Source organism: Lactuca virosa, chromosome 2 (genome assembly GCF_052849685.1).
Source record: "Lactuca virosa cultivar CGN04683 chromosome 2, Lactuca_virosa_CGN04683_v6, whole genome shotgun sequence".
Taxonomy (NCBI): Eukaryota; Viridiplantae; Streptophyta; class Magnoliopsida; order Asterales; family Asteraceae; genus Lactuca; species Lactuca virosa.
The window spans coordinates 189,799,939-189,944,117 of record NC_136427.1 but is presented as its reverse complement, the minus strand read 5'-3'; the positions used below and the strand labels follow the sequence as shown (position 1 = coordinate 189,944,117).

Sequence of the window (144,179 nt, the reverse complement as noted above, 5' to 3'; positions counted from 1 at the left end):
TTTTTACCTTTCTGCCTACGAACCTTAACCACCAGCCACGGCCAACAGCATCACTAATGTACCATATCTGCTACATCGTCAAAACACCATACCACACCAATTTACCATATTTGTTGAACATTGTTTGAATTGTATACCTTTCGTTTCTTTTTGGTTTTATTTTCATACTCTTAAGGTCCATTCCAGTTTATTTTCTTTTTTAGTGATTAATCAGTAACAATTTCATCCTAAAGGTAAGATTAGAGTGACATCTAGATCGATTTTGTAACGCCCGCAACTTCGGGCTAGTCAATTTAGAGACGATAAGCGTCAAAAATGACTTTTTAATAGAAGATTAATTAGAATAAATAATCTTTACCAAGTTATAGTATATGTCACAAGGTTTCCGTACCTATAAAGAACGCCAAAATCTGAGTTATAACGAAGAAGTCATGACCTGTCGAAGTTTTACGGCAAAAGCGGCTCGACACCGGGAGACGTAAATAGTGAATTTACGATAGAGGAATTTTTAGCCTTAGTGATGTAAATAAAAGTTTTAGTATGCATTAAACCGAGAACATACAAAAAAAGAACGCCCAAATCTGACTTCGTATGAAGAAGTTATGAATTTTCTAAATTTGGCATACAAGGGCACGGCCCGAAACTCGAATTTTAGATCGAGCGGTTTTCGTCCTACATGACCTAAATGAGAGTTGAATATCTCATTAATAGGAACTCAACGATAAAAAGACAGACGAAAAAGGAGTCCGTCTGTAGAAGTTATGAATTTTACGCGGACATTCAACAGTATAATCTCCTCCTACTAATAAATTTAATATCAGTCAATAATTAGCCAACGGAGTCTAAATGAAAGTTTTAGATCTTGTTTCTACCTACGCGTGGATATAAAGAACGTCAAAAACAGAGCTCGTATGCGAAAGTTACGGATTTTAGAAGATAATTAGTTTTTTGGGTAATCGGCGAGTGACACGTGGTGCAATCTGGGCCACACCTTCTTCCCTGCGGCTTGGAACAAGATGGCGACACGTGGCAACGAATGCCCTGCGTTCGTCTAGGGAACACACCGCGTTCGCGAACGTGTGCGTTCGTCTAGGGAACGCGCTGCGTTCGGACCGAACTCAGCCTATATAAATAGAGGCGTAAATCACTCCCAAAACTCACACCTTCACCCTTCTTTCTCTCTCAATACTCAAAACCTCTCATCCCCAATCCCTAGCAACTTCCAAGTGCTAGAGGCAAGTCCCGTAGCACCAGAAGACTCCGAGAAGAAGAGCTTTTGGCTCGGGAACGCTGCTCCAGCGAAGCCCGGTTTTGCAAAAAACCCGCTGTAAGTAAGCTACGCCTACCCTATCGTTAGTATATCTTATGTTTTAATATAGTAATGATATTAGGACATTTTAATAAGTATTTGGGCTATTATTATGAGTTATATAAGTGTCGTTATAATATCTTTTAACCACTCACGGTACGGGGAATCTGGTTTAAAGGGCCGCAAAGGGTTGTTGGATTTCAAAAGTGCTATATGCCAAAATGGTCCTGCCATCCGGTGTTTTATGTCTGGCCGCTGTCTGTATATAGTGGTTGAGAAATATTGTTTCGTGCTTATATAATAGTAATAATAGCAAGACTATTAATTAGTCTCGGTGAATATTAGACTAAACTCTAGTGGTAATGATACTAGGTTTTGACAAAGGAAAATTGTGTTAAGAGTAACGAAGTGCCGTCCAAGTGCCGAGTCACCACCTTTTCAAGTGAGTGCATGATCCCTTTCATCTTACACATAGATATGAAGTATTCTATATAAACTACGTGCTATGTGTGTATATTATTTGTATACTTGATATCTATGCTGGATGAACGATTTTATACAAGTTTTATATGTGCTAAATGATTTGTGATGCTTTAAGCTATTGTTTGGTCAGATCTATGGTCTGTTGCTGACCGGATCTGGAAATTTTATGTGTTCCGATTTCTAAACGTTTAATTACGGGGTTAGAACTGGCATGTAACTTTTCGGAGTAATAAGGAGGAATACTCGTCTAAATCTTCCTCTATCTATATTCTCGTCTCGATACAACGAACGCCTGCTTTGGTGTGCAGAACATCATGGTGAAGACTCGTAGTGAATTGAGTGAATGGACGAAATGAGAAGGCTTATGATACTGAATGGTGCCTATCGGAAGATATCGTAAGAGTGATATCATGCCTTTAGAATGTGTCTAATAAATAATACGTCTAGTACGGGAGAAGTACATGTTCGATTAGCAGAAGAAAGATTTTTGGTATAATCCATGAAGTTATCCCATCGTCTGACGTTTCCATCACCAACCGAGTGAAGCAGAATTGATGATTGAAGATATGCATGGAAGAAGTCCTAGTAGAGTCTAGGGAAAATTATATGATTGTTTGGACACATTTGTATATGTTAAAATTGTTTATGTGATAATGACTTAGAGAATTGCGAGACAATACTTGGGACGAGTATGAGTAGGTGTGAAAGGTAGTAGAGGCGTATACTACCGGAAGTAAAGGACTCACACTTGGATCAGGGAAAGTCACAAGGTTACCAAGAAGCTAGTAATTGATACCATTTTATTCAAGTATGTCGTTACCATTGTTTCGGTAATGACTAAGAAGATTGTTGTTATTCCTACCCTAGTGGTCATACCAAATTGAGTCCGACTACGACGAGTATGTTACGTGGTTCCGAGAACCAAGTTTGATGTAGCACCTGACTTAAGCCGGAACAATTAATCAAAGCGATCAGTAGAGGTATCGTGAAGGTTGCTTGTAGCTATAAATGCTACCTTTTAAGATGTGATTAGAACATGAAGGAAGGTATAGTCTGTTCTGGAATTTGACTCTAAAAGACCTGAGTCCAAGCAATGTATCATACGATGAGAGGTCATTAGAACATGACCCATCGGTTTATTATGATAATCGAAGGAAGAAACTTATCTCAAGTTTGTTAAAGAAGGAGTCTCCAATAAAGATCGAGATCGTGACATGAAGATCATGATTGGAAGTCTAACATGAGATAAAGAGCGGGTCCAAGATCGGGCACCGCCTGCAGTCAGGAGTCCAAGAGTTAGATACTCATTCGAAGGAACAAATAAGTTACGATTATTACCTAGGATGTACTGATAACGTATGGAGTCATTATACTGCCCTGTTTCGTTGATGATTCCGGGACGTAATCATCTTAAGGGGGGAGATAATTGTAACGCCTGCAGCTTCAGGCTAGTCAATTTAGAGACGATAAGTGTCAAAAATGACTTTTTAATAGAAGATTAATTAGAATAAATAATATTTACCAAGTTATAGTATATGTCACAAGGTTTCTGTACATATAAAGAACGCCGAAATCCGAGTTATAATGAAGAAGTTATGACCTGTCGAAGTTTTACGGCAAAACCGGCACGGCACCGGGAGACATAAATAGTGAATTTATGATAGAGGACTTTTTAGCCTTAGTGTCTAAATAAAAGTTGTAGTATACGTTAAACCGAGAACATACAAAAAAAGAACGCCCAAATCTAACTTTGTATGAGGAAGTTATGAATTTTCTAAGATTTGGCATAGCAGTGCACAGCCCGAAACTAGAATTTTAGATCGAGCAGTTTTTGGCCTACGCTACCTAAATGAGAGTTGAAGATCTCATTAATAGGAACTCAACGATAAAAAGACAGACAAAAACGGAGTCCGTATGTAGAAGTTATGAATTTTACGCGGACATTTAACAGTATAATCTCCTCCTACTGTTAAATTTAAGATCGGTCAAAATTTAGCCGACGGAGTCTAAATGAAAGTTGTATATCTTGTTTTTACCTACGCGTGGATATAAATAACGTCAAAAACGGAGCTCGTATGCGAAAGTTACGGATTTTAGAAGATAATTAGTTTTTGGGGTAATCTGCGAGTGACACGTGGCGCAATCTGGGCCACACCTTCTTCCCCACGGCTTGGAACAAGTTTTATATGATTTAAACTGTATATGTATTTATATCTACATAATATGTTGGGTAAAACATGGGTAGATGAAATATGAGTTGGATGATGAGATAAGAGGTGATATAGACCATGAGATAAGGGTGAGAGGTGAACAATGAGAGAAGCCTTTTACCCAAATGATGGACCCGTCATCTAGCAGAGTATGGATGACAACCACAGACTATTCTAGACAGTCCAGTGGAACACTAGCAGGCTCGCAACCTGTAGGTGTTGTGAACGATGTGTTCACCCGGTGTACTCTAAACCTTGGCGACTATGCAGACTTAGTGCCTAAACCTTGGCGATCATGCAGACTTGATGCCTAAACCCTAGTGACTATGCAGACCTAGTACCTAAACCCTGGCGACTATGCAGACTTAGTGCATGTTGTATAAACCCTGGCGACTATGCAGACTTAGTGCCTAAACCCGGTGACAATGGACTTCGTGCCAATTCCTTAGGATAATCCTTAGGAATAAATGAACGAGGAATAGCTGATTCTTAGGTAGATCCTTAAGAGTAAAGAAGATAATGGGGATGGGTAATTGAGTTAACTGTTTGATGATTAAACATAATAATTATATTATTGTGGGTTGAAAACCCTATGTACTCACCAGGTTTCCCAACCTGGCCCACTCAGTTTATTTATATCACAGGTGTTGATATGAAGTCACATTACACTGAGAGATTAAGGAGATATAAATCACTAGTGATAATGAATATAAGTTCTGTTTATGCTTATGTTTCTGTATTAACGATGACATCCCAAATGTTTTAAAATGAATAAAAATATTTTTCTTCGGAAAACCCTTGATAACGTATTTATCATGTTTTACTAGGAACAAATTCCGCAACATTTTTTATTAAAAGTGGTACTCTGATTTTTATAAAGCATAAACAATTTATTAAAAGTGGTACTCTGATTTTGATAACATTTTTTATTAAAAGTGGTACTCTTCTGGAATATCAACAATTGCTTCACCGTCATTCGGACCACCAAAATTACCTTCTCCTATGTCTAAAAGCCAAGTTGCAAAATCCCTTATTTGTTCATTAGCAGATTGATCACTTCCAACTGTTAACCTCATGTTTTTTGTTAATTTATGAACTTTGCATTGTTGCCATAAATAAGAACTTCAAGAAGCATTAACAATGTTTTGTCTATTGCCACCTAAAACAACATGTAGAATTTGTCTGAAATCACCTCCAAAGACAATCACTTTCCCTCCAAATGGAATATTTGAATTTGTAGGATTGGCACACTTTAATATATCCTTCAGAGTTCGATCTAAAGCTTCGAATGCATGCTTGTGTACCATGGGTGCTTCATCCCAAATGATCAATGAGGTTTTTCTTACTAAACTGGAAAGATCACTCTTTGGATTTATTCTACAAAAAGAATCCTCAGTTAGATTTATGGGAATTATAAACCGAGAGTGTGTTGTCCGGCCTCCAGTCAATAATAATGAAGCTATCCCACTTGAAGCAACATTTAAAACAATCTCACCTTAAGCTCTAATTGCTGCAGAAATTGTCTTCTAAAGAAATGTCTTACAAGTTCCACCATAACCATAAACAAAGAATACACCTCCCCTACTATGTTTAACTGCATCCATGATATCAAGAAAAATGTCTCGTTGCTCGTTTGTTGATGCAACAAACAACCGATCAAAATCGTTCTTTAAATTTGGAATGTCATAATCTAGCTCCTCGGTAATAAGACGACTGTTTGAAGATGAAACAGAATCAACATCTAGGTAAGGCATCTTTCCATATTTTTTAAGGCTGGAATTGTTACGAAGTAAAATTTGTTCTATCTCAAACAAAGTCAAGTTTTTATGTTGATCTTCGTTTAGTGATAAACCTATACGGAAAATAATTTATTAATTGGAACGTATAAAAAAACTAATTGATTGGGACATAAAATATAATTGAATTTATACTGAAATTGTATATGATACTCTTTTAATAATAATCAGATAAAGTTATATTACTTGGAGACTTTAATCTCTGTTGTTGATTGTAAAGAATTCCATCTGACAGGTATTCCCAAGTGTTTTGCCAAACTATATCTGGTTTACACAAACTGCTGGACAATAACATCGTAGAAAATAAGAACCGTAGATAAAAACCAGATCCAGAAAGACTTGCTTCCTTAATTGCATCGATGAATTCTTTGTCATCATCTAAAAGGCCAAGATTATAACATGCATCTTTAAAAGAAGAACATAGTTCACCATATATTGACTGTGCGAATTTCTTCGAATGATTTAGGACCTTTCACTTTATTTAAAAGAATTCTTAAGAAATATGCTTCTCCGAGTTTAGGTGAAACAGAGTGAATTCTACCAATCGCATATCCAACTTTCCTTGGCTTCCAAATCAGATCTTAACGGTGCCAAACAAACATTGTAGGAAATTCAACATATGTCAGTTTCCGTGCTTCTTTATTGATTTCATTACACTTCATCCAAGATGTGAACATTGAAGAAGCAATTGAAGTTCGGTCAAGAACATCTTCAATGTCATCGTCTGCCTCATATACAACTTGTTGTTGATCTGGAAGATGAAAAGGTAGTCTAATCACAGCAGGATATCTATAATGAACATCGAATTTAAAAATCCGCCATGAAGCTTCACATGCAAAAATATATCTACAATCATAGTATTCTTTAATTTCATCCACTGCATCGTTCTTATCGGAATCATTATTGCTTTGCACCATAGAAATAGTAGCTCTAACAGGACCCTTGTTTATATATATAAATGATTAGTTTCGTGTTAGACCACCATAGTTTGTGAGATGGGGAGACGCAATCCTATCCACTCATTTTATAGATAAAAAATATTTTTAAAATGCAAAATAATTGAAAATTTTTCAAAAAAAAATTTTATAATATTATTTTCTTCATTTTTTTATCCAAAAAAAAATTACTGTTTTTTGAAATATTTGTAAAATATTCTAGTAGAATATTAGAATATTCTTGTAGAATATTAGAATATTTTACATATATGACAAATCTAGTAGAATACTAGAATATTTTAACATTTTAAAAATCACATTAGAATATTTACGGTGTAATATTATATTAGAATATTTCATGTATTTTTCAAAAAAAAAGAATTAAACCTTAAGAAAATTAAACAAATTTGGTTATTTGTTTTTCTGATAATAATAGTTTAGGTCGAATTTAATTACGTCAGATATATTAGATGGGTTTAATCTTAAGTGCGTGTTTATCAAGTTATAAAATCGTTTGCATGCTTTATATATCTTGTGGCTTGTGGGTTTAAATGAGTTCTTTCAATCCAATTCCTTGTAGACCAAGTTCCACATCTCACGGTGGGAACAGACGATGGTCCGATACATCATTCCAAAGTTGCTGGCAGTCATGCATGAATTCCAAGTCAATCCAGCAGATCAGAAGCTTGACCAGTTTTACTGGGTCCGGACTTGGGCTAGTGCGATTCCGACTCATCACATGCTTCGTATAATGGACGTGTTTTTTAACAAGTGGCTACAAGTTCTGTACCAATGGTTATGTTCAAAGCCGGATTTTCAACAAGTTATAAATTGGTACCTGGGTTGGAAGGATCTTATCCCACCCCAGCTTCTGTCGAATGAGCATGTAAGATACTGGCTTAATATTGGTCTGAACATGATGAACCAGGCGGCTGAAGGCTTGGAGGTTGTCCATCCAGGTTTCAGAGAAAACATCAAGACCCACTCTGAACCTCAGGCAGCAAAGGGACAGCAACCAGGTTCTGGTGGTGTTGGTATTGTTGATATGAGTTTGAAGGAACTTATTGGAGTTTATGCACAAGATAATGATTTGCTGTTTATGCCTATAGTGGAAAGAATGAAAGATGGCCATCAAGTGTTTAGGTTTGGGAACATTAGTGTAATCATAGACTCTCTCAACCAAAAGCTGTTTGCTCAAACTGAACACAGATGGTCTCTTGTAACCCTTGAGCAACTGGTGAACCTGGACAAGGGTTGGGTTCTGAGAAGAGGCTGAAATTCTCTAAGTGATTTATTTGGTTCTTTTTTTTTTGATATATTGGTTTGTCTCTAGTTCATATATATGAATGGATCTACTATACCTTTGTTTGGTTTCACTACTATTCTAATGGTTATATATTTTTGCTTATCAATGATCTCCGGTTCAATGAGTGGTATTAATTATTTGTGTGTGTGTGTGCGCGCGCGCACGCACGCACGACCCATGGGCTGATGACAGAAGTAGAACCCAGGTTGAAGCTGATTCAAGAATCAGTTGTTCATTTTGTTAATTTAGTCACTTCTTCAATTTCGTTTTCTAGACATGTGACGATAGTACAGATGACGACATTGATAAATTTCCCCTCTAATATATGTCAGTGAAAAAACATCCCCATCCCTTTGATGTTAGGTGATATGTGATCACCACAGAACATCAATGAAAATATGGATTAGTTATTAGAAGATCAAGAATCAATATACAAAACTCCGAAATATAAATAAGCAAACGTAATTCTGAATTTGAATAAACACCCATGAAAATATATGGATTAGTCATTAATAGATCAAGAATCAATATACAAAACTCTGATTTATAAATAAGCAAACGTAATTCTGAATTTGAATAAACACTCATGAAAAGTCGATATAAATCTTGAATTCAAAGTAACCACATGTACAAATTTTAAAAATCTGAGTTTTGAAACAGATGGTTGACTATTTAAGAGTTGATTGAATATGGGTATTATGTTTTAGTTGATTGTACCGTCTATAACAACACATGAATAAACCTCAATAAGTGAAAGTCACGTTATTAATTCTAAACGCGTGATAAAAAATACAAAATAAGTATATGGAATGTAACATTATTGAGTAATAATATCACATGTAACAACTAATAATATGATTGAGATAAACTATTAGAGAGGAAATGTAGTTGCTTGTTGGCCTTTTAGATTTAGTACCATAAAAACATAACAACTAATGTGGAAATGAACATATCAATACTTTATGTTTGGTAAATTGGTATTTAATAAAGTGTTTGGTGGGACGATCACTGGAAAACATTTCTGTAAAGTTTCACAAATGATTTGTTATCTGCATACCTATTTCATTTTCTTTGTTGGTCTTGATGTGCCAACCGATGAGGTATTTGTCTCTTTTTGTTTCCCAACGTCTGGTTGTTTTCCCTTGGTTCAAATAGGACAGATTCCAATTGCGAAAAAGATAAAGATTGCAGGGAATCTTGAAAAAACTAAATTACAATAAACAAATATAGACAGTTCATAGTTATACAAACATCAAAATTTGAAACATTAATCGGCCTAATCACCAATGTTCTTTCTACACTGATACAAATTTATAAATAATATGTATGTCGAGAGATTGAAATTATTACAAAAAATATTACATCAATGGAAATAAAAATTCAGAAATGGTACTGGTCGGTAACTAGACACTACCCACAAAACAAAACAATTGTCATGGAAATTTTAATTCAATTAAAAAATTCCTTAATTTTTGAAGTCAAACCCATGCCTATCGTTAAATGAGATTTCAAAGTTCGTCAATTGTGCAGAGAAGAAAAAATTAACGCCCTTAAGCCCCAAATCTAAATTTCTGCCATCCAAAAGGCAATTCTAAGTATGTGAAGTAGGATAATCTTGTTTTTGGTGTATGCATTAATTACGAAATAAATATTAAAAGGTCATAAATTTTGTGTAACATCTCAAATTTCGAAGCCAATTTTTTTTTTTTTATTTATTTATTTATTTTTTTTAATACAAGATTCATAAATAGTTTGCCAAACATTGCCAATGTCATATCAATTTATATAAACCATAACAACGTGTCTGAAAACCATATCATCAAAAGTAATAAAAATCAGAGTACAATCCCAGAAATCTACATGCGGAAACCATATGTGTGTGTGATGCGCTGCTACACCGCCGGCTACTTCCCCTTAGACGAAGAGGTACCTGAAACCAAAACTGAAACTGTAAGCACAAAGCTTAGTGAGTTCCCCCATCATACCCATACCAAATAATGCATAATCGTCGGTATCTTCCAACCGGTAACTGGGAACTATCGTCCCCTTCGGTATCTTTCAACCGGTAACTGGGAACTACCCTCCCCTTCGGTATCTTTGAACCGGTAACTGGGAACTACCATTCCCTTCGGTATCTTTCAACCGGTAACCGGGAGCTACCCTCCCCTTCGGTATCTTTCAACCGGTATCCGGGAGCTACCCTCCCCTTCGATATCTTTCAACCGGTATTTGGGGACTATTCCACCCCTGCTATTACTAATACATATCAAGCACAACAAGCATATCAAATACAATGATCATATCAAGCACAATAATCATATCGCACATCAATCCTAGATGATTATCACAAAGACAATCATCTACGCAACACCCTTGCTGGTGGGTCGGCATTGTGGCCGTAGACCCAACCCTACTAGAAGGAAACTCACCTCCAAGTCGTGTAGTGTCTGCACTACCCTCGGTGTGAAAGTCGGCTCTCCTCGACTCCTCAATCCCTACACGACAACCCCTCTAAGTAATCAACTTGTACTCACAACCCCTACAAGGGTCAACTCGAATCCAGGTCAAAGTCAAACCCTGGTCAAGTCAACTCCTTGGTTGACCAGACTCGCCGAGTTGGTCTACCAACTCGTCGAGTCCCTTCGTCCACAGAATACTACAAACCCGTCCCCACTCGTCGAGTCTAGCAAGAGCTCGACGAGTTCACCTTCAACAACACTTCAGTCAATCTTCAACCGACTCGCCGAGTTCTTCCTTGAACTCGTCGAGTTCATCTTCAGCAAATGAGTGCGTCCAGTCTATGACTTGCCAAGTTGTAAGAACAACTCTTCGAGTCCATCTTCAAAGATTGGGAGATTGCCTTGGACTCACCGAGTTTGTTCTAGCACTCGTCGAGTCCCATGATTCCCAGGTCCCTTAAGAGCCCAAACAACTGAGGGACCTTACACACTCTCATCTGGTCCATCGACAGAAGGGATTTGGTGGTCATTACACCCCGACTCGTCGAGTCCTAAGAACGACTCGCCGAGTCCATCCTTGACCATTACTATACAGTCGATTTAAATGGGTCTTAACACATCAAAACTATAGATCTGGCCTCCTAATGTCCATTTTACTCGTAAAGCCACAAGCTTGGTGCACATGCATGGGATCATTGGCTCAAAAAGCCATAAAAGATGGTCTACAAGATGCATGGGGTGTTTATGGCGACAAAGTGGGCACCTTTATGCCAAAAGGACCCTCAATGACCCTAGATCTGAAGCACAAACTCACTTATTATACTCAATCCCGAATACATCCTTACTAGGGCTTAGAAAGATGAAGAAAAAGTCCAAAATCAAGATCTAGACAATGAATAGACAAGGTTTCGGCTTTATACCTCTAATAAGCTGGAAATATGCTCAAAACTCTGGATCTTCTTGTTTCCCCTTGATCTCACAAGCCTCCTTCTATTCTTCAAGCTTCAATCACACAAAGCAACACCACAAGGCTCAAGAACACACTAAAAAAGGCTAGGGTTTCGAGTTAGGGTTTACTCTGGACGACGGGGGCTGAGTTGATGGGTTATAATGTGTTTAAATAGGGTGCAAACCCTCAATTTAGGGTTTCACTCAAACAGCGTCTACTCGCCGAGTCGGTCTCCCGACTCGTCGAGTAGACTACTTAAACTTCCTGCGGATCACGACTCTACTTGACGAGTTGGGCCTCCAACTCGTCGAGTCCTAGAGAAAACATAAGAATACTTGAATTAAAGGCATACCAGGAATCGGGTGTTACAAATCTCCCCCACTTATCTTAGACTTCATCCTCGAAGTCTACTGCTCGGTCCCGAAAAAGCTCGGGGTAATTCTCCCTCATCTCGTCCTCCGGCTCCCAGGTCCATTCCGAGCCATTGCGGTCCTGCCACTGCACCTTTACCAGCTCCACTCTCTTGTTCCTCGGATCCTTCGATTTCCTGTCAAGGATCGCCACTGGCCGCTCGATGTAATTCAAGCTGTCATCCACCTGAATATCCTCTAATGGTACCACCGTCGAATCGTCCACCAGACACTTCCGTAACTGAGAGATGTGAAAAGTGCTATGAATCTTACTGAGTTCGGCTGGCAGATCCAGCCTATATGCCACCTTGCCCACCCGGGCTACAACCCTGAAGGGTCTGATATATCTGGGGCCCATCTTTCCCCGCTTCCTGAATCGAATGACGCCCTTCCAAGGCGACACTTTCAGGAGCACCATATCCCCGACCTGGAACTCCAGGTCCGATCGACGCTTGTCGGCATAAATTTTCTGCCAACTCTGAGCAGTCTGAAGCCTACTCCGAACCTACTGGATCCTCTCCGTCGTCTTGAATACCACCTCGGTACTCCCCATGACCCTCTAACCCACCTCACCCTAGCATATCGGGGTCCTACACTTCCTCCCATACAACATCTCGAAAGGAGGACGGTCGATACTCGCATGATAGCTGTTATTATTGGAGAACTACGCCAGTGGAAGGTAAGTATCCCAACTACCTTCGAAGTCCAAAACACACGCCCGCATCATATCCTCTAAAGTCTGGATGGTCTGCTCGCTCTGACCATCCGTCTGCGGGTGAAAGGCGGTGCTAAAGTGCAGACGAGTACCCAGCTCTTCATGAAACCTCTTCCAGAACCTGGAAGTGAACCGTACATCCCTGTCGGAAATCGGCACCCCGTGCCGCGCCACTACCTCCCTGATATAGATGTCAGCCAACTTTTAGGCCGAAATGCTCTCCTGAATCGGAATAAAATGGGCGCTCTTTGTCAATCGATCAACGATGACCCAAATTGAATCCACTCCACGCGCGGTCCTGGGAAGCTTCGTAATAAAATCCATAGTAATATCCTCCCACTTCCACAGCGGGATATTCAACGGTTGGACCTTGCCGTGAGGTTTCTGGTGCTCAACCTTGACCTTCCTGCAGGTCAGGCACCTCTCCACAAACCAAGCTACGCCCCTCTTCATACACGGCCACCAATAATCCAGACGAAGATCCCTATACATCTTCTTCGCACCGGGATGGATAGAAAACTTGGATTTGTGCGCCTCCTCCATCAATACCTGGCGCACACCTCCATGATATGGGACCCACACCCTACGGTGAAGAGTCAACAATCCACGACCGTCATAGTCGAAGGAGGAAACCTGATCCATAATTCGCTCGCTCTTCCGATGTTCCTCCTTTATGGCCTCCTGCTGGGCCTCCCGAATCTGCTCCAACAGCGGAGTCACGGCTGTCATCCTCAGAAAGATGTCCCTGATCGGTGCCGTCTTGCGGCTAAGCGCGTCGGCCACGACATTGGCCTTCCCCGGGTGGTAGAGGATCTCAAAATCATAATCCTTTACCACATCAAGTCACCGACGTTGCCTCATGTTTAGATTTGGCTGGTCCATGAGATACCTCAGGCTCTTATGGTCCGTGTAAATGGTACAACGAACCCCATAGAGGTAATGGCGCCAAATCTTGAGGGCGAAAACAACAGCCCCCAGCTCCAAGTCGTGCATCGGATAGTTCGCCTCGTGAGGCTTCGGCTGCCTCGAAGCGTAAGCGATAACATGCCCTCTCTGCATCAATACCGCGCCCAAACCTGAGATGGACGCATCGCAATATACTACAAAATTCTCCTTGCCCTCCGGCAGGGCTAAAATTGGCGCCTCGCACAATCTCTGTCTCAACGTCTCAAACGCGGCCTGCTGCTCAGGCCCCCAGCGAAAGATCACGACTTTCCTCGTCAGCCGGGTCAAGGTCACGACTATCTTGGAGAAGTCCTGAATGAATCTCCGATAGTAGACTGCCAGTCCCAGAAAGCTCCGAAACTCAAATGGAGACCTCGGAATCTCCCACCTCATCACGGCCTCCACCTTGGCCGGGTAAACCGAAATCCCGTTCTGGTTGACAAGGTGCCCAAGAAACTGCACCTCGCGCAACCAGAACTCACAGTTGGAGATCTTAGCATACAAGCTCTCCCTCCTCAGAGTATCCAGAACCTCCCACAAGTGCTCCTCATGCTGCTCTCGCGTCTTGGGATAAACCAAGATGTCATCAATGAAAACTATCACAGACCGATCCAACATCGGTCTGCACATGTGGTTCATGAGATCCATGAACGCGGAAGGAGCATTGGTGAGCCCGAAAGGCATCACCACGAACTCATAGTGACCATAACGCATCCGAAAAACAGTCTTCTACACATCCTCCTCTCTGACCCTCATCTGATGATAACCTGAACGCAAATCAATCTTGGAGAACCAAGATGCTCCCTGTAGCTGGTCAAAGAGGTCATCAATCCTCGGGAGTGGGTAACGGTTCTTCACCGTTACCTTATTCAGCTCCCGATAATCTATACACATCCGATGCGACCCGTCCTTCTTCTTTACAAATAAAATCGGGGCTCCCCAGGTTGAACTGCTCGGTTTAATGAATCCCTTGTCTAACAGCTCATGCAGCTGTGTGGACAACTCCTGCATCTCAGGAGGAGCTAACCGATACAGTGCCTTGGCTATCGGGGCCGCACCAGGGACTAGGTCGATCCTGAACTCTACCTGCCTCTCCGGAGGTATCCCAGGCAACTCCTCGGGGAATACATCCATGAACTCTCATACTACTGGCACATTGCCCACCGTCATCTTACCCGCCTCCCGGGTATCCATAACGTAGGCGACATATCCTGCACAACCCTGCTGGAGGTAGCGCCTAGCCCTCGCTGCTGAGCATAAGGCTGGTCCTTGTTGTGGCCTCTCGCCCTGAATCACCAGCTCTCCCCCACTTGGGGTTCTAATCCGCACCAACTGCTGCACGCAGTCGATCACCGCCCCATTGGGGCTTAGCCAATCCATACCTATAATAACCTTGTTCCCCGCAAAGGTATGGGGACCAAATACACCAAGTAGCACTCCTCGTACAACCTCAGGACATAGTCCCTGAAAACTTCTGATGCTCGCAAAGACCGGTCGTCCGCAATCTCGACCTCTAGAGGGAAATCTAACATGCCCGAGGACTCAGGAAACCTCTTGCTAAGCGCAAGAGAGACAAACGATCGGGTAGCACCCGAATCAAACAACACATGAACTGGGATACCGTTCACATGGAACGATCCTAAACAGAGCACACATATAACATATCAAAATCATAGCGACATAACATAAAAGATTAAAGGGAAGAAATCATACCCGTCACCACATCGGGTGCGGCGTGTGCCTCCTCGGGTGTCAACTGGAAAGCTCGGCTCCTCACCACTGGAGCCTCTGGCTTGACCTTCCGGCCATCCATAACCCGTGTCACCGCTGGAGTTGGCGCCACCACTAGCGCTGCTGCTGCTGTCAACCTGGGGTAGTTGGCCTTTTTATGGCCCCTCTGATTGCAATGGAAGCAAATCAGGTCTGACATCTGAACAGTGGGGGCAGGGGTAGTACAATCCCTGCCAAAATGCCCAGTCTTGCCGTACTTATAACAGCCTGATCCCGACCCAGTGCATCAGACTCCCTCGTGTGACCTACAGCATTTCCCACAGCGGTCCTGGCCCTGCTGGCCCTTCGACCTAGCGTCAAATCCCTTGGGTTTCTTCCCTGAAACCCCAACAACCTGCCCTGTCTTAACTTTCCTCTTCCTGAGGTGCTCTAAATCAATCATGGAATCCAGAGTCAGGCAAGCAGAATAGCTGACATGCTCCCGAATGTCATCCCTCAACATATCATGATAGCGGGTCTTCCACATCTCCTGATCCCCTACGTACTGAGGTACCAACAATGTAACGACCCAATTTTCACGACTAAAAATTTCTTTTAAAACATTACTAAAACCATATTTATAAAAACCGTTTCATAAGTCGTAACATAATTTCATAGTATTAATTCAAATCATAAACTTATTATCAGAGTAAAACATCCCAGGCTAACTGACTATGGTGTGTGCACTGCAACCTCTCCGAGCTCCTCTTTTGAAAACTGAGCACCTGAAACCAAAAACTAAAACTGTAAGCACGAAGCTTAGTGAGCTCTCCCAAACTACCACATACCATACAAACATATAAAGCACATACTGGGCCTTGCCCACTGCATCGGACCGAGGTCCGGCCTATCTGGGGCCTTGCCCCCTGCATCAGACTGAAGTCCGGAACTGACTGGGACCTTGTCCCCTGCATCGGACCGAAGTCCGGACTAACTGGGGCCTTGCCCCCTGCATCGGACCGAAGTCTGGAACTGACTGGGACCTTGTCCCCTGCATCGGACCGAAGTTCGGACTAACTGCATCGGACCGAAGTTCGGAACTAACTCAACATAGCATAGCATAAACATATCAACTAGCATGAACACATACATTGTATACTGCATCGGGCCGTAGCCCGGAACACATAACACATAAATCCTGTCTGAGCCACGAAGGCATCAAACATACTAACTACTGCATCGGACCGAAGTCCGGAAACTAACTCAACATAGCATAGCATAAACATATCAACTAGCATAAGCACATATACTGTATACTGCATCGGACCGAAGTACGGAACACATAACACAAAACATGCTTGAATCACAAAGACATCAAGCAATCCAACTACTGCATCGGACCGAGGTCCGGAACTACTGCTAACTAAACGGGCCGGCATTGTGGCCGTAGACCCGCTCCTACTGGAAGGAAGACTCACCTGCACTGCTGGAGTTCTTGCTGATACCCTGCTGACTACTATCTAACAACTCCCGCACTGCTACTCCAATGACTCCCCAATCTACTAATACCAAATATAACACTTAGTCCCAAACTGCCCTTCAACAGTCAAACTAAGTCAACTCTAGTCAAGTCAAAGTCCTGGTCAAAGTCAACCCTCCAGACTGACTCTACTCGCCGAGTCAGCCCGTTGACTCGTCGAGTCCTTATATTCTGAAATTCTCATAATGCGACTCAACTCGCCGAGTCACCCCTAAGACTCGTCGAGTTCAACGATCTCTGAGTCCCATCCTGCTCAACTCACCGAGTCACCTCCTGACTCACTGATTCGAGGCTTAACCAGGAAAGGTTTGAGGTTCTGCGACCAGACTCGCCGAGTCCAAGAACAGACTCGCCGAGTCCAAGGCAATCTTCAACAGACTCGCCGAGTTGTTCTTCCAACTCGTCGAGTTCCTGCCTATCTTCATCCAACTCGCCGAGTCCACCCATGTGACTCGTCGAGTTCCTACGCGACTCTAAGTCTGATATCTAGCCCGACTCGCTGAGTCATCTCCCAGACTCGCCGAGTCCTTTCGTGTATTCTCATAATCTCGAGTCGCAGAGCTACTCCTTTGCTCCAAACAATAGATCTGGGTTCCTAGAGTCCATTAGCAACATAAAGTTGCTACCTTTACGTGCTTCTTGTCTCATAATACCAAAACCAAGCTAGAAAGGGACTTAACTCTTGGGGAAAGGCTTTTGCATAACAAATAGTAAGGCTTTCTGCATCAATGATTCATATAGAACTCAGATCTGGAGTTTCAACTCCAGATCTAACTCATGCTTCAAGATCTCATCAATATTTCTCTAACCAATCCCTAGAACTCCAAGAATGTTGAAATAGAAAGGAGAAGGCCAAGGATAACGATTCCTTACCTCCAAAATGACCTCCCACTGAAGTATAATCCGGATTTCTTCTGGTCTCCTTGATCTAGGCTTCTTGATCTTCAAGGTTTCCTTCACCAAAGCTAGATCTTGCTCCAAAAAGGATTATGGCGGCTAGGGTTTGGTATTCTAGGTGAGAGAGACTGTAAAGGAACCCTAAGGAAGAGAATGAGACGTTTAAATAGTGCACAAAGTCCCGGATTTAGGGTTTTTTTTCTCTTCAGACCAGACTCGCCGAGTCCACTTGCCGACTCGCCGAGTCTGTCACTTACTTTACACCCGGATCCCGCTCCGACTCGTCGAGTTCCTCCCTGGACTCGACGAGTCGACACTTTTTAACTTATGGTTTTCCTTTCCTTTCTTGACCTTTCTGATTTCGGGTGTTACAAACAAGGCCCTCTCCCGGAACTTAGCGGTGATCTCCGCCACTGTCTCGGTCGTCTGTCTCATATCAAGAAACTCCCTAGCCAGCTGCTGAAGTTCCACCGCTGGCGCAAACTCAGCCCTGAACCTGGTCACAAAATCCGACCAAGTCATAGCCTTGATGGCTGGGGCTCCCAGCGAGTCACCAACTGACTCCCACCAATCCCTAGCTCTATCCCTCAAACATCCCGCAGCAAAGTGGACCTTCGACCCCTCCGGGCAGAAGCTCGTCAACTGCGCAGACTCAATGTCTGCGATCCATCTCCTGGCAGCAATGGGGTCCTTCACCCCATGAAAGTCCGACGCACCACTTCCCCTGAAATCCTTGAAGGACAGGGTGCGCGTACCCGACTGGCTGGGCGTCGAGTCCCTCCGAAATGCCTGGAGGCGATCCTCCATCAACTCGATAATTCCCTCCTTGATCGACCCGAAGATGATAGGGGTCGACTCAAGGATACCTCTAGTGATCTCCGACGCGATGAACCCGTGTAGGTTGTCATCAACCTGCTCGGATCCCGCACCCGAGCCTGATCCTAATCCTGACCCAGATCCTGAACTTCCTGCTCCATGTCGCGTAATCGCCATACTGAAAATAAACACATAAATGTCAGGATCATACATAATCTCGAGAGGCCTCGCACACTCTCCAAGTTTCCTGGTACCATCTTGGCCCTCCTTGACTCGAGTACAGATCCTCTGCTTTCAGTAGTACGGGCCCATACTACCTTCCATATCTATCCTTACTTTCCTCAAGGATTGCTTCAACTTCACCAAGTCCCTTTACCGACACTGCTTTCCATCTATTCTGTGACAACCGTCAAATTTCGGTCAATTCAAAGTCAACAAGTCAAACCGGTCAACTCCAATAACCCTTGTATGCTAGGGTTTACGTTATGTAATCACTATACAATTCGCTATTTTAATGAGAAATCCTCATTTGGAAAGTTCATGTGTTTGATTTTCCTTAGCCTTAACAGTGCTAAACAACGAACCTTGCGTTGTGAAGCCGGACACTCAAATTAATCACCAACGAAACCTCTCTAAATCGTTTTCACTCTATCTCTTTCTAATTGAAATCTCTCCCAAATCTCTCCCAAATCTCTCTCAAAAGTTACTTTAACTTTTTGTAATCATTTGGGTCATCTCGACCCTTAACCGGGTCAAAAATCGCTTGAAACGGGATAAAAACGAGTAAAATAGCTTTAAGGATCCGAAACCGAAACCTCTGGTCCGAAGTGTCCGAAGTGTCCGAAGTGTCCGAAGGGTCCGAAGTGTCCGAAGTCCGAAGTGTCCGAAGTGTCCGAAGGGTCCGAAGTGTCCGAAGTCCGAAGTCCGAAGTGAAGTCCGTCCGAAGTGAGGTCCGTCCGAAGCGAGGTCCGTCCGAAGCGAGGTCCGAAGTCAGGCTCTTTTTACCGGTTTTTCGACTACGACTTCATTTTAACTCCGTTTTTCATTATTTTAACGTGGGATTTTCACCCAAAACTTTATTTTATAAACTAAGGCCCCAAAATATATAAATCTCCAGGGTTTTTATAAAATATATTAAAAGAATTGGTGATTGAACTAATTATTGAGGGAATATTTGCTTTTCCTTAATTTATGGCAAAAGCAACCCACTACCACCTCACTCTATGATCAGCCACTCTTTCCCACTACCCCTTGTCTCCTTAGTGGACCTTTACAGCCAATCTCCAGCTCTTCCCACGTTCTAAGAGCTGGAGGATTGATCCTCTCTCCTCATTCTCCATAAAAACTCTTTCATTCTACACTTAGCAACCAAGAACACTCTCCAAAATTCTCTCATCTTTTCTCTCAACTTCAAGAACTTCAAGGCCCTCTCCAGGGATTTCTTTCTTCAATTAGTAAGTATCTTCATCATTCACATAATTATTAAACTCCATTCTACTCAAATCATTGATATCTTACACAAGTTCCATCTTATTCGGTGTTAGATTCTCGAATCATCAAGACATCTTCTTAGTGTTCTTGAGTTGAACACTTCCTCTCTCTCACTTTCATCTACTGAAACCACATAAGGTGAGTTCATACCCATACATTCACATGTTTTTCTTAAGTTTTAAAGGGGTAATACAAGTAAAATCATCAAGAACACAATTAAACTTTTTCTAACAGATTGCATCAGAAAAGATGGACGTTAATCACGGACTGTTTTGGTCAACTTAAAAATTTTAGTTTTCAAAACTGTTTCAGGTGCAAGTAGTTCAAACTCTTAGCTTTAAAATGACTACTTGCACATCTCCAAATGATTTTTCTACAATTAATGGTGATTTTTACAAAACTGTCTGTCATTTCAGAGGTAAACCCCGACCAGTCTGTGATTATGAACATTTTCACCTCTGTTAGAGATCACTAAAAATCATGATAAAATTTACGAACAAACTAGACTCATATTCCAAACTCTCAAAATTTGCGGATTTAGATTTAGAGCTGTGATGATTTTTCTATAAATTTTCTAAGAACGGTAACAGAAACTGTTTTTAACGAAAAGTTGCTGTTAATTTCATTTCACCTTGTAACATGTTGAGCAAGGTGTATATCTTTATGTGACTATATGTTACTGCAATATATGACATTTTATCTTAATATTTAGACACACATCAGTTTACAAATGGATTTGGTCATATAAAATATAAAGAATAACAAGTGATTATAATCAAAGTACAATCGATACATTCAAACATTAAATAAACTATTTTGAATATAGTTTGCATACATTACCACGTACTACCCTTGGTTGATAAACTATAATAGGTATAGTTTATGATACATTACATAACACATACATTTAAAAAGGGTACATTTATACAAAGGATATTTTCATTAAGCAAGGTACGGCCATACGGTACCAAGTTTTCATAACACGAAATTCCGTTAATGACTTTGTGAGACAATTACTTCAAATTACCATTAAGTCATGTATTGTAACCAGAGTCTCCTTGAGGGAGAGCGTGATACTTGTGTATAGATCTATATTGGGTTTGACAAACTCACACCTAAACTGCATGCAACAGTTAGACCGATAGGTCTGGGGTGACAAATGTCATAACATTTCCGACGCCTGAAGAACGTCGTTTTAGGCAACCTTGGTCATAGTATGGTTATAATAAACTCACATAAAGTATTAACAAACATTGGAATTTACGGGAACTTCATTAAAATTTAACGAGTTTATGTCGATTTAAACTTGCATTGTTTTACTATAAATATGACAAATTACTTGTACATTTCGATCTTTGGGTTTTAAGACTACATTTACACATTAAGGAAAATATTGGATTTTTCTAACACAAATACTACTTTTACAAACGAAAAGTTTATGAACTCACCAACCTTTGTGTTGACATTTTTTTTAAACAACTTGTATTCTCAGGAAACAATTAAACAGGTAATCAAGTGCTTTTGAGGATGGGACGCTAAGGCGTCTACTATTTCATATTTTATCAATATATTGTAATTGATTCGTAAACATGTAATTCATACAATGATGTAATTTTTTTTCAATTATATATATGTTGGTTGTGTTTGCTTGAATTACTATTACAATTGCTGTTATGATACTATACATGAAGTCCTCCACCCCCGGACGTTTCCGCCATCCTTGGTTTGGGGGTGTGACAGATTGGTATCAGAGCGCGGTTTATAGTGAATTAAGTATATCAAACCACATAAGATATACAAACTATAAACACAATTGGGACTAATAGTCTCTGATTTGTGCATTTTTCAAATAAATATACTTTTAGAAAATAAATGATTCTTTTTATTAAAAAGTATAAATACATGCATACATGCTCACATAGTGTCATAACTAGAAGAACATAAAATAAAAGAAGAGGAGTTGTACATTATGGGTATGCCTTGGTATATGTAAATCAAGTCTGGGAAGGATATAGCCTGATCAACTATATCTGTCCGGGAATTGACTTGCATATACCGGGGGATGGTCAGGATGGACAACAAATCTAACAAACTCGTCTTACCGCTAGTACGCCTCATTCACGAAGCCGGTCTATAAGGGGGGTATAAGGTTGTTGCCTATAAAATGGCAACTTAATGGGTGTCCACTCTCACCCACCGCTTCCTTGATCGGTGGAGGGTCGTTAGCCGAACGGGTAAGACAAGGACTTATAAATTCTGATTAAAAGTATGATGAATATTATAAAGTAACTAAATGCTTTAAGAACTCAAAACTAAACATTTACAAATACTATAGGAGTATTTTGTGTTACTATAATAAAAATATTTTATACTTTCATTTTACCTCATAACCCAATGTATTGGGTCAATAAAAAGTATAAAATCGTATGTATCGTAAACATACCGGAAAACAACGTAATAATATACTTTATGTATAAAAGATTTCTCTCCCTATAAATACACTTTTACTAAAAGTACATTAGTTTACGACTTATGACAGAACCATGCCGCCAAGAAGAAGACCAAGACCTTCCAGCAACACAACAACACCTCCTCCGCCGCCGCCTCCACAGTTTGATCTCGCGATGTTCCAGGCTGCAGTAACAGCAGCCGTAGCGGCCGCAATGTCGCAGATAGGGACCAACGGAGCTGGTGGTTCGGGATCGGGAGCTACACACTCTAACCACGGAGACAGTACGTGGCGTGCAAAAGAGTGTTCATACAAAGACTTCACAAATGGCAAACCCGACAACTTCAATGGAAGCGGGGGAGTCATCACGTTGATGCAATGGTTTGAAAAGACCGAAGTAGTCTTTCAGGTGTGCTCCTGCCCCGAAGCGAGCAAAGTTAAGTTCGCAACCTTAACCTTCACCGGCCGGGCCCTTACTTGGTGGAACTGCCGGGTTAAGTCACTTACTCTCGAAGTGGCTAGCTCCATAACCTGGGCAGAACTAAAAACGTTGATGATGAAGGAGTACTGCCCGAGAGGTGAAATTCAAAAGCTGGAACAAGAACTCTGGAACCTCAGGATGACGGGCTCTGACCTTGAAACCTACACCGCCCGATTCAATGAATTGGCTCTCCTCTGCCCAACAATGGTTACTCCGGAGGAGAAAAAGGTGGAGCGATACCTTTGGGGACTGTCTCTCCACGTGCAAAGTAGTGTCCTGGCTTCAAGGCCAACTACTTTTGACAGTGCCAGGGAGCTGGCACAACAACTTGTTGACCACCGAGCCGGTCATAATACTACAACCACCACCACTGATAAATCAAAAGGGGGAAACAACAAAAGGAAGTTCTGGAACGAAAAGAAGAGCCAACCAGCACAGGACCCCGCTAAGAAGCAACAAATTGTTGCTGTCCATGCTGCTACTAATGCTGCCACTACTGCTACCACTCCAGCACCACCGAAGCCATATGCGGGAAAACTACCTAAGTGCAACAAGTGCAACTTTCACCACAATGGTGCTTGTAGGGAGATGCACTGTAACAACTGCGACAGGAAGGGGCACACTGCTCGTTTCTGTAAAGCGCCGGCTCAACCAATCAACCAAGTCGCCAGTACGGGGGCAACCCGGACCTGCTACAACTGTGGAGACGCAGGTCACTTCAAAAGAGACTGCCCCAAAGCACAAGCCCCTAATGCTGGTGGAGTAGGAAGAGTCCTGGCAATAGGACATGGGGAAGCAGTCGAGGATCCCACGGTGGTTACCGGTACGTTTCTCCTCAATAACTCTTATGCATGCGTACTATTCGATAGTGGAGCGGAGAGGAGTTTCGTGAGCCACCAATATAAACATTTACTTGAACAAAATCCCCAATCACTAAAGGATACTTATGTAGTAGAAATGGCAAATGGGAAAGTAGAACGCACTAGCGATATATACTCAGAATGTACTCTCACTCTAGACAACCATACATTTAAAATTGACCTGATGCCAGTCACCATAAAAAGTTTCGACGTAATCATCGGGATGGATTGGTTAGTTCCTCACCGTGCCGACATTCTATGTTACGAAAGGGCCGTTCGCCTCAATCTACCAAATGACGAAACCCTTCTTATCTATGGTGACAAACCTAGTGCGAATTTACAAATCATCTCATGCATCAAAGCCCAAAAGTATCTCCGGAAGGAGTACCATGCCTTCTTAGCCCATGTAGTAGACAAGAAACAAGACGTGAAAGACATCAAGGACATCCCCGAAGTGTGTAACTTCCCGGATGTGTTCCCAGAGGATCTTCCTGGTGTACCACTCGCACGACAAGTCGATTTCAGAATTGACTTAATACCCGGAGCTACCCCCGTAGCCAGAGCTCCATACCGCCTCGCACCATCAGAAATGCAGGAGTTGTCCAGTCAGTTGACCGAGCTTTTGAACAAAGGGTTCATCAGACCAAGCTTCTCACCTTGGGGAGCACCAGTCCTTTTTGTAAAGAAGAAGGACGGATCCTTTCGCATGTGCATCGACTATCGGGAACTAAACAAGCTCACCATCAAAAACCGATATCCTCTGCCCCGAATCGACGACCTTTTCGACCAACTCCAAGGAGCAAATTTCTTCTCAAAGATCGACCTAAGGTCAGGCTACCATCAGCTACGAGTTCAAGAAGAAGATATTCCCAAAACTGCATTCAGAACTCGCTATGGGCACTACGAGTTTGTGGTGATGTCCTTCGGTTTAACAAACGCACCTGCGGTATTCATGGACCTAATGAATAGAGTGTGTCGACCCTACCTAGACAAGTTTGTAATCGTATTCATCGACGATATCTTGATCTACTCGCGAAGCGAAGAAGAGCATCGCCTACATCTACGCCAAGTGCTAGAGACGCTAAGAGCGGAGAAGCTTTATGCTAAGTTCTCTAAGTGTGAATTCTGGATTAGAGAAGTGGATTTCCTTGGACATGTGGTAAGTGAGAAAGGCATACATGTGGACCCCTCCAAGATCAAGGCAATCGAGAATTGGTCAGCACCCAAGACGCCAACCGAAATTCGACAATTCCTTGGGCTTGCTGGCTACTACCGAAGATTTATACAAAACTTCTCCAAGATTGCGAAACCACTCACCACCTTGACGCAGAAAGGTGTGATATTCAAGTGGGAAAATAAACAAGAAACTGCTTTCCAAATGTTAAAACAAGCCCTATGCAGCGCACCGATCTTGTCTCTCCTAGAGGGAACCGAGGACTTCGTAGTGTACTGTGATGCTTCGAATCAAGGCCTCGGATGTGTGCTCATGCAGAGAGGGAAGGTTATCGCGTATGCATCAAGACAGCTTAAGACGCACGAGGTTAATTATACTACGCACGACCTGGAATTAGGAGCAGTGGTTTTCGCTTTGAAGATCTGGAGACACTACCTCTACGGCACGAAATGCACTATCTTCACTGATCACAAAAGTCTTCAGCATATCCTCAATCAGAAAGAGCTCAACATGCGACAGAGGAGATGGGTGGAGTTGCTGAATGACTACGAGTGCGAAATTCGTTATCATCCGGGCAAGGCCAATGTAGTGGCCGATGCTCTAAGCAGGAAGGAGTACTCGGGCCGCCGAGTAAAATCCTTAACAATGACAATCCATTCCCACCTGACCATACAAATCAAGGAAGCTCAACTGGAAGCTTTGAAACCAGAAAAGGTGGCAGGAGAGACATTAAGGGGAATGGATAAAAACTTAGAAGTCAAGGAGGATGGAGCACGTTATATCATGAACCGGATTTGGACACCGAAGTTCGGTGGACTCCGAGATGTTGTCATGAATGAAGCACACAAGACTCGATACTCCATCCATCCCGGGTCGGGTAAGATGTATCTGGACCTCAAGAAATTATACTGGTGGCCGAACATGAAAGCTGAGATTGCTACCTATGTGAGCAAGTGCCTGACTTGCGCTAAGGTCAAAACCGAATACCAGAAACCATCCGGGCTATTACAACAGCCGGATATACCTGAGTGGAAGTGGGAACGAATAACAATGGACTTCATAACCAAGCTGCCTAAGACATCGGGCGGTCTTGACACAATATGGGTAATTGTAGACAGATTGACCAAATCAGCACACTTTCTACCAATAAAAGAAACCGACAAGATGGAGAAGCTGACTAGAACGTACATCAGAGAGATTGTACGACTCCATGGTGTGCCGATATCCATTATCTCCGATAGAGATAGTAGATTTACCTCACGGTTTTGGCAGTCTCTACAAAAATCATTGGGAACTAGGCTTGACATGAGTACGGCCTACCACCCACAAACCGACGGACAGAGCGAGCGAACCATTCAAACGTTGGAAGACATGTTAAGAGCTTGTGTGATAGACTTCGGTAAAGCATGGGATACCCATCTACCGCTTATTGAATTCTCCTACAATAACAGCTATCATACTAGCATCAAAGTCGCTCCATTCGAAGCTCTTTACGGTCGCAAATGCAGATCACCCCTGTGTTGGGCTGAGGTGGGGGATACACAGCTAGCTAGAGGGCAAGTCTCTAATAGCACTCTCACCGGTCCAGAAATCATCCGCGAAACCACCGAAAAGATCGTACAAATCCGAGCACGACTTAAAGCCTCAAGAGACCGACAGAAAAGCTACGCAGACAAGCGGAGGAAACCCTTGGAATTCCAGGTGGGAGACCGAGTCCTTTTGAAAGTCTCACCCTGGAAAGGCTTGATACGCTTCGGAAAGCGTGGGAAGCTGAATCCAAGATACATAGGGCCTTTTGAGATTCTCGCTAGAATCGGCCCCGTAGCTTACAAACTCAATCTACCCCGCGAACTTAGAAATGTGCATCCTACCTTCCACGTCTCGAACTTGAAAAAGTGCCTATCCGATGAGACTCTCATTATTCCACTCGAGGAAATTGAGATCAATGAGAGCCTCAACTTCGTGGAAGAACCTGTGGAGATCATGGACCGGGAAATCAAACAAACGAAACAAAGTCGTATTCCCATCGTGAAGGTACGTTGGAACGCTAAACGAGGACCCGAATTCACCTGGGAACGCGAGGATCAGATGAAACAAAAGTATCCACATCTCTTCCCAAACTCTTGAAATCCCAGTCGAAATGAAAATTTCGGGACGAAATTCCTTCTAACGGGGGGATGATGTGACAACCGTCAAATTTCGGTCAATTCAAAGTCAACAAGTCAAACCGGTCAACTCCAATAACCCTTGTATGCTAGGGTTTACGTTATGTAATCACTATACAATTCGCTATTTTAATGAGAAATCCTCATTTGGAAAGTTCATGTGTTTGATTTTCCTTAGCCTTAACAGTGCTAAACAACGAACCAAAGCGATAAAACACTATTGCACAATCATCGGGATTATGTACGACACTAAAACACGGTTTAATGGGGTTTACGAACCTTGCGTTGTGAAGCCGGACACTCAAATTAATCACCAACGAAACCTCTCTAAATCGTTTTCACTCTATCTCTTTCTAATTGAAATCTCTCCCAAATCTCTCCCAAATCTCTCCCAAATCTCTCTCAAAAGTTACTTTAACTTTTTGTAATCATTTGGGTCATCTCGACCCTTAACCGGGTCAAAAATCGCTTGAAACGGGATAAAAACGAGTAAAATAGCTTTAAGGATCCGAAACCGAAACCTCTGGTCCGAAGTGTCCGAAGTGTCCGAAGTGTCCGAAGTCCGAAGTGTCCGAAGTGTCCGAAGGGTCCGAAGTGTCCGAAGTCCGAAGTCCGAAGTGAAGTCCGTCCGAAGTGAGGTCCGTCCGAAGCGAGGTCCGTCCGAAGCGAGGTCCGAAGTCAGGCCCTTTTTACCGGTTTTTCGACTACGACTTCATTTTAACTCCGTTTTTCATTATTTTAACGTGGGATTTTCACCCAAAACTTTATTTTATAAACTAAGGCCCCAAAATATATAAATCTCCAGGGTTTTTATAAAATATATTAAAAGAATTGGTGATTGAACTAATTATTGAGGGAATATTTGCTTTTCCTTAATTTATGGCAAAAGCAACCCACTACCACCTCACTCTATGATCAGCCACTCTTTCCCACTACCCCTTGTCTCCTTAGTGGACCTTTACAGCCAATCTCCAGCTCTTCCCACGTTCTAAGAGCTGGAGGATTGATCCTCTCTCCTCATTCTCCATAAAAACTCTTTCATTCTACACTTAGCAACCAAGAACACTCTCCAAAATTCTCTCAACTTCAAGAACTTCAAGGCCCTCTCCAGGGATTTCTTTCTTCAATTAGTAAGTATCTTCATCATTCACATAATTATTAAACTCCATTCTACTCAAATCATTGATATCTTACACAAGTTCCATCTTATTCGGTGTTAGATTCTCGAATCATCAAGACATCTTCTTAGTGTTCTTGAGTTGAACACTTCCTCTCTCTCACTTTCATCTACTGAAACCACATAAGGTGAGTTCATACCCATACATTCACATGTTTTTCTTAAGTTTTAAAGGGGTAATACAAGTAAAATCATCAAGAACACAATTAAACTTTTTCTAACAGATTGCATCAGAAAAGATGGACGTTAATCACGGACTGTTTTGGTCAACTTAAAAATTTTAGTTTTCAAAACTGTTTCAGGTGCAAGTAGTTCAAACTCTTAGCTTTAAAATGACTACTTGCACATCTCCAAATGATTTTTCTACAATTAATGGTGATTTTTACAAAACTGTCTGTCATTTCAGAGGTAAACCCCGACCAGTATGTGATTATGAACATTTTCACCTCTGTTAGAGATCACTAAAAATCATGATAAAATTTACGAACAAACTAGACTCATATTCCAAACTCTCAAAATTTGCGGATTTGGATTTAGAGCTGTGATGATTTTTCTATAAATTTTCTAAGAACGGTAACAGAAACTGTTTTTAACGAAAAGTTGCTGTTAATTTCATTTCACTTTGTAACATGTTGAGCAAGGTGTATATCTTTATGTGACTATATGTTACTGCAATATATGACATTTTATCTTAATATTTAGACACACATCAGTTTACAAATGGATTTGGTCATATAAAATATAAAGAATAACAAGTGATTATAATCAAAGTACAATCGATACATTCAAACATTAAATAAACTATTTTGAATATAGTTTGCATACATTACCACGTACTACCCTTGGTTGATAAACTATAATAGGTATAGTTTATGATACATTACATAACACATACATTTAAAAAGGGTACATTTATACAAAGGATATTTTCATTAAGCAAGGTACGGCCATACGGTACCAAGTTTTCATAACACGAAATTCCGTTAATGACTTTGTGAGACAATTACTTCAAATTACCATTAAGTCCTGTATTGTAACCAGAGTCTCCTTGAGGGAGAGCGTGATACTTGTGTATAGATCTATATTGGGTTTGACAAACCCACACCTAAACTGCATGCAACAGTTAGACCGATAGGTCTGGGGTGACAAATGTCATAACATTTCCGACGCCTGAAGAACGTCGTTTTAGGCAACCTTGGTCATAGTATGGTTATAATAAACTCACATAAAGTATTAACAAACATTGGAATTTACGGGAACTTCATTAAAATTTAACGAGTTTATGTCGATTTAAACTTGCATTGTTTTACTATAAATATGACAAATTACTTGTACATTTCGATCTTTGGGTTTTAAGACTACATTTACACATTAAGGAAAATATTGGATTTTTCTAACACAAATACTACTTTTACAAACGAAAAGTTTATGAACTCACCAACCTTTGTGTTGACATTTTTTTTAAACAACTTGTATTCTCAGGAAACAATTAAACAGGTAATCAAGTGCTTTTGAGGATGGGACGCTAAGGCGTCTACTATTTCATATTTTATCAATATATTGTAATTGATTCGTAAACATGTAATTCATACAATGATGTAATTTTTTTTCAATTATATATATGTTGGTTGTGTTTGCTTGAATTACTATTACAATTGCTGTTATGATACTATACATGAAGTCCTCCACCCCCGGACGTTTCCGCCATCCTTGGTTTGGGGGTGTGACATATTCTCATCCTAGGCTCTCCTAGGGCACCCTCCGACCTACTCTCCGTCATCAGCTGCACTAGGAGTCCCAACCACCTTTCCCTAACTAGCTTGCGAATACTGATACATATTCGCTTACTAGTTAGTCAAAGCTAGCCAGAACCCCTATAGCACAAAGCAAGCAGCATTCGTGCGTCGAGTAACCAAATCAAGCATAACCAACTCAGGCTACCATAATGCTGACTAACAGCTCTAAAATACCGCTGAATAAGCTCCTACAGCAGGCATACAAGGCATCCTTCCTAGATCCTTAGCCCTATTCTAGCATGAAGTTCTCATAAGCACATAACAGGCATACAAGGCATCCTCCTAGATCCTTAGCCCTAATCTAGCATGCAGATCACATGATCATATCATATATCATAACATAACAAGTATGGGTATCTTGCGGAAAACTTACTTGAGTTCGGCCGGTCGCACGCATCACACACCTTGTCTTTTCTCAAAATTCTTTAACTTAGATTTTAGAAAAATTATTTTCTTGTAAAAATCCTTCAAGCCCTTGATTTGAGTCCAGACACCCCCGAGGGTGTGTCCGAATCCCTCAAACCAAGGCTCTGATACCAACTTGTAACATCCCAAAATTCGAGGCCAAATTTCATTTTTTTTATTACAAGATTCATAAATAGTTTGCCAAACATTGCCATGTCATATCAATTTATAAAAACCAAAACAACGTGTCTGAAAACCATATCATCAAAAGTAATAAAAATCAAAGTACAATCCCAGAAATCTCCATGCAGAAACCATATGTGTGTGTGATGCGCTGCTACAGCGCCGGCTCCTTCCCCTTAGACGAAGAGGTACCTGAAACCAAAACTGAAACTGTAAGCACAAAGCTTAGTGAGTTCCCCCATCATACCCATACCAAATAATGCATAATCGTCGGTATCTTCCAACCGGTAACTGGGAACTATCCTCCCCTTCGGTATCTTTCAACCGGTAACTAGGAACTACCCTCCCCTTCGGTATCTTTCAACTGGTAACTGGGAACTACCCTCCCCTTCGGTATCTTTCAACCGGTAACCGGGAACTACCCTCCCCTTCGGTATCTTTCAACCGGTAACCGGGAGCTACCCTCCCCTTCGGTATCTTTCAACCGGTATCCGGGGACTATTTCACCCCTGCTATTACTAATACATATCAAGCACAACAAGCATATCAAATACAATGATCATATCAAGCACAATAATCATTTCGTACATCAATCCTAGATGATTATCACAAAGACAATCATCTACGCAATGCCCTTGCTGGTGGGTCGGCATTGTGGTTGTAGACCCACTCCTACTAGAAGGAAACTCACCTCGAAGTCGTGTAGTGTCTGCACTGTCCTCGGTGTGAAAGTCGGCTCTCCTCGACTCGTCAATCCCTACACGACAACCCCTCTAAGTTATCAACTTGTACTCACAACCCCTACAAGGGTCAACTCGAATCAAGGTCAAAGTCAAAGTCAAAGTCAAACCCTGGTCAAGTCAACTCTTTGGTTGACCAGACTCGCCGAGTTGGTCCGATAACTCGTCGAGTCCCTTCGTCCACAAAATACTACCAACCCGTCCCCACTCGTCGAGTCTAGCAAGAGCTCGACGAGTTCACCTTCAACAACACTTCAGTCAATCTTCAACCGACTCGCCGAGTTCTTCCTTGAACTCGTTGAGTTCATCTTCAGCATATGAGTGCGTCCAGTCTATGACTCGCCGAGTTGTAAGAACAACTCGTCGAGTTCATCTTCAAAGATTGGGAGATTGCCTTGGACTCACCGAGTTTGTTCTAGCACTCGTCGAGTCCCATGATTCCCAGGTCCCTTAAGAGCCCAAACAACTAAGGGACCTTACACACTCTCATCTGGTCCATCGACAGAAGGGATTTGGTGGTCATTACACCCCGACTCGCCCAGTCCTAAGAACAACTCACCGAGTACATCCTTGACCATTACTATACAGTCGATTTAAATGGGTCTTAACACATCAAAACTATAGATCTGGCCTCCTAATGTCCATTTTACACGTAAAGCCTCAAGCTTGGTGCACATGCATGGGATCTTTGGCTCAAAAAGCCATAAAAGATGGTCTACAAGATACATGGGGTGTTTATGGCGACAAAGTGGGCACCTTTATGCCATAAAGACCCCCAATGACCCTAGATCTGAAGCACAAATTCACTTCTTATACTCAATCCCGAATACATCCTTACTAGGGCTTAGAAAGATGAAGAAAAAGTCCAAAATCAAGATCTAGACAATGAATAGACAAGGTTTCAGCTTTATACCTCTAATAAGCTGGAAATATGCTCAAAAATCTCGATCTTCTTGTTTCCCCTTGATCTCACAAGCCTCCTTCTACTCTTCAAGCTTCAATCACACAAAGTAACACCACAAGGCTCAAGAACACACTAAAAACGGCTAGGATTTGGAGTTAGGGTTTGCTCTGGACAATGGGGGCTGAGTTGAGGGGTTATAATGTGTTTAAATAGGGTGCAAACCCTCAATTTAGGGTTTCACTCAAACAGCGTCTACTCGCCGAGTCGGTCTCCCGACTCGTCGAGTAGACTACTTAAACTTCCCGCTGATCACGACTCTACTCGACGAGTTGGGCCTCTAACTCGTAGAGTCCCAGAGAAAATGTAACATCCCGAAATTCAGGTACAGCTATTTAACCCTTATCTTTTGTCATGTTGTTAAAGTTAGCCCTTGAGTGAAAAGTTGTAGCAAATGAGTACGTTGGACGTACTCAAGAGTACGCTACGCGTACTCATATGCTTACTTTGGACGTGGACGCTGCTAGGTACGTTGGGCGTACCAAAGATTACACTGGGCGTAATCGGCCCAGGTGTAAAACCTAATTTGGAGCTTGTGCACTATAAAAAGAATGCTATGGCCTGGACCTCAGCGTCCATTCCAGAGAGTGAAACCCTAAAAGAGAGTCCTCCTTCGTTTCTACCTAGTGTGTTGGTATTTTAAGCTTCTAACTGTCTTTTCAAGGTGGTGGAAGAGAAGAAGAAGCCATTTTGGAAGCTAGAAGTTGTGGGAAAGAGTAGATCCGAGCTTTTTAGAGGTTGGAGCTTCTTCCTGAGGTAAAAAGCTCAAAACTTGCTTTGTCATTTGTGTTGTGTGCTTCTTGGACCAATTTCTAGGGTTTTTGGTCCCAAGATGGAGACTTTATGAGCAAAAGGTCTCCATTGGCCTAGATCTATCATATTTCAGGACTATATGAGTTGTATGTTCATAAAAATGCAATCTTGGACGTAAATAGTGAGCCATGCATGAGATCTAGACCTTTGGAGGAGAAAGGAAAGGTGTTAGAGGGTGTAGGGACCTTTACAGCCATGCAAAGGCTTAAAGGTTCCGACTTTACGGGTTAAGAGGTTTAAGGAGAGTCAGATCTGGAAGTTGAAGGAGTGTCTTAACCGTTTAAGACCAAAATCCAAGGAAGGCTGAAACTGAGATTTACGATGGGCGTAAATCTCAGTAAGCGCCGCGTAAGGGTCCGAGACCCCGATTCTGGATCACCGGAGTACGCCCCGCGTACAAGAGCTGGTACGCGCCGCGTACTGCCCTGTTGACTTTCGTTGACTTTTAGGGTTTTGGTCAACATTTGGACTTTTGGGTCAAGGAGGGGTAAAATGGTCTTTTACCCTTCTGTGGGATTGTAGAAAGGAATATAGTCTAGCCTTGAGAGCCGTTAATGATTTGAAATAATTACTTTATGTGATTAGGCGGGGCTAGGTCGTTGTTTCGAGATTCAGGGATATCGAGATCTAGACCTTTGGAGGAGAAAGGAAAGGTGTTAGAGGGTGTAGGTACCTTTACAGCCATGCAAAGGCTTAAAGGTTCCGACTTTACGGGTTAAGAGGTTTAAAGAGAGTCAGATCTGGAAGTTGAAGGAGTGTCTTAACCGTTTAAGACCAAAATCCAAGGAAGGCTGAAACTGAGACCTACGCTGGGCGTAAATCTCAGTACGCGTCGCGTAAGGGTCCGAGACCCCGATTCTGGATCACCGGAGTACGCCCCGCGTACAAGAGCTGGTACGCGCCGCGTACTGCCCTGTTGACTTTCGTTGACTTTTAGGGTTTTGGTCAACATTTGGACTTTTGGGTCAAGGAGGGGTAAAATGGTCTTTTACCCTTCTGTGGGATTGTAGAAAGGAATATAGTCTAGCCTTGAGAGCCGTTAATGATTTGAAATAATTACTTTATGTGATTAGGCGGGGCTAGGTCGTTGTTTCGAGATTCAGGGATATCGAGCACGTGAGTTACTAGACATCATACGAGGTGAGTCTTCTCACTATACTGTACCTGGAAGGGTACCTACGTGTGACCGAAAGGTCTTGTATGCTATGAGATGCATGTGCTATATGCGGTTATGTGATATGTATGTGCTATATGCGGTTTTGTGATATATATGTGTTATGTATGTTATGTATGGTATGGACCGGAAGGTTAAGAGGTTACGGACCGGAAGGTCGATACGGGTAGGACCGGAAGGTCTACCGGGATTTGGGACGGAAGTCGCCTGAGACACATGGATCGGAAGATCCTATAGAGTTATGGCCTGGAAAGGCGTATGTGCGCTATGTGGTATTTTGGGGAACTCACTAAGCATTTATGCTTACAGTTGTTGTGATACGTGTTTCAGGTACTAGCGAGGACCGTAAAAAGGCGCCGACGTGATCCGTACACACTGAGAGGATTTATGTATTTAGAGATCTTGGGATTTGTTATTATGTTATCATGTGATACATTGGATTACTCTGATATTTTATGAATGAAAGTATGTTTTAGAAATGAAAATTTGTTTTGAAAATTCACGTCGTTACAAGTTGGTATCAGAGCCTTGGTTTGAGGGATTCGGGTGCATCTTCGGATGAATCTGAACTCAAACTGAGGAATTGAGAAAGTTTTTCATAAAATAAACAATTTTTCTTAAAAGAGTAAAAGATTTTGAGAAAGGCAGAAGGAAGCAGTGTGTACGATCAGCCAGCGCCTGAACGGTGATTTCCCAAAATACCCTTACATTATGTGTTATGAGATATGTTATGATATGATATGCATGCTAGAGTTGGCTAGGTATTCATATTAGGACTAGAGTGGCCTGATTTTGTGATGCCTTAGCCTAGGAGGGTTTTCGCTGCTATTCGATGCTTAAGAGCGAGTAGGTAGCAGTGAGGAGCTGATGAGGGGTCTACCGAAGGGTAGCCAATGCCAGTGAGATATAGAGTGCTTGTGATCTGGGATCCAAGGAGGAGGACTTAGAGTGAATGCTGATGCGGTGTGGACGGTAGTATAGGGCCCGTACTACTGAAGGCACCGGAGCAGTGCGCACCCTAAGTAAGAATCCTTTGGGTACCAAGGAACAAGTGAGGTGAGTTATCGAGTGCGAGTCTACTCGAGCGAGTTTCTGATATTTTTATGTTATATTTCAGAGACATCATGGTTGGGACACGTCACAGACCTGATCCGAGTGGCGTGAGTGATGAGGAGCTTCGTCAGATGATCCACGATGAGGTGGCGGCGGCGATTAGGGTCAAGATTCCGGAGATGTTTGGGTCTATCAAGACCACACTGATTGAGACTTTCGATGAGCGGTACGCCGCGGTGACTGAGGCTGCTGCTGCTGCAGCTACTGCAGCTGTGGCTGCTGCCAGGCCTCAGGGAGGTGACTCGTTGTTGTTTCGGGAGTTCAGCAACACGAAGCCACCCGAGTTTGATGGGACGCAGGATCCGATCGCTGCGATGAGATGGATTGTTGATATCGAGGGATGCTTCTACACGTGTTCATGTCCGGAGCACCTGAGGGTACAGTTCGCGCTGAACCAGCTTCGCTTGGGAGCGAAGGACTGGTGGAAGTTCGTGACGGCGAGCTTCACTCTTGCAGAGATTTTAGAGGTGACCTGGGAGAGGTTCACCACTATGTTCAGAGACGAGTATGTTCCCCCGGTGGACATGGAACGGTTGGTTCAGGAGTTCTTGACCCTCAAACAGGGTACTGATTCTGTTACTGTGGTTACCAGGAAGTTTCATGAGAGGGCGATGTTCTACCCTGAGCATGTGTCTACTGAGCAGGCACGCATGAGCCGATATTTGGGCATTCTGAGGAGGGATATCCAGGAGTTCGTGTCGAACTCGACTTATCGGACATTTGCTGAGCTTCAGGCAAATGCCTGGAAGAGGGAGATTGAGTTAGAGACACAGGCCAGGGAGGAGGCCGAGTCTCAGGGGACGGATCGGCGGCCGGCACAGTCTCAGCCGGCAGCCAAGCGGGCCAAGTCCGCTGATACGAGATTTGGAGGCCAGAAGGGCCGCACTTGCGGAAAGTGCGGCAAGGGACATGATGGGGTCTGTCGATCGGGGACTTGCTACAAATGTGGCAAGGAGGGGCATATCGCCAAGGATTGCCCCAATGGATTCATGGTTTGCTTTCATTGCAACCAGACTGGCCATCGGAAGGCCGAGTGCCCGCAGTTACAGCATGGATCAGCACGGGGATCTGCACCTGCTGCCAGAGCTACCGAGGTTCGGCCAGTGAAGGCCGAGGCGCCGAAGGCTCGAGGGAGAGCCTTCCAGTTGACAGCGGAGGAGGTCCGCGCAGCGCCCGATGTCGTGGCTGGTATGTATTCTTTCATTCATTTATGTTGAGTTGAGATATTGTGCTTATATGATGATATGTGTAGGTACTTTTCTTGTGAGTTTTGTGCCTGCCTTAATATTATTTGACTCGGGTGCGAGTCGATCGTTTGTGTCGATTGCATTTAGTCGGCACATCTGTAGCAGACGAGAGGCGTTGAGTCGACCTCTGCGAGTTTCCATAGCTGACGAGCGAGCGGTGTATGCTACGAAGATGATACGAGGATGTGTACTCGAGATCTTCAGTGTTGAGTTCCCGATAGATCTGGTCCCGATAGCGATGGGGGACGTGTGTGTCATAGTGGGCATGGATTGGTTGAGCCGATTTGGGGCTGTGATAGACTGCGAGCAACAGTTGGTGACGATACGAGACCCCAGTGGGGGAGTACTTACGGTGTACGGCGAGGGTACCCGATGTGGATCAGCGTTTTGTTCGGCTGCCAGAGCGAGGCAGAGTTTACAGCAGGGCTGCAGCGGGTTTGTAGCCTATGTGATGGACACACGAGAGAGGCTGCTGGGAGGCCAAATTTGGTGGATGACGTTGCGATAGTGTGTGAGTTCCCGGATGTTTTTCCCGAGGAGTTGCCGGGTGTGCCTCCCAAGAGGCAGGTTGAGTTCCGCATTGATTTGGTTCCGGGGGCAGCGACTATCGCCAAGGTGCCTTATCGTCTTGCGCCGCCAGAGATGCAAGAGTTATCCTCGCAGCTTCAGGAGCTGCTGGGGAAGGGGTTTATTCGACCGAGTAGCTCGCCATGGGGAGCGCCGATCCTTTTTGTCAAGAAAAAGGATGGTTCACACCGTATGTGTATTGATTACCGGGAGTTGAACAAGTTGATGGTCAAGAACCGTTATCCATTACCGAGGATCGACGATTTGTTCGATCAGTTGCAGGGAGCGTCTTGGTTCTCCAGGATCGATTTGAGGTCTGGATATCATCAGATGAGAGTGCGCGATGAGGATATCCAGAAGACGGCGTTCAGGACTCGTTATGGGCATTACGAGTTCGTGGTGATGCCTTTTGGGCTCACCAATGCACCAGCAGCGTTCATGGATCTCATGAACAGGGTGTGTAGACCGATGTTGGATCGTTCGGTGATCGTGTTCATCGACGATATACTGGTGTATTCGAGATCTAGAGAGCAGCACGAGGAGCATCTGAGAAAGATTCTCGGAGTATTGAGGACGGAGAGGCTTTATGCCCAATTCTCCAAGTGCGAGTTCTGGTTACGAGAGGTCCATTTCTTAGGGCATCTTGTCAACCAGAATGGGATTTTGGTCGATCCGGCCAATATTGAGGCGGTTATGAGGTGGGAGGTGCCGAGATCTCCCACTGAGATCAGGAGTTTTCTTAGATTGGCCGGCTACTATCGGAGATTTATCAGAGATTTTTCCAAGATCGTCGTGCCTCTCACCAGGTTGACCCGGAAGGGTGTTGCTTTTTCATGGGGTCCGGAGCAGCAGACCTCATTTGAGACACTTCGCCAGAAGTTATGCGAAGCCCCTGTGTTAGCCCTGCCCGAAGGGATGGAGGATTTTGTGGTGTACTGTGACGCATCGATATCAGGGTTGGGTGCGGTGCTTATGCAGAGAGGGCATGTGATAGCATATGCATCGAGGCAGCTGAAGCCTCATGAGACGAGGTATCCCACCCACGATCTGGAATTGGGGGCGGTGGTGTTCGCCCTCAAGATCTGGCGTCACTATTTGTACGGGGTTCGGTGTACCATATACACGGACCATAAGAGCTTGAAGTATTTGATGGATCAGCCCAATCTGAATATGCGTCAGAGGAGATGGTTGGACGTGGTGAAGGATTACGATTTTGAGATCCTGTACCACCCGGGCAAAGCTAATGTTGTAGCTGATGCGCTGAGTCGTAGGGCGGAAAGTGCCCCGATTCGAGGCACTTGTATGAGATTGACAGTGATGACCCCGGTGTTGGACACCATTCGGGAGGCCCAGGCAGAGGCCGTGAGACTGGAGAACCGCAAGAGGGATCGGGTGATTGGGCAGGTACCTGGGTTTGTTACCGATAGTCGAGGGCTGATGACCTTTCAAGGTCGGATTTGGGTGCCGTATGCAGGCGGGTCACGTACCATTCTGATGGAGGAGGCGCATAGATCGAGGTTCTCGATCCATCCCGGGGCCACAAAGATGTATTTGGACCTGAAAAAATATTATTGGTAGCCATGTATGAAGAGGGATGTCGCGTGGTTTGTCGAGAGGTGCTTGACCTGTCGCAGGGTTAAGGCCGAGCACCAGCGTCCGCATGGCAAGTTGCAGCCACTTGAGGTTCCCCAGTGGAAGTGGGAACAGATTTCCATGGATTTCATCACCAAATTGCCGAGGACCGCGAGGGGTGTCGATGCAATTTGGGTGATCGTCGACCGGCTGACGAAGAGCGCGCATTTTCTTGCTATCAGTGAGAGCTCTTCTGCGGAGAGGCTGGCGGAGTTGTATGTGAGGGAGGTGGTATCACGACATGGGGTGCCGATCTCGATTGTGTCAGATCGAGATGTACGCTTCACTTCCAGGTTCTGGAAGAAGTTTCACGAGGAGTTGGGCACGAGGTTGCATTTCAGTACCGCTTACCACCCCCAGACGGATGGACAGAGTGAGCGGACGATTCAAACGCTCGAGGACATATTTCGAGCATGTGTGTTGGACTTCGGAGGAAGTTGGGACACGTATCTGCCGTTGGCTGAGTTTTCCTACAACAACAGCCACCATTCCAGTATTGGTATGCCTCCCTTCGAGTTGTTGTATGGGAGGAGGTGTCGGACTCCCATCTGTTGGGGAGAGGTGGGGCAGCGTGTGATGGGCTGCACTGAGATAGTGCTTCAGACGACAGAGCAGATACAGCAGGTTAGGCAGAGGTTGTTGACAGCTCAGAGTCGCCAGAAAAGTTACGCGGATAAACGACGATCCGAGCTCGAGTTTCAGGTCGGGGATTTTGTACTCCTGAAGGTGTCTCCTTGGAAAGGAGTGATTCGATTCAGGAAGAGGGGCAAACTGGGGCCCCGGTATATTGGGCCGTTTAGGGTGACCGCGAGGGTGGGCAGGGTAGCATATCGGTTGGAGCTACCTGAGGAGCTGAGCCAGATTCATGATACCTTCCACGTGTCTCAGTTGAGGAAGTGTATAGTCGACAAGTCAGCGGTGGTACCACTGGAGGATATTCAGGTGGATACAATCCTGAATTATGCTGAGAGGCCAATCGCGATTGTGGATCGAAAGATCAAGGTTCTGAGGAATAAGGAGGTGCCCCTGGTTCAGGTCCAGTGGCAACATCGGAGAGGATCCGAGCTGACTTGGGAGACAGAGTCAGAGATGCGGGAGCAGCATACGGAGTTGTTTGCAGCATGAGACTTCGAAGGCGAAGTCTGGTTCTAGTGGGGGAGAATTGTAACATCCCGAAATTCAGGTACAACTATTTAACCCTTCTCTTTTGTCAAGTTGTCAAAGTTACCCTTGAGTGAAAAGTTGTAGCAAATGAGTATGCTGGGCGTACTCAAGAGTACGCTGCGCGTACTCATGCGCTTACTTTGGACGCGGACGCTGCTAGGTACGCTGGGAGTACCAAAGATTACGCTGGGCGTAATCGGCCCAGGTGTAAACACTAATTTGGGGCTTGTGCACTATAAAAGGAATGCTATGGCCTGGACCTCAGCCTCCATTCCAGAGAGTGAAACCCTAAAAGAGAGTCCTCCTTCGTTTTCTAGCTAGTGTGTTGGTATTTTAAGCTTCTAAGTGTCTTTTCAAGGTGGTGGAAGAGAAGAAGAGGCCATTTTGGAAGCTAGAAGTTGTGGGAAAGAGTAGATCCGAGCTTTTCAGAGGTTGGAGCTTCTTCCTGAGGTAAAAAGCTCAAAACTTGCTTTTTCATTTGTGTTGTGTGCTTCTTGGACCAAGTTCTAGGGTTTTTGGTCCCAAGATGGAGACTTTATGAGCAAAAGGTCTCCATTAGCCTAGATCTATCATATTTCAGGACTATATGAGTTGTATGTTCATAAAAATGCAATCTTAGACGTAAATAGTGAGCCATGCATGAGATCTAGACCTTTGGAGGAGAAAGGAAAGGTGTTAGAGGGTGTAGGGACCTTTACAGCCATGCAAAGGCTTAAAGGTTCCGACTTTATGGGTTAAGAGGTTTAAGGAGGGTCAGATCTGGAAGTTGAAGGAGTGTCTTAACCGTTTAAGATCAAAATCCAAGGAAGGCTGAAACTGAGACTTACGCTGGGCGTAAATCTCAGTACGCGCCGCGTAAGGGTCCGAGACCCCGATTCTGGATCACCGGAGTACGCCCCGCGTACAAGAGCTGGTACGCGTCGTGTACTGCCCTGTTGACTTTTAGGGTTTTGGTCAACATTTGGACTTTTGGGTCAAGGAGGGGTAAAATGGTCTTTTACCCTTCTGTGGGATTGTAGAAAGGAATATAGTCTAGCCTTGAGAGTCGTTAATGATTTGAAATAATTACTTTATGTGATTAGGCGGGGCTAGGTCGTTGTTTCGAGATTCAGGGATACCGAGCACGTGAGTTACTAGACATCATACGAGGTGAGTCTTCTCACTATACTGTACCTGGAAGGGTACCTACGTGTGACCGGAAGGTCTTGTATGCTATGAGATGCATGCGCTATATGCGGTTATGTGATATGTATGTGCTATATGCGGTTATGTGATATATATGTGCTATGTATGTTATGTATGGTATGAACCGGAAGGTCAAGAGGTTACGGACCGGAAGGTCGATACGGGTAGGACCGTAAGGTCTACCGGGATTTGGGACGGAAGTCCCCTGAGACACATGGATCGGAAGATCCTATAGAGTTATGGCCTGGAAAGGCGTATGTGCGGTATGTGGTATTTTGGGGAACTCACTAAGCATTTATGCTTACAGTTGTTGTGATACGTGTTTCAGGTACTAGCGAGGACCGTGGAAAGGCGTCGGCGTGATCCGTACACACTGAGAGGATTTATGTATTTAGAGATCTTGGGATTTGTTATTATGTTATCATGTGATACATTGGATTACTCTGATATTTTATGAATGAAAGTATGTTTTAGAAATGAAAAATTGTTTTGAAAATTCACGTCGTTACAGAAAACATAAGAATACTTGAATTAAAGGCATACCAGGAATCGGGTGTTACATTTTGCATTTCATACAATGCACCAATCTTATTGGATGAGCAAGGCCACCTTAACGAAAAAAACTGTAGCCTAAATTAGATTAAGGCTCACCATTGCAATCAACCCCTATGGTTCTTCAATTCTTCAATGGTCATCCTATAGTTTATAATCTTGATGTTTTCCATGTCTGTAAATATTATGCGAAAAAAAAGCAAATAGTAAATAATGGAAAGATGAATTTCCGAAATATTTGGCCAGGGTAGATCGTTATCGTAACCTCTGTTGAAGAATCTGGGAAGATCAATCAATCGTGAAGTAAAAAAGATAAATCATCAGCAATTGATCTAAAGATTACCCGCAATAATTAAACGTGAAAATATTTAGCCAAGAGAGGACCATAGAGTAAATCACTAAGAGAAAAAATGGAATTAGCGGCGCCAAAAGTCGCCGCTAAAGGCAATAGCAGCGACAAGTTGCCGGTAAAAAGTCTTCGGTATTGCTCTGTCGCTATTGCTTAAAATCACGCCGGTAAAACCATGTCGCTGCTAATGTTGTTGTCGCTGGTAATAGCCTATGTCGTCACTAATGCTCTTGTCACCGGTAATTCCTTCTGTGGCCGGTAATAACACTTTTTTTTAAATCAACAATTTTGGGTGCCAAAAAACCGATACATAATAACAACAAATGCAAAAAAAATTACATAATAACATCCGATTAGCTACAAAATAGTGTTATAATTAATTTCATACCAAAATAAACACCCAAAGTTTTATAATTCCAACAAGTACCGAAGTGTCATCACAAGTCTAACATACAAAACACAAACTAATTATCCAACGAACCATCATCTCCGTTCCCATCGATTCCTCCTTGATCTTTCCCCGATTGAAAAAACGCATAAAGTTCCTCCCTATACGTCGGGTCGTTAAGAATTTCCCGTAGATTTTCCAACTACATGATAAATAACAACATATTTAAACTTATAAGTTAAATTATTAAACATAAACAAAAACTACCAAATTACATTGCTATTTCTTGCATTTAAATACAAGAAATACCAAAAGTACATTGCTATATCTTGTACTTGGGACAAAAACACAATTACCAAATCAACATAAATTTATTTGTGCCAAACTACATTGCTATTTTTAAACTAGGGACAAAAAACCAAAATACATTGTTATTTCTTGCATTTAAAACATAAACACAATTACCAAATCAACATGCATTTATTGATCATTATATAGATACACGAGACTTTGAAATTAAATAATCTACTCTTTTTATGCTAAAGAACCTTAAATACAAGAAATACCAAAGTACATTGCTATTTCTTGCACTTAAATACACTAAATACTTAAAAAATCATTGCTATTTCTTGCACTTTGGACAAAAACACAATTACTAAATCAACATGCATTTATTGATGCCAAAATATATTGATATTTTTAAACTAAGACAAAAAAACCAATTACCAAAGCTTTTAACAAATAATCATCACAAACCAAAATTACCAAATCAACATGCATTTATTGAAATTAAATAATCTTGTTTTACTTGTGATGGCTGTGATGAGTATGGTGGTGGTTGTGATGGTTGTGCAGTCGGCGGGATAGCAGAAGGTTGTCGGCCAGTGCATGTGATATGGCGAAGCCGTTCACGTAATACTCTCTCGAAAGTAGCTCTTTTTTCGGTGGGTGTTAACTCACATTCTCCTTCTGGCCCTTCTGTTTGTTCTAAGAGCTCTTCCACTAACCGATTTTGTGTTTTCCAAAAGTGAATAACAATTAAGTATAAATAAACACTTAATTATATGATAAAAATATAATAAAATGCTTACGTATTGTTGTTCTGCCTCGACATTAACAAATACATCATTCTTATCGGTATGAGCCTTGCAAAACGTTTCTACTCTCTTCATGTTATGTTTAACATGACAAATTAGCTTATATTTTAAATAAATAATAAAAATTAAAAATTAGATATTTTAAAAAAATAATTACATATCGTACGTTACCTTTTTATAGCAAGTACGGCTATACGAGCTCGACCCCCACGGTTGACGATCGTTTGCTGTCCACGGATTTTTTGTTCCCTTCCGAAGAAGTTGTTTAGAAACACTCAAATGTTTTTCTCGAATTATCAACCTCCATATGACATGGGGATGGGGTGGTTAATGCTCTTGGGATATCCTCATACCCTCCGACTTTCAAAAAATATTCTTTTGCATCAGCTTTACACTCTCGCCAACCTTTTACCGTTTCAAAACTCTTTAACAACATAGTAGCATCTGGATCCCGGGACATCCGATCCAAATCAAACTTCGTCTACAAAAACAACAAAAAAGAAGTTATCCAAGTAAAAAACCAGTCATAATTAACCATATAAAATATTCTTATATAAATAATGTACCCCTAAATACTGTTTTATTGTATCATTTATATTGGGGGAAACTTTTTTCCATGTCCACTTATCAAAAAGGACCATCCGCCACATGATTTTCCCAACTTTGCGTGCAAACATGTCCTTCAGCTCTCCTATGTGATCATATGCTATATCCCCATCATAGTCTATGTCAATCAGTTTGCCCTTATTGTTTAAGAGCGCTCTTTCGAGCTTAATGTTATTCACTTTTCCTCATACTCTCCTGTATGGCACATCATACACAGCTACAAATATAAGAAAAAATTATTAGAAACGGTATTTTATAATAACTAAATAAAAAAAAGTAAATAAAAAAAATTCATAATAAGATTTATCATCCTGCTCATGATGACCAACACCTCTACCGCCTGGGAAAAGTGGGTGCTGGGCTCCATCGCCCCCATGTCAACGACCCATAACAGCAACCATGGTGTACAAAAACAAGAGCCATATCGATGCCATTTGCTGAAAAATTATAAGACATACAAATACAAATTCTATTACAAATACACATTACATAGGAATAAACATTTCTATTTAAACTAGGAATCCAAATAAAGTTTCTATTACAAATACGCATTACATAAGAACTATTCTAATCATAATTTTCCTCATATCCTTCGGTGTCATCTTCGGTATCATAATCAGAACCAGTCTCATCATAATTAGTCTCACAATCAGAAACATCATTAACTCTACCAGTTGGCGGAGGAACTTAAGTTGCACTCTCTACATCAACAACGACTCTAGGCATGTTTTGAAAGTATATGTTGAAATCGATAAAAAGTGGAGCATTGGATGATGACATATTTTGAACTACGTCGACATTGTCAACATTTTCGTGTGAGCCATTGTCAACATTTTAGACAGAGTCATTGTAAACAAGTTGGACACGATCATCATTCGATGGTAGATCCCAACTACTCTGATGATTAAATTGCTCGACGACACACCGATTGTAGAACACTTGTTTGGCTTTTGAAGCATATATGAGTTGATCATCATTGTATGCTTCGCGTCGTGTGTTGATACTGGTGAATTTATCAACAAAAACAACACTTGTTTGAGTATAAAACCACTTGCATCGAAATAGTACAGTTGAATAATCATGTGTATTCCACAACTCTATAATCTCTTCTAATTGGACATAATATTTCTCGCCTTTCTCATTCGCCTTTAAACCCAAGAGTTTTGTGTTGTGCGTTGTGTCTCACAACTAAGTACCATAAACCTAACACCGTTGACTATGCATGCGGTGTAAGTATAAGCATTCATTTGCGGACCCATTGTAAGAGCCGAAAACTCTTTGTGGAATTATGTAGAGTTTTATGTTTTCATTTGATGAACCTAACAAATATAAAGTAAATGTAATATGTATTCTTTAGATCAATGAAACAAATTTCTTTCATAATTTGTTTTACCATTTCACGAAACCAATTAGTAAATTCGCTCTTTTCATCACTTTGGGGATGTTCAAATTTAAATTTCCTACGTTGACGAAAAAAAGATATAGAATTCATAGATGTAAAAAGATAAAAAGAAAAAAATTAAGGATGAAAGTTAAAGATAAGAACAGTTACTTGATATATTGTCTGACTTTTTCACAGCTATTCAGTACAAGCCATTCCATGTTACGCATTTACGTTAAATTAAAAGTTTTGATTAGATTTGCGATGGTCGATCGTCATTTAGACTCAAACATCCAAACCTTTGTTTTTTCAACGACGACATCTTCATTTCTTTCAGGTCGATTGAATTGATTTTTCACATCTCGAAGGTCCATGGAAGAAAATGATAAAGCTTCTTCAGCAACATAACCCACAGCTATAGAACCTTTCGGCCGATGTAACATCCCGTTTAATTTAAAATAAAATAAATAAAATAAGTAAAACAAATAAATAAATAATAAAACCTAAAACACCAAGATGTATTATATTATGTTAGCTCCAAATCCGTAATAATTTATCAGAGTATTAGCGCAAGGAGTTAAATGTAATAAATTCTGGAAATCAAGGGATAAAGTGTAACTTTTGGACTAGTTATGAATAGATTTGTGGAAGTTGGGTGCTTTTTAGTAACTTTTGGACTTTAATTGAAAGAATTTTTGGAAGCAGGGGGCTATAGAGTAAATTATGGATTTAATTTGAAAACCATCTGGGAAGGAGGGACTGAAAGTTTAAAAATGGACATAAGTTTGAAATGAAGGAGAAGGGGCTAAAACCTGTATCCCCTTCCCTTGGCCTTTAGTTTAAACGACTCCACAAACCCTAACCCTAAGTTGTGTTGCAGCCGCCACCCTTATCCCTCCATATCTCCATCCGCCGCCCTCACCTTGTCGCTGCCTTGCACCATCGAGCAACCGTCGCTGTTCCCACTGTCGGCGAAGACGAGAATCGTGAGCGCAACGTCGTGTCATTCGGGTAGATCGAAAGAACGAAGCTCTTGGATGTTGCTACTGCCGTTCTTGGTTAAGGGTTGCACAACCATTCTCTTCTCCGTTCCTTCTGTTGTTCATCTACGCCGCCGCCGCTCCAAGCGACTATCCCATGTGCCAACATTTTGCCGACTGTCGTATGCCATCGTGAGTGGGTGGCTGTGTTGTGTGTGTTTTCGCATGTGGGTGTGCGTGTTTCAGTTAACGTCGGTGTGTGTGTGTGTGTGTTTGTTGGACGGAAAACAAAGAGAAACCCACCATGGCAGCGGACCATGATGGTTGTCGTCGTTCTGCCACCACTAGCCACCACCTCAAGTGGCTGTATACGTATGTGTATGTTTGATTGATGTTTCATGTGAACCAGAATGATTTGGATATTGTTTTTGCTTAAAAATTAATAACGCCCGCCATTAAAAGTGGTGGCTGCTGCCTCCCACCGCCATGGACCACCGTCGACCACCACTTCCTAAGGTGCTAGTGGGTGGTGCCCGACTTACTAAACATTAAATAACCTAAGCATCTAACCTTAGACCGAGTGGCGCGCTGTAATGTCCCAATAATATGACCTAAAATTTTCATTTTTTAAATTTATAAAAATAGTATTCCAAATATCATCATAAAATCTCAAGTGTGACAAAGTGTATCGATACATCATAAAATACCATATTAGTCATGTAAATGCGGAACAATCTCATGTGTGCACCACAATCACCCCGAGCTCTTGCCCTTAGCACCATAAGTCCCTAAAAATAAACTGAAAACCGTAAGCACAAAGTTTAGTGAGTTCCACAGAATACCCCATACCACACATATCAAACATATATTGGGCCCGTTCCCTTCATCGGGTCTCGTCTGGCATTGAGCCCTTCTCGGTATACAGATGTGTTAGTCATCAATCCCCATCCGTGATACATACAAGCATATAAACATAACAACATATATCAAAAACAATAATCACTAAGGTAATAAGATGCATGATAGTGATCGGGCCCCGCCCGGCATCGGGTCTTGCCCGGTAAATACATATACATAACACATGCAATAATCTCAAAGATATATATCATACAAAACGCTCATCGAGTCCCCGCCCGACATCAAGCCCCGCCCGGTAAACATATAATCCACAAAACCTATGCAAGAGTCAGGCAGACATCATGTGAAATATAAATGCATGAAAAAATCATGTTAACACAAAAGGTGACTAAGAAAAAAAAAACAATTAGAATATATAAACCATCTTCGGCTCACAAGTTTTTAGTTGTGAAAAATGATGATCTATGAAAGCACCAGGATGAAGACTCCCTATATGTATTCCAAATGCATTATATTCCTATTCAGTTTCTCTTTATGTATTAAAAATCTTGTTACAAGAAAAAAAACAAATATCCAAACCACATGGAACACAGTAAGGGAACAATAAGTAGGAAGAAGACCCTCCAAGGGTAAAAAGGTCCAAATAGATAGTATCTATTCTACGAGGTGTAAAAAAGCACCTTTGTTTGCACCTACAAATTGTGTAAATTATTGCTACAGAAAAGTAGTTCATCAAAATTTTAAACACCCAAAAATGATAAAACTCATAAACCTTCTAACATATTTCAATGATTTGAGTAACATATGCAAGGAACATAAGATATTTTAATGATTTGACTAATCAGTCATCTAGACTTAAAAGGGATCAAGAGTTAATAGGTAATTAAGTATTCATTATATTTGATTAAGTAATGTGTGTGACTGGGTGTGTATACATTTTCATAGATGAGGAAAGCCATAAGCCACTTGATATATAATTGAAAAGTACTCTAGAAAAAAGCTTAAAAGTAAGTACAGATAAGAAAAATAAAATAACGATGAACGGAAACGAACCGATTTTGTGCCAATAATCATAGGTCCTTCTTCCCCTTATTTATTTATTCGAGCCCTCTTTCCAAGTGGGTGTGTTTGTCTCTCGGTAAAAAACAAAATCGAAGGTTTTAAATTGGAATTTAGAGATGTACAGGTCGACGGTGGAACAATCATATTTTTTTAAATATCTTTGAAGCCTTTCTCGATGTTGGGCGACGATGGTGGATCGGTGCTGTCTGATGGTGATGGTTGGCGAATGAGTCTAGCTCTGACCCTCCTGTCTTCTTCGATCACATAGTTTCTTATTTCTGTTTCCGAATGGAGATGATGACGATGGTGGTCGACTGGTCGGTAGCCAATAAGATGATGACGGTTGTGGACGATGGTTTTTAGAGAAAGACGGGGAAATGGTGGTGGTGTTATAGGGTTGTAAAACTATTAACCTAATCAATTATAGTATAGATTAATATTTTACTCTTATATTTATTATTAATGGTCTATTTTTTCTTAAAATCTCTTTGGTCCGTAGATGCATACAATAGTTGCTGGAAACATTTGAACCTAGCTCTCTCTCTCTCTCTCTCTCTCTCTCTCTCTCTCTGTGTGTGTATATATATATATATATATATATATATATATATATATATATATAAAGGTTTAGATTCTATGAAAAATAAACCCTAAAAATCATAAAAATGCATAAAAAAATACTTAGAGATCACAAATCTTTTTTTTTGACTTTATATTCTTAAAAATCGCAACATTTTATATAATTTTGCTAAAAAAATTTTGAAAAAAATAACCAAAAATTTAAAAAAATAAAAACAATAATAATAAAAATAAAAAATAAAAATAGATATTTTAATTTTTTTTCAATGATTTTTAAGAATATAAAGTCAAAAAAAAGATTTGTGATGTCTAAGTATTTTTTTATGCATTTTTATGATTTTTAGGGTTTTTATGTTTTCCATATAAGCCTTCCTTCCCTATATATATATATATATATATATATATATATATATATATATATATATATATATATATATATATATATATATATATATATATATTATAAAATAGATCTCAATATTTCAAAAAATAGATTGAATATAATAATAATATATTCTATGATGATCGAGTCTTGTTGATGAGTATCTATGGTCGTCTTCCCTAATGTTACAACGCATCATAGAATCACATATATTTGCTTTCGGTTAAACTCTAGCCGTCATCACCAACACCGCCCCTCTCCTTATTCTATCCTCCCATCCGCGACCTTCACCATTGTTCGACATAGATTTTGCTTCCATGAATAAACTTGAGGGGGGCTTTGTTGCTAATCCATTATAGACCGTTCAGTTTTCGTTTTTGTTCATTTTTTACCTTTTTGTCTACGAACCTTAACCACCAGCCACGGCCAACAGCATCACTAATGTACCATATCTGCTACATCGTCAAAACACCATACCACACCAATTTACCATATTTGTTGAACATTGTTTGAATTGTATACCTTTCGTTTCTTTTTGGTTTTATTTTCATACTCTTAAGGTCCATTCCAGTTTATTTTCTTTTTTAGTGATTAATCAGTAACAATTTCATCCTAAAGGTAAGATTAGAGTGACATCTAGATCGATTTTGTAACGCCCGCAACTTCGGGCTAGTCAATTTAGAGACGATAAGCGTCAAAAATGACTTTTTAATAGAAGATTAATTAGAATAAATAATCTTTACCAAGTTATAGTATATGTCACAAGGTTTCCGTACCTATAAAGAACGCCAAAATCCGAGTTATAACGAAGAAGTCATGACCTGTCGAAGTTTTACGGCAAAAGCGGCTCGACACCGGGAGACGTAAATAGTGAATTTACGATAGAGGAATTTTTAGCCTTAGTGATGTAAATAAAAGTTTTAGTATGCATTAAACCGAGAACATACAAAAAAAGAACGCCCAAATCTGACTTCGTATGAAGAAGTTATGAATTTTCTAAATTTGGCATACAAGGGCACGGCCCGAAACTCGAATTTTAGATCGAGCGGTTTTCGTCCTACATGACCTAAATGAGAGTTGAATATCTCATTAATAGGAACTCAACGATAAAAAGACAGACGAAAAAGGAGTCCGTCTGTAGAAGTTATGAATTTTACGCGGACATTCAACAGTATAATCTCCTCCTACTATTAAATTTAATATCAGTCAATAATTAGCCAACGGAGTCTAAATGAAAGTTTTAGATCTTGTTTCTACCTACGCGTGGATATAAAGAACGTCAAAAACAGAGCTCGTATGCGAAAGTTACGGATTTTAGAAGATAATTAGTTTTTTGGGTAATCGGCGAGTGACACGTGGTGCAATCTGGGCCACACCTTCTTCCCCGCGGCTTGGAACAAGATGGCGACACGTGGCAACGAATGCCCTGCGTTCGTCTAGGGAACACACCGCGTTCGCGAACGTGTGCGTTCGTCTAGGGAACGCGCTGCGTTCGGACCGAACTCAGCCTATATAAATAGAGGCGTAAATCACTCCCAAAACTCACACCTTCACCCTTCTTTCTCTCTCAATACTCAAAACCTCTCATCCCCAATCCCTAGCAACTTCCAAGTGCTAGAGGCAAGTCCCGTAGCACCAGAAGACTCCGAGAAGAAGAGCTTTTGGCTCGGGAACGCTGCTCCAGCGAAGCCCGGTTTTGCAAAAAACCCGCTGTAAGTAAGCTACGCCTACCCTATCGTTAGTATATCTTATGTTTTAATATAGTAATGATATTAGGACATTTTAATAAGTATTTGGGCTATTATTATGAGTTATATAAGTGTCGTTATAATATCTTTTAACCACTCACGGTACGGGGAATCTGGTTTAAAGGGCCGCAAAGGGTTGTTGGATTTCAAAAGTGCTATATGCCAAAATGGTCCTGCCATCCGGTGTTTTATGTCTGGCCGCTGTCTGTATATAGTGGTTGAGAAATATTGTTTCGTGCTTATATAATAGTAATAATAGCAAGACTATTAATTAGTCTCGGTGAATATTAGACTAAACTCTAGTGGTAATGATACTAGGTTTTGACAAAGGAAAATTGTGTTAAGAGTAACGAAGTGCCGTCCAAGTGCCGAGTCACCACCTTTTCAAGTGAGTGCATGATCCCTTTCATCTTACACATAGATATGAAGTATTCTATATAAACTACGTGCTATGTGTGTATATTATTTGTATACTTGATATCTATGCTGGATGAACGATTTTATACAAGTTTTATATGTGCTAAATGATTTGTGATGCTTTAAGCTATTGTTTGGTCAGATCTATGGTCTGTTGCTGACCGGATCTGGAAATTTTATGTGTTCCGATTTCTAAATGTTTAATTACGGTGTTAGAACTGGCATGTAACTTTTCGGAGTAATAAGGAGGAATACTCGTCTAAATCTTCCTCTATCTATATTCTCGTCTCGATACACCGAACGCCTGCTTTGGTGTGCAGAACATCATGGTGAAGACTCGTAGTGAATTGAGTGAATGGACGAAATGAGAAGGCTTATGATACTGAATGGTGCCTATCGGAAGATATCGTAAGAGTGATATCATGCCTTTAGAATGTGTCTAATAAATAATACGTCTAGTACGGGAGAAGTACATGTTCGATTAGCAAAAGAAAGATTTTTGGTATAATCCATGAAGTTATCCCATCGTCTGACGTTTCCATCACCAACCGAGTGAAGCAGAATTGATGATTGAAGATATGCATGGAAGAAGTCCTAGTAGAGTCTAGGGAAAATTATATGATTGTTTGGACACATTTGTATATGTTAAAATTGTTTATGTGATAATGACTTAGAGAATTGCGAGACAATACTTGGGACGAGTATGAGTAGGTGTGAAAGGTAGTAGAGGCGTATACTACCGGAAGTAAAGGACTCACACTTGGATCAGGGAAAGTCACAAGGTTACCAAGAAGCTAGTAATTGATACCATTTTATTCAAGTATGTCGTTACCATTGTTTCGGTAATGACTAAGAAGATTGTTGTTATTCCTACCCTAGTGGTCATACCAAATTGAGTCCGACTACGACGAGTATGTTACGTGGTTCCGAGAACCAAGTTTGATGTAGCACCTGACTTAAGCCGGAACAATTAATCAAAGCGATCAGTAGAGGTATCATGAAGGTTGCTTGTAGCTATAAATGCTACCTTTTAAGATGTGATTAGAACATGAAGGAAGGTATAGTCTGTTCTGGAATTTGACTCTAAAAGACCTGAGTCCAAGCAATGTATCATACGATGAGAGGTCATTAGAACATGACCCATCGGTCTATTATGATAATCGAAGGAAGAAACTTATCTCAAGTTTGTTAAAGAAGGAGTCTCCAATAAAGATCGAGATCGTGACATGAAGATCATGATTGGAAGTCTAACATGAGATAAAGAGCGGGTCCAAGATCGGGCACCGCCTGCAGTCAGGAGTCCAAGAGTTAGATACTCATTCGAAGGAACAAATAAGTTACGATTATTACCTAGGATGAACTGATAACGTATGGAGTCATTATACTGCCCTGTTTCGTTGATGATTTCGGGACGTAATCATCTTAAGGGGGGAGATAATTGTAACGCCTGCAGCTTCAGGCTAGTCAATTTAGAGACGATAAGTGTCAAAAATGACTTTTTAATAGAAGATTAATTAGAATAAATAATATTTACCAAGTTATAGTATATGTCACAAGGTTTCCGTACATATAAAGAACGCCGAAATCCGAGTTATAATGAAGAAGTTATGACCTGTCGAAGTTTTACGGCAAAACCGGCACGGCACCGGGAGACATAAATAGTGAATTTATGATAGAGGACTTTTTAGCCTTAGTGTCTAAATAAAAGTTGTAGTATACGTTAAACCGAGAACATACAAAAAAAGAACGCCCAAATCTGACTTTGTATGAGGAAGTTATGAATTTTCTAAGATTTGGCATAGCAGTGCACAGCCCGAAACTAGAATTTTAGATCGAGCAGTTTTTGGCCTACGCTACCTAAATGAGAGTTGAAGATCTCATTAATAGGAACTCAACGATAAAAAGACAGACAAAAACGGAGTCCGTATGTAGAAGTTATGAATTTTACGCGGACATTTAACAGTATAATCTCCTCCTACTGTTAAATTTAAGATCGGTCAAAATTTAGCCGACGGAGTCTAAATGAAAGTTGTATATCTTGTTTTTACCTACGCGTGGATATAAATAACGTCAAAAACGGAGCTCGTATGCGAAAGTTACGGATTTTAGAAGATAATTAGTTTTTGGGGTAATCTGCGAGTGACACGTGGCGCAATCTGGGCCACACCTTCTTCCCCACGGCTTGGAACAAGTTTTATATGATTTAAACTGTATATGTATTTATATCTACATAATATGTTGGGTAAAACATGGGTAGATGAAATATGAGTTGGATGATGAGATAAGAGGTGATATAGACCATGAGATAAGGGTGAGAGGTGAACAATGAGAGAAGCCTTTTACCCAAATGATGGACCCGTCATCTAGCAGAGTATGGATGACAACCACAGACTATTCTAGACAGTCCAGTGGAACACTAGCAGGCTCGCAACCTGTAGGTGTTGTGAACGATGTGTTCACCCGGTGTACTCTAAACCTTGGCGACTATGCAGACTTAGTGCCTAAACCTTGGCGATCATGCAGACTTGATGCCTAAACCCTAGTGACTATGCAGACCTAGTACCTAAACCCTGGCGACTATGCAGACTTAGTGCATGTTGTATAAACCCTGGCGACTATGCAGACTTAGTGCCTAAACCCGGTGACAATGGACTTCGTGCCAATTCCTTAGGATAATCCTTAGGAATAAATGAACGAGGAATAGCTGATTCTTAGGTAGATCCTTAAGAGTAAAGAAGATAATGGGGATGGGTAATTGGGTTAACTGTTTGATGATTAAACATAATAATTATATTATTGTGGGTTGAAAACCCTATGTACTCACCAGGTTTCCCAACCTGGCCCACTCAGTTTATTTATATCACAGGTGTTGATATGAAGTCACATTACACTGAGAGATTAAGGAGATATAAATCACTAGTGATAATGAATATAAGTTCTGTTTATGCTTATGTTTCTGTATTAACGATGACATCCCAAATGTTTTAAAATGAATAAAAATATTTTTCTTCGGAAAACCCTTGATAACGTATTTATCATGTTTTACTAGGAACAAATTCCGCAACATTTTTTATTAAAAGTGGTACTCTGATTTTTATAAAGCATAAACAAAATCGGTCTTTTCTGGCCGTGAAAATGGGGATGTCACAGATTTAGTAAGCGGTTCATTGTTATAGCTATCAGATTTTCTTAATTAAGATTTTTGGTGTGAGTCCCCTTTGTAACAACAGGACTGAGCTCTGCATGCTTGGACGATTTATCCCGGATTCTCAGGTAGATACTAACAATGCTTATCCTTTTTCTTCCTCTCTTTTTGGTTGATCCTGGTTACTCAATTTTAATTTCCCAAATTTGGGTTTTTGTGATTTTGTTTTCTCCGATTTATGTTTTTCTAATCGGTCAAACATACCCATGAGCAGATTTGCTACTTTTCCATGGGGAAAGCATATTCTTGTTACATTTTCAGAAAATCATTCGGTTGATTTGCGAAGGGTGGGCTTTGCTTCTTGATCTCACCAGGTAGACAATAAGAAATTTAGTAACAAGGTTTTTTTTCTTTGGTTTGTGTTAGTTAGTTATGAACGTCATATTGTTTAATGAAATGAGTGGCAGTTGTCAACCAATATACATATTGGTTTCTCTTGGTTCTAATATATTAATACATTTATTTATCATTCAACACATTTAACCCAACAAATCTTGATATTGTGTATCTTTTGGTTTCTTGACATCTTAAATGGTAAAGTTACTCAAATACCATTTATATGTCCATTTTATGTGATATTAGACTCCTTACTTTCTCATCACTAATTAAGTTTTCTTATGCTATTGTAGGAGCATTGTTTATTGGTGTTCTTTGGAATAGAATAAAAATCATATGAATTCGTTACATTGATTAATGTTTATATTTTCACTATGTTGGTTGTCCGCTTTCATCAGGATTGCAAAACACAATTTTTGATGGGCTGCTATAAAACTAACAAGTGCAAAATTGGTTGCAGTTTCAACTGATTAGGTCACCGGTTAAGGCACTGAAGTGGGTAACTTTTAAAGTTAATAAATTGTGATGTGTTTTTTCTTGATTTAATGACTGATTTAAAAAAACATTGACGAGCGAGGAAGGCGGGAAGGTCGATAGGGAAATTTGCATTCGGAGTAGCCTGATTTCAACTACCAACGAGTCACACTTGGTGCAAGTTATAGTTGAACATAAGCATTTTGGTCGTTGATTAAACATGTGAGTTTAAAGTTTTTTGTGTAAAGATATATAGATAGTTTTTTTTCATAATATTTTGTTTATGAAGTATCGATTTCCTACTTATTCATAACTCATGTACCTTTTTTGTGCAAGAAAAAGCAATGAACTTATATATATATATATATATATATATATATATATATATATATATATATATATATATATATATATATATATATATATATATATATATATATGTTCGATCTTTGTTGTAGGATCATTTTTTTGGCGACAAGTGTCACTTAAGAACAATTTAAATCAAGTCCATGAACATTTCAATCTTCAGATCTCAACTATTTCACTACACCATAATGTTGCTTGGTTGTTCCATTTTTTTAACAAAAATACTTCTCAACAATGAATGATATATATATATATATATATATATATATATATATATATATATATATATATATATAAATATATATATATATATATATATATATATATATATATATATATATATATATATATATATATATATATATATATATATATATATATATAGCATAAAAATAAGATTTAATACCAACATTAACTTGGTTTAGTATCTGTTCATGGTCAATTTTATATTAATTGAAGATCAAAAAGTAAACGTGATGTACTTTTTGAATCATTTCATACATTGAAAGAAATAAAATCCACAAATTTGTGAATGTGTAAATTGATAATGTAGCGATTGAGTTATTAGAGTTTATACTGTCTAGGTTAGCCGACCGTATGCGGTGTGATCAAGTCAAATTGAAGTTATTCGGTTTCCATTTCCAGAGCATAAGGCTATTTTGCATATAGAGAGGTCAACAATAAATCATCAATTCCCAATTAGTCTTATTAGTCGAAATGTATTTAAGGTTAGGTTTGAGTTTTTCCTATTGCTTTTGAAAAAACGGTCACTTTTTAACAACATATATTGATTTTGGTGTTTTATCGCATATTTTAATATGTTTATTTAATTTCTTTGACATAATTATAATAGTACGTATAAAATTATAATTGATATCCACAGTCCACGCACCAGGATTAATAACCCACACTTAACATAACATCTAATCACAACATAATTAATAACCGAAAGTGAACATTGTATTTAATCAGGACATCATTAGGTCTAGTTACTTCAAAAGAAGCTAATATGTAATACAATGAAACTTTACTTTTCATTTCTATAATAGAATGATACTACGATATTTTCATTTGGAAGTTTTTAAATATGTTATGTTTTAGTACGAACAAAAGATAAAAACACAATGATAAATTAAAATAGATTGGGGACTTATAATAAATCAATAAATGAAATGTAGTTGCTATTTTATATGTATTTATCTCATTCGTTCTTTCATTTCTTTCGGTATAAACATGAGCAATGATAATCTCAATCCATTAAACGAATGACTTAACCCATGAATACAATACACACCTTGTTTTTATAATTACATTTTATGTACCGTCGGATTGTGTGGGTAGATGGCTAGTGTGTGTGTGTGTGTGTGTGTGTGTATATATATATATATATATATATATATATATATATATATAGCTAATGTGTTTCTAACATTTATTGTGTGCCACAATGCACCAATAGAAATTTAGTAAAATAAAATAATTATTTAATTAAATAAAAATAGATATTAAATGATTTTCATTATTGTATGTATATTAACTGATATCCATAATTATAATTTTTTTACGGAAACTAATTAAATTCGTTATTAATGTCAACAGTAACATTCTTTTAGAATAAACTCGCATCTAAGTTGTCATGTATGAGTTTGTGTTTTGTTTATGGACCCTCTCACTTAAAATACAACAAAGTTGCATGGAATATGAATAACGAGAGTGTATTCTAATGGAATACACTCTTATTCTATTAGAATATACTCTTATTCTTCTAGAATAAACTCTCATTCTACTAGATACACTCTCGTTCTCCATGTTCTTGGAAACATTATTGTATTTTGAGTGTGTGGGTCACGAAACAAAATACAAACTCATACATGAAAAACTAAATGCAAATTTATTCTGAAAGAATATTATTGCAGATATTAATGACAAACTTAATTAGTTTCCATAAAAAATGAATTATAACAATGGAAATCATTTAACATACATATAATTATGGAAATCATTTAATATCTATCTTTTTTTGATTAGTTAATAATATAATTTTTACTAAATTTTTATTAGTGCAATCTAGAACACAATAGATGTTAGAAACATTTGAACCTAGCTCTTTTTCTTTCTCTATCTCTCTCTCTCTCTCTCTATATATATATATATATATATATATATATATATATATATATATACATATATATATATATATATATATATATATATATATATATATATATATATATATATACTAGGTTATAATCCGTGGGCACCACAGGTTAGAAACTAAAATTTATTTTTAATTAAATTATAACTTATTTATTTAAAACTGGTAATTGATAATAGAATGTTTACTAATTAAATTGTAAATGTTTTGCAGTAATATGATAATGACATAACTGTTGGTTGAAATTATGAACTTTTAGTGGTTTGAATATGCAATTGGTATTTTGTATTTGTAGATATGCAAAAAAGTTATAATTTTATAAAATGAAATATAATTTTAACTAAAAAAATATTGAAATTTATATAAATAATAAAACTGTACAAAGTTTTTTACAAATTTCTAAAAACTTCTTTATACACAACATTGGATGTTTTATTTGTTAGTCTACCATCTTTATCTAAAATCAACAATTTTAATCCTTATCTACTTTGAACTCTGGATAAAGCAACATACAATTGATCATGTTTAAAAACAGGATCCTTGAAAAACAAACCAACCTTCGATAAAGACTGTCCTTGGATCTTATTAATTGTCATTGCAAAACACACATCCAATGGAAATTGACTTCTTTGGAATTTGAACGGGGATCTTGTCTTCAGAAGGAGTTAAAGACATTCTTGGAATAATAGTCTGGTTTCCAATATTACCTCCAGATAAGATAACTGCCTCAATAACACGTTTGCCCAAAGATATAACATGTAGTCTAGTCCCATTACATAAGCCATTTTTCTGATCAATGTTTCTCAATAACATAACTGGAACACCGACTTTTAAAATGAGCTTATGGCTTGGCAGACCTGAGACTTTAAGATCATTTAAAACATCAGGTGAGTATAAATTTGTATCAAACTGACCATGAAGAAACTCGGATCGGCATAGGCTATCTGAACTTAAGTATTCTGTTGGTTCTCCTGGAAACAATGACAACAAACGATTGCTTATTTCTTGGACAACTTCATTCTTCGGAGCAAGTATTGCTTTTTCTTGAAAATAATCAGCAATGTTAAAGTTTTCCAGTATAGAAGGATATACAAAACTAATGAATGAACCTATAGGATCATGTGGATTAGTAATGACAATATCTTCTGGAATATCAACAATTGCTTCACCGTCATTCGGACCACCAAAATTACCTTCTCCTATGTCTAAAAGCCAAGTTGCAAAATCCCTTATTTGTTCATTAGCAGATTGATCACTTCCAACTGTTAACCTCATGTTTTTTGTTAATTTATGAACTTTGCATTGTTGCCATAAATAAGAACTTCAAGAAGCATTAACAATGTTTTGTCTATTGCCACCTAAAACAACATGTAGAATTTGTCTGAAATCACCTCCAAAGACAATCACTTTCCCTCCAAATGGAATATTTGAATTCGTAGGATTGGCACACTTTAATATATCCTTCAGAGTTCGATCTAAAGCTTCGAATGCATGCTTGTGTACCATGGGTGCTTCATCCCAAATGATCAATGAGGTTTTTCTTACTAAACTGGAAAGATCACTCTTTGGATTTATTCTACAAAAAGAATCCTCAGTTAGATTTATGGGAATTATAAACCGAGAGTGTGTTGTCCGGCCTCCAGTCAATAATAATGAAGCTATCCCACTTGAAGCAACATTTAAAACAATCTCACCTTAAGCTCTAATTGCTGCAGAAATTGTCTTCTAAAGAAATGTCTTACAAGTTCCACCATAACCATAAACAAAGAATACACCTCCCCTACTATGTTTAACTGCATCCATGATATCAAGAAAAATGTCTCGTTGCTCGTTTGTTGATGCAACAAACAACCGATCAAAATCGTTCTTTAAATTTGGAATGTCATAATCTAGCTCCTCGGTAATAAGACGACTGTTTGAAGATGAAACAGAATCAACATCTGGGTAAGGCATCTTTCCATATTTTTTAAGGCTGGAATTGTTACGAAGTAAAATTTGTTCTATCTCAAACAAAGTCAAATTTTTATGTTGATCTTCGTTTAGTGATAAACCTATACGGAAAATAATTTATTAATTGGAACGTATAAAAAAACTAATTGATTGGGACATAAAATATAATTGAATTTATACTGAAATTGTATATGATACTCTTTTAATAATAATCAGATAAAGTTATATTACTTGGAGACTTTAATCTCTGTTGTTGATTGTAAAGAATTCCATCTGACAGGTATTCCCAAGTGTTTTGCCAAACTATCTCTGGTTTACACAAACTGCTGGACAATAACATCGTAGAAAATAAGAACCGTAGATAAAAACCAGATCCAGAAAGACTTGCTTCCTTAATTGCATCGATGAATTCTTTGTCATCATCTAAAAGGCCAAGATTATAACATGCATCTTTAAAAGAAGAACATAGTTCACCATATATTGACTGTGCGAATTTCTTCGAATGATTTAGGACCTTTCACTTTATTTAAAAGAATTCTTAAGAAATATGCTTCTCCGAGTTTAGGTGAAACAGAGTGAATTCTACCAATCGCATATCCAACTTTCCTTGGCTTCCAAATCAGATCTTAACGGTGCCAAACAAACATTGTAGGAAATTCAACATATGTCAGTTTCCGTGCTTCTTTATTGATTTCATTACACTTCATCCAAGATGTGAACATTGAAGAAGCAATTGAAGTTCGGTCAAGAACATCTTCAATGTCATCGTCTGCCTCATATACAACTTGTTGTTGATCTGGAAGATGAAAAGGTAGTCTAATCACAGCAGGATATCTATAATGAACATCGAATTTAAAAATCCGCCATGAAGCTTCACATGCAAAAATATATCTACAGTCATAGTATTCTTTAATTTCATCCACTGCATCGTTCTTATCGGAATCATTATTGCTTTGCACCATAGAAATAGTAGCTCTAACAGGACCCTTGTTTATATATATAAATGATTAGTTTCGTGTTAGACCACCATAGTTTGTGAGATGGGGAGACGCAATCCTATCCACTCATTTTATAGATAAAAATATTTTTAAAATGCAAAATAATTGAAAATTTTTCAAAAAAAAATTTTATAATATTATTTTCTTCATTTTTTTATCCAAAAAAAAATTACTGTTTTTTGAAATATTTGTAAAATATTCTAGTAGAATATTAGAATATTCTTGTAGAATATTAGAATATTTTACATATATGACAAATCTAGTAGAATACTAGAATATTTTAACATTTTAAAAATCACATTAGAATATTTACGGTGTAATATTATATTAGAATATTTTATGTATTTTTCAAAAAAAAAGAATTAAACCTTAAGAAAATTAAACAAATTTGGTTATTTGTTTTTCTGATAATAATAGTTTAGGTCGAATTTAATTACGTCAGATATATTAGATGGGTTTAATCTTGGTAAGTGCGTGTTTATCAAGTTATAAAATCGTTTGCATGCTTTATATATCTTGTGGCTTGTGGGTTTAAATGAGTTCTTTCAATCCAATTCCTTGTAGACCAAGTTCCACATCTCACGGTGTTCCCAAATCAGTTGTTTGATCTCCCCACCCAATTCGCCCTCGTTCCTGCGCAAATTGCAAGGGGGCAACTCAACGTTTCAGCAGTAATTGGTTAAATCGTGAATCTTGTGCCCAGTCTGAGACCTTTTCTTTTTTAGTTTCTGGTTGTGTTTGAGACGTGAGTGTTTATTTAAGAATTAGTGGGTAAAGGTTTATGGAGGAAGAATTAAACTACGGGAAGCGTAAGCACGATGTGTTGTATGGTATGTTTGACACCGACAGTGATTCCAAGGAAAAACGAAGGAAAGATGTGTCCAGGATGCCAATGGATCATGACAGCAGCAAAGAGGATAACAAAAAAGATGGTGAAGGCGTTGGTGTACTTGAGAGGTCCAGATCATTAAACAAGAAGAAGTCGAGTAAATTAGGATTTGGAAAAGACGTTGGTGTGTTTGAGAAGCACACAAAAGGTATCGGAATGAAGTTGCTTGAGAAGATGGGGTATAGAGGAGGTGGGCTAGGGAAGAATGCACAAGGTATTGTTGCTCCGATTGAAGTAAAGTTGCGTCCCAAGAATATGGGAATTGGGTTCAATGATTATAAAGAGCAGGAACCAATCGAGGAGATTAAGGTTTTTCCACAAAAAGAGAAGACGTGGTTAAAACAAGGTGTTTTAAAAAAGAAGGAAAAAGAGTACATAACCGCAGAGGAGCTGTTGATGAAGAAGCAAGAACAAGGGTTGGATGTTGTTGAGAAAGTGTTTGACATGAGGGGACCACAAGTTCGGGTGATGACAAGTTTAGAGAATCTGAATGCCGAAGAAGAACAAGAAGAAGAAAAGTCAAGCCCCATCCAACATAATATAAGATTGATTGTTGCCTGGGCTAAACTTGATATGAAGAAGATTATGTGGGACTTGAGAAAAGAGAGAGAGACGGTTGTGACTTTGCAAAAAGAAAAGGAGAAGCTAAAAGATGATGCCACCCGTCAGAAAAAACAACTTGATAGCATGGAAGAGATGGTGTATGTGGTGGAACGGTTGACAAAGGAGAGCTTGTTAGGGACATTGACTTTAGAGTCTGTTTCCATGTCATTCGGGGACTTACAGAGACAATATCTTGATGAGTACAAGCTGTTTGGTTTGGCTATTATCGCGTCCTCTTTTGCCTTGCCTTTGCTGAGTAGGGTCTTCCAAGGATGGGACCCACTGCAAAACCCGTTACACGGTTTGAATGTTATGTCGGTATGGAAAGATTTATTGAAAGGAAATGAGATATCTTACACACAGCTTTTTATGGAAGCCGTGTTCCCAGCTGTAAGGATATCTGCTACCAACACCATGCAAGCTAGGGACCCTCAACCCTTACTCCGTTTCCTAGATTCTTGGGAACAACTACTCCCTCACTCTGCTCTTCAAACCATACTTGACAACATTGTCATGCCAAAGTTAGCGTCTGCTGTCGACTCGTGGGACCCACGTCGGGAAACCATACCAATACATTCGTGGGTCCATCCATGGCTGCCATTGCTGGGGCAGAAGCTCCAGACATTGCATCATACCATAAGGAATCGTCTAGAAAATGTTCTTCATGCTTGGCACCCAAGTGATATGTCAGCTTACTACATATTGTCTCCCTGGAAGACTGTTTTTGACCCGACAAGCTGGGAACAGACGATGGTCCGATACATCATTCCAAAGTTGCTGGCAGTCATGCATGAATTCCAAGTCAATCCAGCAGATCAGAAGCTTGACCAGTTTTACTGGGTCCGGACTTGGGCTAGTGCGATTCCGACTCATCACATGCTTCGTATAATGGACGTGTTTTTTAACAAGTGGCTACAAGTTCTGTACCAATGGTTATGTTCAAAGCCGGATTTTCAACAAGTTATAAATTGGTACCTGGGTTGGAAGGATCTTATCCCACCCCAGCTTCTGTCGAATGAGCATGTAAGATACTGGCTTAATATTGGTCTGAACATGATGAACCAGGCGGCTGAAGGCTTGGAGGTTGTCCATCCAGGTTTCAGAGAAAACATCAAGACCCACTCTGAACCTCAGGCAGCAAAGGGACAGCAACCAGGTTCTGGTGGTGTTGGTATTGTTGATATGAGTTTGAAGGAACTTATTGGAGTTTATGCACAAGATAATGATTTGCTGTTTATGCCTATAGTGGGAAGAATGAAAGATGGCCATCAAGTGTTTAGGTTTGGGAACATTAGTGTAATCATAGACTCTCTCAACCAAAAGCTGTTTGCTCAAACTGAACACAGATGGTCTCTTGTAACCCTTGAGCAACTGGTGAACCTGGACAAGGGTTGGGTTCTGAGAAGAGGCTGAAATTCTCTAAGTGATTTATTTGGTTCTTTTTTTTTGATATATTGGTTTGTCTCTAGTTCATATATATGAATGGATCTACTATACCTTTGTTTGGTTTCACTACTATTCTAATGGTTATATATTTTTGCTTATCAATGATCTCCGGTTCAATGAGTGGTATTAATTATTAGTGTGTGTGTGTGCGCGCACGCACGCACGCACGACCCATGGGCTGATGACAGAAGTAGAACCCAGGTTGAAGCTGATTCAAGAATCAGTTGTTCATTTTGTTAATTTAGTCACTTCTTCAATTTCGTTTTCTAGACATGTGACGATAGTACAGATGACGACATTGATAAATTTCCCCTCTAATATATGTCAGTGAAAAAACATCCCCATCCCTTTGATGTTAGGTGATATGTGATCACCACAGAACATCAATGAAAATATGGATTAGTTATTAGAAGATCAAGAATCAATATACAAAACTCCGAAATATAAATAAGCAAACGTAATTCTGAATTTGAATAAACACCCATGAAAATATATGGATTAGTCATTAATAGATCAAGAATCAATATACAAAACTCTGATTTATAAATAAGCAAACGTAATTCTGAATTTGAATAAACACTCATGAAAAGTCGATATAAATCTTGAATTCAAAGTAACCACATGTACAAATTTTAAAAATCTGAGTTTTGAAACAGATGGTTGACTATTTAAGAGTTGATTGAATATGGGTATTATGTTTTAGTTGATTGTACCGTCTATAACAACACATGAATAAACCTCAATAAGTGAAAGTCACGTTATTAATTCTAAACGCGTGATAAAAAATACAAAATAAGTATATGGAATGTAACATTATTGAGTAATAATATCACATGTAACAACTAATAATATGATTGAGATAAACTATTAGAGAGGAAATGTAGTTGCTTGTTGGCCTTTTAGATTTAGTACCATAAAAACATAACAACTAATGTGGAAATGAACATATCAATACTTTATGTTTGGTAAATTGGTATTTAATAAAGTGTTTGGTGGGACGATCACTGGAAAACATTTCTGTAAAGTTTCACAAATGATTTGTTATCTGCATACCTATTTCATTTTCTTTGTTGGTCTTGATGTGCCAACCGATGAGGTATTTGTCTCTTTTTGTTTCCCAACGTCTGGTTGTTTTCCCTTGGTTCAAATAGGACAGATTCCAATTGCGAAAAAGATAAAGATTGCAGGGAATCTTGAAAAAACTAAATTACAATAAACAAATATAGACAGTTCATAGTTATACAAACATCAAAATTTGAAACATTAATCGGCCTAATCACCAATGTTCTTTCTACACTGTTACAAATTTATAAATAATATGTATGTCGAGAGATTGAAATTATTACAAAAAATATTACATCAATGGAAATAAAAATTCAGAAATGGTACTGGTCGGTAACTAGACACTACCCACAAAACAAAACAATTGTCATGGAAATTTTAATTCAATTAAAAAATTCCTTAATTTTTGAAGTCAAACCCATGCCTATCGTTAAATGAGATTTCAAAGTTCGTCAATTGTGCAGAGAAGAAAAAATTAACGCCCTTAAGCCCCAAATCTAAATTCCTGCCATCCAAAAGGCAATTCTAAGTATGTGAAGTAGGATAATCTTGTTTTTGGTGTATGCATTAATTACGAAATAAATATTAAAAGGTCATAAATTTTGTGTAACATCTCAAATTTCGAAGCCAATTTTTTTTTTATTTTTTTATTTATTTATTTATTTTTAATACAAGATTCATAAATAGTTTGCCAAACATTGCCAATGTCATATCAATTTATATAAACCATAACAACGTGTCTGAAAACCATATCATCAAAAGTAATAAAAATCAGAGTACAATCCCAGAAATCTACATGCGGAAACCATATGTGTGTGTGATGCGCTGCTACACCGCCGGCTACTTCCCCTTAGACGAAGAGGTACCTGAAACCAAAACTGAAACTGTAAGCACAAAGCTTAGTGAGTTCCCCCATCATACCCATACCAAATAATGCATAATCGTCGGTATCTTCCAACCGGTAACTGGGAACTATCGTCCCCTTCGGTATCTTTCAACCGGTAACTGGGAACTACCCTCCCCTTCGGTATCTTTGAACCGGTAACTGGGAACTACCATTCCCTTCGGTATCTTTCAACCGGTAACCGGGAGCTACCCTCCCCTTCGGTATCTTTCAACCGGTATCCGGGAGCTACCCTCCCCTTCGATATCTTTCAACCGGTATTTGGGGACTATTCCACCCCTGCTATTACTAATACATATCAAGCACAACAAGCATATCAAATACAATGATCATATCAAGCACAATAATCATATCGCACATCAATCCTAGATGATTATCACAAAGACAATCATCTACGCAACACCCTTGCTGGTGGGTCGGCATTGTGGCCGTAGACCCACCCCTACTAGAAGGAAACTCACCTCCAAGTCGTGTAGTGTCTGCACTACCCTCGGTGTGAAAGTCGGCTCTCCTCGACTCCTCAATCCCTACACGACAACCCCTCTAAGTAATCAACTTGTACTCACAACCCCTACAAGGGTCAACTCGAATCCAGGTCAAAGTCAAACCCTGGTCAAGTCAACTCTTTGGTTGACCAGACTCGCCGAGTTGGTCTGCCAACTCGTCGAGTCCCTTCGTCCACAGAATACTACAAACCCGTCCCCACTCGTCGAGTCTAGCAAGAGCTCGACGAGTTCACCTTCAACAACACTTCAGTCAATCTTCAACCGACTCGCCGAGTTCTTCCTTGAACTCGTCGAGTTCATCTTCAGCAAATGAGTGCGTCCAGTCTATGACTTGCCAAGTTGTAAGAACAACTCTTCGAGTCCATCTTCAAAGATTGGGAGATTGCCTTGGACTCACCGAGTTTGTTCTAGCACTCGTCGAGTCCCATGATTCCCAGGTCCCTTAAGAGCCCAAACAACTGAGGGACCTTACACACTCTCATCTGGTCCATCGACAGAAGGGATTTGGTGGTCATTACACCCCGACTCGTCGAGTCCTAAGAACGACTCGCCGAGTCCATCCTTGACCATTACTATACAGTCGATTTAAATGGGTCTTAACACATCAAAACTATAGATCTGGCCTCCTAATGTCCATTTTACTTGTAAAGCCACAAGCTTGGTGCACATGCATGGGATCATTGGCTCAAAAAGCCATAAAAGATGGTCTACAAGATGCATGGGGTGTTTATGGCGACAAAGTGGGCACCTTTATGCCAAAAGGACCCTCAATGACCCTAGATCTGAAGCACAAACTCACTTATTATACTCAATCCCGAATACATCCTTACTAGGGCTTAGAAAGATGAAGAAAAAGTCCAAAATCAAGATCTAGACAATGAATAGACAAGGTTTCGGCTTTATACCTCTAATAAGCTGGAAATATGCTCAAAACTCTGGATCTTCTTGTTTCCCCTTGATCTCACAAGCCTCCTTCTATTCTTCAAGCTTCAATCACACAAAGCAACACCACAAGGCTCAAGAACACACTAAAAAAGGCTAGGGTTTCGAGTTAGGGTTTACTCTGGACGACGGGGGCTGAGTTGATGGGTTATAATGTGTTTAAATAGGGTGCAAACCCTCAATTTAGGGTTTCACTCAAACAGCGTCTACTCGCCGAGTTGGTCTCCCGACTCGTCGAGTAGACTACTTAAGCTTCCCGCGGATCACGACTCTACTTGACGAGTTGGGCCTCCAACTCGTCGAGTCCTAGAGAAAACATAAGAATACTTGAATTAAAGGCATACCAGGAATCGGGTGTTACAAATCTCCCCCACTTATCTTAGACTTCATCCTCGAAGTCTGCTGCTCGGTCCCGAAAAAGCTCGGGGTAATTCTCCCTCATCTCGTCCTCCGGCTCCCAGGTCCATTCCGAGCCATTGCGGTCTTGCCACTGCACCTTTACCAGCTCCACTCTCTTGTTCCTCAGATCCTTCGATTTCCTGTCAAGGATCGCCACTGGCCGCTCGATGTAATTCAGGCTGTCATCCACCTGAATATCCTCTAATGGTACCACCGTCGAATCGTCCACCAGACACTTCCGTAACTGAGAGATGTGAAAAGTGCTATGAATCTTACTGAGTTCGGCTGGCAGATCCAGCCTATATGCCACCTTGCCCACCCGGGCTACAACCCTGAAGGGTCTGATATATCTGGGGCCCATCTTTCCCCGCTTCCTGAATCGAATGACGCCCTTCCAAGGCGACACTTTCAGGAGCACCATATCCCCGACCTGGAACTCCAGGTCCGAACGACGCTTGTCGGCATAAATTTTCTGCCAACTCTGAGCAGTCTGAAGCCTACTCCGAACCTGCTGGATCCTCTCCGTCGTCTTGAATACCACCTCGGTACTCCCCATGACCCTCTAACCCACCTCACCCTAGCATATCGGGGTCCTACACTTCCTCCCATACAACATCTCGAAAGGAGGACGGTCGATACTCGCATGATAGCTGTTATTATTGGAGAACTACGCCAGTGGAAGGTAAGTATCCCAACTACCTTCGAAGTCCAAAACACACGCCCGCATCATATCCTCTAAAGTCTGGATGGTCCGCTCGCTCTGACCATCCGTCTGCGGGTGAAAGGCGGTGCTAAAGTGCAGACGAGTACCCAGCTCTTCATGAAACCTCTTCCAGAACCTGGAAGTGAACCGTACATCCCTGTCGGAAATCACTGAAACTGGCACCCCGTGCCGCGCCACTACCTCCCTGATATAGATGTCAGCCAACTTTTAGGCCGAAATGCTCTCCTGAATCGGAATAAAATGGGCGCTCTTTGTCAATCGATCAACGATGACCCAAATTGAATCCACTCCACGCGCGGTCCTGGGAAGCTTCGTAATAAAATCCATAGTAATATCCTCCCACTTCCACAGCGGGATATTCAACGGTTGGACCTTGCCGTGAGGTTTCTGGTGCTCAACCTTGACCTTCCTGCAGGTCAGGCACCTCTCCACAAACCAAGCTACGCCCCTCTTCATACACGGCCACCAATAATCCAGACGAAGATCCCTGTACATCTTCTTCGCACCGGGATGGATAGAAAACTTGGATTTGTGCGCCTCCTCCATCAATACCTGGCGCACACCTCCATGATATGGGACCCACACCCTACGGTGAAGAGTCAACAATCCACGACCGTCATAGTCGAAGGAGGAAACCTGATCCATAATTCGCTCGCTCTTCCGATGTTCCTCCTTTATGGCCTCCTGCTGGGCCTCCCGAATCTGCTCCAACAGCGGAGTCACGGCTGTCATCCTCAGAAAGATGTCCCTGATCGGCGCCGTCTTGAGGCTAAGCGCGTCGGCCACGACATTGGCCTTCCCCGGGTGGTAGAGGATCTCAAAATCATAATCCTTTACCACATCAAGTCACCGACGTTGCCTCATGTTTAGATTTGGCTGGTCCATGAGATACCTCAGGCTCTTATGGTCCGTGTAAATGGTACAACGAACCCCATAGAGGTAATGGCGCCAAATCTTGAGGGCGAAAACAACAGCCCCCAGCTCCAAGTCGTGCATCGGATAGTTCGCCTCGTGAGGCTTCAGCTGCCTCGAAGCGTAAGCGATAACATGCCCTCTCTGCATCAATACCGCGCCCAAACCTGAGATGGACGCATCGCAATATACTACAAAATTCTCCTTGCCCTCCGGCAGGGCTAAAATTGGCGCCTCGCACAATCTCTGTCTCAACGTCTCAAACGCGGCCTGCTGCTCAGGCCCCCAGCGAAAGATCACGACTTTCCTCGTCAGCCGGGTAAAGGTCACGACTATCTTGGAGAAGTCCTGAATGAATCTCCGATAGTAGACTGCCAGTCCCAGAAAGCTCCGAAACTCAAATGGAGACCTCGGAATCTCCCACCTCATCACGGCCTCCACCTTGGCCGGGTCAACCGAAATCCCGTTCTGGTTGACAAGGTGCCCAAGAAACTGCACCTCGCGCAACCAGAACTCACAGTTGGAGATCTTAGCATACAAGCTCTCCCTCCTCAGAGTATCCAGAACCTCCCACAAGTGCTCCTCATGCTGCTCTCGCGTCTTGGGATAAACCAAGATGTCATCAATGAAAACTATCACAGACCGATCCAACATCGGTCTGCACATGTGGTTCATGAGATCCATGAACGCGGCAGGAGCATTGGTGAGCCCGAAAGGCATCACCACGAACTCATAGTGACCATAACGCATCCAAAAAACAGTCTTCTACACATCCTCCTCTCTGACCCTCATCTGATGATAACCTGAACGCAAATCAATCTTGGAGAACCAAGATGCTCCCTGTAGCTGGTCAAAGAGGTCATCAATCCTCGGGAGTGGGTAACGGTTCTTCACCGTTACCTTATTCAGCTCCCGATAATCTATACACATCCGATGCGACCCGTCCTTCTTCTTTACAAATAAAATCGGGGCTCCCCAGGTTGAACTGCTCGGTTTAATGAATCCCTTGTCTAACAGCTCATGCAGTTGTGTGGACAACTCCTGCATCTCAGGAGGAGCTAACCGATACAGTGCCTTGGCTATCGGGGCCGCACCAGGGACTAGGTCGATCCTGAACTCTACCTGCCTCTCCGGAGGTATCCCAGGCAACTCCTCGGGGAATACATCCATGAACTCTCATACTACTGGCACATTGCCCACCGTCGTCTTACCCGCCTCCCGGGTATCCATAACGTAGGCGACATATCCTGCACAACCCTGCTGGAGGTAGCGCCTAGCCCTCGCTGCTGAGCATAAGGCTGGTCCTTGTTGTGGCCTCTCGCCCTGAATCACCAGCTCTCCCCCACTTGGGGTTCTAATCCGCACCAACTGCTGCACGCAGTCGATCACCGCCCCATTGGGGCTTAGCCAATCCATACCTATAATAACCTTGTTCCCCGCAAAGGTATGGGGACCAAATACACCAAGTAGCACTCCTCGTACAACCTCAGGACATAGTCCCTGAAAACTTCTGATGCTCGCAAAGACCGGTCGTCCGCAATCTCGACCTCTAGAGGGAAATCTAACATGCCCGAGGACTCAGGAAACCTCTTGCTAAGCGCAAGAGAGACAAACGATCGGGTAGCACCCGAATCAAACAACACCTGAACTGGGATACCGTTCACATGGAACGATCCTAAACAGAGCACACATATAACATATCAAAATCATAGCGACATAACATAAAAGATTAAAGGGAAGAAATCATACCCGTCACCACATCGGGTGCGGCGTGTGCCTCCTCGGGTGTCAACTGGAAAGCTCGGCTCCTCACCACTGGAGCCTCTGGCTTGACCTTCCGGCCATCCATAACCCGTGTCACCGCTGGAGTTGGCGCCACCACTAGCGCTGCTGCTGCTGTCAACCTGGGGTAGTTGGCCTTTTTATGGCCCCTCTGATTGCAATGGAAGCAAATCAGGTCTGACATCTGAACAGTGGGGGCAGGGGTAGTACAATCCCTGCCAAAATGCCCAGTCTTGCCGCACTTATAACAGCCTGATCCCGACCCAGTGCATCAGACTCCCTCGTGTGACCTACAGCATTTCCCACAGCGGTCCTGGCCCTGCTGGCCCTTCGACCTAGCGTCAAATCCCTTGGGTTTCTTCCCTGAAACCCCAACAACCTGCCCTGTCTTAACTTTCCTCTTCCTGAGGTGCTCTAAATCAATCTCTCTCTCCCTCGCTCTGGCAATCATGGAATCCAGAGTCGGGCAAGCAGAATAGCTTACATGCTCCCGAATGTCATCCCTCAACATATCATGATAGCGGGTCTTCCACATCTCCTGATCCCCTACGTACTGAGGTACCAACAATGTAACGACCCAATTTTAACGACTAAAAATTTCTTTTAAAACATTACTAAAACCATATTTATAAAAACCGTTTCATAAGTCGTAACATAATTTCATAGTATTAATTCAAATCATAAACTTATTATCAGAGTAAAACATCCCAGGCTAACTGACTATGGTGTGTGCACTGCAACCTCTCCGAGCTCCTCTTTTGAAAACTGAGCACCTGAAACCAAAAACTAAAACTGTAAGCACGAAGCTTAGTGAGCTCTCCCAAACTACCACATACCATACAAACATATAAAGCACATACTGGGCCTTGCCCACTGCATCGGACCGAGGTCCGGCCTATCTGGGGCCTTGCCCCCTGCATCAGACTGAAGTCCGGAACTGACTGGGACCTTGTCCCCTGCATCGGACCGAAGTCCGGACTAACTGGGGCCTTGCCCCCTGCATCGGACCGAAGTCTGGAACTGACTGGGACCTTGTCCCCTGTGTCGGACCGAAGTTCGGACTAACTGCATCGGACCGAAGTTCGGAACTAACTCAACATAGCATAGCATAAACATATCAACTAGCATGAACACATACATTGTATACTGCATCGGGCCGTAGCCCGGAACACATAACACATAAATCCTGTCTGAGCCACGAAGGCATCAAACATACTAACTACTGCATCGGACCGAAGTCCGGAAACTAACTCAACATAGCATAACATAAACATATCAACTAGCATAAGCACATATACTGTATACTGCATCGGACCGAAGTCCGGAACACATAACACAAAACATGCTTGAATCACAAAGACATCAAGCAATCCAACTACTGCATCGGACCGAGGTCCGGAACTACTGCTAACTAAACGGGCCGACATTGTGGCCGTAGACCCGCTCCTACTGGAAGGAAGACTCACCTGCACTGCTGGAGTTCTTGCTGATACCCTGCTGACTACTATCTAACAACTCCCGCACTGCTACTCCAATGACTCCCCAATCTACTAATACCAAATATAACACTTAGTCCCAAACTGCCCTTCAACAGTCAAACTAAGTCAACTCTAGTCAAGTCAAAGTCCTGGTCAAAGTCAACCCTCCAGACTGACTCTACTCGCCGAGTCAGCCCGTTGACTCGTCGAGTCCTTATATTCTGAAACTCTCATAATGCGACTCAACTCGCCGAGTCACCCCTAAGACTCGTCGAGTTCAACGATCTCTGAGTCCCATCCTGCTCAACTCACCGAGTCACCTCCTGACTCACTGATTCGAGGCTTAACCAGGAAAGGTTTGAGGTTCTGCGACCAGACTCGCCGAGTCCAAGAACAGACTCGCCGAGTCCAAGGCAATCTTCAACAGACTCGCGAGTTGTTCTTCCAACTCGTCGAGTTCCTGCCTATCTTCATCCAACTCGCCGAGTCCACCCATGTGACTCGTCGAGTTCCTACGCGACTCTAAGTCTGATATCTAGCCCGACTCGCTGAGTCATCTCCCAGAGTCGCCGAGTCCTTTCGTGTATTCTCATAATCTCGAGTCGCAGAGCTACTCCTTTGCTCCAAACAATAGATCTGGGTTCCTAGAGTCCATTAGCAACATAAAGTTGCTACCTTTACGTGCTTCTTGTCTCATAATACCAAAACCAAGCTAGAAAGGGACTTAACTCTTGGGGAAAGGCTTTTGCATAACAAATAGAAAGGCTTTCTGCATCAATGATTCATATAGAACTCAGATCTGGAGTTTCAACTCCAGATCTAACTCATGCTTCAAGATCTCATCAATATTTCTCTAACCAATCCCTAGAACTCCAAGAATGTTGAAATAGAAAGGAGAAGGCCAAGGATAACGATTCCTTACCTCCAAAATGACCTCCCACTGAAGTATAATCCGGATTTCTTCTGGTCTCCTTGATCTAGGCTTCTTGATCTTCAAGGTTTCCTTCACCAAAGCTAGATCTTGCTCCAAAAAGGATTATGGCGGCTAGGGTTTGGTATTCTAGGTGAGAGAGACTGTAAAGGAACCCTAAGGAAGAGAATGAGACGTTTAAATAGTGCACAAAGTCCCGGATTTAGGGTTTTTTTTCTCTTCAGACCAGACTCGCCGAGTCCACTTGCCGACTCGCCGAGTCTGTCACTTACTTTACACTCGGATCCCGCTCCGACTCGTCGAGTTCCTCCCTGGACTCGACGAGTCGACACTTTTTAACTTATGGTTTTCCTTTCCTTTCTTGACCTTTCTGATTTCGGGTGTTACAAACAAGGCCCTCTCCCGGAACTTAGCGGTGATCTCCGCCACTGTCTCGGTCGTCTGTCTCATATCAAGAAACTCCCTAGCCAGCTGCTGAAGTTCCACCGCTGGCGCAAACTCAGCCCTGAACCTGGTCACAAAATCCGACCAAGTCATAGCCTTGATGGCTGGGGCTCCCAGCGAGTCACCAACTGACTCCCACCAATCCCTAGCTCTATCCCTCAAACATCCCGCAGCAAAGTGGACCTTCGACCCCTCCGGGCAGAAGCTCGTCAACTGCGCAGACTCAATGTCTGCGATCCATCTCCTGGCAGCAATGGGGTCCTTCACCCCATGAAAGTCCGACGCACCACTTCCCCTGAAATCCTTGAAGGACAGGGTGCGCGTACCCGACTGGCTGGGCGTCGAGTCCCTCCGAAATGCCTGGAGGCGATCCTCCATCAACTCGATAATTCCCTCCTTGATCGACCCGAAGATGATAGGGGTCGACTCAAGGATACCTCTAGTGATCTCCGACGCGATGAACCCGTGTAGGTTGTCATCAACCTGCTCGGATCCCGCACCCGAGCCTGATCCTAATCCTGACCCAGATCCTGAACTTCCTGCTCCATGTCGCGTAATCGCCATACTGAAAATAAACACATAAATGTCAGGATCATACATAATCTCGAGAGGCCTCGCACACTCTCCAAGTTTCCTGGTACCATCTTGGCCCTCCTTGACTCGAGTACAGATCCTCTGCTTTCAGTAGTACGGGCCCATACTACCTTCCATATCTATCCTTACTTTCCTCAAGGATTGCTTCAACTTCACCAAGTCCCTTTACCGACACTGCTTTCCATCTATTCTCATCCTAGGCTCTCCTAGGGCACCCTCCGACCTACTCTCCGTCATCAGCTGCACTAGGAGTCCCAACCACCTTTCCCTAACTAGCTTGCGAATACTGATACATATTCGCTTACTAGTTAGTCAAAGCTAGCCAGAACCCCTATAGCACAAAGCAAGCAGCATTCGTGCGTCGAGTAACCAAATCAAGCATAACCAACTCAGGCTACCATAATGCTGACCAACAGCTCTAAAATACCGCTGAATAAGCTCCTACAGCAGGCATACAAGGCATCCTTCCTAGATCCTTAGCCCTATTCTAGCATGAAGTTCTCATAAGCACATAACAGGCATACAAGGCATCCTCCTAGATCCTTAGCCCTAATCTAGCATGCAGATCACATGATCATATCATATATCATAACATAACAAGTATGGGTATCTTGCGGAAAACTTACTTGAGTTCGGCCGGTCGCACGCATCACACACCTTGTCTTTTCTCAAAATTCTTTAACTTAGATTTTAGAAAAATTATTTTCTTGTAAAAATCCTTCAAGCCCTTGATTTGAGTCCAGACACCCCCGAGGGTGTGTCCGAATCCCTCAAACCAAGGCTCTGATACCAACTTGTAACATCCCAAAATTCGAGGCCAAATTTCATTTTTTTTATTACAAGATTCATAAATAGTTTGCCAAACATTGCCATGTCATATCAATTTATAAAAACCATAACAACGTGTCTGAAAACCATATCATCAAAAGTAATAAAAATCAAAGTACAATCCCAGAAATCTCCATGCAGAAACCATATGTGTGTGTGATGCGCTGCTACAGCGCCGGCTCCTTCCCCTTAGACGAAGAGGTACCTGAAACCAAAACTGAAACTGTAAGCACAAAGCTTAGTGAGTTCCCCCATCATACCCACACCAAATAATGCATAATCGTCGGTATCTTCCAACCGGTAACTGGGAACTATCCTCCCCTTCGGTATCTTTCAACCGGTAACTAGGAACTACCCTCCCCTTCGGTATCTTTCAACTGGTAACTGGGAACTACCCTCCCCTTCGGTATCTTTGAACCAGTAACCGGGAACTACCCTCCCCTTCGGTATCTTTCAACCCGTAACCGGGAGCTACCCTCCCCTTCGGTATCTTTCAACCGGTATACGGGGACTATTTCTCCCCTGCTATTACTAATACATATCAAGCACAACAAGCATATCAAATACAATGATCATATCAAGCACAATAATCATTTCGTACATCAATCCTAGATGATTATCACAAAGACAATCATCTACGCAATGCCCTTGCTGGTGGGTCGGCATTGTGGTTGTAGACCCACTCCTACTAGAAGGAAACTCACCTCGAAGTCGTGTAGTGTCTGCACTGTCCACGGTGTGAAAGTCGGCTCTCCTCGACTCGTCAATCCCTACACGACAACCCCTCTAAGTTATCAACTTGTACTCACAACCCCTACAAGGGTCAACTCGAATCAAGGTCAAAGTCAAAGTCAAAGTCAAACCCTGGTCAAGTCAACTCTTTGGTTGACCAGACTCGCCGAGTTGGTCCGATAACTCGTCGAGTCCCTTCGTCCACAAAATACTACCAACCCGTCCCCACTCGTCGAGTCTAGCAAGAGCTCGACGAGTTCACCTTCAACAACACTTCAGTCAATCTTCAACCGACTCGCCGAGTTCTTCCTTGAACTCGTTGAGTTCATCTTCAGCATATGAGTGCGTCCAGTCTATGACTCGCCGAGTTGTAAGAACAACTCGTCGAGTTCATCTTCAAAGATTGGGAGATTGCCTTGGACTCACCGAGTTTATTCTAGCACTCGTGGAGTCCCATGATTCCCAGGTCCCTTAAGAGCCCAAACAACTAAGGGACCTTACACACTCTCATCTGGTCCATCGACAGAAGGGATTTGGTGGTCATTACACCCCGACTCGCCCAGTCCTAAGAACAACTCACCGAGTACATCCTTGACCATTACTATACAGTCGATTTAAATGGGTCTTAACACATCAAAACTATAGATCTGGCCTCCTAATGTCCATTTTACACGTAAAGCCTCAAGCTTGGTGCACATGCATGGGATCTTTGGCTCAAAAAGCCATAAAAGATGGTCTACAAGATACATGGGGTGTTTATGGCGACAAAGTGGGCACCTTTATGCCATAAAGACCCCCAATGACCCTAGATCTGAAGCACAAATTCACTTCTTATACTCAATCCCGAATACATCCTTACTAGGGCTTAGAAAGATGAAGAAAAAGTCCAAAATCAAGATCTAGACAATGAATAGACAAGGTTTCAGCTTTATACCTCTAATAAGCTGGAAATATGCTCAAAAATCTCGATCTTCTTGTTTCCCCTTGATCTCACAAGCCTCCTTCTACTCTTCAAGCTTCAATCACACAAAGTAACACCACAAGGCTCAAGAACACACTAAAAACGGCTAGGATTTGGAGTTAGGGTTTGCTCTGGACAATGGGGGCTGAGTTGAGGGGTTATAATGTGTTTAAATAGGGTGCAAACCCTCAATTTAGGGTTTCACTCAAACAGCGTCTACTCGCCGAGTCGGTCTCCCGACTCGTCGAGTAGACTACTTAAACTTCCCGCTGATCACGACTCTACTCGACGAGTTGGGCCTCTAACTCGTAGAGTCCCAGAGAAAATGTAACATCCCGAAATTCAGGTACAGCTATTTAACCCTTATCTTTTGTCATGTTGTCAAAGTTAGCCCTTGAGTGAAAAGTTGTAGCAAATGAGTACGTTGGACGTACTCAAGAGTACGCTACGCGTACTCATATGCTTACTTTGGACGTGGACGCTGCTAGGTACGCTGGGCGTACCAAAGATTACACTGGGCGTAATCGGCCCAGGTGTAAAACCTAATTTGGAGCTTGTGCACTATAAAAAGAATGCTATGGCCTGGACCTCAGCGTCCATTCCAGAGAGTGAAACCCTAAAAGAGAGTCCTCCTTCGTTTCTACCTAGTGTGTTGGTATTTTAAGCTTCTAACTGTCTTTTCAAGGTGGTGGAAGAGAAGAAGAAGCCATTTTGGAAGCTAGAAGTTGTGGGAAAGAGTAGATCCGAGCTTTTTAGAGGTTGGAGCTTCTTCCTGAGGTAAAAAGCTCAAAACTTGCTTTGTCATTTGTGTTGTGTGCTTCTTGGACCAATTTCTAGGGTTTTTGGTCCCAAGATGGAGACTTTATGAGCAAAAGGTCTCCATTGGCCTAGATCTATCATATTTCAGGACTATATGAGTTGTATGTTCATAAAAATGCAATCTTGGACGTAAATAGTGAGCCATGCATGAGATCTAGACATTTGGAGGAGAAAGGAAAGGTGTTAGAGGGTGTAGGGACCTTTACAGCCATGCAAAGGCTTAAAGGTTCCGACTTTACGGGTTAAGAGGTTTAAGGAGAGTCAGATCTGGAAGTTGAAGGAGTGTCTTAACCGTTTAAGACCAAAATCCAAGGAAGGCTGAAACTGAGATTTACGATGGGCGTAAATCTCAGTAAGCGCCGCGTAAGGGTCCGAGACCCCGATTCTGGATCACCGGAGTACGCCCCGCGTACAAGAGCTGGTACGCGCCGCGTACTGCCCTGTTGACTTTCGTTGACTTTTAGGGTTTTGGTCAACATTTGGACTTTTGGGTCAAGGAGGGGTAAAATGGTCTTTTACCCTTTTGTGGGATTGTAGAAAGGAATATAGTCTAGCCTTGAGAGCCGTTAATGATTTGAAATAATTACTTTATGTGATTAGGCGGGGCTAGGTCGTTGTTTCGAGATTCAGGGATATCGAGATCTAGACCTTTGGAGGAGAAAGGAAAGGTGTTAGAGGGTGTAGGTACCTTTACAGCCATGCAAAGGCTTAAAGGTTCCGACTTTACGGGTTAAGAGGTTTAAAGAGAGTCAGATCTGGAAGTTGAAGGAGTGTCTTAACCGTTTAAGACCAAAATCCAAGGAAGGCTGAAACTGAGACCTACGCTGGGCGTAAATCTCAGTACGCGTCGCATAAGGGTCCGAGACCCCGATTCTGGATCACCGGAGTACGCCCCGCGTACAAGAGCTGGTACGCGCCGCGTACTGCCCTGTTGACTTTCGTTGACTTTTAGGGTTTTGGTCAACATTTGGACTTTTGGGTCAAGGAGGGGTAAAATGGTCTTTTACCCTTCTGTGGGATTGTAGAAAGGAATATAGTCTAGCCTTGAGAGCCGTTAATGATTTGAAATAATTACTTTATGTGATTAGGCGGGGCTAGGTCGTTGTTTCGAGATTCAGGGATATCGAGCACGTGAGTTACTAGACATCATACGAGGTGAGTCTTCTCACTATACTGTACCTGGAAGGGTACCTACGTGTGACCGGAAGGTCTTGTATGCTATGAGATGCATGTGCTATATGCGGTTATGTGATATGTATGTGCTATATGCGGTTATGTGATATATATGTGTTATGTATGTTATGTATGGTATGGACCGGAAGGTTAAGAGGTTACGGACCGGAAGGTCGATACGGGTAGGACCGGAAGGTCTACCGGGATTTGGGACGGAAGTCGCCTGAGACACATGGATCGGAAGATCCTATAGAGTTATGGCCTGGAAAGGCGTATGTGCGCTATGTGGTATTTTGGGGAACTCACTAAGCATTTATGCTTACAGTTGTTGTGATACGTGTTTCAGGTACTAGCGAGGACCGTAAAAAGGCGCCGACGTGATCCGTACACACTGAGAGGATTTATGTATTTAGAGATCTTGGGATTTGTTATTATGTTATCATGTGATACATTGGATTACTCTGATATTTTATGAATGAAAGTATGTTTTAGAAATGAAAATTTGTTTTGAAAATTCACGTCGTTACAAGTTGGTATCAGAGCCTTGGTTTGAGGGATTCGGGTGCATCTTCGGATGAATCTGAACTCAAACTGAGGAATTGAGAAAGTTTTTCATAAAATAAACAATTTTTCTTAAAAGAGTAAAAGATTTTGAGAAAGGCAGAAGGAAGCAGTGTGTACGATCAGCCAGCGCCTGAATGGTGATTTCCCAAAATACCCTTACATTATGTGTTATGAGATATGTTATGATATGATATGCATGCTAGAGTTGGCTAGGTATTCATATTAGGACTAGAGTGGCCTGATTTTGTGATGCCTTAGCCTAGGAGGGTTTTTGCTGCTATTCGATGCTTAAGAGCGAGTAGGTAGCAGTGAGGAGCTGATGAGGGGTCTACCGAAGGGTAGCCTATGCCAGTGAGATATAGAGTGCTTGTGATCTGGGATCCAAGGAGGAGGACTTAGAGTGAATGCTGATGCGGTGTGGACGGTAGTATAGGGCCCGTACTACTGAAGGCACCGGAGCAGTGCGCACCCTAAGTAAGAATCCTTTGGGTACCAAGGAACAAGTGAGGTGAGTTATCGAGTGCGAGTCTACTCGAGCGAGTTTCTGATATTTTTATGTTATATTTCAGAGACATCATGGTTGGGACACGTCACAGACCTGATCCGAGTGGCGTGAGTGATGAGGAGCTTCGTCAGATGATCCACGATGAGGTGGCGGCGGCGATTAGGGCCAAGATTCCGGAGATGTTTGGGTCTATCAAGACCACACTGATTGAGACTTTCGATGAGCGGTACGCCGCGGTGACTGAGGCTGCTGCTGCTGCAGCTACTGCAGCTGTGGCTGCTGCCAGGCCTCAGGGAGGTGACTCGTTGTTGTTTCGGGAGTTCAGCAACACGAAGCCACCCGAGTTTGATGGGACGCAGGATCCGATCGCTGCGATGAGATGGATTGTTGATATCGAGGGATGCTTCTACACGTGTTCATGTCCGGAGCACCTGAGGGTACAGTTCGCGCTGAACCAGCTTCGCTTGGGAGCGAAGGACTGGTGGAAGTTCGTGACGGCGAGCTTCACTCTTGCAGAGATTTTAGAGGTGACCTGGGAGAGGTTCACCACTATGTTCAGAGACGAGTATGTTCCCCCGGTGGACATGGAACGGTTGGTTCAGGAGTTCTTGACCCTCAAACAGGGTACTGATTCTGTTACTGTGGTTACCAGGAAGTTTCATGAGAGGGCGATGTTCTACCCTGAGCATGTGTCTACTGAGCAGGCACGCATGAGCCGATATTTGGGCATTCTGAGGAGGGATATCCAGGAGTTCGTGTCGAACTCGACTTATCGGACATTTGCTGAGCTTCAGGCAAATGCCTGGAAGAGGGAGATTGAGTTGGAGACACAGGCCAGGGAGGAGGCCGAGTCTCAGGGGACGGATCGGCGGCCGGCACAGTCTCAGCCGGCAGCCAAGCGGGCCAAGTCCGCTGATACGAGATTTGGAGGCCAGAAGGGCCGCACTTGCGGAAAGTGCGGCAAGGGACATGATGGGGTCTGTCGATCGGGGGCTTGCTACAAATGTGGCAAGGAGGGGCATATCGCCAAGGATTGCCCCAATGGATTCATGGTTTGCTTTCATTGCAACCAGACTGGCCATCGGAAGGCCGAGTGCCCGCAGTTACAGCATGGATCAGCACGGGGATCTGCACCTGCTGCCAGAGCTACCGAGGTTCGGCCAGTGAAGGCCGAGGCGCCGAAGGCTCGAGGGAGAGCCTTCCAGTTGACAGCGGAGGAGGTCCGCGCAGCGCCCGATGTCGTGGCTGGTATGTATTCTTTCATTCATTTATGTTGAGTTGAGATATTGTGCTTATATGATGATATGTGTAGGTACTTTTCTTGTGAGTTTTGTGCCTGCCTTAGTATTATTTGACTCGGGTGCGAGTCGATCGTTTGTGTCGATTGCATTTAGTCGGCACATCTGTAGCAGACGAGAGGCGTTGAGTCGACCTCTGCGAGTTTCCATAGCTGACGAGCGAGCGGTGTATGCTACGAAGATGATACGAGGATGTGTACTCGAGATCTTCAGTGTTGAGTTCCCGATAGATCTGGTCCCGATAGCGATGGGGGACGTGTGTGTCATAGTGGGCATGGATTGGTTGAGCCGATTTGGGGCTGTGATAGACTGCGAGCGACAGTTGGTGACGATACGAGACCCCAGTGGGGGAGTACTTACGGTGTACGGAGAGGGTACCCGATGTGGATCAGCGTTTTGTTCGGCTGCCAGAGCGAGGCAGAGTTTACAGCAGGGCTGCAGCGGGTTTGTAGCCTATGTGATGGACACACGAGAGAGGCTGCTGGGAGGCCAAATTTGGTGGATGACGTTGCGATAGTGTGTGAGTTCCCGGATGTTTTTCCCGAGGAGTTGCCGGGTGTGCCTCCCGAGAGGCAGGTTGAGTTCCGCATTGATTTGGTTCCGGGGGCAGCGACTATCGCCAAGGCGCCTTATCGCCTTGCGCCGCCAGAGATGCAAGAGTTATCCTCGCAGCTTCAGGAGCTGCTGGGGAAGGGGTTTATTCGACCGAGTAGCTCGCCATGGGGAGCGCCGATCCTTTTTGTCAAGAAAAAGGATGGTTCACACCGGATGTGTATTGATTACCGGGAGTTGAACAAGTTGATGGTCAAGAACCGTTATCCATTACCGAGGATCGACGATTTATTCGATCAGTTGCAGGGAGCGTCTTGGTTCTCCAGGATCGATTTGAGGTCTGGATATCATCAGATGAGAGTGCGCGATGAGGATATCCAGAAGACGGCGTTCAGGACTCGTTATGGGCATTACGAGTTCGTGGTGATGCCTTTTGGGCTCACCAATGCACCAGCAGCGTTCATGGATCTCATGAACAGGGTGTGTAGACCGATGTTGGATCGTTCGGTGATCGTGTTCATCGACGATATACTGGTGTATTCGAGATCTAGAGAGCAGCACGAGGAGCATCTGAGAAAGATTCTCGGAGTATTGAGGACGGAGAGGCTTTATGCCCAATTCTCCAAGTGCGAGTTCTGGTTACGAGAGGTCCATTTCTTAGGGCATCTTGTCAACCAGAATGGGATTTTGGTCGATCCGGCCAAGATTGAGGCGGTTATGAGGTGGGAGGTGCCGAGATCTCCCACCGAGATCAGGAGTTTTCTTAGATTGGCCGGCTACTATCGGAGATTTATCAGAGATTTTTCCAAGATCGTCGTGCCTCTCACCAGGTTGACCCGGAAGGGTGTTTCTTTTTCATGGGGTCCGAAGCAGCAGACCTCATTTGAGACACTTCGCCAGAAGTTATGCGAAGCCCCTGTGTTAGCCCTGCCCGAAGGGATGGAGGATTTTGTGGTGTACTGTGACGCATCGATATCAGGGTTGGGTGCGGTGCTTATGCAGAGAGGGCATGTGATAGCATATGCATCGAGGCAGCTGAAGCCTCATGAGACGAGGTATCCCACCCACGATCTGGAATTGGGGGCGGTGGTGTTCGCCCTCAAGATCTGGCGTCACTATTTGTACGGGGTTCGGTGTACCATATACACGGACCATAAGAGCTTGAAGTATTTGATGGATCAGCCCAATCTGAATATGCGTCAGAGGAGATGGTTGGACGTGGTCAAGGATTACGATTTTGAGATCCTGTACCACCCGGGCAAAGCTAATGTTGTAGCTGATGCGCTGAGTCGTAGGGCGGAAAGTGCCCCGATTCGAGGCACTTGTATGAGATTGACAGTGATGACCCCGGTGTTGGACACCATTCGGGAGGCCCAGGCAGAGGCCGTGAGACTGGAGAACCGCAAGAGGGATCGGGTGATTGGGCAGGTACCTGGGTTTGTTACCGATAGTCGAGGGCTGATGACCTTTCAAGGTCGGATTTGGGTGCCGTATGCAGGCGGGTCACGTACCATTCTGATGGAGGAGGCGCATAGATCGAGGTTCTCGATCCATCCCGGGGCCACAAAGATGTATTTGGACCTGAAAAAATATTATTGGTAGCCATGTATGAAGAGGGATGTCGCGTGGTTTGTCGAGAGGTGCTTGACCTGTCGCAGGGTTAAGGCCGAGCACCAGCGTCCGCATGGCAAGTTGCAGCCACTTGAAGTTCCCCAGTGGAAGTGAGAACAGATTTCCATGGATTTCATCACCAAATTGCCGAGGACCGCGAGGGGTGTCGATGCAATTTGGGTGATCGTCGACCGGCTGACGAAGAGCGCGCATTTTCTTGCTATCAGTGAGAGCTCTTCTGCGGAGAGGCTGGCGGAGTTGTATGTGAGGGAGGTGGTATCACGACATGGGGTGCCGATCTCGATTGTGTCAGATCGAGATGTACGCTTCACTTCCAGGTTCTGGAAGAAGTTTCACGAGGAGTTGGGCACGAGGTTGCATTTCAGTACCGCTTACCACCCCCAGACGGATGGACAGAGTGAGCGGATGATTCAGACGCTCGAGGACATATTTCGAGCATGTGTGTTGGACTTCGGAGGAAGTTGGGACACGTATCTGCTGTTGGCTGAGTTTTCCTACAACAACAGCCACCATTCCAGTATTGGTATGCCTCCCTTCGAGTTGTTGTATGGGAGGAGGTGTCGGACTCCCTTCTGTTGGGGAGAGGTGGGGCAGCGTGTGATGGGCTGCACTGAGATAGTGCTTCAGACGACAGAGCAGATACATCAGGTTAGGCAGAGGTTGTTGACAGCTCAGAGTCGCCAGAAAAGTTACGCGGATAAACGACGATCCGAGCTCGAGTTTCAGGTCGGGGATTTTGTACTCCTGAAGGTGTCTCCTTGGAAAGGAGTGATTCGATTCAGGAAGAGGGGCAAACTGGGGCCCCGGTATATTGGGCCATTTAGGGTGACCGCGAGGGTGGGCAGGGTAGCATATCGGTTGGAGCTACCTGAGGAGCTGAGCCAGATTCATGATACCTTCCACGTGTCTCAGTTGAGGAAGTGTATAGTCGACGAGTCAGCGGTGGTACCACTGGAGGATATTCAGGTGGATACAATCCTGAATTATGCTGAGAGGCCAATCGCGATTGTGCATCGAAAGATCAAGGTTCTGAGGAATAAGGAGGTGCCCCTGGTTCAGGTCCAGTGGCAACATCGGAGAGGATCCGAGCTGACTTGGGAGACAGAGTCAGAGATGCGGGAGCAGCATACGGAGTTGTTTGCAGCATGAGACTTCGAAGGCGAAGTCTGGTTCTAGTGGGGGAGAATTGTAACATCCCGAAATTCAGGTACAGCTATTTAACCCTTCTCTTTTGTCAAGTTCTCAAAGTTACCCTTGAGTGAAAAGTTGTAGCAAATGAGTATGCTGGGCGTACTCAAGAGTACGCTGCGCGTACTCATGCGCTTACTTTGGACGCGGACGCTGCTAGGTACGCTGGGAGTACCAAAGATTACGCTGGGCGTAATCGGCCCAGGTGTAAACACTAATTTGGGGCTTGTGCACTATAAAAGGAATGCTATGGCCTGGACCTCAGCCTCCATTCCAGAGAGTGAAACCCTAAAAGAGAGTCCTCCTTCGTTTTCTAGCTAGTGTGTTGGTATTTTAAGCTTCTAAGTGTCTTTTCAAGGTGGTGGAAGAGAAGAAGAGGCCATTTTGGAAGCTAGAAGTTGTAGGAAAGAGTAGATCCGAGCTTTTCAGAGGTTGGAGCTTCTTCCTGAGGTAAAAAGCTCAAAACTTGCTTTGTCATTTGTGTTGTGTGCTTCTTGGACCAAGTTCTAGGGTTTTTGGTCCCAAGATGGAGACTTTATGAGCAAAAGGTCTCCATTAGCCTAGATCTATCATATTTCAGGACTATATGAGTTGTATGTTCATAAAAATGCAATCTTAGACGTAAATAGTGAGCCATGCATGAGATCTAGACCTTTGGAGGAGAAAGGAAAGGTGTTAGAGGGTGTAGGGACCTTTACAGCCATGCAAAGGCTTAAAGGTTCCGACTTTATGGGTTAAGAGGTTTAAGGAGGGTCAGATCTGGAAGTTGAAGGAGTGTCTTAACCGTTTAAGATCAAAATCCAAGGAAGGCTGAAACTGAGACTTACGCTGGGCGTTAATCTCAGTACGCGCCGCGTAAGGGTCCGAGACCCCGATTCTGGATCACCGGAGTACGCCCCGCGTACAAGAGCTGGTACGCGTCGTGTACTGCCCTGTTGACTTTTAGGGTTTTGGTCAACATTTGGACTTTTGGGTCAAGGAGGGGTAAAATGGTCTTTTACCCTTCTGTGGGATTGTAGAAAGGAATATAGTCTAGCCTTGAGAGTCGTTAATGATTTGAAATAATTACTTTATGTGATTAGGCGGGGCTAGGTCGTTGTTTCGAGATTCAGGGATACCGAGCACGTGAGTTACTAGACATCATACGAGGTGAGTCTTCTCACTATACTGTACCTGGAAGGGTACCTACGTGTGACCGGAAGGTCTTGTATGCTATGAGATGCATGCGCTATATGCGGTTATGTGATATGTATGTGCTATATGCGGTTATGTGATATATATGTGCTATGTATGTTATGTATGGTATGAACCGGAAGGTCAAGAGGTTACGGACCGGAAGGTCGATACGGGTAGGACCGTAAGGTCTACCGGGATTTGGGACGGAAGTCCCCTGAGACACATGGATCGGAAGATCCTATAGAGTTATGGCCTGGAAAGGCGTATGTGCGGTATGTGGTATTTTGGGGAACTCACTAAGCATTTATGCTTACAGTTGTTGTGATACGTGTTTCAGGTACTAGCGAGAACCGTGGAAAGGCGTCGGCGTGATCCGTACACACTGAGAGGATTTATGTATTTAGAGATCTTGGGATTTGTTATTATGTTATCATGTGATACATTGGATTACTCTGATATTTTATGAATGAAAGTATGTTTTAGAAATGAAAAATTGTTTTGAAAATTCACGTCGTTACAGAAAACATAAGAATACTTGAACTAAAGGCATACCAGGAATCGGGTGTTACATTTTGCATTTCATACAATGCACCAATCTTATTGGATGAGCAAGGCCACCTTAACGAAAAAAACTGTAGCCTAAATTAGATTAAGGCTCACCATTGCAATCAACCCCTATGGTTCTTCAATTCTTCAATGGTCATCCTATAGTTTATAATCTTGATGTTTTCCATGTCTGTAAATATAATGCGAAAAAAAAGCAAATAGTAAATAATGGAAAGATGAATTTCCGAAATATTTGGCCAGGGTAGATCGTTATCGTAACCTCTGTTGAAGAATCTGGGAAGATCAATCAATCGTGAAGTAAAAAAGATAAATCATCAGCAATTGATCTAAAGATTACCCGCAATAATTAAACGTGAAAATATTTAGCCAAGAGAGGACCATAGAGTAAATCACTAAGAGAAAAAATGGAATTAGCGGCGCCAAAAGTCGCCGCTAAAGGCAATAGCGGCGACAAGTTGCCGGTAAAAAGTCTTCGGTATTGCTCTGTCGCTATTGCTTAAAATCACGCCGGTAAAACCATGTCGCTGCTAATGTTGTTGTCGCCGGTAATAGCCTATGTCGCCGCTAATGCTCTTGTCACCGGTAATTCCTTCTGTGGCCGGTAATAACACTTTTTTTTAAATCAACAATTTTGGGTGCCAAAAAACCGATACATAATAACAACAAATGCAAAAAAAATTACATAATAACATCCGATTAGCTACAAAATAGTGTTATAATTAATTTCATACCAAAATAAACACCCAAAGTTTTATAATTCCAACAAGTACCGAAGTGTCATCACAAGTCTAACATACAAAACACAAACTAATTATCCAACGAACCATCATCTCCGTTCCCATCGATTCCTCCTTGATCTTTCCCCGATTGAAAAAACGCATAAAGTTCCTCCCTATACGTCGGGTCGTTAAGAATTTCCCGTAGATTTTCCAACTACATGATAAATAACAACATATTTAAACTTATAAGTTAAATTATTAAACATAAACAAAAACTACCAAATTACATTGCTATTTCTTGCATTTAAATACAAGAAATACCAAAAGTACATTGCTATATCTTGTACTTTGGACAAAAACACAATTACCAAATCAACATAAATTTATTTGTGCCAAACTACATTGCTATTTTTAAACTAGGGACAAAAAACCAAAATACATTGTTATTTCTTGCATTTAAAACATAAACACAATTACCAAATCAACATGCATTTATTGATCATTATATAGATACACGAGACTTTGAAATTAAATAATCTACTCTTTTTATGCTAAAGAACCTTAAATACAAGAAATACCAAAGTACATTGCTATTTCTTGCACTTAAATACACTAAATACTTAAAAAATCATTGCTATTTCTTGCACTTTGGACAAAAACACAATTACTAAATCAACATGCATTTATTGATGCCAAAATATATTGATATTTTTAAACTAAGACAAAAAAACCAATTACCAAAGCTTTTAACAAATAATCATCACAAACCAAAATTACCAAATCAACATGCATTTATTGAAATTAAATAATCTTGTTTTACTTGTGATGGCTGTGATGAGTATGGTGGTGGTTGTGATGGTTGTGCAGTCGGCGGGATAGCAGAAGGTTGTCGGCCGGTGCATGTGATATGGCGAAGCCGTTCACGTAATACTCTCTCGAAAGTAGCTCTTTTTTCGGTGGGTGTTAACTCACATTCTCCTTCTGGCCCTTCTGTTTGTTCTAAGAGCTCTTCCACTAACCGATTTTGTGTTTTCCAAAAGTGAATAACAATTAAGTATAAATAAACACTTAATTATATGATAAAAATATAATAAAATGCTTACGTATTGTTGTTCTGCCTCGACATTAACAAATACATCATTCTTATCGGTATGAGCCTTGCAAAACGTTTCTACTCTCTTCATGTTATGTTTAACATGACAAATTAGCTTATATTTTAAATAAATAATAAAAATTAAAAATTAGATATTTTAAAAAAATAATTACATATCGTACGTTACCTTTTTATAGCAAGTACGGCTATACGAGCTCGACCCCCACGGTTGACGATCGTTTGATGTCCACGGATTTTTTGTTCCCTTCCGAAGAAGTTGTTTAGAAACACTCAAATGTTTTTCTCGAATTATCAACCTCCATATGACATGGGGATGGGGTGGTTAATGCTCTTGGGATATCCTCATACCCTCCGACTTTCAAAAAATATTCTTTTGCATCAGCTTTACACTCTCGCCAACCTTTTACCGTTTCAAAACTCTTTAACAACATAGTAGCATCTGGATCCCGGGACATCCGATCCAAATCAAACTTCGTCTACAAAAACAACAAAAAAGAAGTTATCCAAGTAAAAAACCAGTCATAATTAACCATATAAAATATTCTTATATAAATAATGTACCCCTAAATACTGTTTTATTGTATCATTTATATTGGGGGAAACTTTTTTCCATGTCCACTTATCAAAAAGGACCATCCGCCACATGATTTTCCCAACTTTGCGTGCAAACATGTCCTTCAGCTCTCCTATGTGATCATATGCTATATCCCCATCATAGTCTATGTCAATCAGTTTGCCCTTATTGTTTAAGAGCGCTCTTTCGAGCTTAATGTTATTCACTTTTCCTCATACTCTCCTGTATGGCACATCATACACAGCTACAAATATAAGAAAAAATTATTAGAAACGGTATTTTATAATAACTAAATAAAAAAAAGTAAATAAAAAAAATTCATAATAAGATTTATCATCCTGCTCATGATGACCAACACCTCTACCGCCTGGGAAAAGTGGGTCCTGGGCTCCATCGCCCCCATGTCAACGACCCATAACAGCAACCATGGTGTACAAAAACAAGAGCCATATCGATGCCATTTGCTGAAAAATTATAAGACATACAAATACAAATTCTATTACAAATACACATTACATAGGAATAAACATTTCTATTTAAACTAGGAATCCAAATAAAGTTTCTATTACAAATACGCATTACATAAGAACTATTCTAATCATAATTTTCCTCATATCCTTCGGTGTCATCTTCGGTATCATAATCAGAACCAGTCTCATCATAATTAGTCTCACAATCAGAAACATCATTAACTCTACCAGTTGGCGGAGGAACTTAAGTTGCACTCTCTACATCAACAACGACTCTAGGCATGTTTTGAAAGTATATGTTGAAATCGATAAAAAGTGGAGCATTGGATGATGACATATTTTGAACTACGTCGACATTGTCAACATTTTCGTGTGAGCCATTGTCAACATTTTAGACAGAGTCATTGTAAACAAGTTGGACACGATCATCATTCGATGGTAGATCCCAACTACTCTGATGATTAAATTGCTCGACGACACACCGATTGTAGAACACTTGTTTGGCTTTTGAAGCATATATGAGTTGATCATCATTGTATGCTTCGCGTCGTGTGTTGATACTGGTGAATTTATCGACAAAAACAACACTTGTTTGAGTATAAAACCACTTGCATCGAAATAGTACAGTTGAATAATCATGTGTATTCCACAACTCTATAATCTCTTCTAATTGGACATAATATTTCTCGCCTTTCTCATTCGCCTTTAAACCCAAGAGTTTTGTGTTGTGCGTTGTGTCTCACAACTAAGTACCATAAACCTAACACCGTTGACTATGCATGCGGTGTAAGTATAAGCATTCATTTGCGGACCCATTGTAAGAGCCGAAAACTCTTTGTGGAATTATGTAGAGTTTTATGTTTTCATTTGATGAACCTAACAAATATAAAGTAAATGTAATATGTATTCTTTAGATCAATGAAACAAATTTCTTTCATAATTTGTTTTACCATTTCACGAAACCAATTAGTAAATTCGCTCTTTTCATCACTTTGGGGATGTTCAAATTTAAATTTCCTACGTTGACGAAAAAAAGATATAGAATTCATAGATGTAAAAAGATAAAAAGAAAAAAATTAAGGATGAAAGTTAAAGATAAGAACAGTTACTTGATATATTGTCTGACTTTTTCACAGCTATTCAGTACAAGCCATTCCATGTTACGCATTTACGTTAAATTAAAAGTTTTGATTAGATTTGCGATGGTCGATCGTCATTTAGACTCAAACATCCAAACCTTTGTTTTTTCAACGACGACATCTTCATTTCTTTCAGGTCGATTGAATTGATTTTTCACATCTCGAAGGTCCATGGAAGAAAATGATAAAGCTTCTTCAGCAACATAACCCACAGCTATAGAACCTTTCGGCCGATGTAACATCCCGTTTAATTTAAAATAAAATAAATAAAATAAGTAAAACAAACAAATAAATAATAAAACCTAAAACACCAAGATGTATTATATTATGTTAGCTCCAAATCCGTAATAATTTATCAGAGTATTAGCGCAAGGAGTTAAATGTCATAAATTTTGGAAATCAAGGGATAAAGTGTAACTTTTGGACTAGTTATGAATATATTTGTGGAAGTTGGGTGCTTTTTAGTAACTTTTGGACTTTAATTGAAAGAATTTTTGGAAGCAGGGGGCTATAGAGTAAATTATGGATTTAATTTGAAAACCATCTGGGAAGGAGGGACTGAAAGTTTAAAAATGGACATAAGTTTGAAATGAAGGAGAAGGGGCTAAAACCTGTATCCCCTTCCCTTGGCCTTTAGTTTAAACGACTCCACAAACCCTAACCCTAAGTTGTGTTGCAGCCGCCACCCTTATCCCTCCATATCTCCATCCGCCGCCCTCACCTTGTCGCTGCCTTGCACCATCGAGCAACCGTCGCTGTTCCCACTGTCGGCGAAGACGAGAATCGTGAGCGCAACGTCGTGTCATTCGGGTAGATCGAAAGAACGAAGCTCTTGGATGTTGCTACTGCCGTTCTTGGTTAAGGGTTGCACAACCATTCTCTTCTCCGTTCCTTCTGTTGTTCATCTACGCCGCCGCCGCTCCAAGCGACTATCCCATGTGCCAACATTTTGCCGACTGTCGTATGCCATCGTGAGTGGGTGGCTGTGTTGTGTGTGTTTTCGCATGTGGGTGTGCGTGTTTCAGTTAATGTCGGTGTGTGTGTGTGTGTGTGTTTGTTGGACGGAAAACAAAGAGAAACCCACCATGGCGGCGGACCATGATGGTTGTCGTCGTTCTGCCACCACTAGCCACCACCTCAAGTGGCTGTATACGTATGTGTATGTTTGATTGATGTTTCATGTGAACCAGAATGATTTGGATATTGTTTTTGCTTAAAAATTAATAACGCCCGCCATTAAAATGGTGGCTGCTGCCTCCCACCGCCATGGACCACCGTCGACCACCACTTCCTAAGGTGCTAGTGGGTGGTGCCCGACTTACTAAACATTAAATAACCTAAGCATCTAACCTTAGACCGAGTGGCGCGCTGTAATGTCCCAATAATATGACCTAAAATTTTCATTTTTTAAATTTATAAAAATAGTATTCCAAATATCATCATAAAATCTCAAGTGTGACAAAGTGTATCGATACATCATAAAATACCATATTAGTCATGTAAATGCGGAACAATCTCATGTGTGCACCACAATCACCCCGAGCTCTTGCCCTTAGCACCATAAGTCCCTAAAAATAAACTGAAAACCGTAAGCACAAAGTTTAGTGAGTTCCACAGAATACCCCATACCACACATATCAAACATATATTGGGCCCGTTCCCTTCATCGGGTCTCGTCTGGCATTGAGCCCTTCTCGGTATACAGATGTGTTAGTCATCAATCCCCATCCGTGATACATACAAGCATATAAACATAACAACATATATCAAAAACAATAATCACTAAGGTAATAAGATGCATGATAGTGATCGGGCCCCGCCCGGCATCGGGTCTTGCCCGGTAAATACATATACATAACACATGCAATAATCTCAAAGATATATATCATACAAAACGCTCATCGAGTCCCCGCCCGACATCAAGCCCCGCCCGGTAAACATATAATCCACAAAACCTATGCAAGAGTCAGGCAGACATCATGTGAAATATAAATGCATGAAAAAATCATGTTAACACAAAAGGTGACTAAGAAAAAAAAAACAATTAGAATATATAAACCATCTTCGGCTCACAAGTTTTTAGTTGTGAAAAATGATGATCTATGAAAGCACCAGGATGAAGACTCCCTATATGTATTCCAAATGTATTCCAAATGCATTATATTCCTATTCAGTTTCTCTTTATGTATTAAAAATCTTGTTACAAGAAAAAAACAAATATCCAAACCACATGGAACACAGTAAGGGAACAATAAGTAGGAAGAAGACCCTCCAAGGGTAAAAAGGTCCAAATAGATAGTATCTATTCTACGAGGTGTAAAAAAGCACCTTTGTTTGCACCTACAAATTGTGTAAATTATTGCTACAGAAAAGTAGTTCATCAAAATTTTAAACACCCAAAAATGATAAAACTCATAAACCTTCTAACATATTTCAATGATTTGAGTAACATATGCAAGGAACATAAGATATTTTAATGATTTGACTAATCAGTCATCTAGACTTAAAAGGGATCAAGAGTTAATAGGTAATTAAGTATTCATTATATTTGATTAAGTAATGTGTGTGACTGGGTGTGTATACATTTTCATAGATGAGGAAAGCCATAAGCCACTTGATATATAATTGAAAAGTACTCTAGAAAAAAGCTTAAAAGTAAGTACAGATAAGAAAAATAAAATAACGATGAACGGAAACGAACCGATTTTGTGCCAATAATCATAGGTCCTTCTTCCCCTTATTTATTTATTCGAGCCCTCTTTCCAAGTGGGTGTGTTTGTCTCTCGGTAAAAAACAAAATCGAAGGTTTTAAATTGGAATTTAGAGATGTACAGGTCGACGGTGGAACAATCATATTTTTTTAAATATCTTTGAAGCCTTTCTCGATGTTGGGCGACGATGGTGGATCGGTGCTGTCTGATGGTGATGGTCGGCGAATGAGTCCAGCTCTGACCCTCCTGTCTTCTTCGATCACATAGTTTCTTATTTCTGTTTCCGAATGGAGATGATGACGATGGTGGTCGACTGGTCGGTAGCCAATAAGATGATGACGGTTGTGGACGATGGTTTTTAGAGAAAGACGGGGAAATGGTGGTGGTGTTATAGGGTTGTAAAACTATTAACCTAATCAATTATAGTATAGATTAATATTTTACTCTTATATTTATTATTAATGGTCTATTTTTTCTTAAAATCTCTTTGGTCCGTAGATGCATACAATAGTTGCTGGAAACATTTGAACCTAGCTCTGTCTCTCTCTCTCTCTCTCTCTCTCTGTGTATATATATATATATATATATATATATATATATATATATATATATATAAAGGTTTAGATTCTATGAAAAATAAACCATAAAAATCATAAAAATGCATAAAAAAATACTTAGAGATCACAAATCTTTTTTTTTTGACTTTATATTCTTAAAAATCGCAACATTTTATATAATTTTGCTAAAAAAAATTTTGAAAAAAATAACCAAAAATTTAAAAAAATAAAAACAATAATAATAAAAATAAAAAAAAAATAGATATTTTAATTTTTTTTCAATGATTTTTAAGAATATAAAGTCAAAAAAAAGATTTGTGATGTCTAAGTATTTTTTTATGCATTTTTATGATTTTTAGGGTTTTTATGTTTTCCATATAAGCCTTCCTTCCCTATATATATATATATATATATATATATATATATATATATATATATATATATATATATATATATATATATATATATTATAAAATAGATCTCAATATTTCAAAAAATAGATTGAATATAATAATAATATATTCTATGATGATCGAGTCTTGTTGATGAGTATCTATGGTCGTCTTCCCTAATGTTACAACGCATCATAGAATCACATATATTTGCTTTCGGTTAAACTCTAGCCGTCATCACCAACACCGCCCCTCTCCTTATTCTATCCTCCCATCCGCGACCTTCACCACTGTTCGACACAGATTTTGCTTCCATGAATAAACTTGAGGGGGGCTTTGTTGCTAATCCATTATAGACCGTTCAGTTTTCGTTTTTGTTCATTTTTTACCTTTCTGCCTACGAACCTTAACCACCAGCCACGGCCAACAGCATCACTAATGTACCATATCTGCTACATCGTCAAAACACCATACCACACCAATTTACCATATTTGTTGAACATTGTTTGAATTGTATACCTTTCGTTTCTTTTTGGTTTTATTTTCATACTCTTAAGGTCCATTCCAGTTTATTTTCTTTTTTAGTGATTAATCAGTAACAATTTCATCCTAAAGGTAAGATTAGAGTGACATCTAGATCGATTTTGTAACGCCCGCAACTTCGGGCTAGTCAATTTAGAGACGATAAGCGTCAAAAATGACTTTTTAATAGAAGATTAATTAGAACAAATAATCTTTACCAAGTTATAGTATATGTCACAAGGTTTCCGTACCTATAAAGAACGCCAAAATCCGAGTTATAACGAAGAAGTCATGACCTGTCGAAGTTTTACGGCAAAAGCGGCTCGACACCGGGAGACGTAAATAGTGAATTTACGATAGAGGAATTTTTAGCCTTAGTGATGTAAATAAAAGTTTTAGTATGCATTAAACCGAGAACATACAAAAAAAGAACGCCCAAATCTGACTTCGTATGAAGAAGTTATGAATTTTCTAAATTTGGCATACAAGGGCACGGCCCGAAACTCGAATTTTAGATCGAGCGGTTTTCGTCCTACATGACCTAAATGAGAGTTGAATATCTCATTAATAGGAACTCAACGATAAAAAGACAGACGAAAAAGGAGTCCGTCTGTAGAAGTTATGAATTTTACGCGGACATTCAACAGTATAATCTCCTCCTACTATTAAATTTAATATCAGTCAATAATTAGCCAACGGAGTCTAAATGAAAGTTTTAGATCTTGTTTCTACCTACGCGTGGATATAAAGAACGTCAAAAACAGAGCTCGTATGCGAAAGTTACGGATTTTAGAAGATAATTAGTTTTTTGGGTAATCGGCGAGTGACACGTGGTGCAATCTGGGCCACACCTTCTTCCCTGCGGCTTGGAACAAGATGGCGACACGTGGCAACGAATGCCCTGCGTTCGTCTAGGGAACACACCGCGTTCGCGAACGTGTGCGTTCGTCTAGGGAACGCGCTGCGTTCGGACCGAACTCAGCCTATATAAATAGAGGCGTAAATCACTCCCAAAACTCACACCTTCACCCTTCTTTCTCTCTCAATACTCAAAACCTCTCATCCCCAATCCCTAGCAACTTCCAAGTGCTAGAGGCAAGTCCCGTAGCACCAGAAGACTCCGAGAAGAAGAGCTTTTGGCTCGGGAACGCTGCTCCAGCGAAGCCCGGTTTTGCAAAAAACCCGCTGTAAGTAAGCTACGCCTACCCTATCGTTAGTATATCTTATGTTTTAATATAGTAATGATATTAGGACATTTTAATAAGTATTTGGGCTATTATTATGAGTTATATAAGTGTCGTTATAATATCTTTTAACCACTCACGGTACGGGGAATCTGGTTTAAAGGGCCGCAAAGGGTTGTTGGATTTCAAAAGTGCTATATGCCAAAATGGTCCTGCCATCCGGTGTTTTATGTCTGGCCGCTGTCTGTATATAGTGGTTGAGAAATATTGTTTCGTGCTTATATAATAGTAATAATAGCAAGACTATTAATTAGTCTCGGTGAATATTAGACTAAACTCTAGTGGTAATGATACTAGGTTTTGACAAAGGAAAATTGTGTTAAGAGTAACGAAGTGCCGTCCAAGTGCCGAGTCACCACCTTTTCAAGTGAGTGCATGATCCCTTTCATCTTACACATAGATATGAAGTATTCTATATAAACTACGTGCTATGTGTGTATATTATTTGTATACTTGATATCTATGCTGGATGAACGATTTTATACAAGTTTTATATGTGCTAAATGATTTGTGATGCTTTAAGCTATTGTTTGGTCAGATCTATGGTCTGTTGCTGACCGGATCTGGAAATTTTATGTGTTCCGATTTCTAAACGTTTAATTACGGGGTTAGAACTGGCATGTAACTTTTCGGAGTAATAAGGAGGAATACTCGTCTAAATCTTCCTCTATCTATATTCTCGTCTCGATACAACGAACGCCTGCTTTGGTGTGCAGAACATCATGGTGAAGACTCGTAGTGAATTGAGTGAATGGACGAAATGAGAAGGCTTATGATACTGAATGGTGCCTATCGGAAGATATCGTAAGAGTGATATCATGCCTTTAGAATGTGTCTAATAAATAATACGTCTAGTACGGGAGAAGTACATGTTCGATTAGCAGAAGAAAGATTTTTGGTATAATCCATGAAGTTATCCCATCGTCTGACGTTTCCATCACCAACCGAGTGAAGCAGAATTGATGATTGAAGATATGCATGGAAGAAGTCCTAGTAGAGTCTAGGGAAAATTATATGATTGTTTGGACACATTTGTATATGTTAAAATTGTTTATGTGATAATGACTTAGAGAATTGCGAGACAATACTTGGGACGAGTATGAGTAGGTGTGAAAGGTAGTAGAGGCGTATACTACCGGAAGTAAAGGACTCACACTTGGATCAGGGAAAGTCACAAGGTTACCAAGAAGCTAGTAATTGATACCATTTTATTCAAGTATGTCGTTACCATTGTTTCGGTAATGACTAAGAAGATTGTTGTTATTCCTACCCTAGTGGTCATACCAAATTGAGTCCGACTACGACGAGTATGTTACGTGGTTCCGAGAACCAAGTTTGATGTAGCACCTGACTTAAGCCGGAACAATTAATCAAAGCGATCAGTAGAGGTATCGTGAAGGTTGCTTGTAGCTATAAATGCTACCTTTTAAGATGTGATTAGAACATGAAGGAAGGTATAGTCTGTTCTGGAATTTGACTCTAAAAGACCTGAGTCCAAGCAATGTATCATACGATGAGAGGTCATTAGAACATGACCCATCGGTCTATTATGATAATCGAAGGAAGAAACTTATCTCAAGTTTGTTAAAGAAGGAGTCTCCAATAAAGATCGAGATCGTGACATGAAGATCATGATTGGAAGTCTAACATGAGATAAAGAGCGGGTCCAAGATCGGGCACCGCCTGCAGTCAGGAGTCCAAGAGTTAGATACTCATTCGAAGGAACAAATAAGTTACGATTATTACCTAGGATGTACTGATAACGTATGGAGTCATTATACTGCCCTGTTTCGTTGATGATTCCGGGACGTAATCATCTTAAGGGGGGAGATAATTGTAACGCCTGCAGCTTCAGGCTAGTCAATTTAGAGACGATAAGTGTCAAAAATGACTTTTTAATAGAAGATTAATTAGAATAAATAATATTTACCAAGTTATAGTATATGTCACAAGGTTTCTGTACATATAAAGAACGCCGAAATCCGAGTTATAATGAAGAAGTTATGACCTGTCGAAGTTTTACGGCAAAACCGGCACGGCACCGGGAGACATAAATAGTGAATTTATGATAGAGGACTTTTTAGCCTTAGTGTCTAAATAAAAGTTGTAGTATACGTTAAACCGAGAACATACAAAAAAAGAACGCCCAAATCTGACTTTGTATGAGGAAGTTATGAATTTTCTAAGATTTGGCATAGCAGTGCACAGCCCGAAACTAGAATTTTAGATCGAGCAGTTTTTGGCCTACGCTACCTAAATGAGAGTTGAAGATCTCATTAATAGGAACTCAACGATAAAAAGACAGACAAAAACGGAGTCCGTATGTAGAAGTTATGAATTTTACGCGGACATTTAACAGTATAATCTCCTCCTACTGTTAAATTTAAGATCGGTCAAAATTTAGCCGACGGAGTCTAAATGAAAGTTGTATATCTTGTTTTTACCTACGCGTGGATATAAATAACGTCAAAAACGGAGCTCGTATGCGAAAGTTACGGATTTTAGAAGATAATTAGTTTTTGGGGTAATCTGCGAGTGACACGTGGCGCAATCTGGGCCACACCTTCTTCCCCACGGCTTGGAACAAGTTTTATATGATTTAAACTGTATATGTATTTATATCTACATAATATGTTGGGTAAAACATGGGTAGATGAAATATGAGTTGGATGATGAGATAAGAGGTGATATAGACCATGAGATAAGGGTGAGAGGTGAACAATGAGAGAAGCCTTTTACCCAAATGATGGACCCGTCATCTAGCAGAGTATGGATGACAACCACAGACTATTCTAGACAGTCCAGTGGAACACTAGCAGGCTCGCAACCTGTAGGTGTTGTGAACGATGTGTTCACCCGGTGTACTCTAAACCTTGGCGACTATGCAGACTTAGTGCCTAAACCTTGGCGATCATGCAGACTTGATGCCTAAACCCTAGTGACTATGCAGACCTAGTACCTAAACCCTGGCGACTATGCAGACTTAGTGCATGTTGTATAAACCCTGGCGACTATGCAGACTTAGTGCCTAAACCCGGTGACAATGGACTTCGTGCCAATTCCTTAGGATAATCCTTAGGAATAAATGAACGAGGAATAGCTGATTCTTAGGTAGATCCTTAAGAGTAAAGAAGATAATGGGGATGGGTAATTGGGTTAACTGTTTGATGATTAAACATAATAATTATATTATTGTGGGTTGAAAACCCTATGTACTCACCAGGTTTCCCAACCTGGCCCACTCAGTTTATTTATATCACAGGTGTTGATATGAAGTCACATTACACTGAGAGATTAAGGAGATATAAATCACTAGTGATAATGAATATAAGTTCTGTTTATGCTTATGTTTCTGTATTAACGATGACATCCCAAATGTTTTAAAATGAATAAAAATATTTTTCTTCGGAAAACCCTTGATAACGTATTTATCATGTTTTACTAGGAACAAATTCCGCAACATTTTTTATTAAAAGTGGTACTCTGATTTTTATAAAGCATAAACAATTTATTAAAAGTGGTACTCTGATTTTGATAACATTTTTTATTAAAAGTGGTACTCTTCTGGAATATCAAGAATTGCTTCACCGTCATTCGGACCACCAAAATTACCTTCTCCTATGTCTAAAAGCCAAGTTGCAAAATCCCTTATTTGTTCATTAGCAGATTGATCACTTCCAACTGTTAACCTCATGTTTTTTGTTAATTTATGAACTTTGCATTGTTGCCATAAATAAGAACTTCAAGAAGCATTAACAATGTTTTGTCTATTGCCACCTAAAACAACATGTAGAATTTGTCTGAAATCACCTCCAAAGACAATCACTTTCCCTCCAAATGGAATATTTGAATTTGTAGGATTGGCACACTTTAATATATCCTTCAGAGTTCGATCTAAAGCTTCGAATGCATGCTTGTGTACCATGGGTGCTTCATCCCAAATGATCAATGAGGTTTTTCTTACTAAACTGGAAAGATCACTCTTTGGATTTATTCTACAAAAAGAATCCTCAGTTAGATTTATGGGAATTATAAACCGAGAGTGTGTTGTCCGGCCTCCAGTCAATAATAATGAAGCTATCCCACTTGAAGCAACATTTAAAACAATCTCACCTTAAGCTCTAATTGCTGCAGAAATTGTCTTCTAAAGAAATGTCTTACAAGTTCCACCATAACCATAAACAAAGAATACACCTCCCCTACTATGTTTAACTGCATCCATGATATCAAGAAAAATGTCTCGTTGCTCGTTTGTTGATGCAACAAACAACCGATCAAAATCGTTCTTTAAATTTGGAATGTCATAATCTAGCTCCTCGGTAATAAGACGACTGTTTGAAGATGAAACAGAATCAACATCTAGGTAAGGCATCTTTCCATATTTTTTAAGGCTGGAATTGTTACGAAGTAAAATTTGTTCTATCTCAAACAAAGTCAAGTTTTTATGTTGATCTTCGTTTAGTGATAAACCTATACGGAAAATAATTTATTAATTGGAACGTATAAAAAAACTAATTGATTGGGACATAAAATATAATTGAATTTATACTGAAATTGTATATGATACTCTTTTAATAATAATCAGATAAAGTTATATTACTTGGAGACTTTAATCTCTGTTGTTGATTGTAAAGAATTCCATCTGACAGGTATTCCCAAGTGTTTTGCCAAACTATATCTGGTTTACACAAACTGCTGGACAATAACATCGTAGAAAATAAGAACCGTAGATAAAAACCAGATCCAGAAAGACTTGCTTCCTTAATTGCATCGATGAATTCTTTGTCATCATCTAAAAGGCCAAGATTATAACATGCATCTTTAAAAGAAGAACATAGTTCACCATACTGTGCGAATTTCTTCGAATGATTTAGGACCTTTCACTTTATTTAAAAGAATTCTTAAGAAATATGCTTCTCCGAGTTTAGGTGAAACAGAGTGAATTCTACCAATCGCATATCCAACTTTCCTTGGCTTCCAAATCAGATCTTAACGGTGCCAAACAAACATTGTAGGAAATTCAACATATGTCAGTTTCCGTGCTTCTTTATTGATTTCATTACACTTCATCCAAGATGTGAACATTGAAGAAGCAATTGAAGTTCGGTCAAGAACATCTTCAATGTCATCGTCTGCCTCATATACAACTTGTTGTTGATCTGGAAGATGAAAAGGTAGTCTAATCACAGCAGGATATCTATAATGAACATCGAATTTAAAAATCCGCCATGAAGCTTCACATGCAAAAATATATCTACAATCATAGTATTCTTTAATTTCATCCACTGCATCGTTCTTATCGGAATCATTATTGCTTTGCACCATAGAAATAGTAGCTCTAACAGGACCCTTGTTTATATATATAAATGATTAGTTTCGTGTTAGACCACCATAGTTTGTGAGATGAGGAGACGCAATCCTATCCACTCATTTTATAGATAAAAAATATTTTTAAAATGCAAAATAATTGAAAATTTTTCAAAAAAAAATTTTATAATATTATTTTCTTCATTTTTTTATCCAAAAAAAAATTACTGTTTTTTGAAATATTTGTAAAATATTCTAGTAGAATATTAGAATATTCTTGTAGAATATTAGAATATTTTACATATATGACAAATCTAGTAGAATACTAGAATATTTTAACATTTTAAAAATCACATTAGAATATTTACGGTGTAATATTATATTAGAATATTTCATGTATTTTTCAAAAAAAAAGAATTAAACCTTAAGAAAATTAAACAAATTTGGTTATTTGTTTTTCTGATAATAATAGTTTAGGTCGAATTTAATTACGTCAGATATATTAGATGGGTTTAATCTTGGTAAGTGCGTGTTTATCAAGTTATAAAATCGTTTGCATGCTTTATATATCTTGTGGCTTGTGGGTTTAAATGAGTTCTTTCAATCCAATTCCTTGTAGACCAAGTTCCACATCTCACGGTGTTCCCAAATCAGTTGTTTGATCTCCCCACCCAATTCGCCCTCGTTCCTGCGCAAATTGCAAGGGGGCAACTCAACGTTTCAGCAGTAATTGGTTAAATCGTGAATCTTGTGCCCAGTCTGAGACCTTTTCTTTTTTAGTTTCTGGTTGTGTTTGAGACGTGAGTGTTTATTTAAGAATTAGTGGGTAAAGGTTTATGGAGGAAGAATTAAACTACGGGAAGCGTAAGCACGATGTGTTGTATGGTATGTTTGACACCGACAGTGATTCCAAGGAAAAACGAAGGAAAGATGTGTCCAGGATGCCAATGGATCATGACAGCAGCAAAGAGGATAACAAAAAAGATGGTGAAGGCGTTGGTGTACTTGAGAGGTCCAGATCATTAAACAAGAAGAAGTCGAGTAAATTAGGATTTGGAAAAGACGTTGGTGTGTTTGAGAAGGACACAAAAGGTATCGGAATGAAGTTGCTTGAGAAGATGGGGTATAGAGGAGGTGGGCTAGGGAAGAATGCACAAGGTATTGTTGCTCCGATTGAAGTAAAGTTGCGTCCCAAGAATATGGGAATTGGGTTCAATGATTATAAAGAGCAGGAACCAATCGAGGAGATTAAGGTTTTTCCACAAAAAGAGAAGACGTGGTTAAAACAAGGTGTTTTAAAAAAGAAGGAAAAAGAGTACATAACCGCAGAGGAGCTGTTGATGAAGAAGCAAGAACAAGGGTTGGATGTTGTTGAGAAAGTGTTTGACATGAGGGGACCACAAGTTCGGGTGATGACAAGTTTAGAGAATCTGAATGCCGAAGAAGAACAAGAAGAAGAAAAGTCAAGCCCCATCCAACATAATATAAGATTGATTGTTGCCTGGGCTAAACTTGATATGAAGAAGATTATGTGGGACTTGAGAAAAGAGAGAGAGACGGTTGTGACTTTGCAAAAAGAAAAGGAGAAGCTAAAAGATGATGCCACCCGTCAGAAAAAACAACTTGATAGCATGGAAGAGATGGTGTATGTGGTGGAACGGTTGACAAAGGAGAGCTTGTTAGGGACATTGACTTTAGAGTCTGTTTCCATGTCATTCGGGGACTTACAGAGACAATATCTTGATGAGTACAAGCTGTTTGGTTTGGCTATTATCGCGTCCTCTTTTGCCTTGCCTTTGCTGAGTAGGGTCTTCCAAGGATGGGACCCACTGCAAAACCCGTTACACGGTTTGAATGTTATGTCGGTATGGAAAGATTTATTGAAAGGAAATGAGATATCTTACACACAGCTTTTTATGGAAGCCGTGTTCCCAGCTGTAAGGATATCTGCTACCAACACCATGCAAGCTAGGGACCCTCAACCCTTACTCCGTTTCCTAGATTCTTGGGAACAACTACTCCCTCACTCTGCTCTTCAAACCATACTTGACAACATTGTCATGCCAAAGTTAGCGTCTGCTGTCGACTCGTGGGACCCACGTCGGGAAACCATACCAATACATTCGTGGGTCCATCCATGGCTGCCATTGCTGGGGCAGAAGCTCCAGACATTGCATCATACCATAAGGAATCGTCTAGAAAATGTTCTTCATGCTTGGCACCCAAGTGATATGTCAGCTTACTACATATTGTCTCCCTGGAAGACTGTTTTTGACCCGACAAGCTGGGAACAGACGATGGTCCGATACATCATTCCAAAGTTGCTGGCAGTGATGCATGAATTCCAAGTCAATCCAGCAGATCAGAAGCTTGACCAGTTTTACTGGGTCCGGACTTGGGCTAGTGCGATTCCGACTCATCACATGCTTCGTATAATGGACGTGTTTTTTAACAAGTGGCTACAAGTTCTGTACCAATGGTTATGTTCAAAGCCGGATTTTCAACAAGTTATAAATTGGTACCTGGGTTGGAAGGATCTTATCCCACCCCAGCTTCTGTCGAATGAGCATGTAAGATACTGGCTTAATATTGGTCTGAACATGATGAACCAGGCGGCTGAAGGCTTGGAGGTTGTCCATCCAGGTTTCAGAGAAAACATCAAGACCCACTCTGAACCTCAGGCAGCAAAGGGACAGCAACCAGGTTCTGGTGGTGTTGGTATTGTTGATATGAGTTTGAAGGAACTTATTGGAGTTTATGCACAAGATAATGATTTGCTGTTTATGCCTATAGTGGAAAGAATGAAAGATGGCCATCAAGTGTTTAGGTTTGGGAACATTAGTGTAATCATAGACTCTCTCAACCAAAAGCTGTTTGCTCAAACTGAACACAGATGGTCTCTTGTAACCCTTGAGCAACTGGTGAACCTGGACAAGGGTTGGGTTCTGAGAAGAGGCTGAAATTCTCTAAGTGATTTATTTGGTTCTTTTTTTTTTGATATATTGGTTTGTCTCTAGTTCATATATATGAATGGATCTACTATACCTTTGTTTGGTTTCACTACTATTCTAATGGTTATATATTTTTGCTTATCAATGATCTCCGGTTCAATGAGTGGTATTAATTATTAGTGTGTGTGTGTGCGCGCGCGCACGCACGCACGACCCATGGGCTGATGACAGAAGTAGAACCCAGGTTGAAGCTGATTCAAGAATCAGTTGTTCATTTTGTTAATTTAGTCACTTCTTCAATTTCGTTTTCTAGACATGTGACGATAGTACAGATGACGACATTGATAAATTTCCCCTCTAATATATGTCAGTGAAAAAACATCCCCATCCCTTTGATGTTAGGTGATATGTGATCACCACAGAACATCAATGAAAATATGGATTAGTTATTAGAAGATCAAGAATCAATATACAAAACTCCGAAATATAAATAAGCAAACGTAATTCTGAATTTGAATAAACACCCATGAAAATATATGGATTAGTCATTAATAGATCAAGAATCAATATACAAAACTCTGATTTATAAATAAGCAAACGTAATTCTGAATTTGAATAAACACTCATGAAAAGTCGATATAAATCTTGAATTCAAAGTAACCACATGTACAAATTTTAAAAATCTGAGTTTTGAAACAGATGGTTGACTATTTAAGAGTTGATTGAATATGGGTATTATGTTTTAGTTGATTGTACCGTCTATAACAACACATGAATAAACCTCAATAAGTGAAAGTCACGTTATTAATTCTAAACGCGTGATAAAAAATACAAAATAAGTATATGGAATGTAACATTATTGAGTAATAATATCACATGTAACAACTAATAATATGATTGAGATAAACTATTAGAGAGGAAATGTAGTTGCTTGTTGGCCTTTTAGATTTAGTACCATAAAAACATAACAACTAATGTGGAAATGAACATATCAATACTTTATGTTTGGTAAATTGGTATTTAATAAAGTGTTTGGTGGGACGATCACTGGAAAACATTTCTGTAAAGTTTCACAAATGATTTGTTATCTGCATACCTATTTCATTTTCTTTGTTGGTCTTGATGTGCCAACCGATGAGGTATTTGTCTCTTTTTGTTTCCCAACGTCTGGTTGTTTTCCCTTGGTTCAAATAGGACAGATTCCAATTGCGAAAAAGATAAAGATTGCAGGGAATCTTGAAAAAACTAAATTACAATAAACAAATATAGACAGTTCATAGTTATACAAACATCAAAATTTGAAACATTAATCGGCCTAATCACCAATGTTCTTTCTACACTGTTACAAATTTATAAATAATATGTATGTCGAGAGATTGAAATTATTACAAAAAATATTACATCAATGGAAATAAAAATTCAGAAATGGTACTGGTCGGTAACTAGACACTACCCACAAAACAAAACAATTGTCATGGAAATTTTAATTCAATTAAAAAATTCCTTAATTTTTGAAGTCAAACCCATGCCTATCGTTAAATGAGATTTCAAAGTTCGTCAATTGTGCAGAGAAGAAAAAATTAACGCCCTTAAGCCCCAAATCTAAATTCCTGCCATCCAAAAGGCAATTCTAAGTATGTGAAGTAGGATAATCTTGTTTTTGGTGTATGCATTAATTACGAAATAAATATTAAAAGGTCATAAATTTTGTGTAACATCTCAAATTTCGAAGCCAATTTTTTTTTTTTTATTTATTTATTTATTTTTTTTTAATACAAGATTCATAAATAGTTTGCCAAACATTGCCAATGTCATATCAATTTATATAAACCATAACAACGTGTCTGAAAACCATATCATCAAAAGTAATAAAAATCAGAGTACAATCCCAGAAATCTACATGCGGAAACCATATGTGTGTGTGATGCGCTGCTACACCGCCGGCTACTTCCCCTTAGACGAAGAGGTACCTGAAACCAAAACTGAAACTGTAAGCACAAAGCTTAGTGAGTTCCCCCATCATACCCATACCAAATAATGCATAATCGTCGGTATCTTCCAACCGGTAACTGGGAACTATCGTCCCCTTCGGTATCTTTCAACCGGTAACTGGGAACTACCCTCCCCTTCGGTATCTTTGAACCGGTAACTGGGAACTACCATTCCCTTCGGTATCTTTCAACCGGTAACCGGGAGCTACCCTCCCCTTCGGTATCTTTCAACCGGTATCCGGGAGCTACCCTCCCCTTCGATATCTTTCAACCGGTATTTGGGGACTATTCCACCCCTGCTATTACTAATACATATCAAGCACAACAAGCATATCAAATACAATGATCATATCAAGCACAATAATCATATCGCACATCAATCCTAGATGATTATCACAAAGACAATCATCTACGCAACACCCTTGCTGGTGGGTCGGCATTGTGGCCGTAGACCCACCCCTACTAGAAGGAAACTCACCTCCAAGTCATGTAGTGTCTGCACTACCCTCGGTGTGAAAGTCGGCTCTCCTCGACTCCTCAATCCCTACACGACAACCCCTCTAAGTAATCAACTTGTACTCACAACCCCTACAAGGGTCAACTCGAATCCAGGTCAAAGTCAAACCCTGGTCAAGTCAACTCCTTGGTTGACCAGACTCGCCGAGTTGGTCTGCCAACTCGTCGAGTCCCTTCGTCCACAGAATACTACAAACCCGTCCCCACTCGTCGAGTCTAGCAAGAGCTCGACGAGTTCACCTTCAACAACACTTCAGTCAATCTTCAACCGACTCGCCGAGTTCTTCCTTGAACTCGTCGAGTTCATCTTCAGCAAATGAGTGCGTCCAGTCTATGACTTGCCAAGTTGTAAGAACAACTCTTCGAGTCCATCTTCAAAGATTGGGAGATTGCCTTGGACTCACCGAGTTTGTTCTAGCACTCGTCGAGTCCCATGATTCCCAGGTCCCTTAAGAGCCCAAACAACTGAGGGACCTTACACACTCTCATCTGGTCCATCGACAGAAGGGATTTGGTGGTCATTACACCCCGACTCGTCGAGTCCTAAGAACGACTCGCCGAGTCCATCCTTGACCATTACTATACAGTCGATTTAAATGGGTCTTAACACATCAAAACTATAGATCTGGCCTCCTAATGTCCATTTTACTCGTAAAGCCACAAGCTTGGTGCACATGCATGGGATCATTGGCTCAAAAAGCCATAAAAGATGGTCTACAAGATGCATGGGGTGTTTATGGCGACAAAGTGGGCACCTTTATGCCAAAAGGACCCTCAATGACCCTAGATCTGAAGCACAAACTCACTTATTATACTCAATCCCGAATACATCCTTACTAGGGCTTAGAAAGATGAAGAAAAAGTCCAAAATCAAGATCTAGACAATGAATAGACAAGGTTTCGGCTTTATACCTCTAATAAGCTGGAAATATGCTCAAAACTCTGGATCTTCTTGTTTCCCCTTGATCTCACAAGCCTCCTTCTATTCTTCAAGCTTCAATCACACAAAGCAACACCACAAGGCTCAAGAACACACTAAAAAAGGCTAGGGTTTCGAGTTAGGGTTTACTCTGGACGACGGGGGCTGAGTTGATGGGTTATAATGTGTTTAAATAGGGTGCAAACCCTCAATTTAGGGTTTCACTCAAACAGCGTCTACTCGCCGAGTCGGTCTCCCGACTCGTCGAGTAGACTACTTAAACTTCCCGCGGATCACGACTCTACTTGATGAGTTGGGCCTCCAACTCGTCGAGTCCTAGAGAAAACATAAGAATACTTGAATTAAAGGCATACCAGGAATCGGGTGTTACAAATCTCCCCCAATTATCTTAGACTTCATCCTCGAAGTCTACTGCTCGGTCCCGAAAAAGCTCGGGGTAATTCTCCCTCATCTCGTCCTCCGGCTCCCAGGTCCATTCCGAGCCATTGCGGTCCTGCCACTGCACCTTTACCAGCTCCACTCTCTTGTTCCTCAGATCCTTCGATTTCCTGTCAAGGATCGCCACTGGCCGCTCGATGTAATTCAGGCTGTCATCCACCTGAATATCCTCTAATGGTACCACCGTCGAATCGTCCACCAGACACTTCCGTAACTGAGAGATGTGAAAAGTGCTATGAATCTTACTGAGTTCGGCTGGCAGATCCAGCCTATATGCCACCTTGCCCACCCGGGCTACAACCCTGAAGGGTCTGATATATCTGGGGCCCATCTTTCCCCGCTTCCTGAATCGAATGACGCCCTTCCAAGGCGACACTTTCAGGAGCACCATATCCCCGACCTGGAACTCCAGGTCCGATCGACGCTTGTCGGCATAAATTTTCTGCCAACTCTGAGCAGTCTGAAGCCTACTCCGAACCTGCTGGATCCTCTCCGTCGTCTTGAATACCACCTCGGTACTCCCCATGACCCTCTAACCCACCTCACCCTAGCATATCGGGGTCCTACACTTCCTCCCATACAACATCTCGAAAGGAGGACGGTCGATACTCGCATGATAGCTGTTATTATTGGAGAACTACGCCAGTGGAAGGTAAGTATCCCAACTACCTTCGAAGTCCAAAACACACGCCCGCATCATATCCTCTAAAGTCTGGATGGTCCGCTCGCTCTGACCATCCGTCTGTGGGTGAAAGGCGGTGCTAAAGTGCAGACGAGTACCCAGCTCTTCATGAAACCTCTTCCAGAACCTGGAAGTGAACCGTACATCCCTGTCGGAAATCACTGAAACTGGCACCCCGTGCCGCGCCACTACCTCCCTGATATAGATGTCAGCCAACTTTTAGGCCGAAATGCTCTCCTGAATCGGAATAAAATGGGCGCTCTTTGTCAATCGATCAACGATGACCCAAATTGAATCCACTCCACGCGCGGTCCTGGGAAGCTTCGTAATAAAATCCATAGTAATATCCTCCCACTTCCACAGCGGGATATTCAACGGTTGGACCTTGCCGTGAGGTTTCTGGTGCTCAACCTTGACCTTCCTGCAGGTCAGGCACCTCTCCACAAACCAAGCTACGCCCCTCTTCATACACGGCCACCAATAATCCAGACGAAGATCCCTGTACATCTTCTTCGCACCGGGATGGATAGAAAACTTGGATTTGTGCGCCTCCTCCATCAATACCTGGCGCACACCTCCATGATATGGGACCCACACCCTACGGTGAAGAGTCAACAATCCACGACCGTCATAGTCGAAGGAGGAAACCTGATCCATAATTCGCTCGCTCTTCCGATGTTCCTCCTTTATGGCCTCCTGCTGGGCCTCCCGAATCTGCTCCAACAGCGGAGTCACGGCTGTCATCCTCAGAAAGATGTCCCTGATCGGCGCCGTCTTGCGGCTAAGCGCGTCGGCCACGACATTGGCCTTCCCCGGGTGGTAGAGGATCTCAAAATCATAATCCTTTACCACATCAAGTCACCGACGTTGCCTCATGTTTAGATTTGGCTGGTCCATGAGATACCTCAGGCTCTTATGGTCCGTGTAAATGGTACAACGAACCCCATAGAGGTAATGGCGCCAAATCTTGAGGGCGAAAACAACAGCCCCCAGCTCCAAGTCGTGCATCGGATAGTTCGCCTCGTGAGGCTTCAGCTGCCTCGAAGCGTAAGCGATAACATGCCCTCTCTGCATCAATACCGCGCCCAAACCTGAGATGGACGCATCGCAATATACTACAAAATTCTCCTTGCCCTCCGGCAGGGCTAAAATTGGCGCCTCGCACAATCTCTGTCTCAACGTCTCAAACGCGGCCTGCTGCTCAGGCCCCCAGCGAAAGATCACGACTTTCCTCGTCAGCCGGGTCAAGGTCACGACTATCTTGGAGAAGTCCTGAATGAATCTCCGATAGTAGACTGCCAGTCCCAGAAAGCTCCGAAACTCAAATGGAGACCTCGGAATCTCCCACCTCATCACGGCCTCCACCTTGGCCGGGTAAACCGAAATCCCGTTCTGGTTGACAAGGTGCCCAAGAAACTGCACCTCGCGCAACCAGAACTCACAGTTGGAGATCTTAGCATACAAGCTCTCCCTCCTCAGAGTATCCAGAACCTCCCACAAGTGCTCCTCATGCTGCTCTCGCATCTTGGGATAAACCAAGATGTCATCAATGAAAACTATCACAGACCGATCCAACATCGGTCTGCACATGTGGTTCATGAGATCCATGAACGCGGAAGGAGCATTGGTGAGCCCGAAAGGCATCACCACGAACTCATAGTGACCATAACGCATCCGAAAAACAGTCTTCTACACATCCTCCTCTCTGACCCTCATCTGATGATAACCTGAACGCAAATCAATCTTGGAGAACCAAGATGCTCCCTGTAGCTGGTCAAAGAGGTCATCAATCCTCGGGAGTGGGTAACGGTTCTTCACCGTTACCTTATTCAGCTCCCGATAATCTATACACATCCGATGCGACCCGTCCTTCTTCTTTACAAATAAAATCGGGGCTCCCCAGGTTGAACTGCTCGGTTTAATGAATCCCTTGTCTAACAGCTCATGCAGCTGTGTGGACAACTCCTGCATCTCAGGAGGAGCTAACCGATACAGTGCCTTGGCTATCGGGGCCGCACCAGGGACTAGGTCGATCCTGAACTCTACCTGCCTCTCCGGAGGTATCCCAGGCAACTCCTCGGGGAATACATCCATGAACTCTCATACTACTGGCACATTGCCCACCGTCGTCTTACCCGCCTCCCGGGTATCCATAACGTAGGCGACATATCCTGCACAACCCTGCTGGAGGTAGCGCCTAGCCCTCGCTGCTGAGCATAAGGCTGGTCCTTGTTGTGGCCTCTCGCCCTGAATCACCAGCTCTCCCCCACTTGGGGTTCTAATCCGCACCAACTGCTGCACGCAGTCGATCACCGCCCCATTGGGGCTTAGCCAATCCATACCTATAATAACCTTGTTCCCCGCAAAGGTATGGGGACCAAATACACCAAGTAGCACTCCTCGTACAACCTCAGGACATAGTCCCTGAAAACTTCTGATGCTCGCAAAGACCGGTCGTCCGCAATCTCGACCTCTAGAGGGAAATCTAACATGCCCGAGGACTCAGGAAACCTCTTGCTAAGCGCAAGAGAGACAAACGATCGGGTAGCACCCGAATCAAACAACACATGAACTGGGATACCGTTCACATGGAACGATCCTAAACAGAGCACACATATAACATATCAAAATCATAGCGACATAACATAAAAGATTAAAGGGAAGAAATCATACCCGTCACCACATCGGGTGCGGCGTGTGCCTCCTCGGGTGTCAACTGGAAAGCTCGGCTCCTCACCACTGGAGCCTCTGGCTTGACCTTCCGGCCATCCATAACCCGTGTCACCGCTGGAGTTGGCGCCACCACTAGCGCTGCTGCTGCTGTCAACCTGGGGTAGTTGGCCTTTTTATGGCCCCTCTGATTGCAATGGAAGCAAATCAGGTCTGACATCTGAACAGTGGGGGCAGGGGTAGTACAATCCCTGCCAAAATGCCCAGTCTTGCCGTACTTATAACAGCCTGATCCCGACCCAGTGCATCAGACTCCCTCGTGTGACCTACAGCATTTCCCACAGCGGTCCTGGCCCTGCTGGCCCTTCGACCTAGCGTCAAATCCCTTGGGTTTCTTCCCTGAAACCCCAACAACCTGCCCTGTCTTAACTTTCCTCTTCCTGAGGTGCTCTAAATCAATCTCTCTCTCCCTCGCTCTGGCAATCATGGAATCCAGAGTCGGGCAAGCAGAATAGCTGACATGCTCCCGAATGTCATCCCTCAACATATCATGATAGCGGGTCTTCCACATCTCCTGATCCCCTACGTACTGAGGTACCAACAATGTAACGACCCAATTTTCACGACTAAAAATTTCTTTTAAAACATTACTAAAACCATATTTATAAAAACCGTTTCATAAGTCGTAACATAATTTCATAGTATTAATTCAAATCATAAACTTATTATCAGAGTAAAACATCCCAGGCTAACTGACTATGGTGTGTGCACTGCAACCTCTCCGAGCTCCTCTTTTGAAAACTGAGCACCTGAAACCAAAAACTAAAACTGTAAGCACGAAGCTTAGTGAGCTCTCCCAAACTACCACATACCATACAAACATATAAAGCACATACTGGGCCTTGCCCACTGCATCGGACCGAGGTCCGGCCTATCTGGGGCCTTGCCCCCTGCATCAGACTGAAGTCCGGAACTGACTGGGACCTTGTCCCCTGCATCGGACCGAAGTCCGGACTAACTGGGGCCTTGCCCCCTGCATCGGACCGAAGTCTGGAACTGACTGGGACCTTGTCCCCTGCATCGGACCGAAGTTCGGACTAACTGCATCGGACCGAAGTTCGGAACTAACTCAACATAGCATAGCATAAACATATCAACTAGCATGAACACATACATTGTATACTGCATCGGGCCGTAGCCCGGAACACATAACACATAAATCCTGTCTGAGCCACGAAGGCATCAAACATACTAACTACTGCATCGGACCGAAGTCCGGAAACTAACTCAACATAGCATAGCATAAACATATCAACTAGCATAAGCACATATACTGTATACTGCATCGGACCGAAGTCCGGAACACATAACACAAAACATGCTTGAATCACAAAGACATCAAGCAATCCAACTACTGCATCGGACCGAGGTCCGGAACTACTGCTAACTAAACGGGTCGGCATTGTGGCCGTAGACCCGCTCCTACTGGAAGGAAGACTCACCTGCACTGCTGGAGTTCTTGCTGATACCCTGCTGACTACTATCTAACAACTCCCGCACTGCTACTCCAATGACTCCCCAATCTACTAATACCAAATATAACACTTAGTCCCAAACTGCCCTTCAACAGTCAAACTAAGTCAACTCTAGTCAAGTCAAAGTCCTGGTCAAAGTCAACCCTCCAGACTGACTCTACTCGCCGAGTCAGCCCGTTGACTCGTCGAGTCCTTATATTCTGAAATTCTCATAATGCGACTCAACTCGCCGAGTCACCCCTAAGACTCGTCGAGTTCAACGATCTCTGAGTCCCATCCTGCTCAACTCACCGAGTCACCTCCTGACTCACTGATTCGAGGCTTAACCAGGAAAGGTTTGAGGTTCTGCGACCAGACTCGCCGAGTCCAAGAACAGACTCGCCGAGTCCAAGGCAATCTTCAACAGACTCGCCGAGTTGTTCTTCCAACTCGTCGAGTTCCTGCCTATCTTCATCCAACTCGCCGAGTCCACCCATGTGACTCGTCGAGTTCCTACGCGACTCTAAGTCTGATATCTAGCCCGACTCGCTGAGTCATCTCCCAGAGTCGCCGAGTCCTTTCGTGTATTCTCATAATCTCGAGTCGCAGAGCTACTCCTTTGCTCCAAACAATAGATCTGGGTTCCTAGAGTCCATTAGCAACATAAAGTTGCTACCTTTACGTGCTTCTTGTCTCATAATACCAAAACCAAGCTAGAAAGGGACTTAACTCTTGGGGAAAGGCTTTTGCATAACAAATAGAAAGGCTTTCTGCATCAATGATTCATATAGAACTCAGATCTGGAGTTTCAACTCCAGATCTAACTCATGCTTCAAGATCTCATCAATATTTCTCTAACCAATCCCTAGAACTCCAAGAATGTTGAAATAGAAAGGAGAAGGCCAAGTATAACGATTCCTTACCTCCAAAATGACCTCCCACTGAAGTATAATCCGGATTTCTTCTGGTCTCCTTGATCTAGGCTTCTTGATCTTCAAGGTTTCCTTCACCAAAGCTAGATCTTGCTCCAAAAAGGATTATGGCGGCTAGGGTTTGGTATTCTAGGTGAGAGAGACTGTAAAGGAACCCTAAGGAAGAGAATGAGACGTTTAAATAGTGCACAAAGTCCCGGATTTAGGGTTTTTTTTCTCTTCAGACCAGACTCGCCGAGTCCACTTGCCGACTCGCCGAGTCTGTCACTTACTTTACACCCGGATCCCGCTCCGACTCGTCGAGTTCCTCCCTGGACTCGACGAGTCGACACTTTTTAACTTATGGTTTTCCTTTCCTTTCTTGACCTTTCTGATTTCGGGTGTTACAAACAAGGCCCTCTCCCGGAACTTAGCGGTGATCTCCGCCACTGTCTCGGTCGTCTGTCTCATATCAAGAAACTCCCTAGCCAGCTGCTGAAGTTCCACCGCTGGCGCAAACTCAGCCCTGAACCTGGTCACAAAATCCGACCAAGTCATAGCCTTGATGGCTGGGGATCCCAGCGAGTCACCAACTGACTCCCACCAATCCCTAGCTCTATCCCTCAAACATCCCGCAGCAAAGTGGACCTTCGACCCCTCCGGGCAGAAGCTCGTCAACTGCGCAGACTCAATGTCTGCGATCCATCTCCTGGCAGCAATGGGGTCCTTCACCCCATGAAAGTCCGACGCACCACTTCCCCTGAAATCCTTGAAGGACAGGGTGCGCGTACCCGACTGGCTGGGCGTCGAGTCCCTCCGAAATGCCTGGAGGCGATCCTCCATCAACTCGATAATTCCCTCCTTGATCGACCCGAAGATGATAGGGGTCGACTCAAGGATACCTCTAGTGATCTCCGACGCGATGAACCCGTGTAGGTTGTCATCAACCTGCTCGGATCCCGCACCCGAGCCTGATCCTAATCCTGACCCAGATCCTGAACTTCCTGCTCCATGTCGCGTAATCGCCATACTGAAAATAAACACATAAATGTCAGGATCATACATAATCTCGAGAGGCCTCGCACACTCTCCAAGTTTCCTGGTACCATCTTGGCCCTCCTTGACTCGAGTACAGATCCTCTGCTTTCAGTAGTACGGGCCCATACTACCTTCCATATCTATCCTTACTTTCCTCAAGGATTGCTTCAACTTCACCAAGTCCCTTTACCGACACTGCTTTCCATCTATTCTGTGACAACCGTCAAATTTCGGTCAATTCAAAGTCAACAAGTCAAACCGGTCAACTCCAATAACCCTTGTATGCTAGGGTTTACGTTATGTAATCACTATACAATTCGCTATTTTAATGAGAAATCCTCATTTGGAAAGTTCATGTGTTTGATTTTCCTTAGCCTTAACAGTGCTAAACAACGAACCAAAGCGATAAAACACTATTGCACAATCATCGGGATTGTGTACGACACTAAAACACGGTTTAATGGGGTTTACGAACCTTGCGTTGTGAAGCCGGACACTCAAATTAATCACCAACGAAACCTCTCTAAATCGTTTTCACTCTATCTCTTTCTAATTGAAATCTCTCCCAAATCTCTCCCAAATCTCTCCCAAATCTCTCTCAAAAGTTACTTTAACTTTTTGTAATCATTTGGGTCATCTCGACCCTTAACCGGGTCAAAAATCGCTTGAAACGGGATAAAAACGAGTAAAATAGCTTTAAGGATCCGAAACCGAAACCTCTGGTCCGAAGTGTCCGAAGTGTCCGAAGTGTCCGAAGGGTCCGAAGTGTCCGAAGTCCGAAGTGTCCGAAGTGTCCGAAGGGTCCGAAGTGTTCGAAGTCCGAAGTCCGAAGTGAAGTCCGTCCGAAGTGAGGTCCGTCCGAAGCGAGGTCCGTCCGAAGCGAGGTCCGAAGTCAGGCCCTTTTTACCGGTTTTTCGACTACGACTTCATTTTAACTCCGTTTTTCATTATTTTAACGTGGGATTTTCACCCAAAACTTTATTTTATAAACTAAGGCCCCAAAATATATAAATCTCCAGGGTTTTTATAAAATATATTAAAAGAATTGGTGATTGAACTAATTATTGAGGGAATATTTGCTTTTCCTTAATTTATGGCAAAAGCAACCCACTACCACCTCACTCTATGATCAGCCACTCTTTCCCACTACCCCTTGTCTCCTTAGTGGACCTTTACAGCCAATCTCCAGCTCTTCCCACGTTCTAAGAGCTGGAGGATTGATCCTCTCTCCTCATTCTCCATAAAAACTCTTTCATTCTACACTTAGCAACCAAGAACACTCTCCAAAATTCTCTCATCTTTTCTCTCAACTTCAAGAACTTCAAGGCCCTCTCCAGGGATTTCTTTCTTCAATTAGTAAGTATCTTCATCATTCACATAATTATTAAACTCCATTCTACTCAAATCATTGATATCTTACACAAGTTCCATCTTATTCGGTGTTAGATTCTCGAATCATCAAGACATCTTCTTAGTGTTCTTGAGTTGAACACTTCCTCTCTCTCACTTTCATCTACTGAAACCACATAAGGTGAGTTCATACCCATACATTCACATGTTTTTCTTAAGTTTTAAAGGGGTAATACAAGTAAAATCATCAAGAACACAATTAAACTTTTTCTAACAGATTGCATCAGAAAAGATGGACGTTAATCACGGACTGTTTTGGTCAACTTAAAAATTTTAGTTTTCAAAACTGTTTCAGGTGCAAGTAGTTCAAACTCTTAGCTTTAAAATGACTACTTGCACATCTCCAAATGATTTTTCTACAATTAATGGTGATTTTTACAAAACTGTCTGTCATTTCAGAGGTAAACCCCGACCAGTCTGTGATTATGAACATTTTCACCTCTGTTAGAGATCACTAAAAATCATGATAAAATTTACGAACAAACTAGACTCATATTCCAAACTCTCAAAATTTGCGGATTTAGATTTAGAGCTGTGATGATTTTTCTATAAATTTTCTAAGAACGGTAACAGAAACTGTTTTTAACGAAAAGTTGCTGTTAATTTCATTTCACCTTGTAACATGTTGAGCAAGGTGTATATCTTTATGTGACTATATGTTACTGCAATATATGACATTTTATCTTAATATTTAGACACACATCAGTTTACAAATGGATTTGGTCATATAAAATATAAAGAATAACAAGTGATTATAATCAAAGTACAATCGATACATTCAAACATTAAATAAACTATTTTGAATATAGTTTGCATACATTACCACGTACTACCCTTGGTTGATAAACTATAATAGGTATAGTTTATGATACATTACATAACACATACATTTAAAAAGGGTACATTTATACAAAGGATATTTTCATTAAGCAAGGTACGGCCATACGGTACCAAGTTTTCATAACACGAAATTCCGTTAATGACTTTGTGAGACAATTACTTCAAATTACCATTAAGTCATGTATTGTAACCAGAGTCTCCTTGAGGGAGAGCGTGATACTTGTGTATAGATCTATATTGGGTTTGACAAACTCACACCTAAACTGCATGCAACAGTTAGACCGATAGGTCTGGGGTGACAAATGTCATAACATTTCCGACGCTTGAAGAACGTCGTTTTAGGCAACCTTGGTCATAGTATGGTTATAATAAACTCACATAAAGTATTAACAAACATTGGAATTTACGGGAACTTCATTAAAATTTAACGAGTTTATGTCGATTTAAACTTGCATTGTTTTACTATAAATATGACAAATTACTTGTACATTTCGATCTTTGGGTTTTAAGACTACATTTACACATTAAGGAAAATATTGGATTTTTCTAACACAAATACTACTTTTACAAACGAAAAGTTTATGAACTCACCAACCTTTGTGTTGACATTTTTTTTAAACAACTTGTATTCTCAGGAAACAATTAAACAGGTAATCAAGTGCTTTTGAGGATGGGACGCTAAGGCGTCTACTATTTCATATTTTATCAATATATTGTAATTGATTCGTAAACATGTAATTCATACAATGATGTAATTTTTTTTCAATTATATATATGTTGGTTGTGTTTGCTTGAATTACTATTACAATTGCTGTTATGATACTATACATGAAGTCCTCCACCCCCAGACGTTTCCGCCATCCTTGGTTTGGGGGTGTGACAGATTGGTATCAGAGCGCGGTTTATAGTGAATTAAGTATATCAAACCACATAAGATATACAAACTATAAACACAATTGGGACTATTAGTCTCTGATTTGTGCATTCTTCAAATAAATATACTTTTAGAAAATAAATGATTCTTTTTATTAAAAAGTATAAATACATGCATACATGCTCACATAGTGTCATAACTAGAAGAACATAAAATAAAAGAAGAGGAGTTGTACATTATGGGTATGCCTTGGTATATGTAAATCAAGTCTGGGAAGGATATAGCCTGATCAACTATATCTGTCCGGGAATTGACTTGCATATACCGGGGGATGGTCAGGATGGACAACAAATCTAACAAACTCGTCTTACCGCTAGTACGCCTCATTCACGAAGCCGGTCTATAAGGGGGGTATAAGGTTGTTGCCTATAAAATGGCAACTTAATGGGTGTCCACTCTCACCCACCGCTTCCTTGATCGGTGGAGGGTCGTTAGCCGAACGGGTAAGACAAGGACTTATAAATTCTGATTAAAAGTATGATGAATATTATAAAGTAACTAAATGCTTTAAGAACTCAAAACTAAACATTTACAAATACTATAGGAGTATTTTGTGTTACTATAATAAAAATATTTTATACTTTCATTTTACCTCATAACCCAATGTATTGGGTCAATAAAAAGTATAAAATCGTATGTATCGTAAACATACCGGAAAACAACGTAATAATATACTTTATGTATAAAAGATTTCTCTCCCTATAAATACACTTTTACTAAAAGTACATTGGTTTACGACTTATGACAGAACCATGCCGCCAAGAAGAAGACCAAGACCTTCCAGCAACACAGCAACACCTCCTCCGCCGCCGCCTCCACAGTTTGATCCCGCGATGTTCCAGGCTGCAGTAACAGCAGCCGTAGCGGCCGCAATGTCGCAGATAGGGACCAACGGAGCTGGTGGTTCGGGATCGGGAGCTACACACTCTAACCACGGAGACAGTACGTGGCGTGCAAAAGAGTGTTCATGCAAAGACTTCACAAATGGCAAACCCGACAACTTCAATGGAAGCGGGGGAGTCATCACGTTGATGCAATGGTTTGAAAAGACCGAAGTAGTCTTTCAGGTGTGCTCCTGCCCCGAAGCGAGCAAAGTTAAGTTCGCAACCTTAACCTTCACCGGCCGGGCCCTTACTTGGTGGAACTGCCGGGTTAAGTCACTTACTCTCGAAGTGGCTAGCTCCATAACCTGGGCAGAACTAAAAACGTTGATGATGAAGGAGTACTGCCCGAGAGGTGAAATTCAAAAGCTGGAACAAGAACTCTGGAACCTCAGGATGACGGGCTCTGACCTTGAAACCTACACCGCCCGATTCAATGAATTGGCTCTCCTCTGCCCAACAATGGTTACTCCGGAGGAGAAAAAGGTGGAGCGATACCTTTGGGGACTGTCTCTCCACGTGCAAAGTAGTGTCCTGGCTTCAAGGCCAACTACTTTTGACAGTGCCAGGGAGCTGGCACAACAACTTGTTGACCACCGAGCCGGTCATAATACTACAACCACCACCACTGATAAATCAAAAGGGGGAAACAACAAAAGGAAGTTCTGGAACGAAAAGAAGAGCCAACCAGCACAGGACCCCGCTAAGAAGCAACAAATTGTTGCTGTCCATGCTGCTACTAATGCTGCCACTACTGCTACCACTCCAGCACCACCGAAGCCATATGCGGGAAAACTACCTAAGTGCAACAAGTGCAACTTTCACCACAATGGTGCTTGTAGGGAGATGCACTGTAACAACTGCGACAGGAAGGGGCACACTGCTCGTTTCTGTAAAGCGCCGGCTCAACCAATCAACCAAGTCGCCAGTACGGGGGCAACCCGGACCTGCTACAACTGTGGAGACGCAGGTCACTTCAAAAGAGACTGCCCCAAAGCACAAGCCCCTAATGCTGGTGGAGTAGGAAGAGTCCTGGCAATAGGACATGGGGAAGCAGTCGAGGATCCCACGGTGGTTACCGGTACGTTTCTCCTCAATAACTCTTATGCATGCGTACTATTCGATAGTGGAGCGGAGAGGAGTTTCGTGAGCCACCAATATAAACATTTACTTGAATAAAATCCCCAATCACTAAAGGATACTTATGTAGTAGAAATGGCAAATGGGAAAGTAGAACGCACTAGCGATATATACTCAGAATGTACTCTCACTCTAGACAACCATACATTTAAAATTGACCTGATGCCAGTCACCATAAAAAGTTTCGACGTAATCATCGGGATGGATTGGTTAGTTCCTCACCGTGCCGACATTCTATGTTACGAAAGGGCCGTTCGCCTCAATCTACCAAATGACGAAACCCTTCTTATCTATGGTGACAAACCTAGTGCGAATTTACAAATCATCTCATGCATCAAAGCCCAAAAGTATCTCCGGAAGGAGTACCACGCCTTCTTAGCCCATGTAGTAGACAAGAAACAAGACGTGAAAGACATCAAGGACATCCCCGAAGTGTGTAACTTCCCGGATGTGTTCCCAGAGGATCTTCCTGGTGTACCACTCGCACGACAAGTCGATTTCAGAATTGACTTAATACCCGGAGCTACCCCCGTAGCCAGAGCTCCATACCGCCTCGCACCATCAGAAATGCAGGAGTTGTCCAGTCAGTTGACCGAGCTTTTGAACAAAGGGTTCATCAGACCAAGCTTCTCACCTTGGGGAGCACCAGTCCTTTTTGTAAAGAAGAAGGACGGATCCTTTCGCATGTGCATCGACTATCGGGAACTAAACAAGCTCACCATCAAAAACCGATATCCTCTGCCCCGAATCGACGACCTTTTCGACCAACTCCAAGGAGCAAATTTTTCTCAAAGATCGACCTAAGGTCAGGCTACCATCAGCTACGAGTTCAAGAAGAAGATATTCCCAAAACTGCATTCAGAACTCGCTATGGGCACTACGAGTTTGTGGTGATGTCCTTCGGTTTAACAAACGCACCTGCGGTATTCATGGACCTAATGAATAGAGTGTGTCGACCCTACCTAGACAAGTTTGTAATCGTATTCATCGACGATATCTTGATCTACTCGCGAAGCGAAGAAGAGCATCGCCTACATCTACGCCAAGTGCTAGAGACGCTAAGAGCGGAGAAGCTTTATGCTAAGTTCTCTAAGTGTGAATTCTGGATTAGAGAAGTGGATTTCCTTGGACATGTGGTAAGTGAGAAAGGCATACATGTGGACCCCTCCAAGATCAAGGCAATCGAGAATTGGTCAGCACCCAAGACGCCAACCGAAATTCGACAATTCCTTGGGCTTGCTGGCTACTACCGAAGATTTATACAAAACTTCTCCAAGATTGCGAAACCACTCACCACCTTGACGCAGAAAGGTGTGATATTCAAGTGGGAAAATAAACAAGAAACTGCTTTCCAAATGTTAAAACAAGCCCTATGCAGCGCACCGATCTTGTCTCTCCCAGAGGGAACCGAGGACTTCGTAGTGTACTGTGATGCTTCGAATCAAGGCCTCGGATGTGTGCTCATGCAGAGAGGGAAGGTTATCGCGTATGCATCAAGACAGCTTAAGACGCACGAGGTTAATTATACTACGCACGACCTGGAATTAGGAGCAGTGGTTTTCGCTTTGAAGATCTGGAGACACTACCTCTACGGCACGAAATGCACTATCTTCACTGATCACAAAAGTCTTCAGCATATCCTCAATCAGAAAGAGCTCAACATGCGACAGAGGAGATGGGTGGAGTTGCTGAATGACTACGAGTGCGAAATTCGTTATCATCCGGGCAAGGCCAATGTAGTGGCCGATGCTCTAAGCAGGAAGGAGTACTCGGGCCGCCGAGTAAAATCCTTAACAATGACAATCCATTCCCACCTGACCATACAAATCAAGGAAGCTCAACTGGAAGCTTTGAAACCAGAAAAGGTGGCAGGAGAGACATTAAGGGGAATGGATAAAAACTTAGAAGTCAAGGAGGATGGAGCACGTTATATCATGAACCGGATTTGGACACCGAAGTTCGGTGGACTCCGAGATGTTGTCATGAATGAAGCACACAAGACTCGATACTCCATCCATCCCGGGTCGGGTAAGATGTATCTGGACCTCAAGAAATTATACTGGTGGCCGAACATGAAAGCTGAGATTGCTACCTATGTGAGCAAGTGCCTGACTTGCGCTAAGGTCAAAACCGAATACCAGAAACCATCCGGGCTATTACAACAGCCGGATATACCTGAGTGGAAGTGGGAACGAATAACAATGGACTTCATAACCAAGCTGCCTAAGACATCGGGCGGTCTTGACACAATATGGGTAATTGTAGACAGATTGACCAAATCAGCACACTTTCTACCAATAAAAGAAACCGACAAGATGGAGAAGCTGACTAGAACGTACATCAGAGAGATTGTACGACTCCATGGTGTGCCGATATCCATTATCTTCGATAGAGATAGTAGATTTACCTCACGGTTTTGGCAGTCTCTACAAAAATCATTGGGAACTAGGCTTGACATGAGTACGGCCTACCACCCACAAACCGACGGACAGAGCGAGCGAACCATTCAAACGTTGGAAGACATGTTAAGAGCTTGTGTGATAGACTTCGGTAAAGCATGGGATACCCATCTACCGCTTATTGAATTCTCCTACAATAACAGCTATCATACTAGCATCAAAGTCGCTCCATTCGAAGCTCTTTACGGTCGCAAATGCAGATCACCCCTGTGTTGGGCTGAGGTGGGGGATACACAGCTAGCTAGAGGGCAAGTCTCTAATAGCACTCTCACCGGTCCAGAAATCATCCGCGAAACCACCGAAAAGATCGTACAAATCCGAGCACGACTTAAAGCCTCAAGAGACCGACAGAAAAGCTACGCAGACAAGCGGAGGAAACCCTTGGAATTCCAGGTGGGAGACCGAGTCCTTTTGAAAGTCTCACCCTGGAAAGGCTTGATACGCTTCGGAAAGCGTGGGAAGCTGAATCCAAGATACATAGGGCCTTTTGAGATTCTCGCTAGAATCGGCCCCGTAGCTTACAAACTCAATCTACCCCGCGAACTTAGAAATGTGCATCCTACCTTCCACGTCTCGAACTTGAAAAAGTGCCTATCCGATGAGACTCTCATTATTCCACTCGAGGAAATTGAGATCAATGAGAGCCTCAACTTCGTGGAAGAACCTGTGGAGATCATGGACCGGGAAATCAAACGAACGAAACAAAGTCGTATTCCCATCGTGAAGGTACGTTGGAACGCTAAACGAGGACCCGAATTCACCTGGGAACGCGAGGATCAGATGAAACAAAAGTATCCACATCTCTTCCCAAACTCTTGAAATCCCAGTCGAAATGAAAATTTCGGGACGAAATTCCTTCTAACGGGGGGATGATGTGACAACCGTCAAATTTCGGTCAATTCAAAGTCAACAAGTCAAACCGGTCAACTCCAATAACCCTTGTATGCTAGGGTTTACGTTATGTAATCACTATACAATTCGCTATTTTAATGAGAAATCCTCATTTGGAAAGTTCATGTGTTTGATTTTCCTTAGCCTTAACAGTGCTAAACAACGAACCAAAGCGATAAAACACTATTGCACAATCATCGGGATTATGTACGACACTAAAACACGGTTTAATGGGGTTTACGAACCTTGCGTTGTGAAGCCGGACACTCAAATTAATCACCAACGAAACCTCTCTAAATCGTTTTCACTCTATCTCTTTCTAATTGAAATCTCTCCCAAATCTCTCCCAAATCTCTCCCAAATCTCTCCCAAATCTCTCTCAAAAGTTACTTTAACTTTTTGTAATCATTTGGGTCATCTCGACCCTTAACCGGGTCAAAAATCGCTTGAAACGGGATAAAAACGAGTAAAATAGCTTTAAGGATCCGAAACCGAAACCTCTGGTCCGAAGTGTCCGAAGTGTCCGAAGTGTCCGAAGTCCGAAGTGTCCGAAGTGTCCGAAGGGTCCGAAGTGTCCGAAGTCCGAAGTCCGAAGTGAAGTCCGTCCGAAGTGAGGTCCGTCCGAAGCGAGGTCCGTCCGAAGCGAGGTCCGAAGTCAGGCCCTTTTTACCGGTTTTTCGACTACGACTTCATTTTAACTCCGTTTTTCATTATTTTAACGTGGGATTTTCACCCAAAACTTTATTTTATAAACTAAGGCCCCAAAATATATAAATCTCCAGGGTTTTTATAAAATATATTAAAAGAATTGGTGATTGAACTAATTATTGAGGGAATATTTGCTTTTCCTTAATTTATGGCAAAAGCAACCCACTACCACCTCACTCTATGATCAGCCACTCTTTCCCACTACCCCTTGTCTCCTTAGTGGACCTTTACAGCCAATCTCCAGCTCTTCCCACGTTCTAAGAGCTGGAGGATTGATCCTCTCTCCTCATTCTCCATAAAAACTCTTTCATTCTACACTTAGCAACCAAGAACACTCTCCAAAATTCTCTCATCTTTTCTCTCAACTTCAAGAACTTCAAGGCCCTCTCCAGGGATTTCTTTCTTCAATTAGTAAGTATCTTCATCATTCACATAATTATTAAACTCCATTCTACTCAAATCATTGATATCTTACACAAGTTCCATCTTATTCGGTGTTAGATTCTCGAATCATCAAGACATCTTCTTAGTGTTCTTGAGTTGAACACTTCCTCTCTCTCACTTTCATCTACTGAAACCACATAAGGTGAGTTCATACCCATACATTCACATGTTTTTCTTAAGTTTTAAAGGGGTAATACAAGTAAAATCATCAAGAACACAATTAAACTTTTTCTAACAGATTGCATCAGAAAAGATGGACGTTAATCACGGACTGTTTTGGTCAACTTAAAAATTTTAGTTTTCAAAACTATTTCAGGTGCAAGTAGTTCAAACTCTTAGCTTTAAAATGACTACTTGCACATCTCCAAATGATTTTTCTACAATTAATGGTGATTTTTACAAAACTGTCTGTCATTTCAGAGGTAAACCCCGACCAGTCTGTGATTATGAACATTTTCACCTCTGTTAGAGATCACTAAAAATCATGATAAAATTTACGAACAAACTAGACTCATATTCCAAACTCTCAAAATTTGCGGATTTGGATTTAGAGCTGTGATGATTTTTCTATAAATTTTCTAAGAACGGTAACAGAAACTGTTTTTAACGAAAAGTTGCTGTTAATTTCATTTCACCTTGTAACATGTTGAGCAAGGTGTATATCTTTATGTGACTATATGTTACTGCAATATATGACATTTTATCTTAATATTTAGACACACATCAGTTTACAAATGGATTTGGTCATATAAAATATAAAGAATAACAAGTGATTATAATCAAAGTACAATCGATACATTCAAACATTAAATAAACTATTTTGAATATAGTTTGCATACATTACCACGTACTACCCTTGGTTGATAAACTATAATAGGTATAGTTTATGATACATTACATAACACATACATTTAAAAAGGGTACATTTATACAAAGGATATTTTCATTAAGCAAGGTACGGCCATACGGTACCAAGTTTTCATAACACGAAATTCCGTTAATGACTTTGTGAGACAATTACTTCAAATTACCATTAAGTCCTGTATTGTAACCAGAGTCTCCTTGAGGGAGAGCGTGATACTTGTGTATAGATCTATATTGGGTTTGACAAACCCACACCTAAACTGCATGCAACAGTTAGACCGATAGGTCTGGGGTGACAAATGTCATAACATTTCCGACGCCTGAAGAACGTCGTTTTAGGCAACCTTGGTCATAGTATGGTTATAATAAACTCACATAAAGTATTAACAAACATTGGAATTTACGGGAACTTCATTAAAATTTAACGAGTTTATGTCGATTTAAACTTGCATTGTTTTACTATAAATATGACAAATTACTTGTACATTTCGATCTTTGGGTTTTAAGACTACATTTACACATTAAGGAAAATATTGGATTTTTCTAACACAAATACTACTTTTACAAACGAAAAGTTTATGAACTCACCAACCTTTGTGTTGACATTTTTTTAAACAACTTGTATTCTCAGGAAACAATTAAACAGGTAATCAAGTGCTTTTGAGGATGGGACGCTAAGGCGTCTACTATTTCATATTTTATCAATATATTGTAATTGATTCGTAAACATGTAATTCATACAATGATGTAATTTTTTTTCAATTATATATATGTTGGTTGTGTTTGCTTGAATTACTATTACAATTGCTGTTATGATACTATACATGAAGTACTCCACCCCCGGACGTTTCCGCCATCCTTGGTTTGGGGGTGTGACATATTCTCATCCTAGGCTCTCCTAGGGCACCCTCCGACCTACTCTCCGTCATCAGCTGCACTAGGAGTCCCAACCACCTTTCCCTAACTAGCTTGCGAATACTGATACATATTCGCTTACTAGTTAGTCAAAGCTAGCCAGAACCCCTATAGCACAAAGCAAGCAGCATTCGTGCGTCGAGTAACCAAATCAAGCATAACCAACTCAGGCTACCATAATGCTGACTAACAGCTCTAAAATACCGCTGAATAAGCTCCTAGAGCAGGCATACAAGGCATCCTTCCTAGATCCTTAGCCCTATTCTAGCATGAAGTTCTCATAAGCACATAACAGGCATACAAGGCATCCTCCTAGATCCTTAGCCCTAATCTAGCATGCAGATCACATGATCATATCATATATCATAACATAACAAGTATGGGTATCTTGCGGAAAACTTACTTGAGTTCGGCCGGTCGCACGCATCACACACCTTGTCTTTTCTCAAAATTCTTTAACTTAGATTTTAGAAAAATTATTTTCTTGTAAAAATCCTTCAAGCCCTTGATTTGAGTCCAGACACCCCCGAGGGTGTGTCCGAATCCCTCAAACCAAGGCTCTGATACCAACTTGTAACATCCCAAAATTCGAGGCCAAATTTCATTTTTTTTATTACAAGATTCATAAATAGTTTGCCAAACATTGCCATGTCATATCAATTTATAAAAACCAAAACAACGTGTCTGAAAACCATATCATCAAAAGTAATAAAAATCAAAGTACAATCCCAGAAATCTCCATGCAGAAACCATATGTGTGTGTGATGCGCTGCTACAGCGCCGGCTCCTTCCCCTTAGACGAAGAGGTACCTGAAACCAAAACTGAAACTGTAAGCACAAAGCTTAGTGAGTTCCCCCATCATACCCATACCAAATAATGCATAATCGTCGGTATCTTCCAACCGGTAACTGGGAACTATCCTCCCCTTCGGTATCTTTCAACCGGTAACTAGGAACTACCCTCCCCTTCGGTATCTTTCAACTGGTAACTGGGAACTACCCTCCCCTTCGGTATCTTTCAACCGGTAACCGGGAGCTACCCTCCCCTTCGGTATCTTTCAACCGGTATCCGGGGACTATTTCACCCCTGCTATTACTAATACATATCAAGCACAACAAGCATATCAAATACAATGATCATATCAAGCACAATAATCATTTCGTACATCAATCCTAGATGATTATCACAAAGACAATCATCTACGCAATGCCCTTGCTGGTGGGTCGGCATTGTGGTTGTAGACCCACTCCTACTAGAAGGAAACTCACCTCGAAGTCGTGTAGTGTCTGCACTGTCCTCGGTGTGAAAGTCGGCTCTCCTCGACTCGTCAATCCCTACACGACAACCCCTCTAAGTTATCAACTTGTACTCACAACCCCTACAAGGGTCAACTCGAATCAAGGTCAAAGTCAAAGTCAAAGTCAAACCCTGGTCAAGTCAACTCTTTGGTTGACCAGACTCGCCGAGTTGGTCCGATAACTCGTCGAGTCCCTTCGTCCACAAAATACTACCAACCCGTCCCCACTCGTCGAGTCTAGCAAGAGCTCGACGAGTTCACCTTCAACAACACTTCAGTCAATCTTCAACCGACTCGCCGAGTTCTTCCTTGAACTCGTTGAGTTCATCTTCAGCATATGAGTGCGTCCAGTCTATGACTCGCCGAGTTGTAAGAACAACTCGTCGAGTTCATCTTCAAAGATTGGGAGATTGCCTTGGACTCACCGAGTTTGTTCTAGCACTCGTGGAGTCCCATGATTCCCAGGTCCCTTAAGAGCCCAAACAACTAAGGGACCTTACACACTCTCATCTGGTCCATCGACAGAAGGGATTTGGTGGTCATTACACCCCGACTCGCCCAGTCCTAAGAACAACTCACCGAGTACATCCTTGACCATTACTATACAGTCGATTTAAATGGGTCTTAACACATCAAAACTATAGATCTGGCCTCCTAATGTCCATTTTACACGTAAAGCCTCAAGCTTGGTGCACATGCATGGGATCTTTGGCTCAAAAAGCCATAAAAGATGGTCTACAAGATACATGGGGTGTTTATGGCGACAAAGTGGGCACCTTTATGCCATAAAGACCCCCAATGACCCTAGATCTGAAGCACAAATTCACTTCTTATACTCAATCCCGAATACATCCTTACTAGGGCTTAGAAAGATGAAGAAAAAGTCCAAAATCAAGATCTAGACAATGAATAGACAAGGTTTCAGCTTTATACCTCTAATAAGCTGGAAATATGCTCAAAAATCTCGATCTTCTTGTTTCCCCTTGATCTCACAAGCCTCCTTCTACTCTTCAAGCTTCAATCACACAAAGTAACACCACAAGGCTCAAGAACACACTAAAAACGGCTAGGATTTGGAGTTAGGGTTTGCTCTGGACAATGGGGGCTGAGTTGAGGGGTTATAATGTGTTTAAATAGGGTGCAAACCCTCAATTTAGGGTTTCACTCAAACAGCGTCTACTCGCCGAGTCGGTCTCCCGACTCGTCGAGTAGACTACTTAAACTTCCCGCTGATCACGACTCTACTCGACGAGTTGGGCCTCTAACTCGTAGAATCCCAGAGAAAATGTAACATCCCGAAATTCAGGTACAGCTATTTAACCCTTATCTTTTGTCATGTTGTTAAAGTTAGCCCTTGAGTGAAAAGTTGTAGCAAATGAGTACGTTGGACGTACTCAAGAGTACGCTACGCGTACTCATATGCTTACTTTGGACGTGGACGCTGCTAGGTACGTTGGGCGTACCAAAGATTACACTGGGCGTAATCGGCCCAGGTGTAAAACCTAATTTGGAGCTTGTGCACTATAAAAAGAATGCTATGGCCTGGACCTCAGCGTCCATTCCAGAGAGTGAAACCCTAAAAGAGAGTCCTCCTTCGTTTCTACCTAGTGTGTTGGTATTTTAAGCTTCTAACTGTCTTTTCAAGGTGGTGGAAGAGAAGAAGAAGCCATTTTGGAAGCTAGAAGTTGTGGGAAAGAGTAGATCCGAGCTTTTTAGAGGTTGGAGCTTCTTCCTGAGGTAAAAAGCTCAAAACTTGCTTTGTCATTTGTGTTGTGTGCTTCTTGGACCAATTTCTAGGGTTTTTGGTCCCAAGATGGAGACTTTATGAGCAAAAGGTCTCCATTGGCCTAGATCTATCATATTTCAGGACTATATGAGTTGTATGTTCATAAAAATGCAATCTTGGACGTAAATAGTGAGCCATGCATGAGATCTAGACCTTTGGAGGAGAAAGGAAAGGTGTTAGAGGGTGTAGGGACCTTTACAGCCATGCAAAGGCTTAAAGGTTCCGACTTTACGGGTTAAGAGGTTTAAGGAGAGTCAGATCTGGAAGTTGAAGGAGTGTCTTAACCGTTTAAGACCAAAATCCAAGGAAGGCTGAAACTGAGATTTACGATGGGCGTAAATCTCAGTAAGCGCCGCGTAAGGGTCCGAGACCCCGATTCTGGATCACCGGAGTACGCCCCGCGTACAAGAGCTGGTACGCGCCGCGTACTGCCCTGTTGACTTTCGTTGACTTTTAGGGTTTTGGTCAACATTTGGACTTTTGGGTCAAGGATGGGTAAAATGGTCTTTTACCCTTCTGTGGGATTGTAGAAAGGAATATAGTCTAGCCTTGAGAGCCGTTAATGATTTGAAATAATTACTTTATGTGATTAGGCGGGGCTAGGTCGTTGTTTCGAGATTCAGGGATATCGAGATCTAGACCTTTGGAGGAGAAAGGAAAGGTGTTAGAGGGTGTAGGTACCTTTACAGCCATGCAAAGGCTTAAAGGTTCCGACTTTACGGGTTAAGAGGTTTAAAGAGAGTCAGATCTGGAAGTTGAAGGAGTGTCTTAACCGTTTAAGACCAAAATCCAAGGAAGGCTGAAACTGAGACCTACGCTGGGCGTAAATCTCAGTACGCGTCGCGTAAGGGTCCGAGACCCCGATTCTGGATCACCGGAGTACGCCCCGCGTACAAGAGCTGGTACGCGCCGCGTACTGCCCTGTTGACTTTCGTTGACTTTTAGGGTTTTGGTCAACATTTGGACTTTTGGGTCAAGGAGGGGTAAAATGGTCTTTTACCCTTCTGTGGGATTGTAGAAAGGAATATAGTCTAGCCTTGAGAGCCGTTAATGATTTGAAATAATTACTTTATGTGATTAGGCGGGGCTAGGTCGTTGTTTCGAGATTCAGGGATATCGAGCACGTGAGTTACTAGACATCATACGAGGTGAGTCTTCTCACTATACTGTACCTGGAAGGGTACCTACGTGTGTCCGAAAGGTCTTGTATGCTATGAGATGCATGTGCTATATGCGGTTATGTGATATGTATGTGCTATATGCGGTTATGTGATATATATGTGTTATGTATGTTATGTATGGTATGGACCGGAAGGTTAAGAGGTTACGGACCGGAAGGTCGATACGGGTAGGACCGGAAGGTCTACCGGGATTTGGGACGGAAGTCGCCTGAGACACATGGATCGGAAGATCCTATAGAGTTATGGCCTGGAAAGGCGTATGCGCGCTATGTGGTATTTTGGGGAACTCACTAAGCATTTATGCTTACAGTTGTTGTGATACGTGTTTCAGGTACTAGCGAGGACCGTAAAAAGGCGCCGACGTGATCCGTACACACTGAGAGGATTTATGTATTTAGAGATCTTGGGATTTGTTATTATGTTATCATGTGATACATTGGATTACTCTGATATTTTATGAATGAAAGTATGTTTTAGAAATGAAAATTTGTTTTGAAAATTCACGTCGTTACAAGTTGGTATCAGAGCCTTGGTTTGAGGGATTCGGGTGCATCTTCGGATGAATCTGAACTCAAACTGAGGAATTGAGAAAGTTTTTCATAAAATAAACAATTTTTCTTAAAAGAGTAAAAGATTTTGAGAAAGGCAGAAGGAAGCAGTGTGTACGATCAGCCAGCGCCTGAACGGTGATTTCCCAAAATACCCTTACATTATGTGTTATGAGATATGTTATGATATGATATGCATGCTAGAGTTGGCTAGGTATTCATATTAGGACTAGAGTGGCCTGATTTTGTGATGCCTTAGCCTAGGAGGGTTTTCGCTGCTATTCGATGCTTAAGAGCGAGTAGGTAGCAGTGAGGAGCTGATGAGGGGTCTACCGAAGGGTAGCCAATGCCAGTGAGATATAGAGTGCTTGTGATCTGGGATCCAAGGAGGAGGACTTAGAGTGAATGCTGATGCGGTGTGGACGGTAGTATAGGGCCCGTACTACTGAAGGCACCGGAGCAGTGCGCACCCTAAGTAAGAATCCTTTGGGTACCAAGGAACAAGTGAGGTGAGTTATCGAGTGCGAGTCTACTCGAGCGAGTTTCTGATATTTTTATGTTATATTTCAGAGACATCATGGTTGGGACACGTCACAGACCTGATCCGAGTGGCGTGAGTGATGAGGAGCTTCGTCAGATGATCCACGATGAGGTGGCGGCGGCGATTAGGGTCAAGATTCCGGAGATGTTTGGGTCTATCAAGACCACACTAATTGAGACTTTCGATGAGCGGTACGCCGCGGTGACTGAGGCTGCTGCTGCTGCAGCTAATGCAGCTGTGGCTGCTGCCAGGCCTCAGGGAGGTGACTCGTTGTTGTTTCGGGAGTTCAGCAACACGAAGCCACCCGAGTTTGATGGGACGCAGGATCCGATCGCTGCGATGAGATGGATTGTTGATATCGAGGGATGCTTCTACACGTGTTCATGTCCGGAGCACCTGAGGGTACAGTTCGCGCTGAACCAGCTTCGCTTGGGAGCGAAGGACTGGTGGAAGTTCGTGACGGCGAGCTTCACTCTTGCAGAGATTTTAGAGGTGACCTGGGAGAGGTTCACCACTATGTTTAGAGACGAGTATGTTCCCCCGGTGGACATGGAACGGTTGGTTCAGGAGTTCTTGACCCTCAAACAGGGTACTGATTCTGTTAGTGTGGTTACCAGGAAGTTTCATGAGAGGGCGATGTTCTACCCTGAGCATGTGTCTACTGAGCAGGCACGCATGAGCCGATATTTGGGCATTCTGAGGAGGGATATCCAGGAGTTCGTGTCGAACTCGACTTATCGGACATTTGCTGAGCTTCAGGCAAATGCCTGGAAGAGGGAGATTGAGTTAGAGACACAGGCCAGGGAGGAGGCCGAGTCTCAGGGGACGGATCGGCGGCCGGCACAGTCTCAGCCGGCAGCCAAGCGGGCCAAGTCCGCTGATACGAGATTTGGAGGCCAGAAGGGCCGCACTTGCGGAAAGTGCGGCAAGGGACATGATGGGGTCTGTCGATCGGGGGCTTGCTACAAATGTGGCAAGGAGGGGCATATCGCCAAGGATTGCCCCAATGGATTCATGGTTTGCTTTCATTGCAACCAGACTGGCCATCGGAAGGCCGAGTGCCCGCAGTTACAGCATGGATCAGCACGGGGATCTGCACCTGCTGCCAGAGCTACCGAGGTTCGGCCAGTGAAGGCCGAGGCGCCGAAGGCTCGAGGGAGAGCCTTCCAGTTGACAGCGGAGGAGGTCCGCGCAGCGCCCGATGTCGTGGCTGGTATGTATTCTTTCATTCATTTATGTTGAGTTGAGATATTGTGCTTATATGATGATATGTGTAGGTACTTTTCTTGTGAGTTTTGTGCCTGCCTTAATATTATTTGACTCGGGTGCGAGTCGATCGTTTGTGTCGATTGCATTTAGTCGGCACATCTGTAGCAGACGAGAGGCGTTGAGTCGACCTCTGCGAGTTTCCATAGCTGACGAGCGAGCGGTGTATGCTACGAAGATGATACGAGGATGTGTACTCGAGATCTTCAGTGTTGAGTTCCCGATAGATCTGGTCCCGATAGCGATGGGGGACGTGTGTGTCATAGTGGGCATGGATTGGTTGAGCCGATTTGGGGCTGTGATAGACTGCGAGCGACAGTTGGTGACGATACGAGACCCCAGTGGGGGAGTACTTACGGTGTACGGCGAGGGTACCCGATGTGGATCAGCGTTTTGTTCGGCTGCCAGAGCGAGGCAGAGTTTACAGCAGGGCTGCAGCGGGTTTGTAGCCTATGTGATGGACACACGAGAGAGGCTGCTGGGAGGCCAAATTTGGTGGATGACGTTGCGATAGTGTGTGAGTTCCCGGATGTTTTTCCCGAGGAGTTGCCGGGTGTGCCTCCCGAGAGGCAGGTTGAGTTCCGCATTGATTTGGTTCCGGGGGCAGCGACTATCGCCAAGGTGCCTTATCGCCTTGTGCCGCCAGAGATGCAAGAGTTATCCTCGCAGCTTCAGGAGCTGCTGGGGAAGGGGTTTATTCGACCGAGTAGCTCGCCATGGGGAGCGCCGATCCTTTTTGTCAAGAAAAAGGATGGTTCACACCGGATGTGTATTCATTACCGGGAGTTGAACAAGTTGATGGTCAAGAACCGTTATCCATTACCGAGGATCGACGATTTGTTCGATCAGTTGCAGGGAGCGTCTTGGTTCTCCAGGATCGATTTGAGGTCTGGATATCATCAGATGAGAGTGCGCGATGAGGATATCCAGAAGACGGCGTTCAGGACTCGTTATGGGCATTACGAGTTCGTGGTGATGCCTTTTGGGCTCACCAATGCACCAGCAGCGTTCATGGATCTCATGAACAGGGTGTGTAGACCGATGTTGGATCGTTCGGTGATCGTGTTCATCGACGATATACTGGTGTATTCGAGATCTAGAGAGCAGCACGAGGAGCATCTGAGAAAGATTCTCGGAGTATTGAGGACGGAGAGGCTTTATGCCCAATTCTCCAAGTGCGAGTTCTGGTTACGAGAGGTCCATTTCTTAGGGCATCTTGTCAACCAGAATGGGATTTTGGTCGATCCGGCCAATATTGAGGCGGTTATGAGGTGGGAGGTGCCGAGATCTCCCACCGAGATCAGGAGTTTTCTTAGATTGGCCGGCTACTATCGGAGATTTATCAGAGATTTTTCCAAGATCGTCGTGCCTCTCACCAGGTTGACCCGGAAGGGTGTTGCTTTTTCATGGGGTCCGGAGCAGCAGACCTCATTTGAGACACTTCGCCAGAAGTTATGCGAAGCCCCTGTGTTAGCCCTGCCCGAAGGGATGGAGGATTTTGTGGTGTACTGTGACGCATCGATATCAGGGTTGGGTGCGGTGCTTATGCAGAGAGGGCATGTGATAGCATATGCATCGAGGCAGCTGAAGCCTCATGAGACGAGGTATCCCACCCACGATCTGGAATTGGGGGCGGTGGTGTTCGCCCTCAAGATCTGGCGTCACTATTTGTACGGGGTTCGGTGTACCATATACACGGACCATAAGAGCTTGAAGTATTTGATGGATCAGCCCAATCTGAATATGCGTCAGAGGAGATGGTTGGACGTGGTGAAGGATTACGATTTTGAGATCCTGTACCACCCGGGCAAAGCTAATGTTGTAGCTGATGCGCTGAGTCGTAGGGCGGAAAGTGCCCCGATTCGAGGCACTTGTATGAGATTGACAGTGATGACCCCGGTGTTGGACACCATTCGGGAGGCCCAGGCAGAGGCCGTGAGACTGGAGAACCGCAAGAGGGATCGGGTGATTGGGCAGGTACCTGGGTTTGTTACCGATAGTCGAGGGCTGATGACCTTTCAAGGTCGGATTTGGGTGCCGTATGCAGGCGGGTCACGTACCATTCTGATGGAGGAGGCGCATAGATCGAGGTTCTCGATCCATCCCGGGGCCACAAAGATGTATTTGGACCTGAAAAAATATTATTGGTAGCCATGTATGAAGAGGGATGTCGCGTGGTTTGTCGAGAGGTGCTTGACCTGTCGCAGGGTTAAGGCCGAGCACCAGCGTCCGCATGGCAAGTTGCAGCCACTTGAGGTTCCCCAGTGGAAGTGGGAACATATTTCCATGGATTTCATCACCAAATTGCCGAGGACCGCGAGGGGTGTCGATGCAATTTGGGTGATCGTCGACCGGCTGACGAAGAGCGCGCATTTTCTTGCTATCAGTGAGAGCTCTTCTGCGGAGAGGCTGGCGGAGTTGTATGTGAGGGAGGTGGTATCACGACATGGGGTGCCGATCTCGATTGTGTCAGATCGAGATGTACGCTTCACTTCCAGGTTCTGGAAGAAGTTTCACGAGGAGTTGGGCACGAGGTTGCATTTCAGTACCGCTTACCACCCCCAGACGGATGGACAGAGTGAGCGGACGATTCAGACGCTCGAGGACATATTTCGAGCATGTGTGTTGGACTTCGGAGGAAGTTGGGACACGTATCTGCCGTTGGCTGAGTTTTCCTACAACAACAGCCACCATTCCAGTATTGGTATGCCTCCCTTCGAGTTGTTGTATGGGAGGAGGTGTCGGACTCCCATCTGTTGGGGAGAGGTGGGGCAGCGTGTGATGGGCTGCACTGAGATAGTGCTTCAGACGACAGAGCAGATACAGCAGGTTAGGCAGAGGTTGTTGACAGCTCAGAGTCGCCAGAAAAGTTACACGGATAAACGACGATCCGAGCTCGAGTTTCAGGTCGGGGATTTTGTACTCCTGAAGGTGTCTCCTTGGAAAGGAGTGATTCGATTCAGGAAGAGGGGCAAACTGGGGCCCCGGTATATTGGGCCGTTTAGGGTGACCGCGAGGGTGGGCAGGGTAGCATATCGGTTGGAGCTACCTGAGGAGCTGAGCCAGATTCATGATACCTTCCACGTGTCTCAGTTGAGGAAGTGTATAGTCGACGAGTCAGCGGTGGTACCACTGGAGGATATTCAGGTGGATACAATCCTGAATTATGCTGAGAGGCCAATCGCGATTGTGGATCGAAAGATCAAGGTTCTGAGGAATAAGGAGGTGCCCCTGGTTCAGGTCCAGTGGCAACATCGGAGAGGATCCGAGCTGACTTGGGAGACAGAGTCAGAGATACGGGAGCAGCATACGGAGTTGTTTGCAGCATGAGACTTCGAAGGCGAAGTCTGGTTCTAGTGGGGGAGAATTGTAACATCCCGAAATTCAGGTACAGCTATTTAACCCTTCTCTTTTGTCAAGTTGTCAAAGTTACCCTTGAGTGAAAAGTTGTAGCAAATGAGTATGCTGGGCGTACTCAAGAGTACGCTGCGCGTACTCATGCGCTTACTTTGGACGCGGACGCTGCTAGGTACGCTGGGAGTACCAAAGATTACGCTGGGCGTAATCGGCCCAGGTGTAAACACTAATTTGGGGCTTGTGCACTATAAAAGGAATGCTATGGCCTGGACCTCAGCCTCCATTCCAGAGAGTGAAACCCTAAAAGAGAGTCCTCCTTCGTTTTCTAGCTAGTGTGTTGGTATTTTAAGCTTCTAAGTGTCTTTTCAAGGTGGTGGAAGAGAAGAAGAGGCCATTTTGGAAGCTAGAAGTTGTGGGAAAGAGTAGATCCGAGCTTTTCAGAGGTTGGAGCTTCTTCCTGAGGTAAAAAGCTCAAAACTTGCTTTTTCATTTGTGTTGTGTGCTTCTTGGACCAAGTTCTAGGGTTTTTGGTCCCAAGATGGAGACTTTATGAGCAAAAGGTCTCCATTAGCCTAGATCTATCATATTTCAGGACTATATGAGTTGTATGTTCATAAAAATGCAATCTTAGACGTAAATAGTGAGCCATGCATGAGATCTAGACCTTTAGAGGAGAAAGGAAAGGTGTTAGAGGGTGTAGGGACCTTTACAGCCATGCAAAGGCTTAAAGGTTCCGACTTTATGGGTTAAGAGGTTTAAGGAGGGTCAGATCTGGAAGTTGAAGGAGTGTCTTAACCGTTTAAGATCAAAATCCAAGGAAGGCTGAAACTGAGACTTACGCTGGGCGTAAATCTCAGTACGCGCCGCGTAAGGGTCCGAGACCCCGATTCTGGATCACCGGAGTACGCCCCGTGTACAAGAGCTGGTACGCGCCGTGTACTGCCCTGTTGACTTTTAGGGTTTTGGTCAACATTTGGACTTTTGGGTCAAGGAGGGGTAAAATGGTCTTTTACCCTTCTGTGGGATTGTAGAAAGGAATATAGTCTAGCCTTGAGAGTCGTTAATGATTTGAAATAATTACTTTATGTGATTAGGCGGGGCTAGGTCGTTGTTTCGAGATTCAGGGATACCGAGCACGTGAGTTACTAGACATCATACGAGGTGAGTCTTCTCACTATACTGTACCTGGAAGGGTACCTACGTGTGACCGGAAGGTCTTGTATGCTATGAGATGCATGCGCTATATGCGGTTATGTGATATGTATGTGCTATATGCGGTTATGTGATATATATGTGCTATGTATGTTATGTATGGTATGAACCGGAAGGTCAAGAGGTTACGGACCGGAAGGTCGATACGGGTAGGACCGTAAGGTCTACCGGGATTTGGGACGGAAGTCCCCTGAGACACATGGATCGGAAGATCCTATAGAGTTATGGCCTGGAAAGGCGTATGTGCGGTATGTGGTATTTTGGGGAACTCACTAAGCATTTATGCTTACAGTTGTTGTGATACGTGTTTCAGGTACTAGCGAGGACCGTGGAAAGGCGTCGGTGTGATCCGTACACACTGAGAGGATTTATGTATTTAGAGATCTTGGGATTTGTTATTATGTTATCATGTGATACATTGGATTACTCTGATATTTTATGAATGAAAGTATGTTTTAGAAATGAAAAATTGTTTTGAAAATTCACGTCGTTACAGAAAACATAAGAATACTTGAATTAAAGGCATACCAGGAATCGGGTGTTACATTTTGCATTTCATACAATGCACCAATCTTATTGGATGAGCAAGGCCACCTTAACGAAAAAAACTGTAGCCTAAATTAGATTAAGGCTCACCATTGCAATCAACCCCTATGGTTCTTCAATTCTTCAATGGTCATCCTATAGTTTATAATCTTGATGTTTTCCATGTCTGTAAATATTATGCGAAAAAAAAGCAAATAGTAAATAATGGAAAGATGAATTTCCGAAATATTTGGCCAGGGTAGATCGTTATCGTAACCTCTGTTGAAGAATCTGGGAAGATCAATCAATCGTGAAGTAAAAAAGATAAATCATCAGCAATTGATCTAAAGATTACCCGCAATAATTAAACGTGAAAATATTTAGCCAAGAGAGGACCATAGAGTAAATCACTAAGAGAAAAAATGGAATTAGCGGCGCCAAAAGTCGCCGCTAAAGGCAATAGCGGCGACAAGTTGCCGGTAAAAAGTCTTCGGTATTGCTCTGTCGCTATTGCTTAAAATCACGCCGGTAAAACCATGTCGCTGCTAATGTTGTTGTCGCCGGTAATAGCCTATGTCGCCGCTAATGCTCTTGTCACCGGTAATTCCTTCTGTGGCCGGTAATAACACTTTTTTTTAAATCAACAATTTTGGGTGCCAAAAAACCGATACATAATAACAACAAATGCAAAAAAAATTACATAATAACATCCGATTAGCTACAAAATAGTGTTATAATTAATTTCATACCAAAATAAACACCCAAAGTTTTATAATTCCAACAAGTACCGAAGTGTCATCACAAGTCTAACATACAAAACACAAACTAATTATCCAACGAACCATCATCTCCGTTCCCATCGATTCCTCCTTGATCTTTCCCCGATTGAAAAAACGCATAAAGTTCCTCCCTATACGTCGGGTCGTTAAGAATTTCCCGTAGATTTTCCAACTACATGATAAATAACAACATATTTAAACTTATAAGTTAAATTATTAAACATAAACAAAAACTACCAAATTACATTGCTATTTCTTGCATTTAAATACAAGAAATACCAAAAGTACATTGCTATATCTTGTACTTGGGACAAAAACACAATTACCAAATCAACATAAATTTATTTGTGCCAAACTACATTGCTATTTTTAAACTAGGGACAAAAAACCAAAATACATTGTTATTTCTTGCATTTAAAACATAAACACAATTACCAAATCAACATGCATTTATTGATCATTATATAGATACACGAGACTTTGAAATTAAATAATCTACTCTTTTTATGCTAAAGAACCTTAAATACAAGAAATACCAAAGTACATTGCTATTTCTTGCACTTAAATACACTAAATACTTAAAAAATCATTGCTATTTCTTGCACTTTGGACAAAAACACAATTACTAAATCAACATGCATTTATTGATGCCAAAATATATTGATATTTTTAAACTAAGACAAAAAAACCAATTACCAAAGCTTTTAGCAAATAATCATCACAAACCAAAATTACCAAATCAACATGCATTTATTGAAATTAAATAATCTTGTTTTACTTGTGATGGCTGTGATGAGTATGGTGGTGGTTGTGATGGTTGTGCAGTCGGCGGGATAGCAGAAGGTTGTCGGCCGGTGCATGTGATATGGCGAAGCCGTTCACGTAATACTCTCTCGAAAGTAGCTCTTTTTTCGGTGGGTGTTAACTCACATTCTCCTTCTGGCCCTTCTGTTTGTTCTAAGAGCTCTTCCACTAACCGATTTTGTGTTTTCCAAAAGTGAATAACAATTAAGTATAAATAAACACTTAATTATATGATAAAAATATAATAAAATGCTTACGTATTGTTGTTCTGCCTCGACATTAACAAATACATCATTCTTATCGGTATGAGCCTTGCAAAACGTTTCTACTCTCTTCATGTTATGTTTAACATGACAAATTAGCTTATATTTTAAATAAATAATAAAAATTAAAAATTAGATATTTTAAAAAAATAATTACATATCGTACGTTACCTTTTTATAGCAAGTACGGCTATACGAGCTCGACCCCCACGGTTGACGATCGTTTGATGTCCACGGATTTTTTGTTCCCTTCCGAAGAAGTTGTTTAGAAACACTCAAATGTTTTTCTCGAATTATCAACCTCCATATGACATGGGGATGGGGTGGTTAATGCTCTTGGGATATCCTCATACCCTCCGACTTTCAAAAAATATTCTTTTGCATCAGCTTTACACTCTCGCCAACCTTTTACCGTTTCAAAACTCTTTAACAACATAGTAGCATCTGGATCCCGGGACATCCGATCCAAATCAAACTTCGTCTACAAAAACAACAAAAAAGAAGTTATCCAAGTAAAAAACCAGTCATAATTAACCATATAAAATATTCTTATATAAATAATGTACCCCTAAATACTGTTTTATTGTATCATTTATATTGGGGGAAACTTTTTTCCATGTCCACTTATCAAAAAGGACCATCCGCCACATGATTTTCCCAACTTTGCGTGCAAACATGTCCTTCAGCTCTCCTATGTGATCATATGCTATATCCCCATCATAGTCTATGTCAATCAGTTTGCCCTTATTGTTTAAGAGCGCTCTTTCGAGCTTAATGTTATTCACTTTTCCTCATACTCTCCTGTATGGCACATCATACACAGCTACAAATATAAGAAAAAATTATTAGAAACGGTATTTTATAATAACTAAATAAAAAAAAGTAAATAAAAAAAATTCATAATAAGATTTATCATCCTGCTCATGATGACCAACACCTCTACCGCCTGGGAAAAGTGGGTCCTGGGCTCCATCGCCCCCATGTCAACGACCCATAACAGCAACCATGGTGTACAAAAACAAGAGCCATATCGATGCCATTTGCTGAAAAATTATAAGACATACAAATACAAATTCTATTACAAATACACATTACATAGGAATAAACATTTCTATTTAAACTAGGAATCCAAATAAAGTTTCTATTACAAATACGCATTACATAAGAACTATTCTAATCATAATTTTCCTCATATCCTTCGGTGTCATCTTCGGTATCATAATCAGAACCAGTCTCATCATAATTAGTCTCACAATCAGAAACATCATTAACTCTACCAGTTGGCGGAGGAACTTAAGTTGCACTCTCTACATCAACAACGACTCTAGGCATGTTTTGAAAGTATATGTTGAAATCGATAAAAAGTGGAGCATTGGATGATGACATATTTTGAACTACGTCGACATTGTCAACATTTTCGTGTGAGCCATTGTCAACATTTTAGACAGAGTCATTGTAAACAAGTTGGACACGATCATCATTCGATGGTAGATCCCAACTACTCTGATGATTAAATTGCTCGACGACACACCGATTGTAGAACACTTGTTTGGCTTTTGAAGCATATATGAGTTGATCATCATTGTATGCTTCGCGTCGTGTGTTGATACTGGTGAATTTATCAACAAAAACAACACTTGTTTGAGTATAAAACCACTTGCATCGAAATAGTACAGTTGAATAATCATGTGTATTCCACAACTCTATAATCTCTTCTAATTGGACATAATATTTCTCGCCTTTCTCATTCGCCTTTAAACCCAAGAGTTTTGTGTTGTGCGTTGTGTCTCACAACTAAGTACCATAAACCTAACACCGTTGACTATGCATGCGGTGTAAGTATAAGCATTCATTTGCGGACCCATTGTAAGAGCCGAAAACTCTTTGTGGAATTATGTAGAGTTTTATGTTTTCATTTGATGAACCTAACAAATATAAAGTAAATGTAATATGTATTCTTTAGATCAATGAAACAAATTTCTTTCATAATTTGTTTTACCATTTCACGAAACCAATTAGTAAATTCGCTCTTTTCATCACTTTGGGGATGTTCAAATTTAAATTTCCTACGTTGACGAAAAAAAGATATAGAATTCATAGATGTAAAAAGATAAAAAGAAAAAAATTAAGGATGAAAGTTAAAGATAAGAACAGTTACTTGATATATTGTCTGACTTTTTCACAGCTATTCAGTACAAGCCATTCCATGTTACGCATTTACGTTAAATTAAAAGTTTTGATTAGATTTGCGATGGTCGATCGTCATTTAGACTCAAACATCCAAACCTTTGTTTTTTCAACGACGACATCTTCATTTCTTTCAGGTCGATTGAATTGATTTTTCACATCTCGAAGGTCCATGGAAGAAAATGATAAAGCTTCTTCAGCAACATAACCCACAGCTATAGAACCTTTCGGCCGATGTAACATCCCGTTTAATTTAAAATAAAATAAATAAAATAAGTAAAACAAATAAATAAATAATAAAACCTAAAACACCAAGATGTATTATATTATGTTAGCTCCAAATCCGTAATAATTTATCAGAGTATTAGCGCAAGGAGTTAAATGTCATAAATTCTGGAAATCAAGGGATAAAGTGTAACTTTTGGACTAGTTATGAATAGATTTGTGGAAGTTGGGTGCTTTTTAGTAACTTTTGGACTTTAATTGAAAGAATTTTTGGAAGCAGGGGGCTATAGAGTAAATTATGGATTTAATTTGAAAACCATCTGGGAAGGAGGGACTGAAAGTTTAAAAATGGACATAAGTTTGAAATGAAGGAGAAGGGGCTAAAACCTGTATCCCCTTCCCTTGGCCTTTAGTTTAAACGACTCCACAAACCCTAACCCTAAGTTGTGTTGCAGCCGCCACCCTTATCCCTCCATATCTCCATCCGCCGCCCTCACCTTGTCGCTGCCTTGCACCATCGAGCAACCGTCGCTGTTCCCACTGTCGGCGAAGACGAGAATCGTGAGCGCAACATCGTGTCATTCGGGTAGATCGAAAGAACGAAGCTCTTGGATGTTGCTACTGCCGTTCTTGGTTAAGGGTTGCACAACCATTCTCTTCTCCGTTCCTTCTGTTGTTCATCTACGCCGCCGCCGCTCCAAGCGACTATCCCATGTGCCAACATTTTGCGGACTGTCGTATGCCATCGTGAGTGGGTGGCTGTGTTGTGTGTGTTTTCGCATGTGGGTGTGCGTGTTTCAGTTAATGTCGGTGTGTGTGTGTGTGTGTGTTTGTTGGACGGAAAACAAAGAGAAACCCACCATGGCAGCGGACCATGATGGTTGTCGTCGTTCTGCCACCACTAGCCACCACCTCAAGTGGCTGTATACGTATGTGTATGTTTGATTGATGTTTCATGTGAACCAGAATGATTTGGATATTGTTTTTGCTTAAAAATTAATAACGCCCGCCATTAAAAGTGGTGGCTGCTGCCTCCCACCGCCATGGACCACCGTCGACCACCACTTCCTAAGGTGCTAGTGGGTGGTGCCCGACTTACTAAACATTAAATAATCTAAGCATCTAACCTTAGACCGAGTGGCGCGCTGTAATGTCCCAATAATATGACCTAAAATTTTCATTTTTTAAATTTATAAAAATAGTATTCCAAATATCATCATAAAATCTCAAGTGTGACAAAGTGTATCGATACATCATAAAATACCATATTAGTCATGTAAATGCGGAACAATCTCATGTGTGCACCACAATCACCCCGAGCTCTTGCCCTTAGCACCATAAGTCCCTAAAAATAAACTGAAAACCGTAAGCACAAAGTTTAGTGAGTTCCACAGAATACCCCATACCACACATATCAAACATATATTGGGCCCGTTCCCTTCATCGGGTCTCGTCTGGCATTGAGCCCTTCTCGGTATACAGATGTGTTAGTCATCAATCCCCATCCGTGATACATACAAGCATATAAACATAACAACATATATCAAAAACAATAATCACTAAGGTAATA

At 41.7% G+C, this 144,179-nt stretch overlaps 2 protein-coding genes and 3 pseudogenes across 2 annotated transcripts; 3 read left to right on the top strand and 2 right to left on the bottom strand.

Annotated features, from left to right (window-relative positions):
* The first annotated feature begins 7,346 nt into the window (after positions 1-7,346).
* Positions 7,347-8,009, top strand: LOC145158068 (septin and tuftelin-interacting protein 1 homolog 1 pseudogene; annotated as a pseudogene).
* A 50,768-nt stretch (positions 8,010-58,777) lies between these two features.
* Positions 58,778-59,467, bottom strand: LOC145158067 (uncharacterized). The gene has a single exon (XM_079077017.1). It carries the CDS (start codon positions 59,465-59,467, stop codon positions 58,778-58,780), a length of 690 nt encoding a protein of 229 aa, XP_078933143.1.
* Positions 59,468-59,515: 48 nt separating this feature from the next.
* On the bottom strand, positions 59,516-61,104 carry LOC145158066 (uncharacterized). Its single transcript, XM_079077016.1, has 4 exons — positions 60,788-61,104; positions 60,374-60,468; positions 59,935-60,243; positions 59,516-59,850 (listed from the first exon to the last, which is right to left on the bottom strand). The coding sequence occupies exons 1-4, from the start codon at positions 61,102-61,104 to the stop codon at positions 59,516-59,518; spliced, it is 1,056 nt and encodes a 351-aa protein (XP_078933142.1).
* An 817-nt stretch (positions 61,105-61,921) lies between these two features.
* On the top strand, positions 61,922-64,078 carry LOC145158065 (septin and tuftelin-interacting protein 1 homolog 1 pseudogene; annotated as a pseudogene).
* Positions 64,079-102,336: 38,258 nt separating this feature from the next.
* On the top strand, positions 102,337-104,462 carry LOC145158064 (septin and tuftelin-interacting protein 1 homolog 1 pseudogene; annotated as a pseudogene).
* Positions 104,463-144,179: the final 39,717 nt, after the last annotated feature.

What these genes read in the sequence shown, in the direction of transcription:
- LOC145158067 (XM_079077017.1), bottom strand. Translation starts at nt 59,467, where the DNA reads ATGAGGTTAACAGTTGGAAGTGATCAATCTGCTAATGAACAAATAAGG.
- LOC145158066 (XM_079077016.1), bottom strand. Translation starts at nt 61,104, where the DNA reads ATGGTGCAAAGCAATAATGATTCCGATAAGAACGATGCAGTGGATGAA. An exon ending in TATGTTGAATTTCCTACAAT is followed by an intron (nt 60,469 to 60,787) that starts GTTTGTTTGGCA and finishes GTTATTGTCCAG; the next exon opens with CAGTTTGTGTAAACCAGAGA. An exon ending in TTATGGTTATGGTGGAACTT is followed by an intron (nt 59,851 to 59,934) that starts GTAAGACATTTC and finishes CAAGTGGGATAG; the next exon opens with CTTCATTATTATTGACTGGA.